The 122,025-nt window shown below is 45.1% G+C and overlaps 4 protein-coding genes across 12 annotated transcripts in view; 2 read left to right on the top strand and 2 right to left on the bottom strand.

The window, feature by feature from the left end:
- Nucleotides 1-24,333: 24,333 nt before the first annotated feature.
- On the bottom strand, nucleotides 24,334-32,751 carry ing1 (inhibitor of growth family, member 1). Its single transcript, XM_059970580.1, has 2 exons — nucleotides 31,525-32,751; nucleotides 24,334-25,571 (listed from the first exon to the last, which is right to left on the bottom strand). Exons 1-2 carry the CDS (start codon nucleotides 31,658-31,660, stop codon nucleotides 24,877-24,879), a joined length of 831 nt encoding a protein of 276 aa, XP_059826563.1. The 5' UTR covers nucleotides 31,661-32,751; the 3' UTR covers nucleotides 24,334-24,876.
- Nucleotides 32,752-32,846: 95 nt separating this feature from the next.
- cars2 (cysteinyl-tRNA synthetase 2, mitochondrial) lies at nucleotides 32,847-81,122 on the top strand. 3 transcript variants are annotated; one of them, XM_059970577.1, is made up of 15 exons: nucleotides 32,847-33,113; nucleotides 35,309-35,359; nucleotides 39,384-39,501; nucleotides 39,577-39,648; nucleotides 41,103-41,208; nucleotides 41,955-42,038; nucleotides 44,707-44,836; nucleotides 46,476-46,609; nucleotides 51,709-51,776; nucleotides 54,532-54,598; nucleotides 54,688-54,826; nucleotides 55,584-55,707; nucleotides 57,677-57,775; nucleotides 58,022-58,105; nucleotides 72,902-73,040. In XM_059970577.1, exons 1-14 carry the CDS (start codon nucleotides 32,896-32,898, stop codon nucleotides 58,082-58,084), a joined length of 1,473 nt encoding a protein of 490 aa, XP_059826560.1. In that variant the 5' UTR covers nucleotides 32,847-32,895; the 3' UTR covers nucleotides 58,085-58,105; nucleotides 72,902-73,040. The 3 variants fall into 3 exon arrangements, with proteins under 3 accessions (XP_059826560.1, XP_059826559.1, XP_059826558.1); XM_059970576.1 differs by having other exon boundaries at nucleotides 57,674-57,775; XM_059970575.1 differs by lacking the exon at nucleotides 58,022-58,105 and adding an exon at nucleotides 78,914-81,122 and having other exon boundaries at nucleotides 32,850-33,113; nucleotides 57,674-57,775; nucleotides 72,902-73,156.
- Nucleotides 81,123-81,262: 140 nt separating this feature from the next.
- On the bottom strand, nucleotides 81,263-92,401 carry naxd (NAD(P)HX dehydratase). 2 transcript variants are annotated; one of them, XM_059970579.1, is made up of 10 exons: nucleotides 92,279-92,401; nucleotides 91,715-91,865; nucleotides 91,290-91,335; nucleotides 88,398-88,486; nucleotides 87,887-87,995; nucleotides 86,255-86,305; nucleotides 85,373-85,477; nucleotides 83,613-83,733; nucleotides 82,194-82,314; nucleotides 81,263-81,728 (listed from the first exon to the last, which is right to left on the bottom strand). In XM_059970579.1, the coding sequence occupies exons 1-10, from the start codon at nucleotides 92,322-92,324 to the stop codon at nucleotides 81,578-81,580; spliced, it is 990 nt and encodes a 329-aa protein (XP_059826562.1). In that variant the 5' UTR covers nucleotides 92,325-92,401; the 3' UTR covers nucleotides 81,263-81,577. The 2 variants fall into 2 exon arrangements, with proteins under 2 accessions (XP_059826562.1, XP_059826561.1); XM_059970578.1 differs by lacking the exon at nucleotides 92,279-92,401 and adding an exon at nucleotides 92,141-92,277.
- A 25,147-nt stretch (nucleotides 92,402-117,548) lies between these two features.
- Nucleotides 117,549-122,025, top strand: part of rab20 (RAB20, member RAS oncogene family) — a 13,876-nt gene continuing 9,399 nt past the window's right edge. For 3 of the 6 annotated variants that reach the window (XR_009512323.1, XR_009512322.1, XM_059970572.1), the window contains exon 1: nucleotides 120,046-122,025. This exon is cut by the window's right edge. Coding sequence is in view for 3 of the 6 variants with exons in the window: in XM_059970570.1 (XP_059826553.1) it covers nucleotides 117,570-117,741; nucleotides 119,276-120,039 (936 nt within the window). In the remaining 3 variants the exon portion in view is untranslated. The other 3 variants (XM_059970570.1, XM_059970569.1, XM_059970571.1) reach the window with 2 other exon arrangements.

The raw sequence follows: 122,025 nt of genomic DNA, 5'->3' as shown, positions 1-122,025 counted from the left end.
TTTATAATGGTCGCAGCCTTTCTGAGGCATTGCTGCTTGAAGATGACTTGGATACTATGGAGGCTAGTCCCATGATGGAGCTGACTACTTTTACAACTTTCTACAGTTTCTTTCAATGCTATGCATTAGTCGTCCCCCCCACCCCCACACACACCAGATGGTGATGCAGCCTGTCAGAAATTTCTCCACAGTACATATGGGAAAGTTTTCAAATGTTGTAAGTGACAAACCAAATCTCAAATTCCTAATGAAATAGAACATAGAAAACCTACAGCACAATATAGGCCCTTAGGCCCACAATGCTGTGCTGAACATGTACTTACTTTAGAAATTGCCTAGGGTTACCCATAGCCCTCTATTTTCCTAAGCTACATGTACCTATCTGGGAGTCTCTTAAAAGACCCTATTATATCCGCCTCCACCACCATCGCCAGCGGCCCATTCCACGCACTCACCACTCTCTGAGTAAAAAAAATGTACCCCTGACATCTCTTTACCTACTTCCAAGTACCTTAAAACTGTGCCCTCTCACGTTAGCCAATGTAGCCCTGGGGAAAAAGCCTCTGACTATCCACACAAGCTATGCCTCTCATCATCTTATACACCTCTATCAGGTCACATCTCACCGTCCCTTGCTCCTAGGAGAAAAGGTCAAATTCACTCAACCTATTCTTGTAAGCCATGCTCTCCAACCCAGGCAACATCCTTGTAAATCTCCTCTGCAACTTTCCTATAGTTTCCACATCCTTCCTGAGGTGAGGTAACCAGAACCTGAGCACAGTATTCCAAGTGGGGCCCTGACCAGGGTCCTATATAGCTTCAACATTACCTCTTGACTCTTGAACTCAATCCCATGGTTGATGAAGGCCAATGCGCCGTATGCCTTCTTAACTACACAGCCTGCATAACAGCTTTGAGTGTCCTATGGACTCAAGACTCAAAGGTCTCTCTGATCCTCCACACTGCCAACAGTCCTACCATTACTACTATATTCTGTCATCATATTTGACCTACCAAAGTAAACTACCTCAGACTTATCTAGGTTGAACTCCATCTGCCACTTATCAGTCCAGTTTTGCATCCTATCGATGTCCTGCTGTAACCTCTAACAGCCCTCTACACTATACACAACATCCCCAACTTTTGTGTCATCTGCCAAATTTACTAACTCATCCCACCACTTCCTCATCCAGTTCATTTATAAAAATCACCAAGAGTAGGGGTCCCAGAACAGATCCCTGAGGCACACCACTGGTCACCAACCTCCACGCAGAATATGACCCATCTACAACCACTCTGCCGTCTGTGAGCTAGCCAGTTCTGGATCCACAAAGCAATGTCCCCTTGGATCCCATGCCTCCCTACTTTCTCAATAAGCCTTGTATGGGGTACCTTATCAAATGCCTTGCTGAAATCCATAAACACTACAGCTACTGCTTTTCCTTCATCAATGTGTTTAGTCACATCCTCAAAAAATTCAATCAGGCTCATAAGGCATGACCTGCCCTTGACAAAGCCATGCTGACAACTCCTAATCATATTATACCTCTCTAAATGTTCATAAATCCTGCCTCTTGGGATTTTCTGCAACAACTTACCAACCACTGAATTAAGACTCACTGGTATGTAATTTCCTGGACTATCTGTACTCTGTTTCTTGAACAAAGGAACAGCATCTGCAATACTCCAATCCTCCAGAACCTCTCCTATTCCCATTGATGATGCAAAGGTCATTGCCAGAAGCCCAGCAATATCCTCCCTTGCAATCTCACAGCAGTCTGGGGTATATCTCATCTGGTCCCAATGACATATCCTACTATATGCTTTCCAAAAGCTCTGGCACATCCTCTTAATGTCTATATGCTCAAGCTTTTCAGTCTACTGGAAGTCATCCTGACAATTGCCAAGATCCTTTTCGTTAATGAATACTGAAGTAAAGTATTCAATAAGTACCTCCGCTACCTTCTCCGGTTCCATACATGTTTTTCCACTGTTACACCTGACTGGTCCTATTCTCTCACAAATTATCCTCTTGCTCTTCATGTAATTGTAGAATGTCTTGGGGGATTTTCCTTAATCCTGCTCACCAAGACCTCATGGCCCCTGCTGGCTCTCCTAATTTCATTCTTAAGCTCCTCCCTGCTAACCTTATAATTTTCAAGAACTCTTATCATTAGCTAGTTTTTTAAACCTTTCATAAGCTTTTCTTCTTGACTAGATTTTCAGCAGCTGATCAAGAAGGTTCTTGTACCTTGCCATCCTTTCCCTGTCTCATTGGAATGTACATATGCAGAATGCCATGCATACATCCCCTGAACATTTGCCATATTTCTCCTTACTCCAATTAAACATTTTCCTGACTTGTCTGCTCCTATCCCTCTCCAATGCTATGGTAAAGGAGATAGAATTGTAATCACTGTCTCCAAAATGCTTTCCCACTAAGAGACCTGACACCTGACCGCTGTTTTGCCTTCTTATAGCAGCATCAATATATTGGGACCAAGTTAGATCCTCGGAGATATTGACACCCAGGAACTTGAAATTGCTCACTCTCTGCACTTCCGATCCCTCCATGAAGATCCATATCAACTTCCATATCCAACTACTATTTAGTTGGATTTGGATATCTCAAGTAGTTTTATTATTACTGATACATGTTATGAAATTTGTTATTTTAAGGCAGATGTACAATGCAATGCATAAAAAGATGCTATGAATTACAGTAAGAAATATCTATATAAAAATGAATTAAGTAGCGCAATAAGAGCAAAAATGGTGAGGTGGTGTTCATGGGTTCATTCACAGTTCAGTAATCTGACAGAAGTGAAAAAGCTGTTCTTCAAACATTGAGTGTGTTGTCTAATGGTTCTTGTACCTCCTCTCTGATGGTTGTAATGAGAAGAGAGCATGTCTTGGGTGGTGGGGATGCTGCCTTTTTGAGGCATTGACTTCTGAAATGTTTTCAACGATGGGGAGGCTGATGCCCATGATGGAGCTGGCTGTGTTTACCACCCTCTACAGTTTTTTTTCTGATTCTGTGTAGTGGCCCCTCCATACCACATGGTGATGCAAGTCAGAATGCTCCCCATGATAAATCTGTAGAAAGTTTCTAATCATTGGCAAAATACCAAACCTCCTCAAGCTAACAAAATATAGCTGCTTGTGTGGTTTGTTTGTAAATGTATCTATGTAAGACCATTCGGTCCATTGAGACTGCTCCACCCTTCCATCTCAGCTGATTTATTATCCCTCTGAACCACATTCTCCTCATAATCTTTGAAGCCCTTACTAATCAAGAACCTATTAATCTCTACTTCAAGTACACCTAATGACTTGGTATTCACAGCTATCTGTAGCAGTGAGTTCCACAGATTCACCACCCTCTGGCCAAAGAAATTCCTCTTCATCTAATGGAACACCCCTCCATTCTGAGGCTATGCCCTCTGGTCCTACACTCCCTCACTCTCGGAAACATCCTATCCACATTCACTCTTATCTACTCTTTCTATATTCAGAAGCTTTCGATGAGAACCTTCTCATTCTTCTAAACTGCAGTAAGTACAGGCCCAGAATTATCAAACATTCATACATTAACCCTTTTGTTCCCAAGATAATTCCTCTGGATCCTCTCCAATGCCAGCATATCTTCACTTAGATAAGGACCCAAAACTGCTCATAATACTCCAAGTGCAGTCACACCAATGCCTTTTAAAGCCTCAGCATTATCCCCTTGCTTTTATATTCTTGTCCTCTCAAATTGAATGCTAACATTGCATTTGCCTTCCTTACTACTGACTCAACCTGCAAGTCAGCCTTTAGGGAATTCTGCACAAGGACTCCCAATTTTGCACCTCTAATTTTTGAATTTTCTCCCCATTTAGAAAACAGTCTATGCCTTCATTCCTTCTATCAAAGTTTACGTCCATATACTTCCCTATACTATATTCTATTTGCCACTTCTTCACCCATTCTCTTCTGCAGACTCCCTGTTTTCTCAAAGCTACCTCCCCATCTACCTATCTTTGTAACATCTGCAAACTTGGCTGTAAAGCCATCAATTCCATGATCCAAATCATTGACGTAAAACGTGAAAAGATACGGTCCCAACACCGACACATGCAGAACACCACTAGTCACTGACAGCCAACCAGAAAAGACCCACTTTATTCTCACTCTACCTCCTGGCAATCAGCCAATTTTCTATCCAAGCTCATAACTTTCCTTTGAAACGTGTGCTCTTATTTGTGAAGCAGCTTCATGTGTAGCACTTTGATAAAGGCCTTCCGAAAATCCGTAAACAACATCCACTGACTCTCCTTTGTCTATCTTGACGGTTCCTCAAAAACATTCCAACAGATTTGTGAGACAAGATTTTCCCTTAAGAAAACATGCTGACTTTAGCCTATTTTATCATGTCTTCAAGCACCGTGCCCTTAAGAGGAGCATGAAGTCGCTAGTATGTTAAGATGGTTCAAAAGTATGTTACGTAAAGGGAAATTACAGGCTGCAGATTGTAGTGAGAGTAGTTCAGAAGTATTTTAGAAGTTTTGTAAATTGCCCATAAAGCATGACTGTGTTTCACCAGCGCCACCTTGAAGATAGCAGATCTTGCCCTCAGAATTCCCTCCAGTAACTTTCCTGCAACTGAAGTCAAGCTCACTAGTCTGTATTTCCCTAGTCTATTCTTGCTACTCCTCTTGGACAATAGAACATTAACCACCTTTGGAACTTTGCTAATGACTACCAACAAAGCAAATATCTCTACAAGGCCCTCCACAATTCTTTCCTGGCTGCTGGTAAGGTCTTGAGGTGTTGTTAGTCAGGATATGTTGGCCCACCTGAATGTGCTTCAAGGCTGCAAACACCTCCTTCCTCATAATAAGCATATAATCTGACACCTCACTACTTTCTACCCTCATTTCTTTGATATCTTTAGTAAACATCCAAGAGAAATAAACATTAAAAATCCCAGCCACTTCCTGCGTTCCAACATGTAGGCAGACCTGATGGTCTTTAAGATGGTCTTTTCTCTCTAGTTACAATTTTGTGTTGGGATTATCATTAACACTGCTGACAAATTAATTTCATACCCTGTCCTTCTCTTTACCCTTTTGATTTTGCTCTTAAGGCCTCTCTAAAGCTGCTTTTTACATTCATGCAGAGACTGATCTACATCCACCTAAAAGTGACATCCTCCTGACCAGAGCCTCATATCTCTTGTTATCCAGGGTTCCCTGAACTACAAAAGGAACACTTTTGCCTCTGGACTCCTGACGTGACCCTTTTGAACAGTTACCAACAATAAACTATGCATTTAAATTGCCTAGTTGACCCCAACTAGATCCTACCTAATGCATTCAAAGTTAGCCTTGCTCTTTTTCACTGCATTTTGGATGCAACATTAGTCCTTATCCAGAGAGCAGATGTACAGAGGGAGGTCCGAGTTCCACACGTTTGGATTTGGGGGTTTTATGTAGATCCCAGGTGCTGGAGAGGAAGGGTTATTTTTCTCTGAGCTGCCCATGTAATACTTAAAGTTGGGAGGGTTTTGGTCTATTTCTTTGGGACTCTACCAAACGACCACTCAATGCTCAGTGTCAAAATGCTACCCAAGGCAGCAAGGCAAGTTGTGCTAAATTTGAGGGGGAGACACACAATAAATGTTTGCTTCGCCCTGTCTGCACTGTGAAAGTGGAGATTGACTGCCACCTTTTGCCCAGGCAGCAGTACTGTGCTCCTGCCGATTAATTCATATACAATACTAAGATTGGAAGCTGAAGTTTTTTCTAGGCAATGTTATTGCAGTAGATTAAGTAGTAATAAATTAAATATATACTGTATTTACTTGTGTGATTTGAAGCAATAATCACTGATCTTTCTTCAGACTAGTTTCCTTGGATACTGTTCTACACCTCCCCTCAATCTCAAAGCTCACATAACATTGTCACCACCCTTGGATGTGCAGCATCACCCTCTCGTCCAATTGTCAAATTCCTTTGTCAATTCACTGGCTCTTTTTCCAATCAAAGCCTCAGTCCCTTCCCCTAAAAGTTCTGTAATTTTCTTTAAATAAATGTTTATCTGACAATCCTTGCATGAAATGCCTTGGAATCCCTAAACAGTTAAGAGGCAATGCATTAATGATGGCGTTTGGCACATTGAACCAGTTACAAATGATGTCACAGCCAAATCGAGCACCCCACCACCCTCAGAGGGAAGGTATTTCTCCCCATCCCTTCTGACTCCTTAATCTGAGACCCCGGTTCTGGACACACTGTCCACGATGAAACATATCCATTGCGCCAGATAGAAAGGTTTCTTTGAATACAATACTGTGCAGAAGTCATAGGTATCCACCCTGTCCTTAAAGAACGGGATTTCCCTTCCTCCACCATTGGTGCTGCCCTCAACCTCATCTCCGCTCATTTTCCAAACATCCACATTCACCCCATCTTCCCGCCACTGGTAGAGTTCCTCGTGTCTTGACCTACCACCCCATGAGCCTCTGCATCCAACACATCACGCTCCGCAACTTTCACCATCTCTAAAGGGATTCTACCACCAAACATATCTTCATCTAACCCTCCTCCCTCCAGCTCTCTGCAAGAATCTCTCCCTCCACAATTCCCTTGTCCACCCCACTAATCTCCCTCCTAGCACTTATCCCTGCAAGTGGCCTAAGTGCTACACCTGCCCATACACTTCCTCCCTGGCCTCTATTCAGGGCCCCAAACAGTCCTTCCAAGTGAGGCAACGTTTCACCAGCAAATCTGCTGAGGTCATCTACTATGTCCAGTCTCCCATGCTGCCTCCCCTACAAAAGCAGAACTTCCCATTGGCCAAACGTTTTAATTTCCATTCCCATTCCTGCTCCAACATGTCAGTCCATGGCCTCCTTTTGTGCCAAGAAGAGGTCACTCTGAGGAGTAACACCTTATATTATGTCCGAGTCGTTTCCAGCCTAATGGCATGAATATCAATTTCTCCTTCTGGTAATTTTTTCCTCCCCTCCGCTCTTCTTCTATTCCCCACACTGGCCTATCACCTTCCCTTTTTCCTATGGTCACCTCTCCTCTCTTATCAGATTCCTTTCTCTCCAACTGTTTATCTTTCCTACCCACCTGGTTTCATCTATCCTCCTTCACCACCCCCCCCCCCCCATTTTTTTATTCTGACTCCCTCCCCCTTCCATTCCAGTTCTGATGAAGGGCCTCAGCCAAAAAGGTCGACTGTTTCATTTCACCAGACGCTGCCTGACCTGCTGAGTTCCTCCAGCAATTTGTGTACGTTACCCTAACTACACAGCCAGCTGGTGGTGTAGTCGCATCTGCTCTGGACTTCAAAGCGAGCGGTCCCGGGTTCAAATCCAGCCGGCTCCTTGCACGTTTTTCCTCCGAGCTCGATTGAACATTGAGCTGGCTACATGGCTTCATCAAAAACAAAAGCTAAGGAAACGCCAAGGTTGCCGCCTGATGCACCACAAAGCACAGAAAGGAACAACAATATATTTTATATTTATTTGGGCCTAAGACTTTTGCACAGCACTGTACATTCCCAGACTCCTCATCTCCTGAACAGCAAGTTCAGGACCAACCCTCCTCCCTGGAGTTGTTCCATTCTGATAAAGAGTTTCTTTGATGTGTTCCTGCATCTGCTCCTTTGAAGTCTTTGACTCTTATTCTGACCTGCAGAATATTTAGGTCCTGTAATCCCTGCTCAGGAATGTGTCAAACCTTTGCTCTTCCCTCTCTCTCTGATAACCTTGGTACCTATCATAGAGTCATGGAGCACTACAGCACAGAAACAGGCCCTTGAGCCCATTTAGTCTCGGCTGAACTATTAATCTGCCTAGTCCCATCAACCTGCGCCTGGACCAACCATGCCTGTCCCATCCACATACTTGTTAAAATCTCTCTTAAATGGTGAAATGAAACTCACATTTACCACTTCCACTGGCAGCTCATTCCACACTCTCACCACCCTCTGAGTGAAGAAGTTCCCCTCAAATATTTCACCTTTCACCTATAACCAATGATCTTCATTTCTGGTCTCACCCAATCTCAGTGGAAAAAGCCTGCTTGCATCTACCTCATAACTGTGTATACCTCTAACAAATCTCCCCTCATTCCCCTACACATCAGGGAATAAAATCCTAACCTATTCAACCTTTCCCTATAACACAGGTCCTCAAGTACAGGCAACATCTTTGTAAAATTTCTGAGTATTTCAACCTTATTGATATCTTTCCTGTAAGTAAGTGACCAGACTTGTACACAATACTCCAAATTAGACCTAAACAATGCCTTCTACAACTTCAACCTAACATCCCAAAAGCTCTTTTTACAACCCTCACACAAAATGCTGGTGGAACACAGCAGGCCAGGCAGCATCTACAGGGAGAAGCGCTGTCGACGTTTCGGGCTGAGACCCTTCGTCAGGACTAACTGAAAGGAAAGGTAGTAAGAGATTTGAAAGTAGTGGGGGGAGGGGAAATTGCAAAATGATAGGAGAAGACCGGAGGGGGTGGGATGAAGCTAAGAGCTGGAAAGGTGATTGGTGAAAGTGATACAGAGCTGGAGAAGGGAAAGGATCATGGGACTCATGGAGAAAGAAAGGAGGGGGGTGAGCACCAGAGGGAGATGGAGAACAGGCAAACAACTAAATATGTAAGGGATGGGGTAAGAAGGGGAGGAGGGACATTAACGGAAGTTAGAGAAATCAACGTTCATGCCATCAGGTTGGAGGCTACCCAGCTGGTATATAAGGTGTTGTTCCTCCAACCTGAGTTTGGATTCATTTTGACAATAGAGGAGGCCATGGATAGACATATCAGAATGGGAATGAGATGTGGAATTAAAATGTGTGGCCACTGGGAGATCCTGCTTTTTTTTGGCAGACCGAGCATAGGTGTTCAGCGAAACGGTCTCCCAGTCTGCGTCAGGTCTCACCAATATATAAAAGGCCACACCGGGAGCACCGGATGCAGTATACCACACCAGCTGACTCACAGGTGAAGTGTTGCCTCACCTGGAAGGACTGCCTCGGGCCCTGAATGGTGGTGAGGGAGGAAATGTAAGGGCAAGTGTAGCACTTGTTCCATTTACAAGGATAAGTGCCAGGAGGGAGATCGGTGGAAAGGGATGGTGGGGGGGGGGGGGGGGGGATGAGAACCCTATCCATTTGTGACACCACTTTTGAGGAGTTATCTGTATTCCCAGATCCCTCAGTTCCTTGCACTCTTCATTGCACTACGATTCACTGTGTAAGTCTTGTCCTGGCATGTCCTCTGAAAGTGCAATCCCTCACACTCATCAAAATTAAATACCACCTGCCATTTTTCAGCCCATTTCTCCAGCTGGTCCAGACCCCACTGCAAACTTTGTTTGTCTTCTTCACTGTCCACTGTACCCCCAATCTTGGTGTCATCCACAATTTTGCTGACCTATTTTACCTCATTATAATCCAGATAATTGACGCAACACCGATGCCTGCGGCACACCACTAGACCCAGGCCACCAATCAGAGAGGCAATCATCTTCTACCTGTGAGGCCAATATTGAATCCAATTCACAGTACTACCTCATCCTGAATGCCACATGACAGAACCTTCTTGACCAGCTTCCCACACGGGACCTCTTTAAAGGCTTGCAAAGTTCATGTAGACTAGGCCACTGCCTTTTGTTCATCAACTTCCCCGGTGCTTCCTGGTAATCTCTTTGAAAATTTCTGTGAGATTGGTTAGACACAACCTATCGTGCACAAAGCCGAGTTGACTATACCTGATTAGGCCCTGTCTATCAAAATATTTATATATCCAATACCTTCCAATAAATTACACGCTACTGACATCAGGCTCACTGGCCTATACTGTCCTGGGTTATACTTAGAGGCTTTCCTGAACAACATTACCTCACCTCCAGTCCTCTGGCACCTCACTCATGATGAAGGATGTTTTAAATACCTCTGCTAGGACCCCTACAATTTCTGCATTAGCCTTCCACAAGATCCTATGGGGTACCTTGTCAGGTCCTGGAGATTTATCCACCCTAATTTGTCTCAAGCCATCTGCTAGGTGATCCGTCATTGGTCCATGACCTCACTGGTATTTTGCCTCAATTCTAAAAAACTCTGTGTCTGTCCCCTGAGTAAATATAGGTGCAAAAATATCTATTAGAAGTTTGAAAAGATTCGACATGTCATCTAAAGCTTCGACAAACTTCTATAGATGCGTTGTGGAGAGTATATTGACTGGTTGCATCACTGCCTGGAATGGAAACCAATGCCCTTGAACGAAAAAACATACAAAAAGTAGTGGATATGGCCCAGTTCCTCACAGGTAAAGCCTTCTCCACCAAAGAGCATATCTACATGGAGCACCGTCATAGGAAAGTAGAACCCCCACCAACCAGGTCATGTTCTCTTCTTGCTGCTGCCATCAGGAAGAAGGTACCCACACCACCAGGTTCAGGAACAGTTATTACCCCTCAACCATCATCAGGCTGATGAACCAGAGCGGTAAACCTCCCTTAACTTCACTCACCCATCACCCAACTGTTCCCACGACCTATGGACTCACTTTCAGGGACTCTTCATCTCATGTTCTTGATACTATTTAGTTACTATTATTGTTATTATTTCCCTTTTTTCTTTTTGATTTTGTACACTTTGTTGTCTTTTGCACATTGGTTGTTAGTCCATTCCATTGGACATTCTGTTGAATCAATGTCTTTCATTGATTCTATTGTGTTTCTTGTATTTACTATGAATGCCCACAAGAAAATGAATCTCAGGGTTGTATATGGTGACTTTGATCATAAATTTACTTTGAAATTTGATTTAAAGTCTCCCCCATCACTTTCAGGTCCATGCACAGATGACCACGCTGAATTTTAAGAGGACTCATTTTGTCATTTGGCCCATTGAGTCTCCTCTGCCATTTCATCATGGCTGGTCCAATTTTCCTCTCAGCCCCAAACTCCTACCTTCTCCCTACATCCCTTCATGCCCTGACCAATTAAGAAATTAACATCCTCCATCTTAAATATAAGGAAAGACATGCCTGTAGCATGTGGCAACAAATTACACAGATTCACCACTCTCTGGATAAAGAAATCCTTCTTCATTTCCATTCTATAAGGACGACCCTCTGTTTTGAGGTTGTGTCATCAGGTCCTAGACTCTCCCACCATGGGAAACACCCTCTCCAAGGCCTTTCATCATTCAATAGGTTTCAATGAGGTCACCCCTCAAACTGAATTTCAATGAATACAGGCCCAGACCATCAAAAGCTCTTCATGTGACAAGCCATTCAATCCTGGAATCATTTTTGTGAACCTCCAACATCAACACATTCTTTCTAAGATAAGGGGCCAAAAACAGCTCACAATATTCCAAGTTAAAACAATACTCCAAGTTACTAGTGCCTTATAAAGCCTCAACATCACATCCTTGCTTTTATATCCTAGTCCTCTTGAAATGAGTGCTAACATCCATAAGACAAAGGAGCAGAATTAGGCCATTCAGCCCATCAAGTCTGCTCTGTCATTTCATCATGGTTGATCCCGGATCCCATTCAACACCATACACCTGCCTTCTCGCCATACCCTTTGATGCCCTGATGGATCAGGAAAGTATCAACTTACATTTTAAATATACCCATGGAGCTGGCATCCACTGCAGTCTGTGGTAGATCATTCCATAGATTCACTACTCTCGGGCTAAAAAAACTCCTGCTTACCTGTGTTCTAAAGGGTCACCCCTCAATTTTGAGGCTGTTCTGGATACCCCCACCACAAGAAACATGTTATCCACATACATTTTATCTAGTCCATAAGACATAGGAGCACAATTAGGCCATTTGGCCCATCAAGTCTGTGCTGCTATTCAATCATGGCTGATCCTTTTTTCCCCTCCCCAGCCTTCTTCCCACAACCTTGGATGTCCTGTCTAATCAAGAACCTATCAAGTTCTCCTTTAAATACACCCAATAACCTGGCTTCCACCCCTACCTGTGGTGGTAAATTCCACAAATTCAGCACCCTCTGGCTAAAGAAATTTCCCCGCATCTCTGTTTTAAACAGACACCCCTCTATCCTGACGCTGTGCCATGGTGGGGAAAACATCCTTTGCCCTTCTACTCTGTCTAGTCCATTCAACATTCGATAGGTTTCAATGAGATTCCCCCCCCCCCACCAAATTCTTTTAAATTCTAGTGAGTACAGGCCCAAAGCTGCCAAATAATCCTCATGCGTTAACATCTTTCATTCCCGGAATCATCCTTGTGAACCTCCTCTGGATTCTCCCCAATGACAACAAATCCTTTCTGAGATATGGGCCCAAAACTGTTGAGAGTACCCCAAGTGCGGCCTGACTAGTGTCTTATAAAGCCTCAGCATTATCTCCTTACTTTCATATTCTATTCCCCTTGAAATAAATGCCAATATTACATTTTCCTTCTTAGCCACAAAACCAACCTGTAAGTTAACCTTCTGGGAGCTTTGCATGAGGATTCCCAAGTCCCTTTGTGCCTCTGATGTTTGAATTTTCTCCCCATTTAGATAATATACTGCACTATTGTTCCTTTTACCAAAATGCATCATCATACGATTCCCAACACTATATTCCATCTGCCACTTTTCTGCCCATTCTTCCAATTTGTCTAAGTCCTGTGGCAATTGCATTTCTCCCTCAGCATTACCTACCCCTCTACCTATTTTCGTATCATCTTCAAACTTTGCCACAAAGCCATCAATTCCACTATCTAAATCACTGACAAACAATGCAAAAAGTAGGTCCCAATACTGACCCCTGAGGAACAACACTAGTCACTGACAGCCAACTAGAAAAAGTCTCCTTTATTCCCACTCGCTGCCTCCTGTCTTTCAACCATTCCCCTATCCATGACAGTATCTCTCCTGTAACGCCATGGGATTTTATCTGGTTAAGCAGCCTCATGTGTGGCATGTTATCAAATGCCTTCAGAAAATCCAAGTAAATGACATCCACTGCCTCTCCTTTGTCCACCCAACTGGTTACTTCCTCAAAGAACTGAATAGATTTGTAAGGCAAGATTTCCCTTTACAGAAAGCATGCTGACTTTGACTTATTTTATCATTAGACTCCAAGTACCTCGAAACCTCATCCTTAATAATAGACTGCAACACTTTCCCAGCTACTGAGGTTAGGCAAACACCTATAATTTCCTTTCCTTTGCCTTCCTCACCACAGATTCAACCTGAAAATTAACCTTTAGGGAATCCTGCAAATGGATTCATAAGTTCCTTTGCACCTCAGATTTTTGAATTTTCTCGCCATTTAGAAAGCAATCTACCCTTTTATTTCTTCTATCAAAGTACATGACCATACACTTCCCAGCACTGTATTACATTTGTCGATTCTTTGCCTATTCTCCTAATCTGTTTAAGTCCTTCTGTAGCCTCTCTAGTTCCTCAAAACTACCTCCCCCTTCACCTATCTTCATATCGTCTGCAAGCTTTGCAACAAGCCATCAATCCAAGACATTGACATATAATGTAAAAAGAATCGGTCCTAGCACAGATCCCTGTGGAACACCAGTAGTCACTGGCTGCCAATTAGAAAAGGTGTCCTTTATTCCCACACTTTGCCTCCTGCCAATCAGCCACTGCTTTATCCATGCTAGTATCTTTCCTGTAATACTATGGGCTCTAAACTTGTTAAACAGCCTCATGTGTGGCGCCTTGTCAAAGGCATTCTGAAAATCCAAGTACACCACATTCACCAATTCTCTTTTGTCTATGCTGCTTGTTATTTCTTCAAAGACTTCCACCAGGTTTGACAGGCAAGATTTTACCTTGAGGAAACCATGCTGGCTATGGCCTATTTTATCATGTGCCTCCAAGCACCCCGAAATCACCATAACAATTGACTCCAACATCTTCCTAACCACTGAGGTCCAAGTAACTGGCCTATAGTTTCCTTTCTTCTGTCTCTTTCCCTTCTTGTGGAGTGACATTTGCATTTTTCCAGTCCTCTAGAACCATTCCAGAATCTAGTGATTCTTGAAAGCTGGACTTGCAGAAGGGTGGGAACTAGCATGCCAGACCACAGTGGACAGGTTGTGGAGGCAGACCTCAGTCAAAGTCAGGAATCAAAAGATTGAGTATGGTGTAACTAATGTGAGAGGTTAACGGAAGGGTGGCGTTACTGGACAAGGAAAATGTCATGGCAGTGCTCAGTCAGGACAGACTGAAGAACTCGTCTAGTGAGGCATTATGGTTGGAACTGAGGAATGAGAAAGGTATGACCGCATTAATGATGCTATACTACAGACCACTCAACAGCACGTGGGATTTAGAAGAACAGCTCTGTAAAGAGATTGCAGACTGTTGCAAGAAACATAATGTTGTCATAATAGGTGTTTTTAACTTTCCGCATATTGACTGGGATTCCCATACTGTAAAAGGACTAGATGGGATAGAGTTTGTCCCAAGCACACACCTTTGAAGTCCCAACTAGGAAGAGTGCAATACTAGTTCTCCTGTTAAAGAATGAGACAGAGCAGATGACGGAGGTTTGTGTACGGGAGCACTTTGCATCTAGTGATTATATTACCATTAGTTTCAAAGCAAATATGGAAAAAATAGGCCTGGTCTGTGGGTTGACATTCTAAATTGGAGAAAGGCCAACTTTGAAGGAATCAAAAAAGAACCAGCAAGTGTGGATTGGGACCGGCTGCTTTCTGGTGAAGATGTACTTGGTAAGTGGGAGGCCTTCGAAAGTTAAATTTTGAGAGTACAAAGCTGGTACGCGTCTGTCAGAATAAAAGGTAAACATAACAGGTTTAGGGAACTTTGATTTTCAAGAGATATTGAGGCCCTGGTTATGAAAAACGAGGCACATAGCAGGTATAGGCAAGTAGGAACAAATAATGTGCTTATGGAGAGTAAAAAGTGCAAGAGAACACTTAAGAACTAAATCAGGAGGACTAAAAGAAGGCATGAGATTCCCTAGCTGACAAGGTGATGGGGAATCCTAAGGGATTCTACAGATATGTTAAGAGCAAAAGGATTGGAAGGGCCAAAAATGGTCCTCTGGAAAACCAGAATGGTAATCCGAGTGTGGGGCCTGAAAATATTGGGAGATATTAACTGGATCTTTTGCATCTGTATTTACTCAGGAGATGGTCATACAGTCTATAGAAGTGAGGCAAAACATCATCGACTTCATGGACCCTATACAGATTATAGAGGAGGTGTTTGCTGTCTTGAGGCAAATTGGGGTGGATAAGTCCCCGGGCCTGACAAAGTGATACCTCGGACCCTGTGGGAGGCAAGTGCAAAAATTGTAGAGGCCCTAGCAGAGATACTTAAGTCATCCTTTGCGACTGGTGGGGTACCGGAGGATTGGAGTACAGCTAATGTTGTTCTGTTGTTTAAGAAAGGCTCTAAAAACAAACTAGGAAATATAGGCCGGTGAGCCTGACATCTGTAGTGAGAAAGTTAGTGGAAGGATTTAGTACTTGGATAGACATGGACTAATTAGTGTGGCTCATTTACGGAAACCCATCCTAATAGCACTGTCTTTGCTTTTGAACCTGTGATATTCTCACCTCCCCATGATACCAGTTTAATTCCTCCGCATGCCCAAACTGCTCCTGGTTGTGTTTAGATGCCACCCTGGGGTGGCACAGCAATGTAGCAGGTAAAGCTGTTGCCTCACAGCTAGAATTCAATCCTGACCTTCTGTGCCGTCTGTATGGAGTTTGTATGTTCCCTCTGTGACGTCTGTGTTTCCTCACAGTGCTCCGATTTCCTTCCATATCCCACGGATGTGCACGCTGGTAGGTTAGTGGGCTATTTTAAATTGCCTCTGATGTACAGGTGAATGTTCAAAGTTCAAAGCAAATTTATTAATGGTGCCACAGCAACAACCTGGCACTCAGTGTCAGTAAGACAGAAGAGCTGATTGTGGACTTCAGGAAGGGTTAGACGAAGGACCACATACCAATCCTCACAGAGAAATCAAAGTGGAGAGAAGTGGAGAGTTTTATATATTATTATTATTATCATTTTATTTTTATACTTATTTCAAGCATTACCAATTTTTATTTTATTTTTAAATACTTCTTTGACATTATTGACTCTAAAATTTCTTCATATGTATGGCAAAATAAAAATACTAGATTAAGTAAAAAATATTTACAGAAGTTTAAGAAGGAAGGTGGTTTGGCTTTACCAAACTTAAGATTTCATTATTGGGCAATTAATATTTGATATTTAATATTTTGGACACAGGACTCAGTGGCAATACAAAGTCCACAATGGGTAAACTTGGAGTGTAAATCTGTACAAGGTTTTTCATTGGTTTCTATCTTAGGGTCTTCGCTTCCCTTTGTTCTTTCTAAACTGAATAAACAAATGATTAACTCAATAATTAATTATACATTATGAATATGGTTTCAATTCCGTAAATTTTTTGGTTTGAATAAGTTCATTTTTTCAAGCCCTATTATATCTAACTTCTTTTCTCAGCCCTCTGTTGTGGACCAAGCCTTCTTGTTATGGAAAACGAGGGGAATAACATGTTTTTGTGACTTATTTTTAGATAATTGTTTCATGTCCTTTGAACAACTGTCAAATATAATTTGCCTCGAGCCCATTTTTTTAGATATTTACAAATTAGAAATTTTTTGAATATAACCATATAACAATTACAGCACCGAAACAAGCCATCTCGGCCCTTCTAGTCCATGCAGAACGCTTACTCTCACCTAGTCCCACCTACCTGCAGTCAGCCCATAACCCTCCACTCCTTTCCTGTCCATATACCTATCCAATTTTTTTTTAAATGACAAAATTGAATCTGCCTCTACCACTTCTACCGGAAGCTCGTTCCACACAGCTACCACTCTCTGAGTAAAGAAGTTCCCCCTCGTGTTACCCCTAAACTTTTGCCCCCTAACTCTCAACTCATGTCCTCTTGTTTGAATCTCCCCACTCTCAATGGAAAAAGCCAAACCACGTCAACTCTATCTAGCCCCCTTATAATTTTAAATACCTCTATCAAGTCCCCCCTCAACCATCTATGCTCCAAAGAATAAACTTTCTCTGTAACTTAGGTGCTGAAACCCAGGTAACATTCTAGTAAGTCTCCTCTGTACTCTCTCTATTTTGTTGACATCTTTTTTTTCCCCTTTTTTTTTCTTTTTTTACTCCAAATTTGGCCTCACCAATGCCTTGTACAATTTTAACATTACATCCCAACTCCTATACTCAATGCTCTGATGTATAAAGGCCAGCATACGAAATGCTTTCTTCACCCTATCCAAATGAGACTCCACCTTCAGGGAACTATGCACCTTTATTCCTAGATCACTCTGTTCTACTGCATTTCTCAATGCTCTACCATTTACCATGTATGTCCTATTTGGATTATTCCTACCAAAATGTAGCACCTCACACTTATCAACATTAAACTCCATCTGCCATCTTTCAGCCCACTCTTCTAACTGGCCTAAATCTCCCTGCAAGCTTTGAAGACCTACTTCATTATCCACAACGCCACCTATCATCTGCATACTTACTAACCCAAATTACCACCCCATCATCCAGATCATTAATGTATATGACAAACAACATTGGACCCAGTACAGATCCCTGAGGCACACCACTAGTCACCGGCCTCCAACCTGACAAACAGTTATCCACCACGACTCTCTGGCATCTCCCATCCAGCCACTGTTGAATCCATTTTACTACTTCAATATTAATACCTAACGATTGAACTTTCCTAACTAACCTTCCATGCGGAACCTTGTCAAAGGCCTTACTGAAGTCCATATAGACAACATCCACTGTTTTACCCTCATCAACTTTCGCATTTCGCAATTTACCCTCGCATTATGTTACAGCCTTTTCTAAATTCATGCCCAATTGATATTACGGAAAAATTTTTAGGTTTAAACCCTTATCAGAAGGGTTTAATAGCCGCTACTTACAATATGATTATAGACAGGGATATCAGATTAAATTAAGAATGAATGGGAAAAAGAACTTCAACTTCCCTTACCTACAGAGCAATGGGAGAAAATTTTACAGTTAGTTAACTCCTCTTCTATATGTGCCAAATACGCCCTGATACAATTCAAGGTGGTGCATAGGGCCCATATGTCTAAGGACAAATTTACTCGTTTTTATTCCCATGTTAATCCAGTCTGTGATAGATGCCATTCTGAAGTAGCCTCTTTGACTCACATGTTTTGGTCTTGCCCTTGCTTGCAGAAATACTGGAAAGATATTTTTGGTATAATTTCAACAGTTTTGAGTATTAATTTACATTCTTATCCTATTACTGCAATTTTTAGCTTACCAATGGTGGATAATAGTTATTTATCCCCTTCAGCTTGGCGGATGATTGCATTTGTTTCATTAATGGCTAGAAGATCCATTCTATTGAACTGGAAAGAAATTAATCCCCCAACTACATTCCAATGGTTTTCCCAAACTATATCTTGCTTGAGTTTAGAAAAAATCAGAAGCATCATTTTTGACCCTTCGGTCAAATTTGAAGAAACCTGGAGACCATTTATTCAACATTTTCATATGAGCTAAATTGACTTTTCCTGAACCTTTATTTATTACCCTCAGTTATTTGGATAGACGTGCAGAGTTACTGACACTACTGTGTATATCTGATATAATACAATAGCCCAGGTTTATTAGGTTAGTTGCTGATCGTTTTTTTGGGTTTTTTAAAATGTAAATACAGAATGAGTTTGGGAGGTTATTATATCTGTGTTATCAACTGTCTGCATTTGTATTGATGGCCTTATTAATTATGTACTCTCAAGCTCTCTGTATTCATATTTTTCTATGTTCTGTTTGAAAATTAGTAAAAAGATTTAAAAAGAAAGAAAGAAGTGGAGAGAGTGAGCAGCTTCAAGTTCTGGGTTCAAGATCTCTGAGGATCTAACCTGGTCCCAACACATACATTGATGTAGTTATAAAGAAGGCAAGACAGCAGCTATACTATTAGGAGTTTGAAGCGATTTGGCATGTCAACAAATACACTCAAAAACTTCTGTAGTTGTACCGTGGAGAGCATTCTGACAGACTACATCAATGTCTGGTATGGAGGGGCTACTGCACAGGACCGAAAGAAGCTGCAGAAGGTTGTAAATCTAGTCAGCTACATCTAAGGCGCTAGTCTACAAAGTACCCAGGACATCTTTAGGGAGTGGTGTCTCAGAAAGGCAGCGTCCATTATTAAGGACCTCCAGCACCCAGGGCATGCCCTTTTCTCACTGTTACCATCAGGTAGGAGATACAGAAGCCTGAAGGCACACACTCAGCGATTCAGGAACAGCTTCTTCCCCTCTGCCATCTGACTCCTAAATGGACATTGAATCTTTGGACACTGCCTCACCTTTTTTAAATCTGCAATATTTCTATTTTTGCACTTTTTAAAAATCTATTCAGTATGTAATTGTTTATTTATTATTATGTTTTATTTTATTTATTATTATTTCTTTCTCTGCTGTATTATGTATTGCATTGAACTGCTGCTGCTAAGTTAACAAATTTGACCTGATTCTGAATATGCCACCATATACTATCCTGAGATTCATTTTCTTGGAGGATTCACAGGAGGACTAAGAGATACAACAGAACAGATGAAAAAATTTGGAGTGAGTTGATGGGAATGTGGTGAGAATAGAGTGAGATTGGTGTAAGCAGTACCTGAATGTTAGTATGCTTTGGATGGGCCGAATGGCCTGGCCTGTGCTGTATGTCTGTGACTCTACTTCTCTTGTGTAGGTTTCACCTTCCCCTCTATCCTATTCCATCTTGTCAGCTCCCTCGTTATCTGCACCATCTGCCCATCCCTGCACTCGCCGGAGATTCACACAGACAGTGTATCGGAACAGGGAAACCCGCCGATCTCAGCTGCAGCCCACAGCCTAACAGGGCAAACACTAATCCCAGGTAATCCCAGACTCAGCAGCATGAAGCTAACTACACAATACAAGAAGGGGCAACAAATGCAGAGAAGCTAAATCCTGACATCGGCAGAACCCTGGGAACAATCACTGAGACATACACCTGGAAAATTCATTCTCACTCAGATAAAACCAATGTGATTTTATGGAGGAAATTGTGATTGACAATTATTATGTTTTGAGGAGCAACTGACAGGATGGAGAAAGAGTTCAGAAGGCATTTGAGGAGGTCTTCACTAAAGGATGTTCCATTAAACAAGGGCCCACCAGGTAACATCAGCACATGCAGAGTTTGCAGATGAATGGATTTTATTACTTTCATCCTTCATTTACATGATGAGTAAAAACCTTTACATTACTTCTCAAAGTGCAATTATAGTAATTTATAATAAATATTATGTACAACAGGATAGTCAATATAACATAGAAATACAGCATGAATGAACCAGTCTGATGGCCTGATGGAAGAAGCTGTCCCGGAACCTGCTGGTCCTGGCTTTTATGCTGCAGCATCGTTCCCCAGGTTTTATGTTGCAGCTGGAACAGTTTGTGGTTGGAGTGACTTGGGTCTCCAATGATCCTTTGGGCCTTTTTTCACACCTGTCTTTGTAAATGTCCTGAAGAGTGGGAAGTTCAAAACTACAGATGCGCTGGGCTGTCCGCACCACTCTCTGCAGAGTCCTGCGATTGAGTACAGTTCCCGTACCAGGCAGTGATGCAGCCAGTCAGGATGCTCTCAACTGTGCCCCTGTAGAAAGTTCTTAGGATTTGGAGGGGGGGGGGCATACCAAACTTCTTCCAACTGTCTAAGGTGAAAGAGGCGCTGTTGTGCTTTTTTCACCACACAGTCGGTATGTACAGACCATGTGAGATCCTCGGTGATGTTTATGCTGAGGAATTTACAGCCGTTCACCCTCCCGATACCAGATCCATTGATGTCCGTAGGGGTTAGCCTGTCTCTATTCCTCCTGTAGTCCACAACCAGCTCCTTTGTTTTCGCGACATTGATGGAGAGCTTGTATTCTCAACGCCACTGTGTCAGGGTGATGACTTCTTCTCTGTAGCCTGCCTCATTATTATTTGAGATTAGGCCAATCAGTGTAGTGTCATAGGCAAATTTAATTTGCAGATCGGAGCTGTGGGTGGCAACACAGTCATGGGTATACAGAGAGTAAAGGAGGGGGCTTAGTACACAGCCCTGAAAGGCACCTGTGTTGAGGGGCAGAAGTGAGGGAGCCCACTCTTACCACCTGCCGGTGCTCTGACAGGAAGTCCAGGATCCAGCTACACAAGGCAGGGTCAAGACTGAGGTCTCTGAGCTTCTTGTGAAGCCTGGAGGGAATTATGGTGTAGAATGCTGAGCCCAAGAACAGTTTTCTCACATAAGCATCCCTCTTCTCCAAATGTGTAAGGATAGGATGCAGAGCTGAGGCTATTGTGTCATCTGTCGATTGGTTGTGTCGGTAGGTGAATTGTAGGTGTCCAGTTTGGGTGGCTCCATGCTACAGACGTAATCCTTGACCAGCCTCTCAAAGAATTATTATTCTTATTATTGAGGGGAGGTCGACAGGATGCCAGTCGTTCAGACATGTTACCTTGGTCTTTGTAGGTACAGGGACAATGGTGGATGTTTTGAAGCAGGAGGAGGAGATATTTCTACAGATGGACCCTGGAGAGCATTCTGGCTGTCTAGTACGGTGGCTCCAATGCGCAGGATCGAAAGAGGCTGCACAGAGCTGTAGACTCAGAAGGGTGGTGGGGTTGTCCTTGGAGAAAGTGAGTGTGTTTACTGGGCTGTGGATGGCTGAGTGTAATCTCACTGGGTCACAGGACCCCTAGGATTGGGTCAGGGTGGGCAGTGGACGCTGCTTCCCTCACTGGAGGGTCAGGACAGAAAGTGCGAAGCCAAATGCAATGTTAGTATTCACTTCCGGAGGTCTAGGAGCAAGGATGTCATGCTGAGGTTTTATAAAACATTAGTCAGACTACACAGAGTATGGTCAGCAGTTTTGGGCCCCTTATCTAAGAAAAGCTGTGCTGCCATTGGAAAGGGTCCAGAGGAGGTTCACAAGAGTGATCACAGGAATTAGATTGTTAATGTGTGGCTCTGGGCCTGTACGTGGTCAAGTTTAGAAGAATGAGGGCGGGTTCCCATTGAAACTACCTGTGTAAAGTGGATGCTTCCTATAGTGGGGGAGTCTGGGACCAGAACGCACAGCCTCACAACAGAAGGACGTCCCTTTAGAACAGAGATGAGGAACTTCTTTAGCTGGTGGGTGGTGAATCTGTGGAATTCATTGCCACAGACGGCTATGGAGAGAAAGTCATTGGGTGTATTTAAAATGGAGGTTGAATGGTTCTTGATTAGTAAGGGTGTCAAAGGTTAAGGGGAGAAGGCAGGAGAATGGAGTTGAACGGGATAATAAATCAGCCATGATGGGAATGCAAAGACTTGATGGACTGAATGGCCTAATTCTGCTCCTACGTCTTCTGGTCTTATGGTGTTATTCTGAGTCTGAGGCTCGATACGTCTTAATTTCAGTCTCAGGATGAGGATATTACTCTTTGTCATAAGTGATCACAAGCAGATCCTGAGCAGAGCTGTAGGTGGGAAGCTAACCAAAAACACAAAATAAATCAGGCGACAAAAAGGCAGCTAAATCACAAGGACAGTTTGGGGACATAGCAAATTCAGTCGTTCACCTGCTGACCCATTTTGGAAATCTCACAAATACACAGAAGGGTCAGGCTTCTGAGGGATTCGCGGCTGGGGACCGGAGGTTTGGATAGTTGTGGGACTGTGGACTGAGAAGGGACCGGAGGAACAGGACCAGCTGTGACTACTGAAAGACAGAAATGGCCACTCCTGCTCCTACTTGTCCAGGAAATGGGTCAGCAGGTGAACAAGTTAAGTTTCCCACCTGCTACCCCACTCAGGTTCTGCACGTAAGGCCATTGGGAGGCCACGCTGATCTGCGATGGATTTACCAGCAACCGTCAGTCACAGAGAACAGGCCCAGAGGGTGTGGAAACAAGAGGCTCAGTCTGGCTCCTTGCCAAGGTCATGCACAAGCGTGTGCGTACAGGTAGAATGAAAAACTTACTTGTGGCAGCATCACAGGTACAGAGCACATGGCTGGTGCTCCGATGTTAGAGAAATCCCTGGAACCGATGCACAGGAGAGTTGGTGCATGCAGGTCGACTCCTGCCCTCTGCTGAACTTTCATTCATTTCCAGCTCCCAGTCTCTTCCACTTTCGGCTCACATCACATCACAGTACATAGAAGAGTAAAGCGCAGGAAGAGCCACCCCAAATTGTGCAAGGTAATTAACCAACATAACCAACCTGACTGTCGCATCTCCCACTGCAGCATAGTTCAATTCAGTTTGTTTCCTGGCAGAAAGAGAACGTGAAAGCTCAGTAAATGCACTTCCCTTTTGGTTCCAAGTCGCAGTCTAGACTCCTTGTGCTTGGACAATGAGATGCATTCAGGATCTTTCCTCTCACAACCAGCATCCATAACTGTGTCAAAAATGGCGGGGCTGAGCCGTCTGCAGTCCTTTTGGTGAAAATGCTTCCACTGTGCTGCTAGGGATGGAGTTCCGGTTTAGACCCAGTGTTGCTGCAGGCTGCGTGATAGATTTCCCAGTCAGGAGGGGAGGGGGGCATGAAGGTGGTGGTCTTCCCATGAGCTGCTGCCCATGGTGGGGTCTATGTTGGGTCTGCCCAGGTGACCTTGGCGAAGAATTGCAGCACGTTTTGTAGACGGTACACACATGGCCACGGTGGGAGAGGCCATGTTTACAATGATGGTGGTTGGGACATTGTGACATGGAGAGACACTTGTCCAGGCAAAACCATTTCAGAAATCCACAAGTGGTCAAGGGTCCGTGGTTTTGGGGATATTGTGCTGATGTGGATATTTTAAACCTGCAGACAATTAGTTACACATGTACACATACACACACACGCATAGCGAAACACCCACACACACAAACATTTTAAGATACAAGCTTGGTTAATGCCATTTCCTGTACACAAGTGTAAAGGAAATAATTGTTATACACAGCCACAACGGTACACACATAGCAACATGTATCTGCACTCGCACGCAGCCACACCTACATATGGAGAGTAAATTTCTGAAGCTCAGGGGCTTTTCCACGTGTCCCTAGTCGTTGCTGAGAATCTATCAACAGTCTGCTTTGCTCAGGCAAAGGGGCAGAGTTTCCCACCACAATCACAGACTGTGGAAGCAAAGTTAAGTGGGGGGGGGCAGCCAAGTGTATCCAGACAGCAACTGGGACAGAAAACACAGGAGGCAGAGTGGCTGGAGACCAGAATGAGGCACAAATCACACACACAGCTCCTTCATTCATCCTTTATAATGTATATCACATCTGTACAGGTTTCTGTTAAACAAGTAACAATAAAATTATTTCTTACAATCTGGTTAAACCCCAATACTGTGAATCATACACTATACATGGAAAGTTCCTACCTGTACATTTATACAAACTCTTGAGAAACTAAAAAGGCAGCTATTTCTGATAAATATTTTTAATAAAAACCATTTCCTCTTCTTTATTGTTTTTGTCCAGAGAGAGATGTAGATTTTAAAAAAGGAAATGACGATTGACATTTTTACAATTTTTTTCAAGAAAGTGTTTTTTTTACAAAACAAAAACTAGTCCAGGCACCGGACATGAAACATAAAAACCTGGGCTCTTTTGAGTCCTCACTGTTACTTGGAAAAAAAACCTATAAACTGGTCTCCAGGACAAATGCCTTCTTTAGAGTACACCCCACTATCCACTTGGCCAGAGAGAGGGGGACACGTCAGTAATAAATACACAGGGATCTGTTGCTGTACAGAGAGCGGGCACTGACCCTGGAACTACCTGGTATACGCCCTTTCCTTTTTGGATTTCTCCAGTGCTTTGTCCATGGTCTTCTCATTCTCGCCCCTGCACTTGGGACAGTACCATTTGCCTTTGGGTTTGTGGTGGAGACTCACACAGGAGAAGTGGAACCACTCGATGGGACATTCATCATTGTCACAGCCGATCATCTCTCCGTAGGAGACCTGGTTGCACAGGCAGTAGGTGGGCTCGTTGGGATCGATGGGGAGGTCAGTGGGAGAAGCTTCCCTCTCTGCCTTGGCCTTGGACCTCTTCTTCTTCTTGGAGGTCTTTGCCTTCTTCTCCTTGGGCATTCCGGTGCTGGTCTCCTCGTGGTCGTGGTTGCTGGAAGTGTTCTCCCGGTTCTCGTTGTTGCGCTGCCTCCTGGACCTCTTGGCACTGGCCTTCTCCGCGGGTGCCGTGCCCTCGCTCCTGGACCTGTCCAACGAGGACTTGCCATTGGCGTCACTGGCGTCGGCACAGTTTTCGAAGAGCTCGACGTGCCCCTCCACCTGCCGGCTCCGGTTCTCCACCTGCTCCACCATCTGGTTGACGATCTGGATCTTCTCATCGCCCAGCTCCTGGCTGCGGATCAGAGCCCGCTGGATGTAGTGCAGGATGCGCCGGCGCTGCGCCACGTCCGTCTCCCGCCGATGCTTCTCATAGTACTCGTCCAGCTCCTTCAGGATGTCTGCAGAGAAAGGGGGAGTGAGAGAGAGGGAGAGAGATGCGTCACACAGGTGTCGACCTGCCACAATGAGCCTGCGCCGCGACCGTTGTCGTGAGGGGAACACGGCCACCACTGTCAGCACAGTAAGATCACACAAGCAGCAGTACAACAGCGACCAGGTTCCCCGAGTCAGGATGAATACTGACCCCAGGTCACAAGTTCAAGAAAACTATAAGGGATTTTTCACTGAATGTGATGTCTCATTCCAAAGACAACTCCTCCCAGTGTCACGTTCCATCAGTACCACACCCACAGAACACCACTCCCTTAGTACTGACCCTTCCTCAGTATCACCCCTCCCACAGAGTGACCCTCCCTCAGTACCACTCTCCCACACTGTGACCCTCCCTCAGTATCATCCCTCACAATGTGACCCTCCCTCGGTATCACCCCTCCCAGTGACCCTCCCTCAGTGTGACACTCCCTTGGTACCACCCTCCCACAGTGTGACCCTCCCTCAGTATCACCCCTCCCACAGAGTGACCCTCCCTCAGTACTACCCTCCCTCCCACTGTGACCCTCCCTCAATACCAGCCTCCCACAGTGTGACCCTCCCTCGGTATCACCTCTCCCACAGAGTGACCCTCCCTCAGTATCACCCCTCCCACACTGTGACCCTCACTCAGTATCATCCCTCACAATGTGATCCTCCCTCAGTATCACCCCTCACAATGTGACCCTCCCTCGGTATCACCCCTCCCACACTGTGACCCTACCTCAGTACCACCACTCCCACAGAGTGACCCCCCCCCCTCAGTACCACCCCTCTGACAATGTGACCCTTCTGAAGACACACACTCGGCAATTCAGGAACAGCTTCTTCCCCTCTACCATCTGATTTCTAAATGGGCATTGAACCCTTGAACACTACCTCACTTTTTAAATACATATTATTTCAGTTTTTGCTTGATCTTTAATCTAATCAATATATGTAAACTATAATTTATTGATTTATTATTTTTCTTCTATATTACGTATTGCATTGAACTGCTAAGTTAACAAATTTCGCGACACATGCCAGTGATAATAAACTTGATCCTGACTCAGTATCGCCCCCTCACGATGTGACCCTCCCACAGCCGCCTCACACACCCCCTGCTTCTCCAATCTTTGCTGGTCCCCTCACCTCTCCGCTCTCAGTACCGATGCAGACTCTCCAATGGAAACATTGACAATTCCCCCCACCCCACTGAGTTCCTCCAGCGGATTGCATGTCCCAGATTCCAGTAGGGGTAGTCCCGTGTGTCTCCAGAACACGTTCCATCTGGCTGAAAGGCCACTGGTGTATTATATAGTGATAGGGCCCAGTTCTCGACCAGAGGGGGTTCAAATACCACATTATCGGACTTGGAAGTGCAGAATTAGTAAAGGGAAAAAGGCCTGCTGTCCCTCAGTAGAATCACGACTGATTCTCTGTACCAGAAATCCTCATATTCATCTTGATGGGTAATAAACACATTAGGTACAGGCCACTCAGCCCCTCTAACCACTGTTTGATAACACCACACCTTTGATATTACTCTTCAGCTCCCTCTCCGTCTCAGTTCCTTCCCCTGTCCCCTCCACCGACTTCCTCTCTCCCAGCTCCTTCATCTCCTCCATCCTGGCTCCCTCCCCCTCTACCCCACCTCCTCACTCTGTTCTCCCCCCTATCCCCACCACACTCTGCTTCCCTGCCCCCTCCACCCCATCTCCCTTCATCCATGTTCCTTCTCCCTCACCCTATCTCCTGCACCCCTGCTCCAACTACACCTGAAACCTCCTCCTTTCAAACCCCCCCCCCCCATTGCAGATTAAATATTGGGGGCAGTCCTTGCCTCCACTTCATTCCCCCACCAAAAGATTCACAACCCCCAGGGATGAATTTCTCATCTCCTTCTTAAACTGGAGATCCCGTGCTCTGAAACTATGTCCCCCGTTGTCTAGATCTCTCCACCATGGGCAATATCCTCTCAGCACTCACCCTGAAAACCCCCTCCGAATCCCACGGCTGAGTAAGGGAACCACATTTCCAGTGAATAAACCCAACTTCCTCAACTTCTCCTCATGCATCAACCCTTCCATCTCAGCAATCTGACCAGTCAACTTTCTCTGTACTGTACGAATATCCTTCAATATGGAGATCAAGTCACTACACAATGTCCTTATAATCCATGGAGTCACATTCCACAGATCTGAGATGTTACTGAGAGAGTGAAAAATAATGCAGATGCAGAAAATCTGAAACAGAAACAGCGAGAGTGCTGAAAACACTCAGCAGGTCAGGCTGCATCTGTGGATTGAGAAACGGGGTCGACACTTCAGGTCTGACATCCTCTTCCACTGCCTTCTCCATCTCCACCACAGATGCTACCTGACCCACTGACTGTTCCCAGCACTGACTATTTCTGTTAATGGAAGCCCGTGCCAGTGTCCAGCTGGAGTTGGGAACAGGATCATTGAAGATGAGGAACATGAGAGCCAGGACCACAGTACTACATCCCTCTAACAAGTTGTAAATATCGATATCAGAGTTGATGGTTGTATGTCATTGTGGCATTAGTTAACTAGTGAACTTAGTGCTCTTCATGTTTCACTTATCTGTCGGAAGACAGTGTCCCTATCCCTTACAATTAACAAGGACTTAGTGTACCAGCATCCCATTTGCAAAAAACATGAACATTCCACTACCCTTCCTAATTACTTACTGTACCTGTAAGCTGATTCTGTGTTTAATATACAGGACCTCCAGTTCCCTGCACACTATAGCTTTTGCAGTCTCACTCAACCCAAGCAAATCATTTGTTTTTTCCTATTTCCTTCCAGAGTGGACATCCTCACATTTTCCCAGATTATACTCCATCGGCCCACCCACATCCTCCTGCAGGCTCCACATTAATCCTCACAACCCACCTAACTCTGTACCAGCGACAAACTTGCCTGCAGCAGTCTTTAGTTCCTTTATCAAAGGGTTAATAAAAATTATATATGATTGAAGGTTGAACATTGACACCTGTGGTGTAGCTTAAACACTTATCCAAACTCTTTGTCTGATGTAACTTTTTTACTGGGCTCTGGTGGGTTTCTTTGCTTTGTGGCTGCCTGTAAGGAGACAAGCCTCAAGATACTCATTCTTTGATGATCAATGTACTTTGAACTTTTCCTATTTGCCTCTGGGTCACCCTATTAGTGTGAATAAATTAACCAACATTACACTCCGGTGCATTTTACTTAGAACCGTATCCAGTGCTTTCCAGAAGTTCAAATATACCGGCCCTTCTTTGTACATTCCATTTGTTACCCAAAGAACACCAAGGAACTGGACAGAATCTCCCTTTTACAAAGCCACTTTCACCTACTGTTGTATCATTTTCTAAATCCCCCGGAATTTTCTTTAATGTACGAGGCAAGTCCCCCCCCCAACGCAGAGTGGTGGTGGGACTGGAATGTGCTGTTAGGAATGGTGGTGGAGACAAATAAATAACAAGAGATTAGCTTTATTTGTCACATGTACGTCGAAACACAGAGTGAAATGCACCAACACAGTCCAAGATGTGCAGGGGGGCAGCCCGCAAGTGTTGCCATGCTTCCATTTCCAGTGTGCCCCCACAACTTTACTCATCACTTTTGGAATGTGGGAGGAAGCTGGAGCACCTGCGGAAAACACACGGTCACCGGGAGAATGTCCTTACAGACAGCAGCAGGAATCGAACTCGCACCTTACAGCTGGCATCGTAAAGTGTTACACTATAAACGCAGGACAGAGTTGTTTAAAAGGCTCAGACCAGCACATGGACAAGCAGAGGACAGAGAGATATGGACGTTGTGTAGGCAGAAGGGGTAAGTCTTGTTAAGAATTTTATTTCAAAGACAAGAAAATCTGCAGATGTTGGAAATCTGAGGAACACACACAAAACGCTGCAGGAACTCAGCAGGCCAGGCAGCATCTGTGCAAAAGGGTTAACTGTCGACGTTTCGAGCCGAGACCCTTCATCAGGACTGGAAAAAAAGATGAGAAGTTAGATCAAGGTGAGGAAGAAGTACAAGGTCTTCTAACTTATCTTTTTTTCCTCTCCAGTCCTGATGAAGGGTCTCAGCCCAAAACTTCCACTGGCCACTCTATTCCATAGATGCTACCTGGCCTGCTAAGTTTTGTGTGTGTTACTAGAAATTTTAATTAATTAGTTAACATTGTGTCTGAAGGGCATGTACTGTTCTGTATTAACAAATTCCTGCATCTTCCCAGTGACAGTTCGGCAAAATGGCCTATTGTTTCGTGCTTTTGCTTTTTTTTTAATAAAGTAGTTCTTAAATAGCGACCTTACGTTTTCCAAATGAATGGGATCTTTCTGGGATGCAGGAAGTTTCAGGGGAAAACTTCCAAACTCGAGGATGCTGGTCTGCTCAGCTTTTACTCCTTTAATTTGCTGAGTATTTTCCCTCTATTGAGATAGGTTTAAGTTCCCCAGTAATGTACTGAGATTTCGTTTCCTCCATTAAAGACTTTTCAAAACAATTTAAAAACTGTGACCTCTCCTTATTGCCTGACTGTAAATCCTCCCCCCGGCCCACGAACATTCCCGAAAGGACCAACATTTATTCAGCCACACTTCTCACTGTTTGTATTAGTTACTCGTAAATTTATAAATAACCCAGGATCTATCATCCTCTCCCCGGCCCTCCGGGCTCACTCAGTGGGAGAAAGGACCACAAGTAACAAGATTCAGGTATCCGGCTGCCCAGCTTTAGGAAGGCTGACGGGACCAGGGACCAGGGACCAGGGACCAGGGACCTGGGACCCAGACCGGGAATAAGTCACATAACACGCCAAGGACAGACAACCGGGATTGAGCTAAACGAAAAGACCTAAAATGGAGAATAAACAAGAGGCCGGCGAAATACACCCACCAGACTGATGGGCATGGCTTTCTACCAATCATTGTCAAGGTCTGCAAAGCAGTAGTCAATGAGAAAGCAGAAACCTTCCCGCGGGGCAACTGATTAGCATATACGTCCTCAAATTGCAATCTTCCCAATGATTGGCATTCAATTTACCCAATCAAAGGACGCTGCGCTGACCTCGCCCCTGAGCCACTGACTGACGGTTGCAACTGCCTCTCGGATGCGCGCACGGGCCGGTTGCCTTCTTCAGTGTGCAACGGGGACTGGCTGACCACAGTGACTGACAACGAAAATAACCTATCAAAAGCGAATCGTCTCTCTCAGTGACAGGCACAACCGACAGCCTATCATAAAGTCGTGCCGTACAGTTGACTCCACCTCCTTAAAGATCGGCAGCGCAATCTACCTATCAGGAGACATGCAGCGGCTAACAAGGAAACAAGTGGCAACCAATGAACATGGAGGAGGTGAGTTTATGCTAATGAGGACAGGAGCTATAACTAAGGCCGCAGCGAGGCGGCTGCTTAGCGCGGCGGCGCCGCTTGGAACACGCTGATTCCGTGCTCTGTGCTCGGACCCGTTGCACACACCCAGATGCCAAGCCACCCCTTCCTTCTGCCCGTTATCCGCAACTCTGCGCATACACCCGCCCCCCCCCCCGATAGGCCCCTTGACCGTGGAGCAGTTGCCTCGACGCCGGCCGGGGAACTGGATACAGGAGACGGGTCGAGTAGAGGCTGCGATCGTCGCCTGCCGACACTCTTTCAGCCCCGTTAAAGAAGACTCACTGAGGGAGAGCAGCCTTGAGGTCCCAAGCTGAGAAAAGGGGACCCTTCGCTCTCTTCCCCGCCCGCCCGCTGCCCGGCTCCCAAACCCGGTCGAGCTGTCTGTTCACTACTCTCCTGCGTCGCTGACTGTCAGACATTTATTCCTCTTTCTGCCAAAATGGCTGAGTGCTGGAGCGGCTCTTTTGTTCGGCCCGCCCCAGTGCTGCAGCGGTTTGATGGGAGCCGGCTCGCACCCCAGTTCCTACCTTGGTATTTAGCATCGATTTCCCTCATCAGAGAAACGTTCCTCTGAAGATCGAAAGGCAGAGACTCGATTGAATCCAGATAGTCCTCCACATAGTTCACAGCGTGCAGCTGCTCCCCGTTCGCAGGACTCAGCATCTTGCAAGCTACATTTGTTATTTGTTGGGGCAATAGGGGAGGGGAACAGACGGACTTTCCTTGGGCCACACTCGTTCGCTCACACGGTGCAAGCCTCAGCCCCTCACTCTCGCTCACTCCGCCTTTCTCTTTTTGGAAAAAATAAACAAGCAAATTTGAAAAGACACTGCCGGGACAGAGCGAGGCGTGAACTGGAGAGCTCTCCCCTTACATCGGCGAGTGTGGGTACAGCCTCCTTGGCCTCAGTGCCCCTCTACCCCTACACAGTCCGATCCCAATCCCGGGGCTTTGAATCCAACGTGGAAACAGCGAACCCAGTTTGAAACACTTGGGAAACACTCGAGAGGACAGCACGCATGCGCGCCGGCGGTCCTCATTTGCATAGTATTGTGACGTCTCTGAGCGCCCGCCACAGCTCGTGCCCATCTGACAATTGTCCTTCCAACTATTTATTTTAGCTGTCGCATTTGGCAGGCGCATGTTTCGTAAAGTTATCTGTCAATTGGGATCCAACGTATGTGTTTTCTATTTCTCTCCACCAAAGCTCCTGACAGATGCCGCACTTTAATTAGTGATTGGCAGCACGATACACCCTATTAGCTGCAACCATTGCCGAGTAAAGGGAAGGATTTCACCAATCGGCAGGCTCAGGCGGCGGGAGCTAGCTCCCATTCGGTCCCGCCCACGTAAATAGGAGCCGTCAACAGCCGGTGGTCTGGAATACGCATGTCCGTCGCAGTGTCATCTGGGAGCTGGAGTCTCTATCGCCCATCGCTCACTGTCACCCGGGTTACTTTAGACTACAAGTCCAGCAGGCTGTGCGCCACGAGCGGGACACATTTAAAATGTGCGGGCAGAAAGCCGTGGTTGAAAGGTCATTGCTGTATTTTTCCTCCGATCGTGAGGTAGAGGAAGGGCGCCTCCGTTGCTATGGGAGCTGCCGGTTGCTAGAGTTTTGAAATGTTTTCCCCGGGCCGTGACTGCTGATAACTCATAACTCTGAGTGACACAGACCTCCTTAGAAGGCATCCCCACCTCCTTCCCCTCCAACTTCACACCCTTCCCCCTCACGTCCCTACCCCACAGCCCACTGCTTGTCGCAGCCTCCGTCCGTCAGACAGGCTGATTGACACATGACGGGGGCGGGACTACATAACCGCACCCATTTCCGCCGGATGGCCACGCCTTTTCCCGTTTATTGTCCCGCCCCCCGTGGCCTGTGCTGCGGTAGCGCCATGAGGAGCTTGCTTGGTCGTCGGTGTTGGAGCGCTGCCCCTAGGCGTCTGTGGTGCTCCGTGAGCGGAGATCAGGCTCGGAGCTTGCAGCAAGAACGGCCTGGCTCTTGCGGTCGCGGCGGAACTGAGAACGGCCACCCAGCCGGCCTGCAAGTCTACAACAGCCGAACGGGCAACAAGCAGCCTTTGGTGCTGTCGGCCCCTGCCACTGCCTCCTGGTACCGCGCTCTCCGACTCCGGTCGCCCCTCACTCCCTCTGTCCCGCCTCTCCCGAGTGCGGCTCTTCCTTACTGCCCTCTGTCACAGTGACACTCCCTCGCTGTCGTCCCTCTCACAAATGTAGTGTTCCCTCAGCACTGCCCCTCCCACAGTCAGAGGGACCCTCAGCACTGTATAAGTAGAGAAGCTTTGGTGCATCTCTCTGGGACAGTAGCCAGATCACACCGGATGTCATCTGTTTAATTTTGGTCTCTAAGAAAGGAAGTGCATTGGAGGAAGTTCAGGGTGACGAGGTTGATGTTTGAAGAGGGGCTGAACAGTTTGTGGCTATACTTGTCTGGAAGGAATAGAGGTAATTTTAGTGAGCCTTACAACTTTCTGGTGGAAGGGTGTTGAAGCAATACTTCTTGTCTGGATATTTTTAACTAGGGTCAGATTGTAGAATAAGCAGTCACCCTTTAAGACAAAAATTAGGTTATCTATTCTCTGAAGATCACGAGTCTTTGGGATTGCCAATTGTGGCACTGAAGCATAGCGTTACAGCAGATCACGGTTGCATTCCTGCCACTATCTGTAAGGAGTTTGTATGTTCTCCCTGTGACCATTTGGGTTTCCTCCTGCATTTCAAACACGTACAGGTTTGGGTTGGTAAATTGTGGGCATGTGCTGTTGCCGGAAGCACGGTAGTGCTTGTGGGCTGCCACAGACTGCGTTGGTTTTTGATGGAAGCAGCACATTCACTGTTATTGTGCAAGTGGAGTCTGAGAAAAGATCATGGTAGAGACTAACAGACATTGGGTTTGAAAGAAATGGAGAAGGTAGGAAGTTTCTGTTGAGGCAAAGCTGAATTATCAGTGATTGAATGGCAGAGCAGATATGCAGTGCAGTCTCGCTTTCTCTTGAGCTCTTGTGTTGCTAAGGGGAAACCAGGCATGTTCTACATTTAAATTTTAGAAAGTTCTGGTTAAGGTACCACACAGGTGATTTGTAAATAGAATGAGTGTGATATAGTGGACTGTGGACACAAAGTAGGAAGAAAAGATTGTATCTCAGGTTGACAGGCTCTGACTTCTGAGCTACAGTCACAATCTTCAGTCCAGAAGATGAAATCCATCCTGAACTATCTAATTGGCCACAGAATTTTGGTGACTGGAATCAGAGGGTGATAGTGCAGGTTTGCTCACTGCAGTCCTTTGACCAGGGCTCGGTACTCAGTACCCAGTTTGTCATATATATTTAAAAGATTTGATAATATAGATATGATTATCAAGGTTGTGGATGAACTAGTGATGTGGTAGACAGTAAAGAAGGTTACAACTCAAGCTGGATCAGCTGCAGAAGTGGCCGAAGTAATGGCAAGTGGAACTAAACTTGGACAAAGCTGAATTGAATTCAAACCAGGTGGGGCATAGATAGTGAATAACAGGCCCCTGAGAATGTTTACAGAACAGGAAGATCTGGAAGAATGTGTACGTGCTGAAAGTGGTGACAAAGGCCTGTGTTTGTGTTCATTGGTCAAGGCACTGAGTTAAAAGCATGCCATTGTACAACTACGAGATGCTGATGGGCCCACACCTGAATAAAGTGCTGCTGTGGTCATGAGGGTGGATTTTGGAGAATGTTGGACTAAAGGGCTCGAGTTGCAAGGAGAGACTGGATAGACCAGGATCTTGTATCTGGAGCAGGGATTCCAACCTGGGGTCCTTGCTCAGTGGGATTGGCCAAGGCAGGAAATGGGTTGGGAACCCCTTGTCTGGAATGAAAGAGGCTGGAGTAACTTTAGAGGTTTATAAAATCATGGGGGGTATTGATAGGGTTTATAGTTGGACTTCTTTTTCCAATCCAGTCAAGTATAAAACTAAAGATTTATGATGAGAGGGAGAACACTTAAAGAAAATCTGAGCAGCAATTAGTGGGATATTGAATGAGCTGCCAGAGGTGGGAACAGTTACAAAAGAATGTGTAGACAGGTTCATGAATGTGAAGGTTTTAGGGCAGATCCCTCGGTTAATGGTCGGGGTCCACGGCATGAAAAAAGCTCGGTGGATTATGAGCCAAACGAAGGAACATGGGACTAGCTCCAATAGGTGATTTGGTCAGGTGTGTTGGCCTGCTGTATAATGCCAACTGTTTGGTTTGTGCTGTTTGGCAAGTTATAGATTGACAGATCTGATGTCTCGTTTTTTTTTGACAGGTATAGCTGTGGACCGACGGTATATGACCATGCTCACCTTGGACATGCAAGGTAAACACACTCAAAAAAAATCCCATTTATAATGGAAATGCAGATCCTCTGTTTCGGAAGTCCAGAAGCACAAACCTGGTGGTCAGGAGATTCACTCCAGATGCTGCAACTCTGAAGTAAAAAATGAGTATAAAGAGTCAGTATGGAAGGGAAGGTCAGTGATGCATTGCAGTACAGGAGATTTTAAATGGCCTAAATGATAGTAACAGATTTGTACATAGAAAAGTTGGCATTGTCTGGAATTTGAATTTATTTAATTCTTACATCCATCCCACAACATGAGGGAGTAAAAACCTTTGCGTTATGACAGGAGTGAATGTGAGCAACTGTTAAGTTGTATGCTGAGGTGGACTACTAACAGGCCTCCGTACTCCAGCTTCCATCCTAGTCCATTGTTCCTTCAAAACCTGGTTTACTCTGAAATTTGTTTTCACCTTATCACAAGTAAAAAGCCTTTTTCATTTGAAGAACAGGATTATGTAATCAATGTAATAGTCCATTCAAAATAAGAGCAACAAAATCATCTATACTAATCGTGATCTTAATAAAAATTCAGGAAGCTGTTTATGATGGGTTGAAAAGGCTAAAGTAGCTGATTTGTAAAATGGTAAGGATATTTGATGGAATTGGCTGATTTTTGTAAACAGCAGGTGATCGTGAACATGGTGTTAATTTCTCACCTTTGTCTTTACCCTGCATATAGAAATCATTAATTAAACAATGTACAATATTTACTGTGCATCGTTTTACTGTCTTTACAAACATTCTCAAACTTACTATGAACTCTGCTGGAATTGTTAATGGTAAGAAAAATCATTTTGGGATATATTTTGGGGTTTTTCACAAATCCCGTGTTAGGAAAATGTTGAAAAACACACAAAAAAGACTGTCCCAAGTGAATAGGGCAGGGTGGTATGGGGTTGCGGAATTTATCTGGAAGAATTGAAAATTATGGGGAGCTGGCATGGGAGGGTGGTTTGAGGCCTGGGATAGATCAGCAAATAACAGATTGAATGGTGGAGCAGGTTTGTCGGGCTGAATGGCTTACTAGTATTGTGTTCTTTAATGGAAAAAGTGCCTTGTGCTATATTCTCATAAATAAAATTTCTATTCCATACAGTATATGAAAATTATTTGAGTTAAATTGCAAACAAAAACGTACATTTCTGTAGTATCTTTCATAACTGAAGTTCATTCCAAAGTCCCCTGCAGCTCAGAAAGTTGTGAAGTGTAGTCACTTTTGGATATAATAATGTGCTATGCTTTGCAAATCTTTTAACAGAGGGTTAAGTTTTGACATCTGGATGTTGGAGAGAGCAGACCAGCTGTTCTTCACAATAGTACTCATAGAATTTTGTACACCTGCCAGAGAACAGGTGAGGTTATGGTTTAACATCTCATCTAAAAACAGCACCTCCAATCCCACTGATAGCAGAGAAATCTTGTAGCACTCTCTCTCCAAATGTAGGGCATTCTCACTGCTTGTAATTGTTAATTTTTGAGTTATAGTCATAGAACATTACAGAGCAGAAATGGGCCCTTTGGCCAGGCAGAACTATTAATCTGCCTAGACTCATCAGCCTGCACCCGCACCATACCCCTCCCATCTATGTACCTATCCAAATTTCTCTTAAATGTTGAACTCAAGCCTGCACCTAATACTGCTGGCAGCTTGTTCCACACTCTCACCACCCTCTGAATAAAGAAATTCCCCCTCATGTTCCCCTTAAACATTTCACCTTTCACCCTGAGTGCATGATCTCTAGTTCTAGTCTCACCTATCCTCAGTGGAAAAAGTCTTCTTGCATTTACCCTATCTATACCCCTAATAATTTTGTATACCTCTATCAAATCTCCCCTCGTTCCCCTACATTTCAGGGAATAAAATCTGAAACTATTCAACCTTTCCTTCAAATACTGGCAACATCCTTGTAAAATTTCTCTGCACTCTTCCAATCTTATTTATATCTTTCCTGTAGATAGGTGACCAGAGCTGCACACCATATTCCGAATTAGGCCTAACTAATGTCTTACACAATTCCAACGTAAGTGTAAAATCAAACTGATGAAAATTCTCATTTTGGGTTAGTGACCATTGACATCAGATTAACTTGGATTTTGAGCGCACTGGTTTGACTGGAATTGCTCATTTCAAGCAGCAAGTTACAAATGGTTGTGAAGTTTTGAGTTGTTCTGCAGTTGTGCTTTTGAGTTTATCAGCGGGATGCTCAGATTCAGAGTTTATGCAGTGTGTATCGGGATTGACAGCCCAAACTCCGTGGAGTGTTGTGTCCTCCAGGTGGAGCCCCAAGCCTGAATTCAGGCTGACTGATATCAAGTAAAATTAATTTTGCTGCAAATGCCATATTACTGCCCTGTAATCTATGCAAGATAAACTGATAATGAGTTGCTTTTGTTGGTGTAACACTTGGTACTGCCCTGAAGGGTTGGCCTGGACTTCGTACTCGTCTCTGGGAATCTCAGACCTGTGGCCATAACTCAGAGGCAATGCTACCAACGTAAATTTATTACTTCAGTTAAAGCAGCGACCAATTAATATCATGTCCTTCTCCAAAATATGAGTGAGTTGGAGCAGCAAACTGGGGTTCAATGTTTCACTAGTCTCCACAACACTTGCTAACAAAGCAGTCATTAATCCAGGAGTGACCTGGGTCTGCTACAATTTGCCTACCTTCACAGCAGATGCTTTTTCATTGCCTCTCTCTCAGCTCTGGAGCATCTGGACAGTGTAAGTGCAATGTCAGGATGCTCTTCATTGACTGTAGCTCCACACTTGACACTCTGTCACCCCCTCGAAACACATCACTGAGCTCAAAGACTGGTCCTGGATCCTTACTGACTGACGCCAGTCAGTATAGATTGGCAACAATATCCCTCAATCTTAGTGCATAGCCCCCTGCTTTATTCACTTTATATCTCTGATTATGTGGCTCAGAACACCTCCAATCCTATAATGCATTTGCTGATGAATCCACTGTCATTGATCAAATCAGCACATAGCAGGGAGGTTGAAAATCTGGTTGAGCAATGCTACAGCAACTTCTCAAGTTAATGTCGGCAAATTCAAAGAATTTGAAGCCAAGGGTGGAAGTTAAATCAGCCCTGATCAAATGGTGGAGCAAACTCAATGGGCCAAATGGCCTGATTCTGCTCCTAGTCTGTGAGCCAGTTGCCCTTAGGGGACTGGAGTGGAGAGGGTCAGTAACTTGGCGCTGTATTGGACGATCTGTCCTGAGACCAGCATGTAAGTGCCATTACAAAAAAGGCATGGTAGACCCTCTACTTTCTTGAGTTTGTGTAGATTTTGCATGTCACTAAGACTTTGATGCTCAGTGTGGGGGGGGGGGGGTATCCTAACTAGTTGCAGCCTAGTACACTCAGGAATGGAAAAGTGTACAGAAAGTGGTGGATACAGTCCAATTCATCACAGGCAAAGCCCTTCCTGCCATTGAGCACATTTACCTGGAGTGCTCCCACAAGAAAGCAGTATCCTTTGTCAAAGACTCCCACCATCCAGGCCATGCTTTCTTCTTGCAACTACAGTCTGGCAGGAGCTACAGAAGCTGTAGGTCTCTCACTACCAGGTTTTAGAACAGTCATTGTCGAATAACCCATCAAGCTCCTGAAGCAGCATGGACAACTTCATTCACTCTAATTAGACTCACTTTCAAAGACTCTATGCAACTCCTGTTTTCAATATTTGTATAATTTGTCCTTTGTGCTTTTGTTGTTTGTCATTCTTTATGTATAGCTTTTCATAGATACTATTGTAAGCATATGCAAGAATATTAAACAAACTGCAGCATCTATAGCAAATTCCAGCTCATTGATTGAACCTAGTTTAGTACTCGGATTGAGATCAGATACAAGTAGCTCTAACCAGGTCATTCATGGCACATCCTTGTACCTGGACTCGGCTGATCAATGTGAAATTTATTTCATGTACAACTGCACACTAGATGTTTTTAACTACTGCTTCTCAGAGCTGTGCTTTTTTTTTTAGCTCGTATGTTAGATTTGACATCATAAGAAGAATATTGACCAATATCTTTGGCATTGATGTCATCATGGTGATGGTTATCACAGATATTGATGACAAAATAATACAGAGATCTAAGGAGGTAAATAACCCAAAGAACTTGCATTTAAAGTCAATCAATTATAACTCAATGCCTGACTCATACTTTTGTTTGCAGTTGAATATTCCCCCGAAAGTACTTGCATCCATTTATGAACAAGATTTCAAACAGGATATGGCAAGCTTAAAGGTAACATTTTATTGCAACTATAACTCAGTGCAGTTTTAGGTAGATGCTGACTCTTCATAGATATTTCTAGTTCGAGTTCAAATTGAGAGACTAGTAAAGTTAGGAGTATTCAGTTCCAGCAGAGCAGATTATTTGGTGTTCAAAATTATAAATTTCTTCAATAGAGTAAATAAAAAATAAAGTAATTAAATATGTTGTAAAGAACTGTGAAAAGACCAGAGCTTGATTTGAGGAAATGTAGCAAGTTATAATCTAGAGCCCCGATATATTTATCTGTTGAGGTACTGTGCAAAACAGGCCCTTTCAGCCTAGCGACCCTAGCCTAATCACAGGACAGTTTATAATAACCAGTAAATCTTTGGACCGTGGGAGGAAAGCCAAGCAGTCACAGGGAGAACCTATAAACGCAGCTGCTGAAATTGAACCTGGGCTGCTGCTACTGTGAAGCATTAATGCTAACCACGACACTACTGAACCTCTGATAAAGGGTCTTGGCCGGAAACTCTGTATTCCTCTCCATAGACGATGCCTGACCTGCAAAGTTCATCAACATTTTGTGTGTATTATCTAGAGATAATTTACTGAAATTGTTGACAAACTGGAAACTGAATCTGGGATTGAGTATTTGTACAAAAGGTAGAACATCTTCATGTTTCTTCATGATGTGCCATTTAAGGATATCTGCAGAGCCTTTTGTGTTCCCTCACTGATCCCTCTCATCTCCCCCAAGTGGTGAGGTGCTGTCCTCTTCTTGCTTGAATTCGGACACTAAACCTGTACGTACTATTCCTGGTGTGGCTACCAAGGCCCTATGTAATTCGAGCAACGCATTTCTTACTTTGTTCTCAGATTGTCTTGCAGTGAGTCCCAATATAATCTTTGCCTTCCTAATTTCTTGCTGAATTTGCACATTAATTTTCAATGATTTTGTTTGTAGGGGCGCCAAGTCTCTCTGGATACCAACAACTTTCAATTTATCTCCATTTTTTAAAAAAATCCTTTCTATATTTTCAGCTTTAATAGTTGATTTTCTGCTTTTCCACGCACTCTATCTGTTATCATCCCCAGTCACTCAGAGCCTGGGTGTGCCCGCTTGATGCATTCTCTTCAGAGGGCACATCGCCAAAATGCTTTGTATCATCAGCAAACTTCGATATTTTATTCTTGATCCCACTCTCTTAACAAGTGTTTACCAACTTGGTGTCTACAGACCCCTCAGTTAATGGTAGGAGTCAATGGCATAAAAAAGGTTGGGAATCCCTGCTCTAAATCATTGCAAGTCACCCTCCCCAGTATATGCTTATGACCTCTCACCGAATATTTTGAGTCAATGAAGGTACTAATCTTGCTTATTTCCCATTGTGCATTATCTGTGCTTGTGAAGGTAAAGCTGTGTATTTCTGATGTGTCTTTTAATTTTCTTTTACTGACCAATATTTTCATTGTCACTGCAGGTTCTGCCACCCACAGTATATATGCGAGTAACTGATAACATTCCCCAGATTGTGAAATTCATAGAGGGAATCATCTGCAATGGTCATGCCTATTCTACCTCCAAAGGTGAATGATGTCTTAATTTGGAATAGACAATATTTTAATTTCGGTAATGAACTTAACTCAAATGAATCTTTACGTTGATACTAGACTCTTGGGAATGTCACTCTGATTTGATGTGTTTTGCTTAAATAATGCTTTCCTTGTGATATGGTGGGAAAGTGGTTTAGGGGGATGTAGATTGTTATGAAGTATGATTCATTTCTGATTCACAATGCTGAGAGCATTGTGATTTGAAAACAGGGTTTAGAGACACAATGTTTAAGATAATAGCACTGCCCATCGTCATGGATTTAATCTACCCTTTACAACACACTGATAAATAATAATTTCCAGCATCTGCAGAATCTCTTGTATAATAATTGTGTTCTTGTTTTTGTGGAGGGATTTATTACAGTTGATCAAAATTAATGAGGGGTTTGATTGGAGTAAATGGGAAAAGCCAGGTGTGCTGGTACCCAGAGAGCGTAGATTTTAGATGACTGTCAAATCAAATGGACGGTGTTTTTTTCCTGCAGAGTTCCAAGCTTTATCAAATTCCTATTGCAGGAGAGCTCTGTGAAAGAGCTAGCACAGACACTGTGTGCCTAATGGCCCATCATGTTGTTCAAGGTGATTTTTTTTACAACTATGCACACTTCATTATCATTTTGTCCAAGTATTAATTAAGTAACTGCAATACAAGGACTTTCATAACCTTGCCAGTTGTGTGATTTCAATTTTCTAGGAAAAACACATAATTTTTTTTTCAGGAAATGTGTATTTTGACATCCAGTCTATTGGTGATCGTTACGGAAAGTTTACCAAAGTGTGCGGTCACGTCACTGAAGAATTGGGTATGTATTCATTGCATTTCTCTTCGTTGGGTTAAAGCTTGGTCAATTGCTGTAATACCTCATCTTGTTGAGTACTGCAGTCACATTGCAAGGTGGGATGAGTGACCTTTTAGTGGAATAACAAGATTTAAAAGCTTATAAACTTATGGAAGGACAGTAAAGAGCAAAGAAAGGTCAGCAATAGAATAAAAAACAAGATTGCTGTTTTCCAGTTCCTTTTATCTGCAAAATACCTTTTTATGGTCATATGGTCTAAATTCACACTATGATAAGATAATGGATTCCTGCAGGTATCATAGTTGCTTCCTTCTCATTTGGAAATGATAAATGAGAATGAGCCAATTGTTGAACTGTGTTCATTCTCCACAGTCTGTTAACTTGAATCAGCCAAGGTAGATGTGAAAATAATCTGCTATTAATTTGCTCCAAAAACTAAGACCAAGAGTTGATGTGCACCAATCTTTCTTTATTTAAATTAGTGGCAATTCAAAAGGAACTTTTCTTTAAGCATCATAAATGTACTGTAAAATTGAGCTGGACTTTCCACTTGTTTGGCTCATTTGTACTTTTTTGCCTGCACAGCAAATTGTGTTGAGGTCTTACACTATGTCTAAGTGATAAGTGAACACAAAGTACACTGCAGATGCTGTGTTCAAATCAATGCGTACAAACAAGCTGGATGAACTCAGCAGGACAGGCAGCATCCGTTGAAATGAGCAGTCCATGTTTTGGGCGGAGACCCTTCGTCAGGACTGAAGGAGGAGCGGGCAGGGGCCCTATAAAGAGGTGAGCAGTCAATGTTTTGAGCCGAGACCCTTTGTCAGGACTAAAGGGTTTCGGCTCAAAACATTGACTGCTCATTTCAACGGATGCTGCCCGACCTGCTGAGTTCATCCAGCTTGTTTGTACATCTAAGTGGTAATATTGTTAAAGTGGGTTAGAATAGTTTAGTTCACCGATTTGGACTTTAACCTTGTTATTTTATTTGTTGGTTTTGATGTGCTCCTCTGAGTGCCTCTAGTATTACCTTACCTGCTGCTGCCTCATTTCCTCTCCTGGTGATACAGCACTCTACTCACTTCCCCTTCCTTGTGCCTGGCAACCCTTTGGCTCTTTACCTTCACCACCATCCCATTCTTACTGATGCAGGCTGAAGTGTAACTGTATGTTTCTAAAGTCATCCTGATGTGCTGCCGACAAAGAAACTTTTAAATCTCTTCCTCCTTTGTGTTCCTCCTTCACACTGGGAATAAACAACTGTGACCATTTACCTTCTCGCTGACCCCTCCTCTCTTTCTCTCCTCCCAACCCCCCCAAGCTATCAATAATGATAGCTAAGGGTTGACATTATTTTTAAAGTGTTATTCCTTAGCCTCCTATACTTCAGGGTAAAAACTCCCTGTGTATCTAGCCCCTCCTTATAACTCAAGCTCTGGTAACATCCTTGACAATCTTTTCTGTACTCTTTCCTGCTTAATGACATCTTTTATATAGCTGGGTGATCAGTACTATACAGTACACAGTGCCCAATTCTTTAAGTGCATTCTCACCAATGATATGTGCAGTGGCAACAAGACATCCCATCACCTTTACTCAAGGCCCTCACTGATGAAGACAAGAGTGCTAAACACTTCCTTTGCCATTTTCGGGAACAGTGTACCTGCATAGCTAAGACTTACTGGTCTACAACACTCCTAGGGTCCTACCAATTACTATGTGAGTCCTGCTCTGGTTTACTATTCTTTGGCTCACTTCCTCAGGTGATCTATAGCCCATTGTAATCCTGGATAACCTCTTCACTGTCCACTATATCACCAATTTAGTGTTATCTGCAAGCTTACTTACTATGCCAACTACATTCTCATCCAAATCATTAATATATTTGCTGAACAACAGTGGACCCAGCACCAATTCCCTGCAGCACATCACTGGTCACAGGCCTCCTTCCACAAGGAGCTGGTCAATTATGTATCTAATTGGCTGATCTGCTCTAGATGTCATGTAATCTAATCTGTTCCAGCCTGCCATGCGGGTCCTTGTTGATTTAGACACCATCCATCACACCTTCCTAGTCGACCCTCCTTTTTCCAGAAAGCTCAATTAGGTTTGTGAGATGCTTTCCTACACACAAAGCCATGCTGACTATCCATAATTAGCAATTGCAGATAGAGCTTGTTCCTCATAGTCCCTTCCTGTAACTTTCCCACCACTTAGGCTCGTTAGCCTGGAGCTCTCTGGCTTGAAGTTTCAGCTCTTTTTAAATAAAAGTACAATATTAGCCATCATTTAGTCTTCTGGGATGTCACCTGTGGCTAAAGATGAAGCAAGTCTATCTGACAGAACTTACCGATTTCTAGGCTCAGCAAACAAAATACCAGCATCGGCTTCATTTATCACATAGATATTTGCCCTTTTGTCTCACTATGCAATTCTGTTGTTTATTCTTCATTAGAGTTTATGCTCATATCACCCCACATTTTCCACCCTGACATTTTGTTGGGAGGGGGAAGAGGAATAGGAAGGTGGGGGAGAAAAATGGACAGGAGAAAATTCTCCACAATGTACAAATGTATAAATGAGTCATATGGCAAAGACTGGAAAAATATTTAATGTTCTGCAAATACTGAATTATTTCAATGACCTCTATTTTTGAATTTGTGGTCTCTAGATGAAAGTGATAAACGACGCAGCAGGGACTTTGCTTTGTGGAAAACATCAAAACCAGAGGAGCCGTTTTGGCCGTCCCCATGGGGAAATGGTAGACCTGGCTGGCACATTGAGTGTTCGACAGTTGCAAGGTTAGCTTGGCTCGTACACTTGGATGCTACCCCACACCAGCACAAAGCAGAAATAAAGCTGAAGTCACGTATGCACAGGTGCAATGAAAACACTCACTTGTGGCTGCATCACAGGCACATAGCTTTAAGCAAGCGGTATTCACAAGAAGAATATTAACATAAATGCTGTGGAACTCAACGGATCAGGCAGCATCAATGGAAAGAAATGAACAGTTGACGTTTTAGGTCAAGAGTTTTCATGAAGCCTTATAAAAAATTGTGAATAATTGTGTATAACAAAAAAAAAATTTTGACCAAAAACTAAAGTCAATTTCAGTGTAAGTTGATAAACATGGTCATAGTGTTGCTAAACTATTGACTACAGTTTGCTGGCTGGTTCAAAAACAGAGTGGCTGAAGAGATGTAGCTGTTTCTGTTCCTGGTGGTGTGGAACTAAAGGCTTCTGCATGTGAACAAAGACAGTTTCCACTATAGCGTGTATTTTCCAGTTTGATCATGTATCTGTCACTGACAGTACTGTCCTGGGACTTCGGCAACAAGAAACAAACTGGTCACAGTTCAAAAAGGAAAGTAGTGAAATTAAATATTGTGGCTGTCAAAAATTGTGGGCCTAATTTCTGGAGCATAAATTTACACTTCCTGCTTCCAGTTGGGACTTTGCATGCCATCATTCAACAAGTTAAGTTTATGTTGCACATTTAGGGTAGCACAATAATTAGTGTAGTGTTATTTCAGCACCAGTGACCTGGGTTCAATTCTGCCACTATCTGTAAGGAGTTTCTACATTCTCCCCATGACTATGTGGGTTTTCTCCCACATTCCAAAGGTGTATGTCAGCAGGACTATTTATTGATTAGGCTAGAGCACGGAGCAGACCTTTCTGCCACAGCAATCCACTTTGATCCTGGCCAAACTGTGGGACAAATTACAGTGACCAATTAGCCTATGAACTGGTAAGTCTTTGGACTGTGGGAGGAAATAGGAGCACCCGGAGGAAACCCACAAGTTCACAAGGAGAATGTACAAATTCCTTACAGGCAGTGGTGGGGATTGAACTCGGGTCATCTGCACTGTAAAGTGCTGTGCTAACCACTACGCTACTGTACTGCCCTTAATGTGTGTATAACTGAGCAGCTCGGGCTAGTTGGACCATGGGGTCCTATTACCATGATGTATCTCTGAGCAAGTCAATCTGATGTACTAAATTGGACTAAAGAATTGCACAGAAGTTATAAATAAAGTTTAACACAGAACCACATGGATTTTTATTTGCTTTAAGGAGTTTAGAGCTGTTAAAGTGGAGACGGGAGTTCTGAAGGATTTGAAAATGTAGCCAACAGTGGAAATCAGATCTATGAGTATAGAATTAGAGTCAAGTTATGGTTTTAAATGGTTGTAAGGCTGGAGGTAGTGGAAGGGACAGGCACATGGAGATACTGAAAAGCATTCATGATTGCTTTGGCCATGGGCTTTCTTTTGTGCACTCTGAGTTATTATTTCTGTCTTGCTCCCTAGTAGGCAAAAGCTGTGCTCATCAATATGCTTTCTGAAGTCTCTATCACAGCACACTGCTGATTGAGAGCATGATTTTGCATTTTCCAGTGTAGCAGATGGTGAGCTAACAATGTGGCATTTACAGCTCTGTATTTGGAAATCAACTGGACATCCATTCTGGTGGAATAGACCTGGCCTTTCCCCATCATGAGAACGAGGTTGCTCAGTGTGAGGCTTACCACCAGTGTGAGCAATGGGGAAATTACTTTTTACACTCTGGTATGTACCTGACTGGAAATGCAAAGGCAATTGCTGCTAACTGTAAGTGTGCATTTTTGGTATCTCTGTGGGTTGTAGTTCAATATAGGGTGGCTGTTTCCAATGACACATGGGATTGGTTATTTGAAACTGTGTGCACAATCTTCTAACCTTTCATTTTAATTATGAACTGCACACATTTTTAACATGACTTCCAGTAGATGCATATAATTTTTAAAAAATCCTTTATCTTTCTAATGAGTTGACAACTTGAGATGTTATTATAACCAGCAAACACATTCAGGTATCAGATACCACTGACCCCTCTGACTTGCAAGCCTGCCAGTTTGGATAGTCGCATTTTCAGTTTCTATACGTGTTTCTTGTTGTAGAAGATTATGTATGTATAATTATCATTTGTAAATGGGTCACAGATAGGTTCATATGTTTTGAAGTTCATGTGACAAAGCTAATCTTGAGATCATAATCTTCAGCCCATCATATCCATGCCTACCTTTTATATCCACCTACACTAATTCCATCATCTACCAGTTTTAGGACTATATCCTTGCCTATTTAAATGTCTGTTAAAGTGCCCCGTAACCATAGTGATTGTATCTGGTTCCACTGACTGCTTTGACAGTACATTTTGGTTATCAAACACTCATTGTGTAAAAGAAGAATACCCTTCATAATCCCCTTTGAACACTTCTCTCTCACCGTAAACCTCTGTTCTCTTGTTTTTGGTATTTCCATCATGGCAAAACCAATTGGCATCTATGCTTCTCATAATCCTGTCTGCTTTTATTAGATCACCTCTCAGCCTCCTTCAGTCCAGGGTAAACAAGTCCAATCTATCCATGTTCTCTCCATTAAGGAAGTCCTTCAATCCAGGCAATATCCTGGTGAATTTCCTCTTTACTCTTTCCAGCATTTTCTCAGTGAGTAGAATTGACATCAACAAGTGTATTGAATCTACTAATTTGATGGTCTTCTACACTTTTATGTGTTCAATCCAATAGCAATAAAATGTTTACAGATGTGTGATCTCTAATTTTGTCCAAGTGTTTAAACTTACCTTGATCTACATTTGTATAAACATGAGAATGTAAGGAAGAAAGAGCAGGAGACTCTCACTTCTTCAACTCTTTACCTTTTATATCTCAATGCCATTTTCCAGCATTGTCCCCATTATAATTTATGCCATTACTGTCCAGAAATCTATTGATCTCTGCTTGAAATAATTCAATGATTGAGCCTCTGCTGCCTTCTGGGTATTCCAATGGCGTACTAAAGGGTCTGTCTGAAGAAACGTATCCTGATCTTGGTCCTGTGCCACGTTCTGAAAGTGTGCCCCTGCAGTCCCAGGCTATAAAGCACTTTAAAAATCAGTTTATTGTCATACAGTAGGCCATCCCCGAAGCTAGTATAGTGAATCTCTGAAAGGTAAAGCAAACCTCTGATAATCTGGTACCCTAAGGACTCTGCTGGTGCTGGACTAGCAGGTTTACTGGACTGTTGGATGCTATTTCTGTTAATATATAAATACATTTTGTTTTTAAGTAGTATAACAAATTTTCTAGGGACCTGTTGAGTTCACAGGAATGGGAAATTGAACTTTATTGATCAGCTGAAACAATGTTCAAATATTATTGGACCTCATGCCTCAAACTTACATGTGTTCTGATCTCAGCTCTAACTTCACACTCAGTCAGAATCATGTTTAATATCACTGGCATATAATGTGAATCATTGTCAATTTAGAAATCTGATGGTGGAGGGGAAGAAGCTGTTCCTGCAATGTTGAGTGTGTGTCTTCAGTCTCCTGTACCACCTCCTTGATGGTAGCAACGAGAAGAGGGCATGTCCTGGGTGATGGGGGTGCTTAATGATGGATACACTATTCTTGAGGCATCGCCTTTTGAATGTGTCGTGGATGCTGGGGAGGCTAGTGCCCATGATGGAGCTGGCTGAGTTACAACTTATGCAGCTTTTTCAAATTGTATGCAGTGATCCCTCCATACCAGATGGCAGTGCAACAAGGTATAATGCTCTCCATGGTATATCTGTACAAATTCTCTTCAAAGTAATAATTAAATATAGCTGCTGTCATCCCTCCTTTGTAATCACATCAATATGTTGGGCCCAGGTTCAGTGTTCAGATGTTGACACCCAGGAACTTGAAACCAGTCAATCTATCTATTCCATTCCTATTCTTCTAGAGTTCTGAAATAGAATCTGACTCCACATCCCCACAGTGGTTCTTATACCTTAAACATGATGTGCTTTCCCATTCCTTGGCTCTTTGTTGAATTGTACAATTTCTCTTCTACCCTTAGCATTGTTGCTCTTTTTGACAAATCCTTGCCTTTGATCTAATATCTCCATGTTCTCACACAAGCTATGGCCTCACCATTTTCCTGCCCATTTTGCGCATTAAAAAGAATACATAGAGTTCCAAAATAATTGAACTTTATTTACCATTAATATATCTAGTTGTAGTTGTATTTTCATGTTCAAGTAAATACTATGTAGTTGTTGAATTTTGGTTACAGAGGTTCCAGTGCTCTCTACTGGAGTTATTTACTACAAAACCTCTCCATTTTATGTATTCATTTAGTTTATAGCACTACTACATCTGGATTTAATCTGGGGGAGAAAAGATACCACAAACTCTTGCACTTGTGCTGAACTCTTTCTTTTTCTTCCCATTTACCTTGCTTTCTTGTCAGTGATTGGAAAGGATCCTTAAAAAATCAAGAAGTAATATTGGGGTGAAGAAACAAGATGGGGCAGAAAATATTGGTAGTTGTATATGCTGTAGGTTTTCAAACATAAAGAATGCAAGACATGGTTTAGATCAGGAAAGTAGAGTTTTATATAAGCTTGAAAGCGTGCAGAGAAAACTTATAAGGACAAATGTTGGGGCTTGAGGACCTGAGTTTTGGGAAAGATTGAACAACTTAGCACTTTATTCCCTACAGCATAGGATAATAAGGGAACATCTTAGAGGTGTACAAAATTGAGAGGTATGGATAAGGTAAATACATGCAGGCTTTTCCCCTTGAGACTAGAACTTGAGGTCATAGGTTTAGGTGAAAGTAAGGTGAACATAGAGGGCGATGCAAGTGTGGAATAAGTTGCTAGTGGACATGGTAGTTATCGGTTCAATTGCAATGTTTAAGAGAAGTTAGGTACATGGATGAGCATATATAGAGGGCTCTGGTTTAGGTATGGGTAGATGGGAGTATGCAGTAAAACAGGTTCCCATAGACTACATGGGATGAATGGCTCTTTTCTGTGCTTTAGTGCACTGCGACTATTAGAGCTACATGTGACAAAGGTGATATTTGTATATCTACATTTTGACTGAGCAGACTGAGTTAACTGCATGAAGTGAGTGTGAATTAATGGTGTGTAAGAGATGGTTTTCTCGATCAGTATGTTAATCAGTTTTGGAAGAATTGTGTAATGGAAGAAAGTTAATCACCTGAGAGACCTTTGAGGTAGTATTATATTACATTAGAATTTTATACGAAGATTGAAAGTGATTTTTTTAATTCAATCCAAGACCAGTGTTTTAAATCTAAACAAAGGAAACTATGAAGTCATGAGGCATGAATAAATTGATAAATTAGAATGCTGCATTAAAGTAAATGAGCATAAGCTATATTCAAAGATTTAACATAATTTACAACAAATATGTATTCTTAATGCACAAAATGGTAGGAAAAAGGTGAGGCCATAGCTTGTGTGAGAACATGCAGATATTAGATCAAAGGCAAGGACTTGTAATGTCAAAAAGAGCAATAATGCTAAGGGTAGAAGAGAAATTGTACAATGCAACAAAGAAGAGCCAAGGAATGGGAAAGCACATGTTTAAAGTATAAGAACCACTGTGGGGATGTGGAGTCAGATTCAACTGCATCATTCAGAAAGGAACCAATGGAAAGAACTTGCTGAGCAGTGGAAAAAGGCTGAGGGAATGGGATAAACTGGATTGTTTTTGCATACAGCTGGTACAATCTTGATGGGCCAAATAGTCACATGTGTTGGGACATCAGATCAATACTTCTGTTTTACTCAGCTTGCTTCAAACATCAATGCAAATAAATGACCTGAATATGAATGGTGCACATTGGCCTTTGAGGTGAGAGGGGTTTGCGAAAAAATTTTAACGGTATACAGGCTGTTGAGTGTTGGTTTGGTTCCCTTGCCTAGAAAAGAATATAGCAGCATTGGGGACAGTCCAGAGGAGATTCGCCAGGTCAATTTTGAGGATGAGAGGGTTGTCCTATCAGGAGAGGCTAGACATTTTAGTCTGTATTCCTTAGAGTTTAGAAGAATGTGATGTGACTTTGATCAAATATATAAGATCCTAAGAGTTGAGGTTGGAATGTTTTCATTAGTGGGAGGGGTACAGATGAGCTGATGTAGCTGCAGAGTAAAGCTCCAGTGGTTTAAAACTGAAGTATATAGAAATTTTTTTTTTTTTTTTGAGGGTAGTGAATATCTGGGAATCTTTATCCCCAAAGGCGGTGGAGGCCAAATCATTAGATGTATTTAAGTTGGTGCGAGCTAAGTATTTGAAACATCAACAAAGTTGAGAGTTTTACATGACCTTCTTGTTGGAATTTGCTTGGGACCTAGGGCAGATCAGCCATGATACTAAGTGGCATGTAGGTTGAGTGGCTGCATGGTCTACTCCTATATTCTTGTGGTCTTGCTTCTGAATCTTATTATCTAAAGTTTTTGTAATACTCTTTAGAAATTATCCACCATGTGATGGGATTACACATCAGGTCTCTGTGTATGGTCATCCATTCCACAACATAATATGTTCTCTCAAATATTTCTTCTAATCCTTCCTGTTGTCCATGGAGCATTTAAAATTGGATTGGTGTTGGCTTTCTTTGACAGTCCATTTTTTTTTTAAATGGATTGTATAGAATTAGCTAGCCCCTTTTCAACCCTTTCCCACTGATGTTCAAGGAAAACGGAATGGTGTAAATTTGGCGGTGTAACAGTACCATTTGTGATCCATTCTGGTTGCCTTGACTTCAGCTACCTGATTTGGAAAAGAAATTTGCTTTATTGTGTGCATGTTCCTTTTATTTTAGGACATTTGCATTTGAAGGGAAGTGAAGAAAAAATGTCAAAATCTTTGAAAAATTACATCACAATAAAGGTAATGATGCAGTCCTATCCTGAAACCCTACCATCTATTACCCTCAATTAGAGTCATGAAACCCCATGATTTATGAATATCTCTCAAAGTAGGTATTGCCTTGCTCTCACCAGGTCTGTTCCACAACTGTTGATTACTTTGCAGATTAGGAGAGTGGGAGAGGTGCAATACAAGATGTTACGTCATGTCTATGAAGGGGCTCAGTCATCCAGGTCATTGTACATCAAGCAATAGTAATTCAAGGCAACTGGACTTGCCATGTTGTCTATAAGATGTTTCGCCACTCATTGGAAGAAGCCTCTTCGATGGTGAAACATCTTCTAGACAATGCAGCAAGTCCAATTGTCTTGATTTACTATTGCTTAATATAAGATGTTACATCCCAAGAACATTATAGGCTATTGTCTTTACTGTGGGTGGATGTTTGTCACACATAGTTATCTTACCATTATCGAATCATGCTCATCAAATTAAAGAACATGATTGCACTGCAGGGGAGATTTTCAAGGCATTGCCTGGGATAATTTAGCAAGAAAGAGAGAGATTAGAAAAGTATTTTCCTTGAAACAGAGAGGGCTGATGGTGACCTGATTGAGTTACACCTTATAAGGCGGGGTATGGATAAGATAGTTAGAATTTTACCCTTTCAGATTCAGTTTATTGTCATTTAGAAACCACAAATGCAATGCAGTTAAAAAAATGAGACAACATTCCCCCAGAATGACATCACAAAAGCATATGACAAAACAGACTACACCAGAAAATCCACGTAACGTTTGGCAATCCCCAGTCCAGAGTCCGGAGAGACTGCTAAGTATTTATATCGCGCTACCGTCTACTGCATTCCCCGGAAAGGAGCTCCAAATGCACCAGACAAAAACAAGACTAAAAACTAAAGCTACAAAACCACATAATTACAACATATAGTTACAACAGTGCAAACAATAGCATAATTGATAAAAAACAGACTATGGGCACAGTAAAAATAGTCCAAGATGTTAAAGGACTGTAAGTTCAAAAGAAATCACCACAGTTTCCACAAGTCCCCAGGGTCCCGACAGACTCTCCATCCCACACCGCGGCAGAAGGGCGTACCCCCGCTATGGACATACGTACTCCCATCTGCCAACGACCATCGGCAATACGACCCCGAGGACTTGGGGCCTGTTCTTCCCAGACCAGGTCCCGGACCTCGCAGCAGCAGCAACGAAGAAGGTCTTTCTGGAATTTCCCGATGTTTCTCCGTGCTTCCACGTCCGTTTTCAATCGATTATGATTGTGCACAGCACCCCACTTCACAAATAACAGATAATCAGTTTCAGAGTGGCCGCTGCAAGCTGTGTCACACTGCCTTTTTGGATCAATATTTCATATGTATAACCAGAAGACTGATTTCTTGGATGAATTTTTGTCCAGAAGATCCAAAGCATGCTGTCCGAGGGAGACTGGGTAGATTGCTGGAAAATAGGATTAGTAGATAGATATATGGTTGGCATGGACATAATGGTCTTAGAGACCTAGTTCTGAACTGTGTGATTCTACTTTATGAAGATAGCACACTTCTTCAAGGTCACTCATGGATAATTATAAATTCCCACTAAGTCAGGTAAACAAGTGGTAGCAATAAATGAGAGAAACATCTTTTGTGAAGTGCCTTTTACCCAGGCTCAATGCCCAAGCCCCTCCATCTTTAGGATTGACCATTCACATTGCCATTTCCTGGAGATAAGAGGCATTTCTCTGAGTGTGTGTGTGCCAATTTCATTAAGGCTGGGAGCTGCACCCTAAATCTGGTGCATTTGAAAATTTAATTTGGAGGTTGCATAGTTTGAATTTTGCAATTGCTGGTTGCCTCGAAACCACCACTGAAATATAAGATGCTTTGTTTAAATTGTTTAATTAGTTCATCTGCTCTGTTAAATTAGTACCTTCATGACTGAATGAATGTTTAAAAGTCATCTTATAGCCCCTGGAGCCTTTGCTCTAGTGATGATGTCCTGGTTTTATAGGTCCCCAGGAGTTTCAACCTCATCCCTACAAACATCCTCCCCCCAAACATACAAACTTAATCTCCATAATAGAGTTGAGAACATGGTGCAGATGACTGAAGGGTTGGGTATTGTGGGTACTCCAAACCACATGCCAAATAGAACCCTACTCTCACAACACTTTGCAAAACAAGGGACAGGTAGGAAGACCATATGCATCGCAAACTGAAACATGATTTTTAAAGGTGACAAGTTTACAGATTTAATTGAAGGGCTGTGCTTCTATATCCTGCTTGATTGCGCACTGTGAGCCAGCCCTTGAGCTCATCAAGCATTTGGAACTGCTGCAGATAAAGGGAGTGATCAGCACAACATTAATATCTGTGACTCAGTTTGACTGGGATGATTGCTGGCACACTGCATTTCTCTCAATGAGAAAGGAGCCGAGGATAGCCAACCCTCAATAGAAAATAGGACAGCCAATGTGTCCTGCTGTCATCTTTCCAGAATTGAGCATAATCCTAGGTACAAAATAAAGCTAAGAGGTAGCTGTTTGGGTATTTGAAATACCAAAGATGTACTTGATGAATTTATTGGCTACTGTAAATTACCTCTAGTGTAATGGGTGTCAGGAGAATGGAGGGTGGGGGGGGGATTGTTGAGATGCAAGATGGAAATAGAATGATTTGATGTGGGTTTTTTTTTAACTTAATTGTACCTTTAATGCCTCAAATGGCAATGTTCCATTTCCTTCGATTGTTTGCCAGGAGTTCTTGGAAAAATTCACCGCAGATCATTTCCGAATGTTTTGCCTTCTGTCAAAATACAGATCAGGTCAGACTTTTTGAACTTTTAAAAGTTTGAATAACAGTGCTGGTATGTGATGTGAACCTTTCTGAATCTGTATTGCCTTTGAACTGTAGCGGTGGAATTCAGTGATGCCAGCATGATGCAAGCTGGAAACCTTCTCCACTCCATTGCAGCTTTTATTCACAACGCCTCTGCTTACATGAGAGGGCAGTTGATCTGCTCGTCAATCAATGAAACCTTGTTATGGGAAAGGTATGTAGAAACGAGTAGCATTTAAAGAGTGCTCGTTTAGACACAGAACATTCTAAATCACATCACACTAATAAACTTTCTTAAAGGGTAGAAATTGTGGATAATACTTGTATCATCTTGAGTGTAGAGTAAATATTAGCCAGAACTTTCCAACTTTTCAGGTGATGCCTTGAGACGTTAAACAGTGTGACTGTAGAAAATCCCATCTGAAACACGTGATGGTGCAGGATGCCCACTGTGCTGCTCCTCTGATCGGTTCCTCACTCCCTCCTGCCCCCCACCTCCACTGACAGCATAGTGCCCCTTCTGTATTGAACCTCTGACAGTGCACATTCATTCAGTACTTTCTAGAGAATAGAACTGCCTCTCCAGTGTGCAGCACTGCCTCACTGCATTTGAAGATCCTTGGTTTAGATCTTGTGCTCAGATTTTGGAGTGGGATTAACCCGCACCTTTTGACTGGTGAACGTACTGTCCACTGAATCATTTGTCCTGCCCAGCTTTGTGATCGCTTCAGCATTTCCATTGGGATTTAGGATGTAGCCTCTGTAACCAACCAGGGTAAGGGAGGGGCAGGTGTAGTGTTCACCACTGGGGGTCATGTATTCTTGAGTGACTGCGTCAGGTATTTTCATTAACTGTCATTTTTAATGATGCATTTGATGTCAGCTTTCAAAGAAATACTGATTTTTTTTTCTCTTGCACTTCTTTCAAAGGTTAAATTGCATGTTTTTTGCTTTCTTTGTTTTACATCCAGGTTAAATGCAACTAAAGCTGATGTGAAGGCTGCCTTCGCTGATGATTTTGACACCCCAGGGGCTACTGATTCAATTATAAATCTTATTCACTATGGCAACAGACAGCTTCAAACTGTTTCCACGGTAACCCATTAGAATTTTGTGCAATGGGAGTGCATTATTCAGAGTAATGCCATGATGAGTGTATTACGTTTTATGAAAGCATTATTGTTTGTTGAGATGAGGTGGTGGCTTGTGCTGTGATGGTGTCAGAGTTCCCCTGGGATGTGCCACGGAGACACTCACAAGTTTTATTATACATCCTAACCCAAGGATACGAATTACTTTTCAAAATTAAAGGCCATTTTTGGCTGAATGTGATTTGACTAAGGAATTCTGCAATAATCCGACGTTCTCTTCAGTGATATTGATTGTGGGATAAATACCAGCAGGGGACTAGGGAAGAAATCCTGTGCTCTCCATTGATGTTGTGTCATGAGATGTACACTTGCTGGTAATCTCAGTTTAACTTCCTTCGAAATGCAAGATTTTGTACTTGGAATGTAAAGCAGTATAGTGCAGGAACAGCCCTTTATCCCACAACGTTTGTAAATTGATTTATTACTGTCAAATGTACTGAGGTAACAGTGGACAAACTTGTCTTGCTTACCATTCATACAGATCAATTCATTACAACAGTGCATTAAGCCAGTGCAAGGGAAAACAATACAAAATAAAGTGTAACGGATACAGGGAATGTTATTGGTCAGCAATGAGGTTCAAAATTGTAATGGGGTAGATGGGGGGGATGAAGAACCCATCTTATAGTACTAGGGAACTGTTCAATAGTTTTTTTTACCAGCAAGATGGAAGGCGGTATGTGATTCTACCCAATAGGAAGGGTGCCAAGAGAGAATGCTATTGCTGGTAAAGCAAATCCCACCATTGAGCTCATCTATGTGGAGTGCTTTTGCAGGAAAGCAGCATCTATAAAGGGCTGCCACCATCCAGGTCATGTTCTCTTCTTGCTGCAGCCATCAGGAATGAGCTGCAGAAACCTCAAGACCAACACCACCAGGTTCAGGACATTTACCACACTTCAGCCATCAGGCTCTTGAACCACTGAGAATAACTTCATTTGCCGCATCACTGAACTGTTCCTACAACCTAGGGGCACTTGCAAGGACTCTTCATCTCATGCTCTCAATATTTATTACTTATTTATTTGGTTTTTTTTGTATTTGTACAGTGTGTTTTTGAACGTTGGTATCAGTCTTGTTGGGTGCAGACTTTGATTGTATTGTTTCTTTGTAAATGTTTGACTGCTCACAAGAAAATGAATCTCAGGGTCGTATATGATGACGTGTACTTTGCTAACAAATTAACTTTTAACTGAGTCTTTGGGGTGGGTGGAGTCTTTAGTTACAATGGCTGCTTTACCAAGGGAGTAAGAAATGTAGGCAGTGTACAGGAAGCTGGTTTCTGTAAAGTGCTGAGTGGTTTCTGCAACTCTGAAGTTTCCTTAGATAGATTTCCACAGACCCTGGAGGTGAGGCAGAAGATCAGCTGTGATCCTGATGAAAGGTGGTGCAGTCTTGAAGAGTTGAATGGCCTCTTCAGCTCCTGTTCTGAAGTTCATATTTTAGGGGAGAAGGGTCTCATGTTAGCAGAGGTTCAAAGTGAAAGTTCAGTTTTTTGTCATATGCACAAGTACAGCAGCAGTACTCTGCAAAAGAATGAGAGGTGATCTTTTGTGGTTCAGCAGTGCAGTTGTAGGGATGAAGTTCCCCTGGGTAACAGGCCTAGACACTGTTTGCGTATAAAAATGGAGTCTGGCATTCAGTACTGAGAAATTTCTTCATCCATAGGCTCTGAAATCTTTTGAACAACTTTACAGAATAGAATTGTGAAGACTCACATACTGACTCGATTTAGTGTGGTGATTGATAAAACTTTTGATATTAAGAGAATACAGCAAAACAAGTATAGGGAAATGGTGTTGAGGTTAAAGTTCAGCTGTGATCTTATTGACAGAGCAGGCACGAGGGGGTGAGTGGCCTGCTGCTTGACGTTTTTATGTTGTGTATAAATATCTGCCTTTTATTTGCAGCAGGAAAGAGATTACCCTCGAAGTCCTGCTGTGTTCGGTGCAATTGTTACTTATATCAAACGGTTCCTGGATGATGTTGGTATTTCTCTTGATGATGGTCAGGTGAGTAAAACTTAAATGGTTTCTCTTTCTTTTCAGAGTTGATTTAGTTATGGTGAAAGTTAACAAAGATGAATACCTTCCAAAGTCTACACTTTACGAAAGATAGTCTGTGCAATATGCTTCAGCAGTGAGCACACACTGAATGCTTTAAGAACCCAGTAAATCAGGCAGCATCGTAAACAGTTGACATTTTGGGTCAAGTCCCTTCATCTGGATGGGCTGACTGGCCTGTTTCTATACTCTCAGGAGCAACAGAAGGTGGATGATGGAAAGACTGGTGATGCACACAGGCCCACCTTTCCTACATAGGTGTGAGGTCATCCCAACACAGTAAGTGGCACTGAGGAACTGAAAATCTGATTTCTGGAATATAGGCTTATTAAAACCTGAGGAATGTATTCATTCAACAGAATGAACATTACTCTTTGCACTTTTTTTCATAGCACTAAGAATTAAGAACTAGATCTTATGCGTTTAAAGGGAGAAATTCAATAGGAATCTAAGGGGCAACATTTTCCAGACTTAAGGTGTGTATATTGAACAAGCTGCCAGGGGAAAAGTTGAGACAGATATAATAACATTTGGTTAGGAAAGGGTTAGAGGTATATGACTCAATGTGGCAAATAGGGCTGCCTTGGATGGGAATCTTCGTCAGTGTGGACTGGATGGGCTGAAGGGCCTGGCTCCCTGCTGTGATCTGAGAATGTCTAATAACTACTATCCCTTTGCAAGGCCAGTCCTCTGGGACAGTATGTGCCTCACACTGACAGGGCAACCCTCCCCTCTAGACTGACCCTCCAACAGAGTTCCCGCTCAACTCCCCAGGCTGATCCTGGTTAGGCGGCACTCCCCCCGAACCAACCTCGTTTCAGCCCCTAGTAATGTTACACAATCTTTACCTCGTGCACAAACGTCACAGTGTGATAATGACCAGATCTGCTGATGAATGTAGGGGAACATGGGATCTAGTGATCATAATTCCATTAGTTTCATGATATTTATGGAGAAGAATAGGCCTGGTCTCAAGGTTGAGATTCTAAATTGGAGTAAGGCCAATTTTGATGCAGTTAGAAGGAATCTGGCAGGTGTTGATTAAGATAAGATGTTTTCTGGCAGAGATGAGGTGTGAAAATAGGCTGAAACATGGCAGATCGAATTTAATGCAGACAAGTATGAGTCCTTGTACTCTGGAAGGACAAGCTGGAGAATGCTGGGGCACTGAAGTGTGTTTAAAGAATAAAAGGACCTGGGAATACAGATCCATAATTCCTCCTGAGTAGCAATAGAGGGAGATAGGGTCATGAGGAGCTTCTAGTACATTGTCCTTCATAAATCAGGGCACGTGTATGGGGGACATTATGTTGAAGTTGTAAAAGACATTGCTGAGACCAAATTTGGAGTGTTGTGGCCATCTACATACAGGAAAGATTGAAAGTGTGCAGAGAAGATTATAAGGATGTTGTCAGGACTTGAGAATCTGAGTTATAGGGAAAGGTTGAATAAGTTAAGACTTTATTCCTTGGAGCGCAGGAGAATGAGGGGAGATCTTGTACACACAGTTGTGAGGGGTGGAATAGGGTAAAAACTTGCAGCTTTTTATCCCTTATGTTGGGTGAGACTAGAACAAAAGGTCATAGGTTTACAGTAAAGGTGAAATATTTAAGGGGAATGCAAGGTGGACCTTTTTCCACTCAGTGGGTAGTACGAGTGTTCAATGAGCTGCCAGCTAAATTGGTAGGTGTGAGTTCAACTGTAATATTTAAGAGATTTGAATAGGTAGGTGGATGAGAGAAGTATGGAGGGCTACAGTCTAGATGCAGGTAGATGTTCACGGCTGGCATGAACTAGTTGAGCCAAAGTACCTTTCTGTTATAATGTTCTATAACTCTTTGACTAGATGTAGGCTGAGTGTGAATTAGAACATTGTGGAGTTTGGTAATCTTTCAAATAGTTCAAGTTCAAAGTAAAATTATTGTCACAGCAGATGAATGAGATTCAGCAAATCACTGAGATTCATTTTCTTGAAAGCATTTACTGGAAAATAAAATAGAGTTTTATAAAAAAAAATACATAAACAAAAACTGACAAATGACCAATGTGCAAAAGAAGACAGACTGCAAATTTAAAAAAAATACTGAGAACTGTAAAGAGTCCTTGATAGTACAGCGAGTCTGGAGGTTGTAGAAACAGTACAGGGTAATGGTGAATGAAGTTATCGGCACTAGTTCTGGAGCCTGAATGTTGTAAAGTAATAACTGTTAGTGAACATGGTGTGGAACCTGCCTCCTGCCCAATGGTAATAGTGAGAAGAGGGCATGGTTTGGATGGTGGGGATGTTTGATGAAGTCTATTTTCTTGTGGCAGTGCTCCGTGTAAACGTGCTCAGTAGTGTGGAGTGCTTTGCTTGTGACAGACTGGGCTGCATCCACAAATTTCTGTAGCTTTTCCCACTCCTGGGCATGGATGATGTTTCCATACCAGGCCATGATGCAACCATTTAGGGTATTCTGCACTGTGAATCTGCAGTATATAAGTTTGTCCAAGTTTTTGGTGACGTGCTGAATCTACACAAACTTCTAAGAAAGTGGAGGCACTGTCATGCCTTCTTTGTGATGGCATGTGTGTGTTGGTCCCAGGACGCATCCTTGGGATGTTTATGCCAAGGTATTTAAAGTTACTGACCCTCTCCACCTCTGTTCCCAATTGTCTCTTGGATCTCTGGCTTCTCCCGTAGTCAATAATCAGCTCTTTAGTTCTGCTGACTTTGAGTAAGAGGAACTACTGCAACCAGATTTTCAATCTACCTCCCCTATGCCGCTTCATCACCACCTTTGATTCAGCCAGCAACAGTGATCGTCAGCAAACCTAAATGCGGCCATGTTTCTATCTACCTGAGAGGATAGAAACGGTTTCAGTTTGACATCCGAAGTTGACTTCTGTTTGGTAGCAAGTCATTTCATGGTGTCATTGTGTGCATTGACCAAACAAGGACATTTAATCTGCCTTCATCATTTGCAGAGTATTTCAGATTCTCATATCTTCTATGTTCTGTTGTGTAAAAAAAAAACCTAAAATCCACTAGATGTAACAGGTACACCAACCTAGTACTGAATACAGAGTTTTAGATGAAGTGTGAGGCAGCTGTAGTGTGAACGAAACAAAGTTAATCTTCTTTGTTTGGCCTCTGGCTGAGAAGAAACATGCCAGAAATATACAAGATCACCAATTACCTTGTTTTCCCAAAAGAACCTAGCAACCAGAACATGGAGCCATTATTCTCCTTCACTTGTCTCTCATGAGCCAGCTGATGTGTAGTGACCATTAACACTGTTCCCTTCAGTAGTTTGGTGAGAAATATGTGAGTTGTTTCCTGTGTTTAGAGGAGTTTGAGCTGTTGGAGTTAGTGATGTCAGAGGCCATTGACCAGACCAGCTGGGCATCTGGGTTGGGAGCTGCTAGTGGTCTTGCTGAAGTGATAGCCTTCCAACAGATGATCTAGCTCTCAATTCTGACTGCTTAGCATTCTTCCTGAGAAGTACTGCAGCTGTGTGTGGGTGTTATGTTGCATTGCATTGTGGTCCACTGAAGAGCATACAGGGTGAGATGGGCAAGCAGCTGGTGACAGCATGTTCATTCAGCAGAAAACCACGTGTCCTTTCATTGCTAATCATTCTAATTCAGCAAAGGAGTTTCTCTGAAAGTGTCCTGAAGCAGTTTATTTTAGAACCAAATGTGTAAAATAGTTATGGCCTGAACAAAGCTAAGCACAAGGACTTGAATTTATTTAGACGTTTAGAAACCCTCAACATCCAAGATGTGCTGTCTTCTCAGGGAGGCGAGACGGATCTGAACACTCATGCTCAGTGATTCAGCTTTTTCTCCTCCCACCAGCAGATTTCTGAACAATCCACGAACCTATGAGTACTACCTTGCTTATTCTTCTCTGCACTACTTATTTATTTTGTTACTTGGAGTAATTTTTAATGACTTGCACTGTACTGCTGCCACAAAACAACAAATTGCACAACATATTGTCTGTCAGTAATAATAAACCTGATTCAGATTCTCATGTTACCTCAGCTTAAAAGGTATTTAAAGTGCAGCTGGCAGGAGGTGAAGAGGGTAAGATTGAGAGAGGGAATTCTGAGGTTAAAGTGTCGGGGAAGGGACAGGTGCTTGGTGGAACACAGCCATTGTTATAGCTGGTGAAGGTCACAGACACAGTGAAGAGCTCGCCCTTGGGCAGTTTGAAGTGTAGCCTAATCAGAGCATTGTGTGTAGGTCACTGAGTCACGTGGGCCTTGGTGCATCTCGGCACAGAGAATGGCAAAGTGGATGACTTCAGTGCAGTCGAGCAAGGAAACTAGCTAAGGATGTGTTGGGAATAGTGACTTTCAGCAGCAACTGAGTGGAGGAAGGCCTTGTTATAGAGCTGTAAATATGAAGTCTTCATAAAGGTGCAAAATTTGTAGTCTGCCGCTGCGACCTGGGTCAAGTTTAACCACAAGGCTGTGAACAGTCTGGTCCAGTTTTGGACGCGGACAGAGAAAGTGGTGAAGCTGGTAACTACTGTTTTGGAGTTGATTTATATTACTACCAACATTTAGAATTTTGATTTACTACAATGAATTAAATGCATCATTTGGACTGGGAGTAAGTTCAGTGAAGTGTGATATTAGAATGTGTTGAGACCCAGTCTGCATCATAAGTTATAACTCACTGATATGTGTATTTAATTGTTTTCAGCAGCCTAATACATGTGGAAAAGCTCAACTATTTTTATAATGTGCTTGATAATTTCTCTGGTGTAAGCAGTCCCTTAGTCATATTTTTGGCTTGCTTTGTTCACATTTCTGTCTTGCTTGTATCCTTTTGCATTCATACTTTTTCTGTTCACCTGTTAGTTTGGCCTGCCACCCTTAGTGTTGAGACCCAGTCTGCATCATCAGTTATAACTCACTGATATGTGTTCTTACCTTGGGGTTCTACCACCCCTTCCTCGTCTACACCAGGCATATAAGCAAACCACTTGTGTATTCTGACAACAGTTTACACAGCTTTTGTTAGCATTTGCTGTCTTCTGTTGACATTTCTGAGCATTTGGAAAGCCGTGGCTTAACTCGGGACAGTCAGCATGCTCCATGCAGGGCAAGTCAAGTCTTCCAAACCTGATCAAATTTTTCAAGGAGGTGATGAAAGTAGAGTTGTGGATGTTGTCTACATGGATTTTAGTAAAGCATTTAACAAGGTTCCCCATAAGAGGCTCATCCAGAAGATTAATATGCCAGAAACTCAATGAATTGGCCATTTAGATTCAGAATTGGCTTACCAAGGAGGCAATGGGGCTTACTGTGGCTGGCAATCTGTTAGTAGTGGTGTTCCGTAGGGACCTATACTGGGACCTCTGTTATTGTGATATATGTAAATGACCTGAATGAAAATGTAGATAGGTGATTTATGTAAATGTGCAGATGATTAAAGTGGATAGTGTGGAAGACCTGAAGGATATGGCGGGATATAGATCAGCTGCAAACACTGGTAGAGAAATGACAGATGGAATTTAACACAGCCAATTGTGAAGTGCTGCACTTTGGGATTTTAAATGGAAAGACACAGTAGACTGTTAATGGAAGATCTTTAACAGGGATGTGCGGACCATGGTCCAAGTCCATAGCTCCCTGAAAGTGACTATGCCGGTTGATATGGTGGTAAAGAAGGTACTTGCTGCCTTTGCTATCCTTTTACTTTCCTTTTATTAGTCAAGGAATTGAGTTCAAGAGTTGAAGTTCTGTTAAGCTTTATGAAACTCCAGTTGGCCTACATCAACAGTTTTGCATTCAGGTATGTCTGCACCATTAATATGAAGGATGGAGAGGATGCAGAAGAGGTTTACCGGGATGCTGCCTAGATTAGAGGGCGTGTGCTATAAGAGGTTGAAGAAACTTGGGTTGTTTTCTCTGGAGTGGCAGAGGTGGAGGGGACACCTGATAGAGGTTTACTTATGAGAGGTACAGCATCTTTTCACAGGATTGAAATGTCTAATGCCAGAGGGCAGGCACTTTAGATGAGGGGTGTTCAGAGGAGATGCGCAGGGCAAGTTCTTTACCTAGAAAATGGTAGGTGTCTGGGGCAGTGAGCTAAATACAATAGAGACATTCAACAGACACAATGTGCAGCGAATGTAAGCATAAGGACGTTGTTTATGCAGAAGAGTTTAGTTTTGTTGGGTATTTGGCTATTCATTTAGTTTAGCACAACATTGTGAGCCAAAGACCCTGTTTCTGTGTTGTACTGACAGAGCATCAGAGTGGCAGTTCATTGGACAAGGGTGTATGGTGCCAGGATGGAAGATGGAGTTCATCTGTGATTCGGTGGGGCTGACTGTCTATCATCTGTTCTGTCATCCCAAGTAACTGCTGTAGGCTTTGAAGGAGTTGCAGCTGTTGAAGCCTGAGTGGTTGATGTAGTTAACTGAACAAAATCAAGTTGTTTGATCGTGTTTGCTTTTATTCTGTAAGTATGAGTGAAATCACTGGGGTGTGAACTTTTAGGACAGCTGCTGTGCAGGCTTTGTACCATTCACAACAATTTATTTATCAACTAAGCATAATCCTGGGTAATATACGGCAGGCCAGGCAGAATCTGTGTAGAGAGAAGCAGAATTAAGGTTTCAGGTCAGTAGCCTTTCACAGCTTGGTGGGAAGAAAACAACTTTTTTCTTTGAGATGAAAGGTTATTGACTTGAAACGTTGATTTTTCTCCACAGATGCTATTTAACTGACTGTGTATCTTCAGCATTTTCTGTGTTTATTTCTTTGCCTTTCAAATGTCTGCTATTTTGGAGATATTTCTTTGAAGTTATAACTGAACTAGGAACACACTGGCTTTAAAATAGACAGGTTGTAGCGGTGTGCTACACGCAGCACTAAAATAACGACACGGAGTTGGTAAACTGCAATTAAAGATGATTTTATTCGAACTTCACAGCCTTGCTTTAAAGCCTCCCTCATCCCGCCCTCCCCAGGCGCGGATGCTCCAAGGGACACGTACTCACAAACCCCCGCAGGCTTTTTCACTTTGTTGCGGACCTGGCCTTTGTGCCTGCGCGCTGGCTATTTGTGAGCCGGTTCGAGTGCGCTAGGAAGTGGGTCGCCACATAACCCCCCACACCCCCCAATGTCCACAGTCTGGGCCGGACCCTGTTTGGGAGGTCGGCCTCTGCGCCGCGGTGCCGGAAACTAGACCGGTTGCACCAGGTCCACATGGGACGGTTTGAGTCGGTCCACCGTGAAAACCTCCTCTCTCCCCCCAACGTCCAGCTCGAACGTGGACCCGTTGTTCCTGAGCACCGTGAACGGCCCCTCATAGGGCCGTTGCAGCGGTGGCCGATGCCTGCCCCATCGTACAAACGCAAACTTACAGTTCTGCAGGTCTTTGGGTACGTAGGTCGGGTTCTGCCCATGCTGTGAAGTCGGTACGGGGGCCAGGTCACCGAGCCTCTCGCATAGTCTGCCCAGGACTGCTGCGGGTTCTTCCACTTGCCCCCTTGGGACTGGTATGAACTCCCCGGGGACGACCAGGGGTGCGCCGTACACCAACTCGGCTGACGAGGCGTGCAGATCATCTTTGGGCGCCGTGTGGATGCCAAGTAGGACCCAGGGAAGCTCGTCCGCCCAGTTAGCTCCTCGCAGGAGGGCCATGAGAGCCGACGGTGGAAACGCTCCACTGGTCCATTCAACTGTGGGGGGTAGGCAGTTGTGTGGTGTAGCTGTGTCCCCAAAAGGCTGGCCATAGCTGACCACAGGGTGGAGGTGAACTGGGCGCCTCTGTCGGAGGTAATGTGGGCCGGTACACCAAAGCGGGACACCCAGGTGGCGATCAGTGCCCGGGCGCAAGATTCGGAGGTGGTGTCCGTGAGCGGGATCGCCTCTGGCCATCTTGTGAACCAGTCCACGATAGTCAGGAGGTGCTGCGCTCCGCGTGACACTGGCAGGGGGCCCACGATATCCGCGTGAATGTGGTTGAAACGCCGGTGGGTGGGGTGGAACTGCTGTGGCAGAGCTTTGGTGTGCCGCTGCACCTTGGCCGTCTGGCAGTATGTGCACATTCTGGCCCATTCACTGACCTGCTTGCGGAGTCCGTGCCAAACGAACCGGTTGGCTACCAGCCGGACAGTTGTCCTGATGGAGGGGTGCGCTAAGTTATGAATGGAGTCAAAAACACGGCGCCGCCAGTTTGCCGGGACGACGGGACAGGGCTGGCCGGTGGCGACGTCACAGAGTAGGGTCCTCTGACCTGGGCCTACGGGGAGGTCCTGGAGCTGCAAGCCGGAGACTGCGGTTCTGTAACTCGGGATCTCCTCGTCTGCCTGCTGCGCCTCTGCCAGCGCCTCAAAGTCTACCCCTTGGGAAAGGGCATGAATGTTAGGGCGAGAGAGCGCATCCGCCACGATATTGTCCTTACCCAAGACGTGCCGGACATCCGTGTTGTATTCAGAGATGTAGGACAGATGGCGCTGCTGGCGGGACGACCAGGGGTCGGACACCTTCGTGAACGTAAAGGTAAGCGGCTTGTGGTCCGTGAACACGGTGAAGGGCCTACCTTCTAAGAAGTACCTGAATTGCTGGATTGCCAGGTATAGCGCCAACAGTTCTCGGTCGAAAGCACTGTATTTGAGCTCGGGTGGCTGCAGGTGTTTGCTGAAAAATGCCAGGGGTTGCCAGCGCCCCTCGATGAGTTGTTCCAATACCCCACTATGAGTTGTTCCAGCACCCCACTGACCGCCGTGTTAGATGCGTCCATTGTGAGGGCGGTAGGGACGTCCATTCGGGGGGTGCATGAGCATCGCAGCGTTCACCAAGGCTTCCTTCGTTTGAATGAAAGCAGCGGCGGACTCGTCATCCCAGGCAATGTCCTTGCCCGGACCCAACAGTAGGACGAACAGGGAGCGCATGATTCGGGCAGCTGAAGGGAGGAAGCGGTGGTAGAAATTGACCATACCTACGAACTCCTGAAGGCCTTTGATCGTGGTGGGTCGGGGGAAATGGCGGACCGCATCTACCTTAGCGGGCAGAGGGGTTGCCCCGTCTTTAATAATCCTGTGGCCCAGGAAGTCAATGGTGTCGAGCCCGAACTGGCATTTGGTCGGGTTGATTGTTAGACCGTATTCACTCAGTTGACGGAGGTGGGACAGATGCTCCTGACGACTGCTGCTGGCTATGAGGATGTCGTCCAAATAGATGAATGCAAAGTCCAGGTCACGTCCCATCGCGTCCATTAACTGCTGGAACGTCTGTGCGGCATTCTTCAGGCCGAACAGCATACGGAGGAACTCGAAAAGGCCGAACAGGGTGATGAGAGCCGTTTTGGGGACGTCGTCCGGATGCATCGGGATTTGATGGTATCCTCGGACAAGGTCTACCTTGGAGAAGATCCGTGCGCCGTGCAGGTTTGCTGCAAAGTCCTGAATGTGCAGCACAGGGTAGCGGTCCGGTGTTGTAGCTTCGTTCAGCCTGCGGTAGTCGCCGCACGGTCTCCAGCCCCCTGTCGCTTTGGGCACCATGTGCAGGAGGGAGGCCCATGGGCTGTCGGACCGCCGGATGATCCCCAATTCCTCCATCCTCTTGAACTTCTCCTTCGCCAGTCGGAGCTTGTCCGGGGGAAGCTGCCGAGCACGGGCGTGGAGGGGTGGTCCCTGGGCCAGGATGTGGTGCTGTACACAGTGTCAGGGCATGGCTGCCGTGAACTGCGGTGCCAGAACCAATGGGAAATCCGCCAGGACTCTGGTGAAGTTGTTGTCGGACAGCGTGATGGAGCCGAGGTGTGGGGCTGGCAACTGGGCTTCTCCCAGGGAGAATTTCTGAAGGGTCTCAGCGTGGACCAGCCTCTGCCTCGGCAGGTCAACCAGCAGGCTGTGAGCCCGCAAAAAATCCGCGCCCAGAAGCGGTTGGGCTACGGCGGCCTGTGTGAAGTCCCACATGAACCGGCTGGAGCTGAACTTTAGCTGCACTGTACGGGTGCCGTAGGTCCTTACCGTGCCGCCGTTCATGGCCCTCGGGAGGGGACCCGGTGCCCTGTTGCGGGTGTCATAACTCGTCAGAGGTAAGACGCTGATCTGGGCACCAGTGTCGACCAAAAAATGGCGTCCCAACCTCTTGTCCCACACATACAGGAGACTATCCTGACGGCCAGCCGCCATAGCCACCAGCGGCGGCTGGCCCTGGCGTTTCCCGGGAACTGGCAGGGCGGGCAACAATGGTGGGCTTCTGTGCCCCACCGCTGGTGGTAGAAACACCAGTGTTCGTTGGGCTCCCCACCCCTGCCTCTGGGGTTGGCGGGTTCTGCGGCTGGGCCTGGACTGGTTTGCTGCTGGGAGCGTGGCCTGTTGATCTGTGCGATGGACGCCCCACTCACCTTCTTGGCATTCCACAGCAAGTCCGCCCAGGCTGCCACCTTCCGGGGGGTCACTGAAATCCGTGTCGGACAGCAGCAGGCGTATGTCCTCGGGCATCTGCTCCAGGAATGCCTGCTCAAACATGAGGCAGGGTGTGTGTCTGCCGGCCAAAGACAACATCTCATTCAGTAAAGCCGATGGAGGTCTGCCTCCCAAGCCATCCAGGTGCAGTAAGCGGGCAGCCCGCTCGCGCCATGAGAGTCCGAAAGTCCTTAGGAGCAGGGCTTTGAATTCCGTGTACTTGCTGTCCGCTGGGGAAGAGTGTACGAACTCCGCAACCTGGGCCGCTGTGTCCTGGTCGAGGGAGCTCACCACGTAGTAGTAACGTGTGTCCTCTGAGGTTATCTGCCGAACGTGGAATTGGGCTTCTGCTTGCTGGAACCATAGGTGAGGTCGCAGCGTCCAGAAGCTTGGCAGTTTCAACGAAACCGCATGAAGAGATGCGGCGTTGGTCATCTCCGGTCCAAAAATTGTTTGGACCGTCGGGGTCACCAATTGTAGTGGTGTGCTACACGCAGCGCTGAAATAATGACACAGAGTCGGTAAACTGCAGTTAAAGATGATTTTATTCGAACTTCACAGCCTTGCTTTAAAGCCTCCCTCATCCCGCCCTCCCCGGGCGCGGATGCTCTAAGGGACACATACTCACAAACCCCCGCAGGCTTTTTCCCGTTGTTGCGGACCTGGCCTTTGTGCCGGCGCGCTGGCGATTTGTGAGCCGGTTCGAGTGCGTGAGGAAGTGTTGTCACAAGGTGTTGCTTCATCTCTTCCAGAATTTAACTTCTGCCTGAGCAAGGACCTGGACCTGCTGCAGTTTGATTACCATTCTCATTGGCTTTCCACTCAGCTTTGGAACTCCTAGACAGCAGCAGAACATACATCGGGTTGCTATTTATCAATTGCAGCTCAGTCTTCAACACCATCATCCCCACAGTACTAATAACCAAAAGTTCAAAATCTGGACTGTTGGACCTCCTTCTGCAACTGGATTCTTGACTTATTGAGAGACCAGTCATTGCAGATGGGTAATAACATCTCCTCCTCAGCTGGTTGAGTAGTGTCACAATAGTCTTGCACTCAACATCAGCAAGTCTAAGGAACTGACTGTAGACTTCAGGAAGAGAAAGTGGACAGAACACATGCCAGTCCTCATTGCGGGGTAAGCAGCTTCAAGGTCCTGGGTTTTAATATTTCAGAGGATCTATCCTTAACCCAGCATACTGATGCAGTCATGACAAAGGCTTGCCAGTGGCTCTACCTCATTAGGAGTGAGGAGATTCGGTATGTTACCAAAGATTTACAAATTTCTGTAGATAGCAAGCATTCTGAATGGTTGCATCGCTAATAAACATATGGAGGTGCCAATAGACAGGATTAAAAGGCTTTAGTGGGTTATAGACTTGGCCAACTCCATCATGGGCACAATTCTTCCTGGCATCCATCATGAAGGAGTCGCACCATCAGGATAAGCTTTCTTCTCATTAGAGCCAGGGACAGGAGCCTGAAAATTCACACTCAACACTTGATAAATGCCTTCTGAACAGTCCATGAACACTACCTATTTTCTCCTTTACTTTGAACCATTTATGTATGTTGTAATTTATTATTTTTACATCTTTGCACTGTACTGGTGCAAAACAGATTTCGCATCATACAGCAGTGATAATAAATCTTATTTTGATTCTGCCTTCCCTCTCCTCCATGGTCCCACTGCTTTAGTACTTTCTCTCTCTGTTCTGAGTGAATGAGGTGTTATGCCCGCAGCCCCCTCCTTTGTGAGAATCGCAAGAGCACTAGTGGGGGAGAGAGTCAGTAGACCCAGGAAATGGGAGAGAGACGTGCCGGATGCCTCGTTCCCCGGCGATGCAAAATAACGCGACATTGACCATTGTCTCTTGGAGACACCTTTGTGGATTGGGGAACTATGCTACGTGCAAGCCCTCGGGCAAAGTGGGCTGGTTGAGAGAGAGATTGCATCATCCCAACCTGATTGACATCTGAGACCCCGTGAGGAAGTATAAAAGAGGGTCTGGGGAAACAACCCCTTCAGTCGCACCAGAAGAAACGCTAACGATCCCGTAATAGCGGGAAGCCATTTGAAGGAAGCCACGTGCGTTCGGTTCCCTCGCCTGGGAGCCGGTGGCGGGTACCACAGAAACGATTTTCTTGAACTAACAACGGGGAACCAACTTTCCCGATTCAACGGATTTGCTTCATAAAAGACCCGGGCAAGTTCCTTTTCTCACAAATCTCTCTCTCTCTCCAACAAGTGAAAACCCAGCGGTCCCCAAAGGCTGAAGCCTGCAGGAACTGAGTGACTTTTATATTTCCATCGGACAATATGTTATCCCCTAGACAAACGATCGAGCTATTTCTTATTGATGGTTATTATTATACCTGTGCTTTTAGATTGAGTATTGACGACGTATATTATCTGAATGTTTGTATTAATCTTATTTTTGTGCCCCTTTATAAATAAAGACTTTTAAAAAATAGTACCATTAGACTTCAACGGACCTCTCTATCTTTGCTGGTAAGTGACCCAGTTACATGGTACGTAACAGAGGTAAACAGTCGTGTTTACTGGGAACCCTTGGAGCAGCAGAGTTGAACAAGAAGTCTTTTCTTCCTTTAGCCTGCTCTGCTTTCCATTAGTCACGAGTCTTACTCCTGTGATGATTGTTAATGGGATAACCTGGTATTGTGGCTGCTTGACTGATTACCACGTTCAGCAAAGCATGAAAAATAAATCTCCTGTGTTTTCTATTTATTGATGAACATGCCCTGACTTCTGTATTCTTATTACAGTGTACCGTCATAAATCAAGGAGATTTACTTGAGTGTTCTCCACAATAGCTGTCAGATAATATACACAGCATTTAAATAACTGAGCAGATTTCTGAGTGATAGAGATTCGAGGAATCAGGGTTATAGATATCCGTGAACAAGCTGTGGCCCACCCATCACTGTAACATCGTCCTGCTCTCCTCTCCTCTATCCCATCTCTTCTTGCTTTCCATTTGCTGACTCAAAGAGAGGTGCTTGTGAGCTTATTACAGATTTATAAAAAAAACTCCTGTTAAGTTTCCGGTACTCCTACCAGTTGGGTACACCTGTGCCTTGTCACATTGGGCTTTCAGCATGGCAGCAGAGGGTGGAGAGTGATACTGTGGTACAGGGAAACCTCCTCCAGGTGATGCCAGCAACAGGAATGTAGATTGGACACGTCCTACTTATTTCTTTCTTTCATTAGTTGAGAAAGGATTTAGTGAAGGTTTTAAAATTCAAGAGATAAGTACAAAAGATGTTCCCATCTCCTGTCCATTCAGTTCCAGGGGTGAGATCTGGAATGTGTAAATACTTGAGGCCGTTGGAAAAAGTCGAACGTTGTTTACAAGTTGGATCAGGTTCTGAAATATACTCGGTGGTCACTTTATTAGATACACCTGTTAGTTAATGCAAATATCTAATCAGCCAATCGTGGAAGCAACTCAGTGCATGTAAACATCACAGGCATGGGCAGCAGGTTCAATTGTTGTTCAGACCGAACTTCAGAGTGACTTTGACCATGGAATAATTGTTGGTGCCAGATGGGATGGTATGAGTGTCTTGAAATTGTTGATCTCTTGGGATTTTCAGGCACAACAGTTTCTGGAGATTAAACATATAAAACCTACAGCGCAATACAGGTCCTTCGGCCCACAAAGTTGTGCAGAACATGTCCCTAACTTCAAACTACCTAGGCTTTACCCATAGCCCTCTATTTTTCTAAGCTCATGTAGCCATCCTGGAGTCTGTTAAAAGACCCTATCATTTCGGCCTCCACCGCCAGCAGCCCATTCCACACATTCACAACTCTCTGCGTTTTTTAAAAAAAAAACACAAAAAAACAAAACTTACCCCCAGGCATCTCCTCTGTACCTACTTCCAAGCACCATAAAACTGTGCACACTCGTGCAAGCCATTTCAGCCCTGGGGAAAAAGCCTCCGACTATCCACACGATCAATGCCTCTCATTATCTTGTACACCTCTATCAGGTCACAACTTATCCTCTGTCACTCCAAGGAGAAAAGGCTGAGTTCACTCAAACCGTTTTCATAAGGCAAACTCCCCAATCCAGGCAACATCCTTGTAAACCTCCTCTGCACCCTTTCTATGGTTTCCACATCCTTCCTGTAGTGAGGCAACCAGAACTGAGCACAGTACATTACAGAGTATGGTGTGAGAAACAACAACAAAAAAACACATCCAGTGAGCAGTGTTTCTGTGGGGGAAGAATTGCCTTGTTAATGAGAAAGGTCAGAAGAGATTGGTCATACTGGTCCAAGCTGGCGAAAAGGTGACAGTACCTGAAATAACCACGTACTACAACAGTGGTGTATAGAAGAGCATCTCTAAATGCACAACACGTCAATTCTTGAAGTGGGTGGGCTGCAGCCGCAGAAGACCACATTGTGTTCCACTTGTATCAAATATTGGTATTGTTGAGAGACCTAGTCAATGGGACCAAAGTAGCAGATATGTGATGAGCTGAATGGCTACTATAGCTTCTGTTGTCAGTTTTCTTCCCTTCCTCATGTGGCTGCTGTAACCATAGATCAATTAAGCACACATAGTGTATATAGAGCATCTTCCCTCTGCCATTTCCCTTGGTTGTCTCCTTGTATTTCAGCTACTGACAACAGACAGATCTTCAGCCACCCTTCACACTGTTGCCGAGCAGTTGGTGGCTTTTCGCCAGGAGGTCAGGAACTACGCTCTCGCAGTGAACGAGCAAGAGGCAAGCTGCAGAGGCAGAGAGCTGAGCAAGGAAGAGGAAGAGCAACAGAGGGAGCGTAGGAGGCAGCTAAAGATTGAGCGACAGCCTCTCCTGAGAGCCTGTGACTCACTGCGGAAGGATCTTGGTGCCATTGGAATCAACATAAAGGTGAGAGAGATGGGTGGACACAGCAGGGTATCACTGAAAAGGAACAGGGGGAAAAAAAACTGCCTGATAACACCTATTGTCCTGGGTACCCCCTACCCATTTCCCTCTTTCCCATCAATGATCTGGCTGGAACTAGAAAGAAAAAGCATTTCCCAGAACTATGGACTTTAGCAAGTCCTTTGACAAAGTTCCGCATGGGAGGCTGATCCAGAAAGTTCAAATTGAATTTATTATTAAAGTACATATGTTACCATATACTATTGTGGGATTCATTTTCTTGCAGGCATTTACAGGGAAAAAGAAATGCAATGGCATTTTTCAGAAAACTATACATAAACAAAAGACAGGCAACTAGTGTGCAAAAGAAGGAAAACTTCAAAATAAAAATAGTACTGAGAATGTAAGTAGTAAAGTGTCTTTGAAAACTAGTTTGTAGGTTGTAGAATCAGTGCAGAGTCGTGGTGATTGAAGTCGTCTATAATGGCTAGATGACTTCAATCAGGGTATCATATGTTGAAAAGAGATCCAACAATTTCATCCTAGAAAAAATTGGCACGAAACCAATACTTCAGGAAACCGTTATCCAAAGGAAACTTCGTTATTTTGGATGCATCTCAAGAACTGATGACACACTGGAATGCACTGTGCTTGAAGTCAAGAAGTGGACCAGCCTCACCGCCAGAGATGCAAGAAGTTTGAGTGCCGACAGATCGCTGTGGAAGATAGTGGTCGCTGAGGCTCTGGCAGAGTGTGGTACATGATGATAATGATAATGGTTTTGCAGCTTGATGGTTGCAGGGTAATAACTGCTCCTGAACCAGGTTGTGTGGGACCTGTGGTACCTCCTGCCCGATGGTAATAGAAAAGGGAGTGGCCTGTATGGTGAGGGTTTTTCATGATGAATGCTGCATTCTTGTGCAGGGCTCCATGTGAATATACTCAGTGGTGGGGTGGGTTTTGCATGTGATGGATTGGTCTGTATCCACCATTTATTTTTTTTTAACCTTTTCTGTTCCTGGGCATTGATGTTTCCATACCAGGCTATAATGCAACCGGTTCGGATGCTGTCCACTATGCCTCTGTAGAAGTTTGTCAAAGTTTTTGGTGACATGTAAATCTACACAAACTTCTAAGAAGGTTAAATCACCTGACATTGTGGATGAAGCAGACAACTGAATTCAACATTGGCTTATCAGAAGCCAGAGAGTGGTAGAATATAGTTGCCTCTGACTGGAGGTCTGTGACTAGTGGTGTGCTGCAGGAATTGGTACTGGGTCCATTATTTATCATCTATATTAATGATTTGGATGACAGTCTTGTAAACTGGATCAGTAAATTTGTGTACAACACCAAAATTGAGGGCATAGTGTGCAATAAGGAAAGCTATTAAAGATTGCAGAGGGATCTGGACCAGCTGGAGAAATGTCAGATGGAGTTTAATGGAGACAGTTGTGAGGTGATGCACTTTGGGGGACAAACCTGAGTGAGACTTAAACAGTGAAAGGTAGGGCCCCAAGATGTGTGACAAAACAGAAGGACCTGGGACCACAGAACCCTAATTCTTTGAAAGCGGCATCACAGGTAGACTGGGTCATAGAGAGCTTTTGGCATGTTGACCATAAATCAGGGCATTCAGTACAGCAGTTGTGTAAGACATTGGTGAGGCTGAATCTGGAGTATTCTGCATTTCTGGCCACCTACCTACAGGAAAGATATCAGTAAACTTTACAGAGTGGAGATGTTAATTGGGACTTGAGGGCCTGAGTTATAGGAAAAGGTTGAATAGGTTAAGAGTTAATTCCCTGGAGAATGAGGGCCTATCTAATGGAGGTATGGATAGGGTGAATGGATACAGGCTTTTTCCCCTGGAGTTGGATGAGTTACCAGAAGACATGTGTTTAGGGTGCAAGTTGAAACATCTAAGGGGAATTTGAAGGGGAGCTTCTACACTTAGCAGGTGGTGAAATTGTCAGACAAGCTGCCAACAGAAGTGGTAGGTGCAGTTTCAGTTGTAACATTTAAGAGAAATTTGGATTGTTACATGAAGTAGTGACGCTTGGAGGGATATGGTCTGGTGTAGGTAGATGGGACTAGTCAGAATACCAGGCATGCTTGGACTTGATGGGCAGAATGGCCTGTTTCTGTGCTGTAGTGTTCTCTGACTGAAGTAGATTAGATGAAATGCTTGGAAAGGGTGAACAGATGGAGGTAGTCAGTATGTTAACAGGAATTGGGCAAAGAGGAGCTATTTCCTGTGGAATGTGTGCAGAACAAGGGCAATGTTAAAGCTGGCACTCAGACATTCAGGGCTTTCCTTTTTAGGATAGAAGTCTGCAGCTGAGGTTGAGGGATTTTTGCTGAGCAGGGGTGTTAATAGTTCCAGAACAGTGGTAGATGGAAGGGGTGAAGGCACAGCTGGGCTGTGACCTCGGTGGAACAGGCAAGAGATGCTAGATGAAACCGACCTATTCCAAAGCTGTGAACTTGCCCTAAATAGAGACGTTTAAGCTCAGAGTACGTCACACAGGAGGGCTGCAGCAGGAAGTGAATTTAAAACAAAGATGATGGTGAAAAGGTAAACTCAACACATTAAATTTCTAAGCGGTCAGATGGTATCTGACTCTTTCTGGAACTGTAACTGTCACCCTGATGTACAAAATCTCAGTGGTCTGTGATAGATGAGCCACAATAATCACACTGCAAACCATATCACATGTTGCTCACACTTTCCTAACACTGGACTTGCCAGCGTTGAGCAGCCCACGTCTGCCCTCTGCTGCTCAGAGTATGGATAGCAGCATACCGTGCTGCTGTTTACCAACAGGATAAACTCAGGGTGACACTCTTTCAAAGGGCTGCCTCTCCTAGTCAGAAGTCCATGCTTTGATGTGTCTGGATTCAGTGAGGTTAAGAAGACCAATCTCTTCCAGAAAAGCTTTATTTCTGGGTTTTGACCAGAAACCTCAACCACCTCCCTGCCTCCACAGATGCTGCCTAACCCACTGTTTCTCCAGCAGTTTTGCATTTTGCTCCTCAGCACCTGCATCTTGCCTTTCTGTCATTCTTTCATGTGTATTTTGTTAAATTAACAATGAACTAGAAGTCAGATAGTTCATTAAAAGCAATTTGCCACAACATGAAACTCGTGGAGTATTCATTTCAAAAGCTATCACTGGGATCAGTTTTAAACAGCATGTGATGTGAGTGTTTACTGAAGGAGTAAGCAGACTTTCAAACTAGGATTCTTTTTATTTCTGCCTGAGGCACTTTTCAAAATTCAGTCTGTAAAATTCTGTGTTTGAAGGTTGTGTTTAAACCATGGATGGGCTAAACCATGCAGTTTTACACTGCTAGTATAATTCAGGTATTAACTGGCCAGTGGGTGTAGTACCATCAACACCAGACTTCTAGGCGAGTTGTCCCAGGTTCAAATCTGACTGGCTCCGTGCTGGATTGAACTTTGAGTTAGCAACTCAGCCTTGTTTAAAAAAAAATGACAAGGCTGCCACCCAATGCGCCACAGGGCACGGAGAGGAATAATAATATTAGTTTAGATTAACACTTGGGAGGAAGTAAGGATATGCAAAGAGAAAATTGATTCCCAATGACAGGTACAGTATTTACAGATGATCATATAAAAAGCAGTTTTTCTCGTGTTGAGGATCATGGCTGCCTTTTATGTACGTCCAGTCAACAGTAATCTTCACAATATTTGCATATTTGGCTAAGATGGCACTGAACTGAGAAGCCCTTTGAGGTTGTGGTTCAGTCTTGTTTGTTTAGGGATGGTTTTGGGGGAAAGCGTTGGGAGTTTGGGTCGTGTTAGGGTTTAGGGAAAGGGAGTTAAAGGTTATTCCAGGTCAGAGTGCTCAGTGCTCAAAGGACAATGATCCCTGTGGATGGATATCAGGCTAGTAGGTGTTGTGAATGAAGACCAGTGATTCCTGTGGTGAAATATCAAGGTTAGCAGCCCCATGCATGAGGGCTGATGCCCTCCAGGTCAGCAAATCCCTGGATTGGAGGTCCATGAAGGCAGGAGACACAAGGGCTGGTGACCCATCAGCTTGGCAAGTCCTGGGGTTGGAGGTTTGGACATTGGAGTCTGTGGGTGAGTTCTGGGTTTTGTACTGAAGTTTGAAAACCGAAGTTGGGATATCAAGGCACAATGGTTGAATCCCGGGTCGGCATGTCTGGAAGTCAGAGGCTCAATATCTGTGAGTTTGCAAGTCTACTGGGGATGTTGGAGGCTGGAGAACCGGAGGCAGAGAGGCTGCCACAGTGTTTTTGGAGCTGCACTCTTCCAGAGTTTAGTTCACACTCCTGTCTTGTACCATATGAATGTCAGAAAGAACTTTACTGCTCAGAAATTTTAATTGCTTTGTTGCTCTGCCGAGGGTAGAACTTTCCTCTGGATCTGTGGTCCAGATCTTTGGTGGGACCAGGTAGGAACCTCCGGGATAATTTAATGAATCTCAAACTGAAATCAACTTTCATTGAGCTCAGCTTCATGTATCGTCAATGACTGTGTAAGGGAAGTGGAGCGCATTGGCTGCTGGCAGATAGAGCCCTATGAAATGTGGTCATGAGTGGTAACACTTGCATTGTTTGCCCTCTTGGGACAGTGGGTGAGGCTGGGTGCTGTTATCATTAGGATCGGGAGTGGATCGGTTTCACCAATGGGAGGCTACTGGAGTAACCAAGTGTGAGCCAGGACCTCAGTGGGTGTCTGTGGGAAGCCTGGAGTCAGACTGGTGCAGTTGGAGGAATTTTCTGGAGGATGGTGTTCAAGGTCAAAGTAGAGTTTATTGTCATCTGGACAAGTACGTATATACACAGGTATGATGGAAATCTTGCTTGCAACAGCCTCAGACACATGGCATCATATAAGTAGCTTCCTTTTTAAAAAAAACCGTAAATTATATGTAACATTTTACAAGAAAACAAAACAAAAAAAATCTTGATTTAGAGTAAAATGGTCGTATTGTTTATAGTGTTGCTAAATGTAGTGACTTGTGGTTTTGCCAGTTGGTTCAAGAACTGATTGGTTGATCTTGAACTGTGGTGAGGGGCTTGAGGCTTCTGTGCCTTCTGCTTGATGTGGCTGTGAGAAGGCATGGTGTAGATGATGTGGATTTTGGATGATAGATTGTGCTTCTGGAGGGGAGGAACGTGCCTGTGATGTACTGGGCTGAGTCCACTACCCTGCAGCTTCTTACGTTTCTACACATTCAGATTGCTGTACCAGACCTTGATGCAACCAGTCAGGATACTTATAAATATGCACAATTCATTTGTAGATTTAACTTTTACTTTCCAAAGTTATTGGGTATTGTATGTACCACTGTGTTTTACACCCTGGTCTGGAGTAATGTCTTGTTTGACTATACATGTATTTGGATAAACTGAAAATAAACTTGACCTAATCTGTACATGTTTGTCAGTGTTCACTGATAACCCAAACTTCCTAAGAAACTAGACACTGGTGTGCCACCCTTTTGGTTGCATCTGTGTTCACAGTACGGGACAGAATTTAAAGCTGCTGACCCTCACCACCGATGTTAAACTGGGACATGTTCACCCTCCTTCCTATTCTCAAGGTTAACAATCAGCTCTTTAGTTTTTCTGATGTTGAGCAAAAGTTTGTTGTGGCGCCTCTTAGTCTGGTGTCCTGTCTCCTGAATCTTCATCTGAGATGCTTCGTCTGACATGACGTTCCCCAGAACACACTGTAAGCCTACTTATTATTGCTTTTCACAGGATAGAGGGACTTCATCATCTTGGGAGATGACCCCACAACTCGCTAACAGAAGCACAGGTGAAAGCTGACCATTGACATCTGACCGTAGGGAGACGATGTTGCACAGTGCTCTCTGGATGTTATTTCTGCTGTGAGCGGATCAGCTGAACTCAACATTAGCCACACAGTGACGGGCTGAGCCAGAGGACTGATTCAACATGATTACTATCCCAAATCTCTAATCATGAGTTTTCCTGGTCTGAAGCTGGACTGCAGAAACACTTCCTTTCAACATGTATGGCAAGCACACTGCTCTCAGGGAAGGAACATTTCCAACCAGGGAACCATCAGTCATTCAGCAAGACTGTAGAAAGCTCTGATCATTGTGGTGTTGTGTATCAATGTATTCATCACCAATAAAATGAAAGTGAATATGACAAGCTGTGATTAATTCCTAGACTGAAGATTTGTACTTGTATAAAGATGCAGCTGTTTCTGCGTGTGGCCATCGGGAATGCCTCAGTCACTGCTGCATTTACCCCAATATGTCCATCTCTGCTGATAGAGAATGGGGAGTGAGGTGGAAGAAACCTTTTAAACTCTTGTGGAAAGTGATATATAAAATCATGAGGGGCATGGATAAGGTGAATGGTCAGCCGTCCTGGGTAGGGGAATCCATAACTGGAAAGCAGCATAGTAGCATGGCAGTTAAAGTAACACTATTACAAACCAACAATCAACGATTTCCCTTTTCTGCCTGTGACTGCGTGGTTTCCTCCCACATTCCAAGGACGTGCTTTGCTGGTGCCAGGATGCATGCGGGCAGCCCAGCAACAGACTCATTTCACTGTTTCAATGCACACACTACAAATGAAGCTTTTTTTTCTATCTTTGTCACAGAGGAGCCATACATTTCCATTTTGCTCAATAATACCAAGTATTAACTAGTAAACAATTATTTTTAGTATCTTATGGCGTAGGATTTTGGAATCAGTTACTTCCATGTGCAGCCTAAGGCAGAGAAGTTAATTCAGTTCAATGTGTAATTAGTTGTAATCTATAGTAGTGTATATTGAACTGGCAGTAGAAGCAGCTACAATTCTGATGATTAAAAAGACAGTTGGACAGGCACGTGGAGGAGAGGGGATCTGGGCCAAACACAGGCTGATGCAACTATCTTGGATAGACGTCCTGGTTGGCAACAGTTAGTTTCTATGCTGCATGACTTGACATTTTACACGTTCCTGTTCAACTAACATTCAGTAGCAACACTGCACATTCGCGGGGAAAGTGAAGGTGTTTATTTTAAGCACAGCGCTGAGATTATTCTGTTGTTGGATTTTACTCATTGTTGTCTCTGTCCTGCTAGTGAGACACTACAATATGGGCAAAACCCAGCACCACAGTTTGCAGATAGCACTTTGAAGAAAAGGTATAGTAGGTGGTCTCTTCTGTGGAACCCGGTGTTTCCACTGTTTATATTTGTAAAGCTGTTCTCATTTTCAGAAGAGCTCTGCTCTCTAACTACATTCCCAATACAGCTGACATCTGTTTCCTGGGCAACATGCACTCAATGTTCTGCTAAGCAGCAATGACAGGAAAACTACTATAAGTCCATCCAGCTTAAGATCTAATGAACATGTGTCTTATGCTGGTTTAGGAGTGTAGATTCTGACATTAAGCATGGTCAGTGATAGGGCAGAACCAATTCAACTCCAGCTGCCATGTGGATGTAATTAATGCAACCCTGGCCCAACACCACTGACACTCTTGTCTGTGGTATCAACACAGTGAGGGAGCAGCAGGTAAGTCAGTAGGGCAAGGGGACTGGAAACGTTATCAGGTCTTTTTAAGCTTTGCCAGTTGTGATTGGCACTGAGCTCCGTGAAAGAACATGTAAGTATTATAGTTAAAGAGCATTAGATAAATATAGGAAAGAGTCTATGAACAACAGGAGGATATCAGAGGGGTCCTGGGCTCAGTGGCACAAGTTGTCCCAGGTCGAGAACTGTACACTACCAAAAGAGTGAAGGGGCAAAGTGTCTTCCTGCGGCAAACAGAAATCTGGGCAGGAGTTAGCATTCAAGCGCAGTGGATGGTTTTCTGATTTCGAGTGAGTATAGAGTGGAAAATCACTGCTGGTGAGAAAACTTGTCAAATTATTGTAGATGACAACAGGTAATGTTTGTAGTCATACAGAATTGCAATGGGCCCTCCAGCCAGCCTATACTAACTCCCCTACACCTCGCCTAAAATGCCTTGTAACTATCAGAGTTTACATTAGTTGGTTGAAATATCTCACTCTTGTTCAGAACTGTAGGGCCTCAGTTTTACTCCCTTCCCCCAAAGAACAACTCTTCACCCCATCGTAGTGTCAAAGCACAAATGAGGTAAACTTTTTATTTAGAAAACAAATTTGTCCAGTAAATGAGCCCAAGGAAAGAGACTTACAGCAGTGTGATTTAAAATGTTGGTTGATATCTCTTCCCCTGAACAATATCAGCCACCTCTGTCCCTGTCAATCAGTCCATGGTAAGCACAACTCAAACAGCACCCATCAGTCTCTGGTTAAATCTTCAGAAAAATAAACTGAACTCTACCCCATTACTTCATGGAAACTGTTGCAGGGTGTGAGAAATTCGCCCAACTGGCCTTCTCGTGCAACGTGAAACTGCTGCCTCTCATCAGCTCTCAAAGAGTTTTTGGAAGGCGGTGGCGATCTCTTCGATCATGTCTGACGTGGACATCGAGCGGCGGTGTTTCTGGAATGCCTGGTAGTTGCACTGCCTCGTCAGCGCACACGCTCCAAATGAGGCAATGAGGGTGGGGTTTAACCTGGAAATGGTTGGGGGGGGGGAGAGAAAGGGTTAAATGAGCAGGAGATTCTGTACAACAGGTGAGGGTTGTGGCAATGAATTCTCTGCTCAGATGGTTCTTTCACTGGCCAACCACACCCCAGTGTCCCACTACAAAATTGAAACTCCAGCCTTTTCTCCTGAATTTGTACCCCCTATATGTGAATATGTCCCAGATTACAGTTCGCTGTTTAAACCCCCCACCACCACCACCACAGTCTTTTGCTCATCCATTTCACCTATCCTGGCCGCTGGTCCTCTTACAGCTGAAATGGTTTGGTTTCCCCATTGCCCTCCATTTCCAGCCAGGAAATCACCCACTCAATCCAAGCCCAAGTCAGGTAAGAATAAAATTGCTGGGAGTTTACGGTGTTCTACACTACTGACACTATTAATACCCAGCAGCTGCTGTATCAATCAGATTCCGGACGTTCCACGTTCTTACCCATTAGTTTTGTCTGTTCCAGCAGAAAATGCCCAGTGGGACAGCACACCCAGGGATCCAGACAGAAGGTCTCCTTGACCACCACACCTCCGACCACTGCCCTCCAGGGAACACTCCAGCACTGCAAAGGCAGGGGGCTCTGGTTAAGCTTACCTTCAGAGTGACACTGCTTCAATAACCCGATCAGATTTTAAACCCCTTTGGCCATGTGAGCAATGACCAATAGGTTCTCAACAAGTGATCTACAAAACTGGCTGACCAGATAGACAGTGTTTTATACTGTGTTCATACAGACAAATGTCCAAGATATTTGGTAACACAAGCTGGAGGAACTCAGCAGGTCAGGCAGCGTCTATGGAGGGAAATAAACTGTCAACATTTCAGACCAAGACCCATCATCAAGACTTGAAAGGAAGGGGACATAGCCTCTTCTATCGCCAGAACGAGCCCAAACTCAGGTTGGACGAGCAACACCTTGTATTCCATCTGGGTAGCCTCCAACTTGATATCATGAACAAACTTGTAGTGGTTACCCTCCTTGTGACCTACCCACCACCTCCCTCTGGTTCCCCTCCTACTTCCCCTTTATTCCATGTTCCATTGTCCTCTCCTATTACTCATTTTTCTTCAGCCCTTTACCTCTCCCCTCCCAGCTTGTCAAACCTTCCCTTCATCTGATCTCACCCATCAACTTGTACTTCTTCCCTTCCACCCACCCTCTTCTGGCTTCTGCCCCCTTCCTTTCCAGTCCTGGAGGAGGGACCTGGCCTGAAATGTCAACTGTTTATTCCCGCACCCCCCCCCCTCCCCCCCCCCCCCGATGCTGCTGGATCCCAACAGCATTTTGTGTGTTGCTCAAGATTTTCAAGCATTTGCAGAATCTCTCGTGTCCAAGCTATTTGATGTTTACCATGTCTTTTCCTGGCAGGGCAGGTTAAATGAACTGAAAAGCTGTCCCTCACAGTGGGTAGAATGTGTCAGTCACTATCGCAGGAAAGGGAAACTAGAGAAATGCAAAGGGTGTGGCAGGTGGACTCTGTATCCCAGAGCATCAGGCCCACTCACTGCTATTGCACTGTTGGACATCGCTGGTCCTAATTGAGTTACTGTCTGAATTTATCCATCTTTGTTCATAACATACGCACACTTCCAGGGGACCCATCAGAAACATGTACCTCTGACCCCTGCCCACAGACACCACCCCCACCATTGAAACCCGATGCTGGACGGCAGCCAGGACAAACTTATCCGCAGCTCTGACACCAGCACTGGGGCATGTTCTATTCTCAGCCTCTAACAGAGGAGGTCAAGACCTATCAGAGGCTGAAACTGGAAAAGTGCAGAGATCAGAGTGCAGGATAAATCCTGGATGCACAAGCCGGTGAGCCCTGTGTAAGATGTTTCTGCAATGAAGCCCACCTGTTGTTCCATCTGATATTAGATCTTTCTTCCCCTTCTGGACAATGGTGACATTGCCAAGGGCTCGGCTGAGTTGAAGCAGTGTCCCTTGATAATCCTTCGCATCCCCAGGGCTCTTCAGCTAAACAAAGAGAACCACAGAGAGCTCAATCACATGGATATCAATCACATTAATCTCCCCCAACCCTCACTAACCCAATCAGACCCTGTCTGAGCACTTGGACATTTTCCCCAAACCATCGCCATAAAATACATGCACACACAGGTAGATAAAACTCCTCAAGGATCGAGAACAGAGTTGCTCCTCGCTCAGTGTGGTTGGCTCAACCCTGACCGAGTCCCCTCAGTTTTGGGCTATAGGCTAGGGTCTAGGGCAGGGATGGCCAACCGCCCCTAGATTGATGGTGATTAGAAATGGCGCAATGAACAGTGGCAAAATGAGTTCTTATTTATAGCAGGTCCGTCAGGAAAACCATTGTGCATCGTTTGTGAAAACACACATAATTGAACACATGATCTTAACAGACACTAAAACACAACATTAGAATGAAATAGAAGGAAAACTGAAGCTAGTGTTTGGGTCTGAGTTACGGAAAGAATATGTGATTAAGAAAAAGGAAGAAATCAAAAGACGACAAAATGTATTTATTAAAAGTCTCACTAAGATTAGTGATGTTTATCTTGTTTTATATTAAATCAATATATCATGTAAAAATGCTAAAAATGTCTATATTAACATTTTTACAAGAATTGAATAGGGCTACAGGAGTTGTATGGCGTATCTGAACTTGTGCATGAAAAAACTGACATGAAATGTAAAATGTTGGCCACCCCTCGTCTAGGGTGTCCATGCCCTCCCCCATGGACCTACATTTTGCTTCTCAAATGTCCACACCCTGTTGTAAAACCTTGCTAAGTCTGCTGCTCTCAGGGAGAGTGCCCCAGATGACAGCTGCTCGACTCACTGTGCCTTTGCTAACTGATTGATCCTCTGCAAGAGTTGACCAAATCAGTCAGGTCTACTATCACCTCTATAAGTCATGATGTTTGTTGTTCTATTGCCATAGTGTGGTGCAATATATAAAATTTACAATAAATAATGCAAAAAAGTAGTGTCTGTGTATTATTCCAAATATGATTGGAACTAAAATGTTGAGTGTGGCCTGTACCTCGTTCTTGAAGGGGGTAAATCATTGAAAAGTTTAAGGCACAGCCAGATACTACACTGAAATCCAAGCTTAACACAATTCCAGTTCAACACACTACAGGTTTCCCCCGCTATCTGAAGGTAGGGCATTCCGATGAAACCATTTGTAAGCCAAAATGTCATAAAGCGAAGAAGCAATTACTATTAATTTATCTTGGAAAAATCTTTGAGCGTTCCCAGTCCCAAAAAATAACCTACCAAATCATACCAAATAACACATAAAACCAAAATTAACACTAACATATAGTAAAAGCAGGAATGATATGATAAATATACATCCTATATAAAGTAGAAATATTGTATGTACGGTGTAGTTATTTATCAAAAATAGGGAAGACAGCAAGCCAAAATCGATTTGGAGTGAAAGAGAGAGAGAAAAAAAAAAAATCGGCACGTACACGCACGCGCACCCCAACTGCCCGCACAAGGCTTCACGGTCACGGTAGTCTTCCTTGGGGTAAAAATGAGCTGTCGTAAAGCGTGCGTTTGAAAAACCGGGACCACCCGTGAAGTTTCCAGCAGAGCATACTGCTGGGCAAAGTCAGAGACTCACCACCGCCTGGCACAGTCTGCCAAACTCAACGACGTTCGGCGTCAGGATGGCCCTGGTGTATCCCTGGATCAGTGACGGATCTTGTATGACGACCCACAGTCCGTCCTGGAAGGCAGAGAACCGGAGTTACAGCAACAGCACGAGGAAAACCACTCAAGGTGCCATCGCCTGAAGAAGCCGGAGTTCATTCACGGGGGTGGCTGTCCTGCCCATGCCCCAGTTATTGTCCCTGGGAGGAAGATGAGGCAGTCATGCCACTGGGGCTGAAAAGGATAGGGGACAGTCTGATACAGTTTCTGAGACTGGCTTGATTTTAAGTTCCCCGGTTGTCAAACTCACGTCCCTGGCTCAGTGTGAGGTTCCTCCAGGAGCAGGACCGAGGGAGTCCTGTACTCTCGGTGGGTGAAACATTAAACTGGCCAGCGGCTGATAAAAATCCCACTGAAAGAGAGGACAGTGTGGCCCAAGCAGTACTGAAGCTGGTAGCTGTTTCTTTTTAAATTATTTTTTTATTTTAGAGATACAGCACCACAGGCCCTTCCGGCCCAATTACTCCCGTGTAACCAATTAGCCTACTAACCAACCCATACCTCTGAAATGAGAGGAAACCGGAGCACCCTGAAGAAACCAACAAAGTCACAGGGAGAACATTCTGACTCCTTACAGACAGCAGTGGAATTGAACCCGTTTCTGAGGCAGCAGGCACTGACTACACAGCAAAGCAAATCGCTGGCCATGAAACACCATGCCCCTAGGCGATGCTGCACAGGAAACAGGAGTTGGTGGCCCACTACACTGTGCATGAGGATGGCAGGCGGTCTTCTACCTCAGCACTATTTCCCCGCCCTTTCCTCACAACCCTCAATGTCCAGAAGTACTCACGGCATCGATCACCAGCGGCATTCCCTGGGCTCTGCTCTGACGGATTATTTCCTGCAGGGAAAGTAATACACATTCAGTAACCCGCACCAGGGCAGCTTCCTCCCACGTACTGCCCTCAGCACAGAAACAAGCCATTGGTCCTGCTCCACCACAGCCCCCTCCCAACCTGTGCTCATCCAGCTTTTCCTTAATCCCATCCCTGCTCCTTGTCCTGACCCCTTTCTGTGTGAGCAAGTTCCACATTCTCCCCATCCCCTTTCTCCTGTCAGATTTGCAACATTCTGATTCTGAAGGAACATTTTGATTTAAGATTCACTGAATATTTCCATGCGGAAATGTCAAGTTTAGGCCACATGGAACGGTGCTGGGTCTGGGATCTCCCAGATCTCGGCCTGGATAAGAGCTGGTGGTGATGAAGGCCTTACAAGCCTGGCCTGTAGGCCTGACATCACCAGACTTGTTCCCACCCAGACACTGAGGCAGAAGGCATACTCTCCATTATTAGCTAGGAAATGAATTCCAGAGTCAGCAAGTTATGTTGCAGCTTTAAAACTCTGGTTAGGCCGCATCTGGAGTACTTAATTCAGTCCTGGTCACTCCATTACAGGAAAGGTGTGGAGGCTTTGGAGAGGCTGCAGCAGAGGTTCACGGGGATGCTGACTGGATTAGAGGGATAAGCTTTAGAACAGGAGCTGAGTTCGCGGTGGGGGGGGGGGGGGGGGTGAGGAGAGACCCGGTAGAGGTTTATAAATTTATGAGAGACATAGACAGATAGCTAGCATCTTTTCCCCAGGTTATAGTGTACAATACCAGAGATCTGCACCTTAGGTGTGAGGAGACAAGTGTACAGGAGACGTGTGGTGCAAGTCTTTTTTGATATAAATACACAGAGATTGGTGGGTGTCTGGAATGCATTACCATGGTGGTGGTGGGGGGGGGGGGGGAGGGAGTGGGGAGGCCAAAAGCAGCATTCAAGTGGCTCTTAGACAGGCACGTGGATGTGCAGAGAATGGAGGGAGATGGATGTTGAAGGGATCGGTTTGGTTGGGCATTTAATTATAATTGTATTACACTACAGCAAAGATGTGGAAGCTTCAGAAAGGGTGTAGAGAAAGTTAACAAGGATGCTGCCTAGATTCAAGAGCATTTTAATGAAGAAAGGTTGAGTGAGCTCGTGCTTGGAGAAACGAAGATGAGAGATGACTTGATAGACGTGTACAAGAGGCATAGGTAGAGTGGACAGCCAACAGCTTTCTCCCCCCTATGGAGCCGATAGCCTGCCTGGCAACCATCCCAAATCCCAGGTAGCAGGAAGGGCAGGTGACTGGAAAACACAAGAATAACACCCCCATTTGTTGTCTGTAGGGGTGTGGGGAACTGAAGGTGGAGCAAGACAGATCTCATTCAGTGATGGAGAAGACGGAGCAGAGTGGCCGATTCCCACTCGCACTGCCCCAGCACAAAGCACATCCATCCCTCCCTACCTGCCCCAGGCTCCACATTCAGGGACAGATAGTGCCTGCAACTTCCTGTGGTCGGACTCATGCCCGACAAGCGTGGTGAGAATCTGACCCAGGGACGGGCGTCCCACACACACCTCACACAGAGAGCTGCTCCCATTCGCACACTGACCTTGGTATTCTGCAGCACCTTCTCTTCTCTGCCCAGCCCTGGGCCGATCACCAAGGAGTGTAGGGCCGGGAACCACTTCTGCACCTCCTGCGCTGCTGTCTGACCATCCCTACGGACACACCGTCCACATCACCGCCCCGTTCCACCATCCTTTCCCCCCCACACACCGCCACCCCCTCCCTCTCCCCTGCTCACATCCTTCCACTGTCCCCCTCACCTCTGCTACCCCTCCTTCCAACCCTACCACCCGCTACTAAGCTCCCAGACCTCACTCCCTCCCGCACTGCCTCTCCCAAACATTCTCACCACCACCAATAGCACCCCTCCCTCTTTCCAGTACTCCTTCCACCCTCACCAGATTTGCCCCTCCCCCACCTCCACCCTCATATTACTGTCATCCCCACCGCACCAGGATGCTCACCCATCCCCGTGTGTACTCTCTTCCCCACCTTGCCCTTCCTCAGCCACCCACAGATGCCCAAAGGCAGCCCAGAGAGGGGTCTTGACTCACAGCACTGGGTGAACGATGATGTTGGGACTGTAGGATTTGATGGCCAGAGCAGCATCCGCAGTGCAGAACACGTGTGAGAGGTCAGCGCCCTGCAACGAGGAGAGTCAGAAAGGGCACACGTTACCCCCTCTCCTCCGCATAAACCCGTCTTTCCCCGTACACAGAGACGCCCCTCCCCTGTCGCACCTGGTTAGGTAAAATGTAAACAGACAGTACACTATCCAGGGCAACCCTGATCAGTGTTGGTGAGCAGAGGGATCCCTGAGGCTGGCTACACAGGTCGATCGGGTGGCGGAGAAGACATGTTTGCCTTTATTAGTTGAGGAAGTTGCGTTGCAGCTTTATAAACCTCTAGCTGGGCTGCCTCTGGTGAATTCCATACAGTTAAGATCATCCCATTATAGGAAGGATGTCGAGGCTTTGGGAGGGTTCTCCCGCACGCTAAGTGGATTAGAGGGCATGTGCTCTTGCCAGAGCTTGGACAAACTTGGGTCGTTTTCTCTGGAGTGGCGGAGAGGGGAGATCCGAAAGGTGTTTACAAGATGATGACAGACATGCAGTCTCATTTTCCCAGGATAGAAATGTCTGATGCCAGAGAGCATACATTGAAGATGAGAGTGGGTAATTTCAAAGCAGATGTGAAGGGAAGTTCTTTTTTTAAAAAACACCCAGAATAGTGGGCGCCTGGAATGTGGGCTGCCTGAGGTGGTGGTAGAGGCAGAAACATTAAGGACGTTTAAGAGATGTTAGATAGGTACACTCATTGTGGAAAGGGGAACGATATGGACATTGTGCAGGCAGAAGGGATTAATTTAGCTGACCATTTGATTACTAATTTAATTGGTTCAGCAGAGCTTTGTGGGTGAAGAGCCTGTTCCTGTTCTAACATGGACACACAACCCTCTTCCCCACATCCACAGGACACAAACCCAACACGCTTTCTCCCTTCACAGACAGACATGCTGCACACCTCTCTCCCACACACGTGGACATGGGCGTACCCCTCCCCAAACAAGGACACACACCTCTCTACCCCACGCACACAACCCCACTCCTCCCCTTTCAGAGCTATAACAGTCTCACACTGCCCAGCCCATGCTGTAGATTAGGGGTGGGGGGGGTGTCTGTGAGCCTGACAGCTGCTCTCCCCTCTCCCCAAACCAGGAGTCACCTCTGTGGCCCCTCTGATGAACATGATACAAGGAGTGGAATGCACACCCCCAGCTGCTGCTGAACCAGGTACTTTGTCTCTCGGGTGCCAAGGGGACCTGTACAACAAACTGTGGTGCAGAGAGACAGAGAGAAGCGCTGGAGCTTGTCAAGGGAAATCTAGAGAGGGAGCAGGACAATTTATAACGTGCCACTGTCAAAGACTGCATCCACTTCTGGTCCTCTGGCACCAGCAAGGATGTAAATGTCACAGAGAAGGTGGAGAATTCCCACGCCTGGGCTAAACCGGAGAAGCTGGAGAAACTGTTTCCATGGATGAGAAACTGAGACCCAGAGTCGGTGATTTAGGAGGGAGGGGGGATTAAAGGGCAGAAGGAAAAGTGTTCGCAAAAACCACTTCATGTGTTCTACATCTGGAGGAAGGAAACCTCCTTCATGGAAACGAACCCATGGAAGGGTGGGAATGGGAAGCTGGAAGTCCTGTGGTGCACTGAAAAGGTTATGATTATTACAGCTCTGACCATCCAGATCTTACAACTGCCCAGGGTAAGAGCCCGAAAGAACCTGCACCATAAATAAGCCGGCAGGTAGGAGTGTGTGTGGGTGTCTTTCTCTCTGCTTCCATCCCAATCAGCCCGGTCTGACCTAGGCTGTGCCAAACCTCGAGAGATAGGGGGTTGTGAATCACAAACACAAGAGATTCTGCAGGTGCTGGAAATCCAGAGCAATACACACGAAGTGCTGGAGGAACTCAGTGGGTCAGGCAGCATCTGCGGAAATGAATAAATGGGCTGAGACCTTTTATCAGGACTGGCGAAAGGTCTTGGCCTGAAACATTGACTGTTCATTCATTTCCATAGGCGCTGCCTGACCTGCTGGGTATTGTAGATGCTGGAGGAACTCAGTCTACCAAGCAGCATCAAATACAGGGTCGGGTATTCGCTGAAGATATCAAGCATGCTGTCTTGATAGTATGACAAATACAATAAATGTCCAGTTAAAATTAGTGCAATCCTGTTCTAAAACTTGGTCTTGTTCTAAAATTCAACCTTTTTGGACAAATTTAAGAGTTTTATTGGAACACAACTTCCACATAATCCAATATTATTTTTACTAGGCGATATTGAAGGGATAAAACCGAAACCCAAATTGAATAAATATTAGAAAGAATTCATAAAAATTGCACTGGCAGTAGCCAAAAAGGCGATTGCAGTTACTTGGAAATCGGATTCATACTTAAGTATAGATCGTTGGAAGAATGAAATTTCCAGCTGTATTCCACTTGAAAAAATTACTTATAAGAGATAAATATGAAACATTTTTGAAAATTTGGCGCCCTTATTTACAAAAGACAGGATTAAATATATAGGTGCTCCAAAGATAAAATAATTGGTTATTTGGGGAAAGAAATAAATATATATACTAAAGTTATTACGAACTCCGTGGAGCATGTGGGGATCTTCCGATATCCAGGCACTCTTTTGTTCTATAGGGATGTTAGAGGGGATGGGGGAAGGGTATATATTTTTTTCCTTTCTGTAATCTTTTGAAAACTCAATAAAAAAAAGTTTTTTTAAAAAAAGATATCAAGCATTCCTCTGCATCCACAAATGACCAGATACCTGCAACACTGCCACATAGGTACAAGGACAAGCCCACATGAGCTCTGACAGTTTAACAAACAGCTTCAGCAGCACCTGTCAGTCTCTGAGGGACACCCACCACTTTAAGGCTGGTGATTGCAGCAAAGTAGGGCGCTCCAGTGTATCTGCAGTAGGTGGAAGAAAATGTGGTCAGAATTCATCATCGCTCCGAAAGAAACATTACTCAAGCCTCCTGATTAATATTTCCATCACCTACCGTTTCATTCCAGAGGTTTAGAATTGGACGTGCCTGTATGCACAAGGCCTGGCTCCCCCTCACAGACTGCCAGGGTCCATCACTCACTCGGAACACCCCTGCCCCATACCTCTCCCCCAGCCCGTGGTCTGCCCCGAGTTCGGAGTTGTCAGACCAGCTCTGCACTGCACGCCTAGGGGATCTGACCCAAACAATCGAGATTTCCAAAGGTTTCATGCCAGCGGGTTACATCCACCACCACAAGCAGAGGCGCGGTGCAACAGAGAGTGGAGCCTTTCTGCACGTACTCACGAGAACCTCCGACCACTCCGATCTTCCCGTCCTGTCCTTTATGTTTTTCCGCGACTAGCGGCGGAACGATGTTCCTGACCAGCTGAAGGTTTCTCTCCATGCTCCCAGCAGGCCTGTGGCTGTGAAAGCTGAAGGCTCTGGGCAGAACTGGAAAATCAACACGGACACAGTCAGTCGCTGAGTCTCACTGCCAGGCGAGTGATCGTCAGCCCCAACCTCTCAGCACAAAAGGAGCACAAGATAAGGATGACCAGGCCGCGCCCCGCAGGCACCAAGCACATTCCCAGGGAACCTCACAGTGTCTTTACAACAGACGGGTAGGTGCACACATCGGGCGGGGAGTCCGGCCCGGATCCGCCTGGCGCACCCCCAGTGCCGTTTGCGGGATCTTGCTGTCCTGGTCGCCCCGGACCCAGCTTTACCTTCAGTCCACAGACAGCACAGCGCGGCTGCGAGGGAGACTAAGGCAACAGTGGCTCCGCGGAGGGCGGCCCCGGCCCCGGCCCCGGCCCCGACTCCAACCCCACTCCGAGCCGCCATATCCCGGTCCCCGCCTTTACCCGCTGCGCGGAGCCCGGCCGCCGCCAGCTGTTTACAGCGATACATCGGAAGCCCGCGGCCAACCAATCACACACTGCCGCTCCCAGCCAATCATATGTATCCGCCGTCAGCCAATCACTCTCGTTCGACGTCACAAGCCGGTGGACGAAACCTGGGCAGTGGACCAAACAGTTTGCAAAATTAGTGGGCAGGGAGGGAGGTGAGGTGAGGTGAGGTGAAGAGGGAGTGAAGGGATGGGGGAAGAGGGGGAAGATTGCTGTTGAAAGGGAGAGAGAGGTGGGCATGGGGGTGAGGGAGAGCAGAAGGAGGTGATGGGAAAGGGAATGGGGGAGCAGAGGGAGGGAAGGCTGGAATATGGATGGGTAGGATGAGGATGGGGAGTGGAGGGGCAGGAGGTGGGAGGGAGGGCAGAGTAGCATAGCAGTTTACACAGCTCTATTATAGCTTGGGGCGTCAGAGTTTGAAGTTTAATCCCGGGCGTTCTCAGTACTTCCTGTCAAATCATCAGTTTGCTCGAGGCGTTTTTGTTTTCTCCCACTTTCCAAAGATGTACCGGTTTGTAGGTTGTAAATTGTCGTGTGATTAGACTAGGGTTAAAATCAGTGGCCAGCTGGGTGGAGGGGCCTATTCTATGCTGTATCTCTAAAAAATAAAAGTGGGGTGTAGGTGGGTATGGGGAGAGTGGATGAGAGAGCGGAGGAAGGGTACAGGAGGCAGGAGAGGGGATCGAGTACTGGAGGGATGGGGAGGGGCTTCTCTCATTCTAGCCAGATTATGGGGCACGGACAGAATCAGGCTCAGGGACTCGAAGCAGATTGTCAGCCAGTACGGTGCTGCAGAGACCTGCAGCGGTTCCCACTCATAGTTAAATATTTAGCAGTGATGGCCAGATGGTGAGCACGTGAGCTGATGGCAGCAGCTTCACCAGAGATCGTGACCCATCCAGCTTCCACTTTGAATGCCATTGGTTTAGAGAACTGAAGCAAATTGCTGAAGAGAAGTTTGTAAAAATAGGTTGGGGGGGGGAGTTGTGAGGATACAAACACTTTTCACAGAGAATTGATGGGTTAGCAAATAGAGAATTATGGTCACATTAGAAGTGGATAATAGCAGAAGATGCAGCCCTGGAGTTCTGGGGGCTCTCACACATCAGCCAAAGTGATGATGAAGGGTAATGCAAGGCTGGATTTAATTTCAAAAGGTTTGGAGTATGAAGTAGGGAAGTCTTTTTGTAGCTATTCAAGACACTGATGAAAATCATATTGGTTTTGGTCCCCTTATTTCAGGAATGATTATTATTGGAGCCACAAGCTGATTCCTTTTTTGCCCTATTTGCTTATTTCTGTTGTTTTTATTAACTTTATATCTTTGTCTGGCTGCCGCAAGACAACAAACTTCATGCCATTTGGCTTGGTGATAATAATTCTGTCTCTGGAGGCAGTTCCAACAGTACGTGAGATGATTCTGGTCTGTGGAGGCTAATGAGGAAAGGATTACACAATGGGATTGATGAGTAAAAGCACGTGGAGTTTTAGACAAACATGGATTGGAAATTGCCCAGTTATTTACAATCTGTATGACAGAGGAAAGCCAAACACTCTATTCCCAAGTCTGATGATGACAGAGAACCAAGTGAGGACTGGAAGTAATGTGAGCCTGGGAAAAGGCTTCAGGGGATTATGGACAAGCTCATCCTTAAACTGGGTAGGGACCTGAAAAGATCTCTGAGGATGCGGCCAGGACTGAACGGTGGGGTCGACTCGGCCAAGTCATTACTCCTTGGAACATAAGAGAATGAATGCAAGCTTGCTACCAGCATTTCTCTCCCTCACTGAATATTCCTTCCTCACTGTAGTAAACGCAGGTGCACCTCAAGTATATGTGCCCACTGCTGTAATCCCTCTACACTCTACAAGTTAACTGATGACACAACGGGCGACCTTCCGATAAGATGGTGGCGCGCTCAGACGCAGCGGCTTCTCGGAGTCCAAGCAAAGCTGTAATTGTTCATCCTTTACATGTCTTTTTTTATGATCGCAAGACCCTGCTGGGTATTAAGACAGCAAGTATTGCAAGTCTACCCCACGAGCGAGTTGCTTTATTGCGGTGAAGCGGGATGTGATGCTCACCTTATTACAGGCTGCTTCAACCACCCAGGGAAGAAGGTGATGGTATGCGGTCCAACAAATGACTGTCTTGGACATTTTTATTGTGATCGCAAGACCCCGTTGGACATCGGTAATGTAGAATACAGTGAGTCCAATTCACTGGTTCATTGGCGAGGCTGACGGCGGAGAGCTGTGTGGCCTCAGTTGTGGCGCAGACCAGGCCTTCGTGCCTCAGGGAAGGAGACGCAGGAGGAAGCTGTGTGCTGATGGATTTCCTGTTGGATTGGGGGCCCATCGGTGCTGTTCTCCAGCGTTCACTCACGTTGCGTTCATCTGCAGCTGCATTTGTGCGAGATGAAGAATGCACCAGGCTTGTTCTTCAAGAAATGTGGCTTCGGGACATCAATGTACAGGCGATGACATTCAGGGGCCAGGGTTATATTGTTATTTTTTATATTATTATTATTTTATGTAACTGTTCTCTGCTTTTGTAATTACATGTATTGTATGTGGTCTGTGTGACTGTTGTTTCTGTGATTTGCACCTTGTCACCTGAGGAATGCTGTTTCATTTGACTAAATTCTTGTGTATGGTCGAATGGCAATCAAACTTGAGCTGGTCGGCAGAATCTCAGATGGTGACGAGGAGGTGTACAGGAGTGAAATACATCAGCTGGTTGAGTGGAGTTGGAACAACAACCTTGCACTCATTGTCGGGATGACTGTGGAATTGATTGTGGACTTGAGAAAGGGGAAAATGGGTGAACACGCAGCAGTCAATAGACAATAGGTGCAGAAGTAGACCATTCGGCCCTTCGAACCTGCACCGCCATTTTGATATCATGGCTGATCATCTACTATCAATACCCGGTTCCTACCTTGTCCCCATATCCCTTGATTCCCCTATCCATAAGATACCTACCTAGCTCCTTCTTGAAAGCATCCGGAGAATTGGCCTCCACTACCTTTCGAGGCAGTGCATTCCAGACCCCCACAACTCTCTGGGAGAAGAAGTTTTTCCTTAACTCTGTCCTAAATGACCTACCCCTTATTCTCAAACCATGCCCTCTGGTACTGGACTCTCCCAGCATCTGGAACATATTTCCTGCCTCTATCTTGTCCAATCCCTTAATGATCTTATATGTTTCAATCAGATCCCCTCTCAATCTCCTTAATTCCAGCATGTACAAGCCCAGTCTCTCTAACCTCTCTGTGTAAGACAGTCCAGACATCCCAGGAATTAACCTCATGAATCTACGCTGCACTTCCTCTACAGCCAGGATGTCCTTCCTTAACCCTGGAGACCAAAACTGTACACAATACTCCAGGTGTGGTCTCACCAGGGCTCTGTACAAATGCAAGAGGATTTCCTTGCTCTTGTACTCAATTCCCTTTGTAACAAAGGCCAACATTCCATTAGCCTTCTTCACTGCCTGCTGCACTTGCTCATTCACCTTCAGTGACTGATGAACAAGGACCCTGAGATCTCTTTGTATTTCTCCCTTACCCAACCCTACACCGTTCAGATAATAATCTGCCTTCCTGTTCTTACTCCCAAAGTGGATAACCTCACACTTATTCACATTAAACGTCATCTGCCAAGTATCTGCCCACTCACCCAGCCTATCCAAGTCACCCTGAATTCTCCTAACATCCTCATCACATGTCACACTGCCACCCAGCTTAGTATCATCAGCAAATTTGCTGATGTTATTTTCTATGCCTTCATCCAAATCGTTAACGTAAATGGTAAACAGCTGTTGTCCTAATACCGAGCCCTGTGGCACCCCACTAGTCACCACCTGACATTCCGTGAAACACCCATTCACCGCTACCCTTTGCTTTCTATCTGCCAACCAGTTTTCTATCCATGTCAATGCCTTCCCCCCCCCGATGCCCTGAGCTTTGATTTTACCCATCAATCTTCTATGTGGGACCTCATCGAGGGAGAGCAGCTTCAAGTTCCTGGCTGTCAATATTTCAGAAAATCTATCCTGGGCCCAACATGGTGATGCAGTAACAAAGGACGATATTTCATTAGGAGTTTAACGAGATTTCGTAGGTCACCAAAGACTCTCACTGGTTGCACCACTACCTGGTCTGGAGGCTCCAATCCACAAGACTGAAAGAGGCAGCAGAAAGTTATAGACTCAGCCAGCTCCGTTATGGGCGCATGTCTCCCCACCACCAAGGACATCTTCAAAAGGTGATGCCTCAAGAAGGGGGCATCCTTCATCCAAGACATGCCCTCTTCTTATTACTGCCACCGGGCAGAGGTACATCAGCCTGAAGGTGTGCACTCAACGAGCTTCTTCCCCCTCCGCCATCAGATTTCTGAATGGTCCATAAACTCATGAACACTATTTTGTTCTGTTTTTGCACTATTTATTTATTTTAATATATTCGTATTGTAATGTATAGTAATCTAATATCTTTATTATTACATATATAAACAGCAGAGATCCCAGCACTGATCGCTGTGGAAAACTGGTCACAGACCACCAGAGAGAATAACACCCCTCAGAAGTTATTTTCAAACCCGATCTACCAGTCTCCTTGGATCCCATTTGCCTTAATCTTCAGAAGGTTACAATTTGTGCCTTAAACTAGGCTCTCCTATGAGCTCTTGATGAACGATATCTGCTCCGGCTCATCAATGTGCCTGCTGCATTCCACAGTGCCCACTGCACCGCTAGTGTCCTGTGCAGGGAATTCAATGACGGTGGCATAGTACAGTAGGTATATCAACAACCCCACTCCTATGTCCAGAATCCCGACTGAAATGGTGAAAGGTACATAGAGCTGTATCACGTCTTCTACCTGCTGGATCCGTCAAACACAAAACTGATTTTTTATCTGCCTACAGAGCTCTGTTAACTCCATCAAAATCACAGGGGGGGGGGTGGGGGTGGTGGGGTGCACACTGCCTCCTGCTGTCTTAGTGTCACCTACAGGAGGACCAGAGGTGGGTCGAGATAGAGAAAATGAGCGTGAAATTGCTCATCTCAAAGAACAATAAGGAACACGAGGGGATTCTGCAGGGTGGAAGCCCCTCCTTAATGCTTCAATTAAGGTGAATATCACAAAGTTCTTCATCCTCGAGAGAAGTTAGGAGGAAAATGCCCAATTTCTGGTAAGATGGCAGCACTTTCAGATGCAGCGGCCTCCCGGGGGCCAACCAAAAGTATTTTTGTCTTCTTTAAACATTTTTTTTAAGATCGCAAGACAATGCAGGACATTGAGAACTTCAAGTACTGCAGGTCTGTCCCATTGGTGAGCTGTTCATTGGTGGAGGAGCCAGATTTGGTGCGGACCCTATTATAGCCAGCTACAGGAAGGCATCGGAGTCGGTGCGCTAAAGCAGTGAGCAGTCTAACAGAGTGATTGTCTTGGATGTTTCTCTTGCAATCTTAAGAACTTGTTGGATGCTGCAGGTCTGTTTTCCCTTGCTTATTGGAAATACAGGCAGCGGAGGAGTTGCATGGCCTCGGTTGTAGCAAGGACTGAGCTTCACGCTGCGGGCTTGCCTTTTCCATTAGTCCGGGAGAGAAGACCCTGGAGGCAGTGTAGTGCAGCATTCATGCTGGGTTAGGAGCTGGCTGCTCCTGTAAGTGCTGACATCTAGTGTTTGATCGGTGGAAGGACAAGCTGGATTGAATGCACGCATACAGATGTGCTGCTGAGAGCTGTTTGTCTTGCCAATAACACCCCTGCACCAAACATTTACAGAACATGTCGCTCAGGAAATTGGCTAACAATATTTTTTGTGTGACCGTTTATGTGCTCTGTGCTGTGCATGACTGCTGATACTCTGTTTTACACCTTGGCCCTGGATAAACGTTGTTTCATTTGGCTGTGTTCATGGGTATTCACGCATGGTTGAATGACAGTTTGAACCTGAATCTGAATTTGAAGTTGAAAAATGCAGAAGACTGGAGGTTGGTTGAGGGATAGAAAAAGTGAGCATGAAGCTGCTGACCCCAGAAAACATTGAGAAACTCGAGAAGACCTTGCTGGATGGAGAGTCATCAGATCCTTCTGTGATCCCCTGGTGCTTCAGTGAAAGGCAATCAAACCGAGTCCAACAAGTTCTTCATCCTCAGAGGGTAATGGCCAATTTCAGAATCTATTCCATCTGTGGTCGACGGGAGGTGGAGACCAAGCGGGTAAAGAACCTCCTCCAAGAGAGTTTTTCAATTCATAGTCCAGACTGCCAGAGGGAGATCTGTGATCCACAGCATTACCGAGGCCAAGTGAGGGCGAATCTCAGTTTTCTCCCAGACTCATCTCACCCCAGTGATGACCAGCATAAGTTTGGGGAATAGCGCCTCAACTTCTAGCAGGGACTTGAACAGAATTTAACATATTCAGGAGACCAGCCAGTTCTGATGTCGGGTCACACACCTTCATTCTCCAGTGGCGCTGAATAACCTGCTGAGTTTTTCCAACACTCTCTTTTTATTTTTCAGCTATTTATGTGGTGCTGTTGGGGGTATGAACCATCTGATTGTCCTTCACAGGGGTGAGCTCTGAACCTCTGAAAAGGGTTTGATGAACAAGATCATCATTAAACTAGGTAGAGTTCCAAAAGGATTTATGAGGACAATGCCAGGACCAGAGGGCTTAATTTATAGGGAGAGTTTGACGAGAACATAAGAAATAGGAGCAGGAGTAGGCCATCCGGCCCATCGAGCCTGCCCCACCATTCAATAAGATCATGACTGATTTGTCCGTAAACTCAGCTCCATCTACCTGCCTTGTCCCCATAACCCTTAATTTCCCGACTATGTAAAAACCTATCGAAATGTAACTTAAAAATATTTAGTGAAGAAGCCTCAACTGCTTCCCTGGGCAGAGAATTCCACAGATTCACCACTCTCTGGGAAAAACAGTTTCTCCTCATCTCCATCCTAAATCTTCTCTCCTGAATCTTGAGGCAATGTCCCTTAGTTCTCGGCTCACCCACCAACGGAAGCAACTTTCCTTCTTCTATCTTATCTACCCCTTTCAAAATGTTGTATGTTTCTATAAGATCCCTTCTCATTCTTCTGAACTCCAGAGAGTATAGACCCAGGTGACTCAATCTCTCCTCATAGGTTAACCCCTTCATCCCTGGAATCAACATGGTGAACCTCCTCTGCACTGCCTCCAAAGCTAGTATATCCTCAAGTACGGAGACCAGAACTGCACACAGTACTCCAGTTGCGGCCTCACCAGTACCCTGTATAGTTGCAGCATAACCTCCCTGCTCTTGAATTCAATCCCTCTAGCAATGAAGGCCAAAATTCCATTTGCCTTCTTAATAACCTGTTGTACCTGTAACATTCTATAGGTCTGATGAAGCTAGGTCTTTATTCCTTGGAATGTAGGAGAATGAGTCTGTAAACTTACTTATATTTTCATCCAAATCATGTGAACACTTCTTCCTCTCTGACAATCAACATAGCTGTACCTCAAGGATATGTGATTAGGTCACTAATCTACTCTGCTGGACACAGCTCAAACTCCATGTATGTATTTGCGTACAGGAGTGAGTTAGATTAACGGGTTGAGTGGTGTCAGAAGAGTAACCTTGCACAACATCGGCAAGAGCAAGGAATTGATTGCGGACTTCAAGAAGGGGAAATTGGGAGAACATAAAACAGTTGTTATTATTGTAATGTATATATTAATATTTTATGTATTTCACTGTACTGCTGTAAAACAAATTTCATAACGTCAGTGATAATAAATGTTTCTGATTCTGATATATCACATATAAACAGCAGAGGTCCTCATCATAAATCATTTTGCAAAACTAGTGGTCATGGACCTCCAGTCAGAATAGCACACCTGTATTCTATGCCAAGCCATTTTCAAATCCATTCTACCAATTCTCCAGGGTCCTTCTGCTCCTTACATTGAGCTTTTCTGAGTGCTCTTGATGCACATTCTCTGCCCCAGTTTATCAATGTCCCTGACCTGGCTGGCTGTTTTCCACAGCTCCCACTGCACTGCAAGAGTCCTTTCCAGTTGTTCTGCACAGAGAGTTCAATGATGGTGGAACATCACGACGTCTACTTGTGCCAGCCTGATCCACCCAGAGCTGAATGGACAGTTTGTGCCCACAAAACACTGTTTAATCCAGGATTTATTTCCTGGATTAAATTGATCTATCATGCCCCGGTAGCTGCAGTTTTAACTAATCATCAAAAGTCTCCTTATTTTAGATTATATAGAGGTACCCGTCAGGGCTGTAACCTTAGTCTTTTATTATTTAATTTGGCTTTAGAACCACTTGCTATTGCTCTTAGGGATTCTAATTCTGTGCAGGGTATTAGGAGAGGGGATACATTACATAAGGTTTCGTTATATGTGGATGATTTATTAGTTTACATTTCAAATCCTAAGAAATCTATTCCTTCTATGTTATCTATATGGGATTTGATACTTTTTCTGGATATAAGCTTAATTTACATAAAAGTGAATTATTTCCTATTAATAATTATTCTGATTATTATGATCAAATGCCTTTTAATATTGCCAAAAACCATTTTACTTACCTTGGTATCATAATTACAAAAAAATTTAAAGACCTATATACGTATAATTTCTTCCCTTTAGTTGAATATACTCAACAGGTGCTTTCTAAATGGTCACCTATGTCGATGTCGTTGATAGGTCGAATAAATGCTATAAAAATGGTTATTCTACCAAAATTTTTATATATATATTTCAAGCAGTTCCCTTTTTTGTTCCAAAAACATTTTTTGATAAAATAGATTCTCTGATTTTATCTTATGTTTGGAATAATAAAAGCTCTAGAGTGAATAAACTTTCATCGCAAAAATCAAAAAAAGATGGAGGACTGGCTTTACCAAACTTTAGATTTTATTATTAGGCAATTAATATTTGTTATATTACTTTTTGGATTTATGATATAGATGACCAAGATCGCCCTTCATGGTTACAGTTGGAGGAAATTTCAGTAATGGGGTTTTTGTTAGCTTCTTTATTAGGAGCTCCTCTTCTGTTTTCGCTCTCTAGAATAGGTAAACAAGCTCTTAACCCTATTGTTAAACATACTTTAAATCCACCAAAATCATTGGGATGTGACCACTGACTCTTGCTGACTTAACGTCACCTACAGAAAGAAGGATAGAGAAAGTGAGTGTGAAACTACTGACCCCAGAAAACACTGAGGAGGAACTCAAGGAAACCTTGCAGGATGGAGAACCATCAAATTCCTCTTTGATTCCCAGATGCTACAGTGGGAAGTAACCAGGCTGAGTACAAGAAGTTCTTCATCCTTCACAATGAACAGAAAGCAATAGAGTTTCAGGGGGAGATGGCCAACTTAAAAATGCAGAATCTGATCCATTTCTGTCAACGGGAGTGGATATGGAGGTGGAGACCAAATGATAAGGATCCTTGTACTCTCTGAAGAGGACTTCTTAATTGATATTATACTCTTCCAACAGGTGCACAGAGGGAGCTCTGTTATCCGTAGCCTTAAGGAGAAGGAAGACTCAGTAATGTCTTTGACTCATGAAGGAGCTCAGACACTTCTGTGCTGGCCTGGAGAGGCTTTAAAAGACGGCGATCAAGAGAGACTGGACCAGTTGGCATGGTCAGTCTGAATTAAGTAAGACCAGGCAGTGCAGCCACTCAAGTTGTACTGGGCTTTGTGTCATGGTGGGCTCAGGGCTGCTGGAATTGCTCAGCACCATGCTTCCAGCTGGCAGCTTGTCAGAATCAATGAGGAAGGGCATCATTCACAAGCAGAAGGGGAAAAGAGGGTGGATATCAGGAATGGGCGACCCATCTCATGGTCAATATGAACAACAAGATTCTGTCCAAGACTGATCTGGGATAGATGATTCACCTGGACCAGACCAGTTTGGTACCTGGCTGAAAAATCTCTGATAAAACCTGTATTGCTTGGGGATACAGTACAAGGTGGTAGCCATGTCTGATCTGTTTGGAACAGAAGGCTTCTGACAAGATACATGAAAGTGATGGATATGCAGTTCCTGCCACAGACCTCAGAAGTCAGCATTAATGGGCAGAAAATGTAAACTTCCCATTAGGTCTTGAGTGGGCAAGGCTGCCTCTTCTTCTCTGTCTGTTTTGCATTGAACCTTTACCTGGATCCATCATGTGGACCATAGAAGAATAGGAAGCAGGAAGGCCACCAAAGGAATGTAATGGGCAGGTAAGGAGAAGAGGAAAGGAGAGAGATCAATTTCTAATTGACTTGGACCAACTTGCCAACAGACTAAGATCTCGTCTTGCCCAGGTCCTCTGCAAGAACCACCTTGCGTTAAAATTCATGCATGGGGATTTTACTCTCCTCAGATTGGAAACAAGTCTAGTTACTCTCAACCCTGAATGAGTACCTATAAGATAAATGGTATCGTATTTCTAATATAATAAATTTACTGTAAAGTAGCAGTTAGCATAATACTTTTACAACACCAGCTGCAAGATCAGTCCCTGCCCACTGTCTGTGAGTAGTTTGTACATTATCTCCGTGATTCCATGGATTTCCCCTGAATGCTCCACTTTCCTCCCACATCCCAAAGACATACAGGTCAGGGTTAGTGAGTTGTGTGCTTGCTGTGTTGGTGCCAGAAACGTAGCCACACTTCTGGGCTGCCCTGAGCACATCCTCAGGTTGTGTTGCTCGTTGACACAAACAAGTTCACTGGGATGGTTTTGTGATCACTGTGGGGAAGTAGTGAACATGGCCCAGTCCATTTTGGGTAAAGTCCTCTGCACCATTGTGCATATCTACATGGAGCGTTGTTATAGGATAGCAGTATTCATAATCAGGGTCCCTCACCACCCAGGCCATTCTCTTTTCTTGCTGCTGCCAATGGGAAGGAGGTACGGGAGCCTCAGGACTCACACCACCAGGTTCAGGAACAGTTTTTACACCTCAACCATCAGGCTCTTGAACCAGAGGGAATAACTTTGCTCAACTTCACTTGGCCCATCATTGAAATGTTCTCACAATCCATGGACTCACTTTCAAGGACTCTTCATTTCATGTTCTTGATATTTATTGCCTGTTTATTTATTATTATTATTTCTTTCTTTTTGTATTTGCACTGTTTGATGTCTTTTCCACACTGGTTGAATGTCCAAGTTGGTGCAGTCTTTCATTGATTCTATAATGGTTATTATTCTACGAGGGGTGATTGATAAGTTTGTGGTGTATCCCTAAATAAATAATGAAGAATCCCAAATCAGCTCCATCATCTGTACGTGTCCTTTTTCTTCAGTAGTTTATGATGTTTTAGCCTGAGGGTTGGAAAGGATTACTTCCATTCAACCTGTGGCAATGATAGCAAACAGAACCAGCATCACAGTGTCCGTGACAATCGATATCCTTCCGTCAGAGGAGAAAATGGACCTCAGTTAACTGAAAATTAGAGTTCGACGATTTACAACCTGCTTGTGTACTTTCTTGGAGCCTCACAGCAAGGATACAGGAGCAATACAGCAGGGATACAGGCCATTTGGTCCTACTAGTCATACTGACCATGGTGCCCATCCAGCCTTTGGCACTTCAAACTGAAACACCTACTACTACAGGGATGATCCATTCTGCAGACACACAACCTTTATTGCTCTAGCATTTAAATTTTACTTCCCCTTCTGTTCCCTTTCTGACTACCCTCTCATTCCTTCTCTTCATCTCCCTCTGGTTCCCTCCTACCACTGTCCACTCTTCTTCCTTATCAGATTCCTTCTTCTTCAGCCCTTTACCTCTTCCACCTGTCACCTCCAAGCTTCTTACCTTATCCCCCTTCCCCACCCACCCACCTTCCCCCTCACCTATCACCTTCCAGCTTGTACTCTTTTCCCTCTCCACACCTGCTTACTCTGGCTTCTGCCCCCTTCCTTTCCAGTCCTGAAAAAGGGTCTCGGCCTGAAATGATGACTGTTTATTTCCCACCTCCTCCCCATAGATGCTGCCTGACCTGCTGAGTTCCTCCAGCACTTTGTGTTTGTGTGTTTTTTTAACTGTTGGGTTTATTATAAAAGTCTTTAAAAATAGTAATTGAGCTATGACTCTGGAGAAGTGTTTAGCACTTGCTGTCTCTTTATTTAAATGATGATGGCATTACCAGAAGCAAGTGACTCTGCTTTGCCACTTTGAACAAATTTTCAATTTTACACCCTAAGACAGGCATGGGCAAACTACGGCCCGGGAGCCATATGCGGCCCGTTAAGCTTTTTAATCCGGCCCGCAGAACTTGATGAAATTATATTAATAAACCTTGTTAACATTTTTTCCCCGCAATTCTGGCGTTTTCCCAATAGATGACGCACTCTATATACATTGACCTTTGTTGAGGTGCAGCGTATTACTCCACATTTGCGCTTTACTCTTTGTTCGGCTCGACCTATTTGTGTGAACAGGCGTTCAGCGTCATGAACATCAACAAAGCCAGCCACAGATCCAAGTTAACTGACCAACACCTCAGATCCATCCTGAGAATCGCCACAACAAAACTAAATCCAGACTTTGATGCGCTGGCTAAAAAGGGAGACCAACAACACTGTTCCCACTGAAATTAAAAATAAGTTTCTTCGTTGTGTTATGTAAAAAATGCATTTGAAAATATTTTTTTCAATAAGCCTTACATGTTACATGCCATTTCTGTTAAGTGATGGACATGAGTAGTGCGCAGGTGCACGTACGTTCTCAAAATAAAAAAGCGCTCCAGATCAAATAATGCTCTCCAGATCCGCATACTGGCGCACTGTCACTGTTCTGTCCTTGTGCTGGTCATTGTTGAGTTTTGGCACAGGGGACAATTGAATAAGAAGGAGCAGGACAAGTAGACCTGCATCTCCTACCGTTTTTGAAATAAAGACAGTCAGGAGGAGAGTGATGATGATAATATCTTGAAGGATAACAGAATTTTCAGTGCTTTAAAATAATAACTGTTACTATTAAAAAAAGCTGTATTTTATTCATTTAATTTTCAGTGTTTTAAAAGACATTTCAATAAATAGCTAAATACCGTGGGACTTCAAAGACAGCTATTTTGTTGTAATGCATTTGTTCATTTTCAATTGAAATTAAAGCACATGTTTTCTACATATCCCATGATATTTTATTTTCTCTTATGAGGTGTATTACCAAAACTCTCCGTCCATCTGCTCCTGGTCCGGCCCCCCTGTCAAATTTTAGAACCCTTTGTGGCCCACAAGTCAAAAAGTTTGCCCACCCCTGCCCTAAGAAATACTCCAAGACAATTGTCTGCACTTAAAACTGAATCAGAATCAGAATCGTATTTAATATCACTGACATGTCATTTTGCAGCAGCAATACTGTGCAATAAAGAACTATAAATGATAATGAGGTCATTACTATAACATACGAGCAAGAGTGTGGAATGAGCTGCCAGCACAAGTGGTGCATATGAGCTCGATTTCAACGTTTAAGAGGAGTTTGGATAGGTACAGGGATGGGAGGGGTAGGGAGGGCTGTGGTCCCCGTGCAGGTCGATGGGACTGGGCAGACCAGATGGCTGAAGGACCTGTTTATCTTCTGTACTTTTCTATGACTCTAAGAAATATTTTTAAAAATAAATAAGTGGTACAAAATTGGTGAGGTTGTGTTCATGGCTTGGTTCATTGTCCATTCAGAAATCTGATGATAGAGGGAAAGAGGCTGTTCTAAAACTTTTAGTGTGTGTCTTCAGGCTCCTTTACATCCTCTCTGATGGCAGCAATGAGAAGTGAGCATTTCCTGGGTCCTTAAGGATGGATGCTGCCTTTCTGAGGCATCGCCTTTTAAAGATGTCCGTAATGCTGGGCAGGCCAGTGCCCAGGGTGAAGCTGGCTGAGTGTACTACTTTCTGCAGCTTTTCCGATCCTGTGCCTCTCCACTCCACACGGATCCAAACTTTTCTGATCCTGTGCTTCTCCACTCCACACGGATCCGAGCTTTTCCGATCCTGTGCTTCTCCACTCCACAGGGATCCGAGCTTCTCCGATCCTGTGCTTCTCCACTCCACACGGATCCGAGCTTCTCCGATCCTGTGCTTCTCCACTCCACATGGATCCGAGCTTTTCCGATCCTGTGCTTCTCCACTCCACATGGATCTGAGCTTCTCCGATCCTGTGCTTCTCCACTCCACATGGATCCGAGCTTTTCCGATCCTGTGCTTCTCCACTCCACACGGATCCGAGCTTTTCCGATCCTGTGCCTCTCCACTCCACATGGATCTGAGCTTCTCCGATCCTGTGCTTCTCCACTCCACATGGATCCGAGCTTTTCCGATCCTGTGCTTCTCCACTCCACACGGATCCGAGCTTTTCCGATCCTGTGCCTCTCCACTCCACATGGATCTGAGCTTCTCCGATCCTGTGCTTCTCCACTCCACATGGATCTGAGCTTTTCCGATCCTGTGCCTCTCCACTCCACACGGTGATGCAGTCAGTCAGAACACTCTCTGTGGTATGTAGAAATTTGCTAGAGTCTTTGGTGTCATATCAAATCTCCTCAAACCTCCTGCAAATACAGACTCTCTGATTCACATGAAACATGCATATGAGGTTCAGAAACAGGCCATGCCATTCCGTTTAATCATGATTGAGCAGGTATGATGGCATGAACTTTGATTTGTAGAACTTCTGGGAGTGCCTCCCCCCACCCACTTCACCATTTACCACTCCCGTTTCCCTCCCTCACCTTATCTCCTTCCCTGTCCACCACCTCCCTCTGCTGCTTCTCCCACTTCCCTTTATTCTATGCTCTTCTGTCCTTTCCTATCAGATACCCGCTTCTCCAGTCCTCGATCTCTTTCACCAATCTTTCCTTCACCCCCTTCCGCTCTCCCGGTTTCACCTGTCACCTACCACCTTGTGCTTCTTCCTCCCCTCTCCCCACCTTCTTACTCTGACTTCTTGTATTCTTACAGTCTTGATGAAGGGTCTCGGCCCGTAACGTCCACTGTTCACTCCATTCCATAGTTACTGCCTGACTGCTGAGTTCCTCCAGCATTTTGTGTGTGTTGCAGTGGAAAGGGTGAACAGTTTCTACATGGTATCAACATTTCTAAATATCTGTCCCAGGCCCAACATATTGATGCAACTATGAAGTGCGAAAAGATTTGCTATGTCACCGAAGGTTAGCAGATTTCTGCAGAAGTATCGTGTAGAACACTTGGACTGGTTATGCCACTGTCTGGTATGGAGGTTGCAGCATGGCAGTTTAACAGTTAATGGAGCACTTCGCAGCACCAGTTGTAAGCTTAGGGTTGAACTCCCTCTCTATCACCCTAGTCTCTTTCTTCCCTCCCCTTCTCCCTCTCTCCCCTCTCCCCCACTGTTCAAGCTCTTCTCCCCCCCTTTCCCCTGCTCCCTCCTTTCCCCTTCTCTTTCCTCTCTCTCTCTTCCCCTACCCTCTCCTTTCTCCCCCTCCCCTACTCCCTCCCTCATTCCCATCCCATTCCCTCTCTCCCCTTCCACCTCTCTATCCTCTCCCCTCTCCTGCACTCTCTGACCCCCTCCCCTCTCTCTCCCAAGCTCTTCTTCCTCCTCCCTCTCTTTACCCCTTTCTCTCCCCTCCCCACCCCTCTCTTCCCCTGCACCTCCTCTTCTCTCTCTCCTCCCCCCCCCCCCCCCCCAGTTTCAGGAAGGAGATTGGCTTTTGCAATTTTGGAAGTTTAGTAAGAAATGCAACCAGTGTTCTGAGAATTCAGGAGTCAACCAGAAAGAACACTGGTGGCTCCATCAGAGGGGTTAACCAGGAAGTATCTTGTCCAGTCATCGAGGCTGGTGTTATCATTGCTGCTCTTCAGGTTAAGCCAATCTGTGTGTGTCACTGGGAGAGCAGAGAGTCTTGAGTGTGCTCTGTGTGGTAATTTGATATCTTCCCAAGAGCAGCCACACTGGGGAAAGTTCACAATGATTAATATTTCAGCAGCCGGCCAGGAGGTCCTGCTCCGGGTCCAATTTGGATGCTGGCGCCAGCAGAATGCAGAATGAGGAACAAGATTCAGACTGAAAGTGAAAGACAAAATCTATTTTCGTTGCAGGAGAGGGAGGGACCGGGTTGGCTGAGGAAGCCCCTCAATTATTGTAGTAGTTGCAACCATGGGACCACAGGAGTGGTGATGTGTGAGTGGTGGGGGTGCTAAGGTAAAGATCACAACAATAAAAAAACACAATAAATATGAATACATAAGATAGCTTATATACATAGATTGGTTGTTTGTCCATAAGGTGACCCTAGGCACAGGAGGGTCTGTACATGAGGTGACCGACAGGAAATGATAAAGTTGTAGTGGCTGGGGATGTGGAGGGGTGGGTTAGTGGGTGGAGGTGTTGATCAGGCTTAAGGGTTTAAGTCTTGGGAAAAGTAACTGCCTTTGAGTCTGGCAGTCCTGGTGTGGGTGCTACGCAGCCTCTCTGACGGGAGTGGGACGAACAGTCCATGAGCAGGGTAGGTGGGATGCTGCTGATGCTACTGGCCTTTCTCTGGCACCTTTCTGATGGCAGGTAGGCTGGTGCAGGAGATAAGTTGGGCCTACGACTTTGAATGTAAGAAATAAAAGACATTGCATGATTTATTCTTGTAACTTTTATTATGAATAAAGTTTAGTTTGATTTAAAAAAATTCCTCCTGCTGCACCCTGTTCTAATGATCTTTTAATTACATAATTGGCCCTGATGCTCCAGTGGGAAGCAATCGAGGTGAGTACGAGAAGTTCTTCATCTTCAACGATGAACCGGACTTCCTATATCCAGAATCCTGGACCAATAATAGGTACACAGAGACATACCACACGTTGACTGTAAGTCCTGCCGAAGGGTTTCAGACCAAAACGTCAACGTACTCTTTTCCTAGATGCTGCCTGACATTTTGTGCGTGTTGCTTGGATTTCCAGCATCTATGGATTTTCTCTTGTCAGAGATGTACCACATCTTCTTCTGTCAGCTTGGTTCATCCAGCACAGAATGGATTTTTTTTGTTTTCTGTCCACAAAACTCTATTAAATCCACCAAAATCATGGGGACATGACAACTGCCTCTTGTTGACTTAACATCATCTATAGGAGACCAGAAGTTAGTCGAGGGATAGAGAGGGTGCGTGAAACTGCTGAGAAAAGCACTGAGGAACTTGAGGGGACCTTGCAGGACGGAGAACCTGATGCTCCAGGGAGAGGCAATCCAGGTGAATATAAGAAGCTGTTCATCCTCAACAATGAACAGAAAGCAAGGGAGGTTCGGAGCGAGATGGCCACCTTAAAAATGCAGTATCTATTCCATTTGTGGTCAACGGAGTGGATGTGGTGCTGGAGACCAAGTGGTAAAGCGCCTTTGACTCCGCCATGAGCATTTTGTCAATTAATAGTCTATTCTTCCAATAGATTCACAGAGGGAGCTCTGTGATCCACAGTCTTAAGGAAATGGATGGCTTGTAAGGTTCTTGATTCATTAAGGGTCTCAGATCCTTCTATATCGCCATGGATGAGTTAAAAACAAAAGCTGACAGCACAGCTTACAGAACATCTTGGCTTTTAATGAGTAGGTTTTAAATGACAATGAGCAAGAGAGGCTGGACCAGTTGACGTGGTCAGTCCGAATCAATTAACTTGAGAGGTGTGCTAGCACTAGAGCTGAACTTGCTCTGTGGCACAGAAATCTCAGGGCTGCTGGAATTGCTCAGCACCATGCACCCAGCTGGCAGCTTGTCAGAATCCATGAGTAAGGCCATCATTCACAAGCTGAAGTTGGAGAGTGTGGACACCAAGTATAGGTGATATCCCACTTCATGGTCAAGATGAACAAGACTGGTCTGGGTGAATCACCAGTTTGTCACATGGCTGGAATATCTCTGGAAAAATGTTGGACTGCTCATGTACAGTACAAGAGGCCGGCAGTATCTGTTCTGTTTGGAACAGAAGACTTTCAATTGGATACGTGAAAGTGACGAACATGCTTTAAGTGAGAATCTATACAGCCCATATCACATACCTCAGCAGTCCAAATGATCAGACAGAAAATGTAAATTTGTCCTTTTGGTCTTGAGAGGGCAAGGTTTCCCCTTATCATCCGTCTGTTCCATATCGAACCTTCTCCTGGTTCCATCAGGCAGGACACAGCATTAGGTAAGCGGAGTGGAGGAAATCCTCCGCTTGCGCTCTGAGCCAGCTCTTGCACTGTCCCAGTGATAACCAGCATAAGTTTGGGGAACAGCTCCTCGCCTTCTGGCTAGGACTTCAACAGAATCCAATGGTTTCAGGCAACTGGCCAGCTCTGATGCCAGGTCACACACCTTCTTTCTCCACAGGCCCTGCCTGACCTATTGACCTTTTCTGAATTTCTCTGCTTCTGTTTCCGTTCAGTTCAGTTTCAGTTTACTGTCGTTTAGAAACCACAAATGAAATGCAGTTAAAAAATGAGACAACGTTCCTCGGTCATGTCCTTGGGGGAATGAACCATCTGATTACCCTCCATAGAAGTGTGTTCTGGCAGGAACCATCACTGATTCACATCACAGCATTTTAGGGAAGTTGACACACTGCTGAAGAATTTGGTCTTGTACAGAGACCACGTTTATTGCTGCTGTCCATGACACAGAGTAGACTTGGAGAATAGCCAATGTTGTTTAGGAAACAGACATATCAGCCTTACATCAATGGGTTGCGACTTTACTCTGGAGGATTCACAGGGTTAGGATCTACTCACATCTTGAAACGCATTGACATGGCTTTGTGAGGAGAAGGTCACGTCTTATAAACATGATTGAGTTTTTCTGATAAAGTTGAGTGATGGGGGTAGTGCAGCGGTTACCATCTACATGGATTCTAGTGAGGCTTCAACGAGGTTCATTGCGACTTGCTGATCCAGAAGATTAAGGCACATGGCAAATCTCCAAAGGATTTGTTGATTGACATCTCAGGATTTAGACCTTGCGGCCAGGTGCTGTGGATGAGAACATGCACTGGGCTCCAATCATTTTATCCCAATAGGACCAGTAGGTCCATCTGGACAGATGATGCCCTTCTTCAAATTGCATGGAACATTTTAGCTGCAGATGCCTGGAAGAATTCAGCATTCTGAAGATCACATCACACGGGAGTATTGTGACCATTTCACTGGACAAATAATCCAGACAGCTTCAAATCCCACCAGGGGAGTATGAACTGCTGCATTCAGTTTGAAGGTAAACTGGCATAGTACATGTGGGCGTCAAGTACTGACTGTTGATCTTGCCAAAAATTCCCATTGCTCAATAATGAATAATTCTCCCATTGTCAGCAGTGAACAGAGGCCAAATGAGAAACTTGTAAGGAGGAGCAGTCATTTTTTATTGTCAGACTTGGAGTCCATATGAATTTATTACTGACTGTTAATAAAATTAACTATGGACCATGCCAGTAGGCACCATTCCCTTACAGATATCTTACTGAGCTGGAAGACCAACTAGTTCCGGGTGGGCCAAAGAACATCCTTCAAGGAGCTGATGATCCTCCAGCAACACTTAATCTCTGTCTTGGTGTGTGTTCCTGGAAACAGCCCATAAATCAGAGTCCACAGTTGCACAAGCTGATGGGGTTGAACCAGGACAAAACCCCTTACATCCTTCTCCACATTTCCTCAGCGAATCCACAATTCACAAAACGTGGAAGGAAGTCCCATACTCATCACAGAGAGCAGCGTACGTTGGAAGTGATATTCCAGTCACACAGGAAGGTCCTGGCAGTGAGTTTTCCTCACTGCCAGTTAGCAAGCTCCTGGTGCTTATTGGTGGGTTCTGCTGATGAGGCATTCTGCCAGAAAAGACCATAAGACATAGGAACAGAATTAGGCCATTTGGCCCATCGAGTTTGCTCCGCCATGCAATCACGGCTGAACTTTTTCCCCTCCCCAGCCCCACTCCCCGGCCTTCTCCCCATAACCTTTGATGCCATGGCCAATCAAGAACTTATCAACCTCCACCTTAAATACACCCAATGACCTGGTCTCTACAGCTGCCTCTGGTAATAAATTCCACAAATTCAACACCTTTGGCTAAAGAAATTTCTCTGCATCTCTGTTTTAAATAGACATCTCTATCCTGAGGTTATGCTCTCTTGTCCGAGACTCCCCCGTCATGGGAAATATCCTTTCCACATCTACTCTGTCTAGGCCTTTCAACATTCAAAAGGTTTCAATGAGATCCCCGCTCATTCTTCTAAATTCCAGCGAGTACAGACCCAGAGCCATCAACTGTTCCTCATATGATAACCCTTTCATTCTCAGAATCATCCTTGTGAACCTCCTTTGGACCCTCTCCAATGCCAGCTCCTCTTTTCTTAGATAAGGAGCCCAAAACTGTTCACAGTACTCAAGATGAGGCCTCACCAGTGCCTCATAAAGCCTCAGCATCACATCCCTGCTCGTGCATTCTAGACCACTTGAAATGAAATCTTACATTACGTTTGCCTTCCTCACCATTGACTCAACCTGCAAGTTAACCTTCAGGGTGTTCTGCACAAGGACTCCCAGGTTCTTTCGCATCTCAGATTTTTGGATTTTCTTTGTTTAAAAAATAGTCCGCACATTTATTTCCACTACCAAAGTGCACGACTGTGCATTTTCCAACATTGTATTTCATTTGCCACTTCCTTGCCTATTTTCCTAATCTATCTGATTTCTTCTGCAGCCTTCTTGTTTCCTCAACACAACCTGCCCCTCCGCCAATCTTCATATCATCTGCAAACTTGGCAACAAAGCCACCTATCCCATCATTTAAATCATTGATATACAGCATAAAAAGAAGTGGTCCCAACACCGACTCCTGCAGATCACCACTACTCACTGGCAGCCAACCAGAAAATGACTCTTTAATTCCCATTCACTGCCTCCTACTAATCACCCATTGCTCTAACCATGATACAGTGGTGACTCTCCTGCAATGCCAGGAAGCAGCCTCATGTGTGGCACCTTGTCAAAGGCCTTCTGAAAGTCCAGATATACAACATCCACTACATCCCCTTTATCTATCCTACTTGTAATGTCCTCAAAGAATTCCAACAGGTTCTTCAAGCAAGATTTTCCCTTAAGGAAACCATGCTGACTTGTTATCTTGTTCTGTGTCTCCAAGTACTCCATAACCTCATCCTTAACAACTGACTCCAACACCTTCACAACCTTTGAGGTCAGGCTAATTGGTCTATAATTTTGTTTCTGCTGCTTCCCTCCTTTCTTAAAGAATGGAGCAACATTTGCAAATTTCCAGTCCTACGGAATCATGCCAGAATCCAAAGATTCTTAAAAGGCCATCACTAATACCTCCACAATCTCTACCGCCGGTCATTTGGTCCAGGTGACTTGCGTATCTTTAGGTCTTTCACCTTTTAGAGCACCTTCTCCCTTGTAATAGTAATTGCACTCACTGCTCTTCCCTCCCACCCTCCTACATCTGGCACACTGCTAGTGTCATCCACAGTAAGACTGATGTAAAATACTCACTTAGTTCATCTGCCATCTCCTTGTCCCCCGTTATTATTTCTCCAGCCTCATTTCATAGTGGTCTTATGTGTGTGTGCGTGCACCCTTAACTCATTTTAGAAATGAACCAGCAGCAACAGACTACATATGGAGTCTGGTTTTGATGTTAAAACCACTATCTTTATTAGTAACTACTTATAATATAGTCACTTAACCCAAGATAAACTAAAGTTAACAGTGTTATGTGTATATATGTGTGTAAATATAACTCCCAAACTATATTGAGCTTTGCGGCGGGGGGGGGGGGGCGCGAACAAGGCTTAAAGTCTTGAGATGGTAAAGTAGGAAAGTACAGTAATCCACGAAATAAATGGTGGGAGAGAGATATTTGTAATCCAGGTTGTAACGAAGAGAAAAGGCAAGTATGAGATACTCCACAGGTTCCACGCTGGAAACGAGATCACAATCGCAGTAGATCTTGTCCGTCGTTGTTCCAAATCCACATACGAATTATCACCGAAAGTGACCTGTCACAGGGATATCGTCTTCAAATGATTACCACACAACATACCCAGGCAAGGGTTAACACATAAGTGGTCTCCACAGGATACCCCAGAAAATCCACCCCCATGGATTATACGAGGTGACAGCCAAACATTCGACGTGCACTGGATTGATAATCAACCCACCCTTGTGGGCATAGGAGAGTTCCAGACTCTAGCTGCAACAAGCTGAAGCTACTGGCTTTTCAGTTTCACTTGCTCTCTCTCTCTATCACTCTCAGAGTTTTAAAATCCACAAGAACGGCATCAGCCTGTGACTGATGTCATAGTCCCACCTCACTTAGGCACTCTTAAAGTGACAGACCATGGTAAACGAAACCTGTGGGTTCCTATATCCACTCTCATCTCTTATTTTTTATACACGAAACAGCTTTTTCTACCCACCTTGATATTGTTTTCTAGCTTGGTATCATATTTCATCTTTTCCCTCCTAATGATTATTTTAGTTGCTTTCTGCAGGCTTTTAAAAGAATTCCAATCCTCTGTCTTCCCACTAATTTTTGCTTCGTTGCTCTTCTGCTTTTACATTAGCTTTGATTTCCCTTGTCAGTCACATTTCTACTATTCTGCCATTTGAGTGTTTCTTTGTTTTTGCAATACACCTATCCTGCACCTTCCTCATTTTTCCCAGAAACGCACACCATTGCTGCTCTTCTGTCATCCCTGCCAGCATCTCCTTCCAATTTACTTTACTCTATTGAAATACTGCTGCATCAGACTTTATTTTCCCCCCCCATCAAATTTCAAGCTGAAGTCTTTCATATTGTGATCACTGCCTCCTAAGGGTCCTTTACCTTAAGCTCCCTAATCACCTCCAGTTTATTACTTAATGCCCGATTCAGTATAACTGATCCCCTTGTAGGTTAAATGACGAGCTGCCCTAAAAAAAACATTTTGCAGATATTCAACAAATTAACATTGAGATATAACACTTTGACTACCTTATTTGCTACCCTCTTTGATTCTTCATCCCTAATTCACTGAGACTGACCCTGCTGGTTGTAATTATGTCCATCATCTGCCTGCCCTTTCTGACAGTTTGACTGCATGCTGTCTTTGCTTTTCTTTAACCATCGATCCTATCCTGAGCCCCTTCACTCCAGTTCCCATCCGCCTGCCAAGTTATTTCAAACCCTCCCAACAGCTCTAACAAACCTGGCCGTGAGAATATTGGACCCCCTCAGGTTCAGGTGCAGCCCAACCCTTCTGTACAGGTCATACCGCCCCCAGAAGAGATCCCAATGATGCAAGAACCTGAAACCCTGCTCCCTGCGCTAGCTTCCCAGCCGCACATTTTTCTGCCAAATCATCTAGTTTTACCATCACTGGCACGTGGCACAGGCAGCAATCCAGAAATTACTACCCTGGGGGCCCTGCTTCTCAGCTTTCTGCCTAGCTCTTTAAATTCTCTCTTCAGGACCTCTTTGCTTTTACTTCCTATGTCATTGGTACCAACATGTATCAAAAAATCTGGCTGCTCCCCCCTCACTCCAGAATGCTGTGGACACAATCCAAGATATCCCTGACCCTGACACCTGGGAGGCAAAATACCAACCAGGTGACCCATTAACGTCCACAGAATCGGTCTGTTCCTCTATCTATTGTCTCCCCTATCACTACCTCTCCCCTCCTCTTCCCCTTCCCCTTCTGCACCATGGACCCATGCTCTGTGTCAGAAACCAGGTCTCCATGGCACTCCCCTGGGAAGCCACCTCCCACAACCAAAATGGCACAGCCATTATCGAGGGGAATGGCTCTGCACTATGCCTCCTCGCCGTCCCATTCCTTCTCCTGACAGGCACGATGATTTTGACTGATGCTCAGGAAACCATGTCACGTGATCCACAGAGTCCCTGTCCTACAATGCCAGCAGGGTGTTCAGTGCTGACTGGGACCTCTGACACGTGCTTTGCCACACCGGGGACGTACAGAACTTCAGCACGTACCCGCAGACTTTGGTTCCAAGCGTAGCCTGACGAGGCCACTCCGAGGTGGGTACTGGATATATTTCTGCCCGTTTTCTCGTGACTTGTGCATCTTGGCCCATCGGACCCATTCCATCTCGATCTGCCAGATGAACCAGAAGACGGCCTGGATGTTTCTGAAGCAGAGGAGTAAGGGAGGGGTCACTCCTGCACCATGCACAGCAGCCCCGAGAGCAAATCACACTTGATGACCAGGTTATGGGAGGGAGCGCCGTTCTCATAGTCCCAATTTTTCATTGGCTTTTCTATCCACTCCAGCCAAATATTGTTCCACACCTCGGCCCCCCTGAACCAGATCCCCAGCTCCTGCACACAGTCAGGCCCAATGGTGACTGTTGCCGAGGAGCGTGACCAGAGGCTGCCTCTGGCCCAGGATGCCAATTCAGACAGCTCAGTCTGATCAAACGGACCCTGGATCTGAGCAGAAGTTGCTGATATTGTTCACGTACAGGGAGGTTTTGACTGCCATGCCTTCTCTGCCTAGCAAGTCACACCTCTCACCGTTTTGTCATGAAGCTGGTAAAGGGTTGTAAACAGCACAGGTGCAAGGCAAAGGACCTTGCCTGACTCCAGCCCTGATCAGGAAGCTCTCTGTTACCCACCCATTGAACTGTACTACAGGGGTCTGTGTAGACCAATTCATGATTCCCTGCACACAGCCCATTCTTACTGACGTCCTGGTCGACAGGCGGGCATCCATCCCCTGTCCTGCACTCGAGCGATTGTGTCCCCGAGCAGTGAGTGAATATCAGAAGTGTCCCTGCCAGGCACAGCACGGGTTTGCTCTGGGTGGATCAGGGCCGGTTTCGCCCAGTCGCTGACGGCCTTGGACAGCATCTTATTGCCCACATTCAGCAGTGAGACGGGTCTCCAGTTCCTGGAATCATCCCTCTCCCGGTTCTGCCTGTTGGTGAGGGCAGAGTCCGATGTGTTGTCAGCTGGAAGCATAACATCGTGAGGGAAGGAGCGGCAGGGAGAGAGAGAGATAGGGCTAATGGGGTTGAAGGGGCGTGATAGGGGAGGAGATTGTGCGAGGAACGGAGATAAGGGGAGTGAGCAGCGTGAGTGTCCGGAACTAGGCGAGTTGTGAAATTTGTGGAAAGTTTATTCCGGGGCCGTCTCCTGTCTCCGCCCGCTTCCGCTTTGTTCAGTTGGGCGGAGAACGAGCGCTGGAGCCCGAAGGCGCAAGATGATGAAGCCGGACGGGAAGGTGGTGATCCTGGGCGACGTGAACGTGGGCAAGAGCTCATTGCTGCAGCGGTACAGCGAACGCCGTTTCCAGGACACTTCCAGCACGGTGGGCGCCTCCTTCTACTTCAAACACCGGGGCGCCCACAGTATCTCCATCTGGGACACGGCGGGTGAGACTTGGGCCGGGGCTGTGGTGGGTACGGCGGGGGGTGGGGAGAGTGGGAGAGAGATGGGAGGGGACGGTGTGGGTGAGAGCGCGGGGGGAGTGGGGTGACACAGAGTGCAAGGTCGCACTTAACAAAAGACTCGAGTAACTGAAGTCGCCGGACCCTAGCGCACCGGGGGAACTCGGCGAGTCGGGCAGCATAGATGATGGGAGGAATTGTCGAGGTAACGGGCCGGGACCCCGCGTCAGGACGGGGAATGGAGGAGAGCCGACCAATTACCCAGGCCTCCCGTCTCACCGCTCCCCCCTTCGCTCGCAATGCTCTGTCAAACGTTGACAATGCCCCCCGGCCTCCCGATCCCGGCACCCGGGGCTCCGCGGTGGTCTCCAGGGAGCGTCCTCCACTTCCCACAGGCCGGCACGTTACTTCACCAGACTCGTAGATCGTCCACCCGAACCGCCGCTTTCCAGGAGTCCGGGAGAGCTCGGCGCCTCGGGAGTGATGGAACTGAGGGAGCGCCGCACGGCGATGAGGCCGTGCTGAGGGAGCGCCGAGGGGATGTCATATCGCACAGAAACAGGCTCTTCGACACAGACAGTCCACGCTGACCATTCAGCAGCCATGCAAACTGAGGAATGGCACTAAGGGACGGGCGGTACTGGGGAAGAATTTAAATCTTTATATTACTTAGTGATACAGGCTCTTCCAGCCCACCCTGCTCAGTTATATCCATGTGACCAATTATCCTCCGCTACCCTTTGTCTTTGGAGTGTGAGAGGAAACTTGAACGCGTGGAGGAAACCCACACATTCACTTGGAGAGCATGCGAACTCCTTACAGTGAGCAGCAGGAATGGCGCCCGGGCCACCGGCGCCGTTACGGGGTTACGCTCATGGCGGTGCCACCCTGGCTGTTTTGCAGGGGTTGTTGATTGAAGGTTGAGCTTGCCCACCCCCGGGCTGGACCAGAGCTCTGCCAGTGAGAGTGGGGTGTCGAGCCGGGACAGGGCCGGACAGCCAGCTTCACTGCAGTGGATCTCCTGGTTATTGTGGTGACCTTGTCTGTGGGATCTTTCCCGCGGGGAACCCAAATCCATGAAAAGGGGCGTCAGAAATGCAAGCGCTGGACAAGCTTCCCAGCGCCTCCTGTGTCTATGAGATGGTGACATTTATGGAGAGGATTTTAGAGATTGGGTGTAAATATAGAACAATACAGGAAGAGGCCATTTGGCCCATCCTATCCACGCTGTTTCCCAGGAAGCAGTCCCATTCTCTTCTGTATTTTCCTGTGGCCAGGATATTTATTCTCTCTCGCAGGCCCATTAATTCCCCTCGATTCGTTTGCAAATCTCCTGCATGGAGCAATTTATAGTGGCCTTTTAAACTCCCAGCACATCCTTCAGATGTGGGAGGGAACTGGAGTGCACAGGGGAAACTGAGTGGTCACAGGGAGACCGTGCAAACTCCACACCGACAGCGCCGGATTGAACCCAGGTAGCAGCTCTACCCAGGTGACGTGCAGATGTTTTCTGTGGCAGGGTGGAGCCGGTTATCACAGTGTGGGTATGGCCTCTTCAGCCTCCAGAGGAAGTGGAGGAGCTGGCGAGCTTTTCCGGCCGTAGCATCTGCGATAGAGATCGGGCACAGCTGCAAAACGTCCTGGGCTGTTGGTGTGCAGCCTCTTCTGGAGTCCTCTACCAAACCGCCCAGCTGCAGAACACTGATGATGCAGCATCAAGGCAGCGATGGGGAGCAGTTCTGGTGCCACAGGAGGAGCCTCGCAGCAAAGGCAGGCACTGGCCAGCTGTGGAAAAGCGTGTTTGAAGATCATCTCCTTAAACCACCCGTAACCTCGTGGTCTACCAGGCAGCGCCGATCCCGCCTCTCCGGTATGTTTCCGGGATCTGGAATGCATACAGTAGCACCACAGAGTACTGGAGCGTTGCCAGAAACATCCGGGAATGATAAACAAGCCACTGTCAGTGCTTCCCCGGGGCCGGTGCCCCTGGTTAAGCTGCTGTTGGCTCTCTCCAGATCTCCAGCCAGGCGGACAGAGCAACGGTCTGCTCAGCACAATGTACCCAGAGATTCCTGTCCCATCACTACTCCGTCTGAAGGAGCACTGAGAACTTCGGGAGATGGCCAGGTGGCACGCCACACATCTAGCAGCACCCACCCCACTCGGGGCAGAGACGGTGGGGTTCAGCCAACTCAAGTCCACACATCTACAATAGAAGATGGTGCTCCTCAGTCCCAAGAGCTCTGGAAGTGGCAGAGTGACATTGGGCTCCATCAGAAGGCGGTGAGTTCTAACCCCACTCCAGAGGCTGATAATGTTAAGTGGCAGCTGATTTAGATGGCTTCTGCTTGGCTCATGTTTCTGGTCTGGAATTCCCCACCAGAGGAAATTCTCTCTCTTTCTCTCTCCCACCCCTCTCTTATCCCTTCCCCCTCCCTCTCACCACCCCATTTCTCACTCTCCTTCTTCTCTCCTCTTACTCCTTCACTTCTCTTCCCTCTTCTTTTCTGCATCCCCTCCTACCTTTCCCTTACCCCCTTTTCCCCATTTACCCCTTCTTCCCCATCTTTCACCCCTTTCTCTCCCTCTTTCCACCCTTCCCCAGTCCCCTCTTTCCCCGCTTCCATCTTTCTGTCACTCTCTCTCTCTCTCTACTCTCAGACTATACCCTCCAGGAAATGCTTTTGCTGATCTTTGAGATTACATCTTGAAACAGCTCGCTGCCTTTTTCCTTGCTTTGATCACTTTCTGGTGTATGTGAATGTGAAAGCTCTCCCTCTCGTCCATCTGTAGTTCATCTGCTGTGTGGGCACTGCTTCTGCTATGCGGCATGGTAACAGAGTGGTTAGCACAATGGGTTACAGCACCAGCACCAGTGATGGGGGGTTCAGGTCCCCCTGCTCTGGGTAAGGAGTTTATACATTCTCCCTGTGACCATCGATTCTCTGTTTTCCTCCCACATTCCAAAGGTTGGGTTTGGGAAGCTGTGAGCATGCCGTGTTGGGCCAGGACCATGTCAGCACTTACAGGCTGCCTCTGAGCACTACCTTGGGCCCGTATTGGTCATTGCATCTCACAGTACATGTGACAAATAAAGCTAATTAATCCCTTTAAAAACTTTTCTAAGCTGCTCCTCTGTGCTTTTGAGCACCGGACTAATTTGCAGTGGGTGGACAAGGGAGGGGCTTGCAGGCCACTGGGGCAAATTCACTTGCCGTGCTTGTGTGGCAGAGGAATTGCTCGCTGGGGCTGCTTGACTCAGTTTGCAGCAGCTCCCGTGTAGAGGCTGCGGCTGTGGGAAGCTAGTAAAATTATCTTTGGCCTTTCACTGACAGCACTGACTAAGTAAGTTCCAGTTTACTGTATGGTGAAACCTTGAGGAGCTGTGCTGCTCACATACTGGTTTAGTACCTCTTTAAGTAAACATATCTGATTTTGTTTTGAGTCATTGACAGAAATGTTAATTGTGCAACATTCTGTCCGATAGACACTGGAGCCACAGATTGTTCCTCTGCCTCTAGTCACAAGATCAGGCTGCGAATTGTTTGATTTGCCAACAGCTTGTTACAACATACTCACATGACTTCTAGACCCATGTGGCTTGTTCCTATAAAACATAATTCACGCCCCCACCTCCCGCTTAAATCACTACCAGAGGCCAGGCAAGGGAATTTAGAGCTTTAGCAACTGTGTGGGGAAATGAGTGGGACGGGAGGAGGGTGAAATGTCAAGGGAGTAGGAATGCAGAAGTGAGCAATGTTATAATTCAGTAAAAGTCTGGCTGGACCCAACTGGATGCTCCATATCCCGAGATCACTTTCCCCATGACTACTCACTGCTTCTCATTGAGGGCTCTGGGAACGTCCTTGGCTGGTGGGGAGAGGTGTTGTCCAAGTGTTAGTACAGGGTATAGTCTTCTCAGCGTGGTCTGTCCATCTCCCCTACCATGGTGGGACAGCCATTCATCACCAGCTTATGCCTGGAGTACCATCTCCCTGACCCTAAACTTACCCGCTGTATGTTGAAAGTGTGTTTTACAGAATCAGAATTGGGTTTAATATCTCTGACATATGCCCGTATATGTATGTAGGCCTCCGTTAGTCTCCATAGACCATGGATTTGCGTCTTGGAAGGTTTCCAGGGTGCAAGCCTGGGCAAAGTTTTTTTAAATGGAAGATCATAAGCTGCAAATGTTGTGGTTTCTCATGCCCCACAAACGACCAGGAGACGCAGAAGATTCTTCAAGAAGTATTAAACTTTAATTTGCAA

The sequence above is a fragment of the Hypanus sabinus genome, chromosome 5 (assembly GCF_030144855.1).
Source record: "Hypanus sabinus isolate sHypSab1 chromosome 5, sHypSab1.hap1, whole genome shotgun sequence".
Taxonomy (NCBI): Eukaryota; Metazoa; Chordata; class Chondrichthyes; order Myliobatiformes; family Dasyatidae; genus Hypanus; species Hypanus sabinus.
The sequence above is the reverse complement of the archived record's forward strand: the minus strand, read 5'-3'. Positions and strand labels throughout refer to the sequence as shown.

Bases quoted from the DNA above. Each gene is read 5' to 3' on its own strand.
- ing1 (XM_059970580.1), bottom strand. From the start codon at position 31,660: ATGCTGAGTCCTGCGAACGGGGAGCAGCTGCACGCTGTGAACTATGTG. The intron at 25,572-31,524 runs GTAGGAACTGGG...CTTTCTCTGCAG, and splicing joins AATCGATGCTAAATACCAAG to ACATCCTGAAGGAGCTGGAC.
- cars2 (XM_059970575.1), top strand. From the start codon at position 32,896: ATGAGGAGCTTGCTTGGTCGTCGGTGTTGGAGCGCTGCCCCTAGGCGT. The intron at 35,360-39,383 runs GTAAACACACTC...TTTTTTTTTTAG, and splicing joins GCTCACCTTGGACATGCAAG to CTCGTATGTTAGATTTGACA. The intron at 42,039-44,706 runs GTATGTATTCAT...TGTGGTCTCTAG, and splicing joins TCACGTCACTGAAGAATTGG to ATGAAAGTGATAAACGACGC.
- naxd (XM_059970578.1), bottom strand. From the start codon at position 92,258: ATGGCGGCTCGGAGTGGGGTTGGAGTCGGGGCCGGGGCCGGGGCCGGG. The intron at 86,306-87,886 runs GTCAGTGTGCGA...CTTTCCCTGCAG, and splicing joins AGGTGCTGCAGAATACCAAG to GAAATAATCCGTCAGAGCAG. The intron at 85,478-86,254 runs GTGAGTACTTCT...TCTGCCTTCCAG, and splicing joins TGCCGCTGGTGATCGATGCC to GACGGACTGTGGGTCGTCAT.